Source organism: Rana temporaria, chromosome 4 (genome assembly GCF_905171775.1).
Source record: "Rana temporaria chromosome 4, aRanTem1.1, whole genome shotgun sequence".
Classification (NCBI taxonomy): domain Eukaryota; kingdom Metazoa; phylum Chordata; class Amphibia; order Anura; family Ranidae; genus Rana; species Rana temporaria.
Window position 1 is genome coordinate 276,480,705 of NC_053492.1, and position 144,179 is coordinate 276,624,883.

Sequence of the window (144,179 nt, forward strand, 5' to 3'; positions counted from 1 at the left end):
TGGGCAGTTATTTTGCGGCTTGGTTTTTCCACACGCTTCTTGCGACCCTGTTGACTATTTTGAATGAAACGCTTGATTGTTCAATGATCACGCTTCAGAAGCTTTGCAATTTTAAGAGTGCTGCATCCCTCTGCAAGATATCTCACTATTTTTTACTTTTCTGAGCCTGTCAAGTCCTTCTTTTGACCCATTTTGCCAAAGGAAAGGAAGTTGCCTAATAATTATGCACACCTGATATAGGGTGTTGATGTCATTAGACCACACACCTTCTCATTACAGAGATGTACATCACCTAATATGCTTAATTGGTAGAAGGGCTTTCGAGCCTATACAGCTTGGAGTAAGACAACATGCATAAAGAGGATGATGTGGTCAAAATACTCATTTGCCTAATAATTCTGCACTCCCTGTAGATATATATATATATATTTTTTTTTATTAGAAACATTCAAAAATCAAATATTTTTTAATATTTTTTTGTATTATAAACATTCAAAAATCACATTTTTTTTTGTCTTTTTTGGTATTCTAAACATTCAAAAATCACATTTTTGTTTTTTTTTTGTCTTTTTTGGTATTCTAAACATTCAAAAATCACATTTTTGTATTTTTTTGTCTTTTTTGGTATTATAAACATTCAAAAATCACATTTTTTTTGTCTTTTTTGGTATTATAAACATTAAAAAATCACATTTTTTTTTTTGTCTTTTTTGGTATTATAAACATTCAAAAATCACATTTTTTTTTGTCTTTTTTGGTATTATAAACATTCAAAAATCACATTTTTGTATTTTTTTGTCTTTTTTGGTATTATAAACATTCAAAAATCACATTTTTGTATTTTTTTGGTCTTTTTTGGTATTATAAACATTCAAAAATCACATATTTTTTTTGGTCTTTTTTGGTATTATAAACATTCAAAAATCAGATTTTTTTATTTTTTTGTCTTTTTTTGGTATTATAAACATTCAAAAATTAGATTATTTTTTTGGGGTATTTTTTTAGGATTATAAACATCCAAAACTCACTTATTCTTTTCTTTATTTTTTAGTACACAATAAAGCAACAATCTTAATTTTTTTTTTTTTTTTGATTCCCAATAAAGCACCAATCTTGTTTTGTTATTTTTTTGTTTTTTTTTATTCCCCAATAAAGCACCAATCTTGTTTTGTTTTTTTTTGTTTTTTTTTATTCCCAATAAAGCACCAATCTTGTTTTGTTTTTTTTTTGTTTTTTTTTTTGATTCCCCAATAAAGCACCAATCTTGTTTTGTTATTTTTTTGGGTTTTTTTGATTCCCCAATAAAGCACCAATCTTGTTTTGTTTTTGTTTTTTTGTTTTTTGATTCCCAATAAAGCACCAATCTTGTTTTGTTATTTTTTTTTTTTTTTGATTTACCAATAAAGCACCAATCTTGTTTTGTTATTTTTTTTTTTTTTGATTCCCCAATAAAGCACCAATCTTGTTTTGTTATTTTTTTTGTAGTTTTAAACTCTACCCAAAACATCTATTAGATTGCGTAATTTATTTTCCACCCTCCTTGTCCTTTGTACAATTTCTCGGCTGGCCTGATTTATTTCCTCCACTTCTTCCCTGCACGCCAAGATTTCTGAAATTATCATCTGGGCAGTATGCGTGTCCAAGCCACCACCTGCTCCTGAAATGTGGGACAAAAGCATTTATTAGAATTAGGCAAACCTACATCTAGATTACCTGAAGCTGGGTTAGATGATACTTTCTTACCAGATGTGGTGGCAGACTCATCCCGCGGGGGTGGGCCTTGGATCGGTGCTTCCTGGTTCTCTGCTTTATGTCGCCCTACAAGAATGAAGAAAAGGTGTTTTAAACATTATTTCCAAAGATTGTAGGCCTGAAAGAGGAATATGAATCATTCTTCAAATAATTTCGGGGACTATTTTTGGTTTTGAAATCCACTCTAAGCAGGACGCAGGATTGTAGGCATTGCCAAAAATGAATAAACTCGTTGTACCTTTGGTTTATTTTTCAACATGGAAGCAAACCAAGTATCCACTGGATGACCTCACCTCTGTGTTAACCCCTAAATAATGACGTTTTTGTGGCCAACAATTGTGCTACTGAGTCCATATGTGTCACCAACTGCTGAGCAGACTATCCTTTTCCTGTATATTGTCTTAATTGTGATTATTAAAAACACATTGACATTAATTCCACAATGGATCTCACCCCCACCACCCCCCCCTCCCCCCATAAAAAAATGCTTAAATTTCATGTTTGTGGGCACAATCTTTGGTCGTACGAGTCGTCGTTCTAAATGAACGTCGACTTTTCCGACAAATATTTGGGCCCACAAACATGAAAGACATACAGTACAACCTGAAAGAAAAAGCACATGGCGCAAATAGCAAACACAAGACAGGATTACACATCAAAATTACTTACTTCTTCTAATTTCTTTTCTGATTAGTTTCATGGTCTCTGGCTCCCGCAGCTTCAGGTCCGACCATCGCTTACGGAGTTGCTCGCGTGACCTTGTGACCCCAAACTTTCTGTACAGTCGCCTTTCAACCTTGTCCATAATTAGGGCCTTTAATTTGTTGGGATGTTCATATGGCCCGTGTTTGCAATCATAATCCTCCTCTCGGAGGATCTGAGCCATCTCCACCATCTCCATAAAGCTCATGTTGGTGGCTTTAAAGGTCCTTCTCCTGGATGGGCCAGTGGATCTGTGGGCTCTCTCTTGTTGTGGGGCAGGCATGTTGGAGGGCCGGGGTGCTGCTGCTGCCGCCATCTTGTTCATGTGGGTGTGACAATAGAGAAGGGGCGGTGAAATCACGGAAAGAACGTCAGGGGTGTGGATACGGGCGGAGCGTCACGCATGCGCGTGTATAAAGGGATACCACGTGAGTGAAGGCGGCGTTCCCAGTCTTTCGAAGATCGTGTCATACGACGGTACGTAACTTGTTTTTGAACGTTTGAGTTTGTCACCTAGATATGGTGTTAACCTAGCAGAAACAAGCAATTAACATTACTTTAGATTTAAGTCGGCCAAGATCTGACATGCAAATGGCCCTTTCTAGTGCTGTGCTGTACGTAACCGCAGTTTCCTCGAACATTTTGCCAAAACTACAGTATGTTGTGTGGGCAATGTCGTTCTTTGACCATCAAAGGGGTAATTTTTTGCATGAAGAATCTTGTCGTTTGAATTCATGAGTAAACTTGAGCGTAATGCTTTTCTAACGTGACCGAGTATCAAACTCCTGCTCAGATAATTCCTTCTTGTCGATTGCGCGACGAAAGATAAGGGGCGGGGGGAAACATCTAATTATTTAAGCTTGGGCGGATGACGTGTGCGGAGTGTATATAAAGGGTCGAACACACGTGGCGTCCGTCCGACCGGGGTGCGGAAGAAAGACGTTTGAACGACAAACGTGTAGGTATGCTTAGAACTTGGGACAGCAGTGGCCAATTCAGGAAAGACAGACATTTAAGGGCTAGCTGGTGATAAAGAGTACTTGACTTTATAGACTGTGGATTGACAATATTTATTTCTCCTTGGTTTTGGACAGGAAAAGATGAACCTGTTCAATAGACCAGAATTTTTGGACATCTTTATAGACCGGTGGAGAGAACTTCCAGTTTTGTGGGCCACCAAAGACCCCATCTCCCGCAACAGAGACTTGCGGAAAACAGCACTGGAGAGCCTGCTCCCACTTGTGCGGAGACAGGTGGGGTTTGATGTGACGACTGACCAGTTGGAGGTCAAAATTGGGACCTTGAGAGGCACCTACAGGAAGGCACGCAACAAGGTCTTGGCTTCGAGGAGGTCTGGAGCTGGAGCAGGGCAGATATATGTACCCAAGTTGTGGTACTATAGCAAACTGAGCTTCCTGGATGAACACCTGGAGGTAAGGGAGTCACTTTCTAGCCTTGCCCCCAGAAGGAACAGAAGGTCCAGCCTTCCCTCCAGCCTTCCCTCCAGCCAACCTGCTGCTCCCTCTGCAGATGAACCCTCTCAGCAGCCTTCCATCCTGGATGAAGATCCGGATTTGCCCAGCTGGAGCCAGGTATATAGTACTTTCAATGTGCAAATGTGTGGTGTTTAAATGTTGTTAAAGAGATGTAAATTAAGATGTTAAAGGTAAAAAAAAAGGTAGAGATAAAAGTGTTATACAGATCATTTGTCAGTATTGGCCAGGAATTATTTTTGTGTGATTCACCATAAAACATGGGTTACAATGATTGGCTTAGCTAAGTCGTGACTAAAAAATATGCAACAGTCAGGAGTTGAAAAATGAGACTTATTTTTAAAAAAGAAAGTAAAACTGTACTTTTTTTCCATACACAGGACGAGACCAGCCAGCAGGAGGATCGGGAAAATGCCAGGCAGGAGGAGGGCAGGGTGAGTGGCTTGGAGGAGGCTGCAGGCCCAAGTATCTTGGACGAGGTGGCAGGCCCAAGTGGCTTGAACGTGGTGGCAGGCCCAAGTGGGTTGGATGAGGTGGCTGGGCGAAGTACCAGATGTCAGGTGCCTCCTCTTCGCCTGCGTCCGAGAAGGCAGGTGAGGGATACGAGGGTGCGTGACGCCTCACTAGCCCTCATTCGGGACGCCCATGCAACCCTTCAACAGCCTCCCACTGCTCAGGAGGGATTTGTGACGGTGGTTTTGGCTAAAATGGCAGACATGAGAGTGGACCAGCGCCTCCTCTTTGAGGGACTCCTCACCACCCTCGCAAATCAGGGGGTGAGGGGTCTTCTCACGGAGGACACTGTCATTTGCCGCCATCCCCATCCTCAGACACCAGATAACTCCCAACCTCCTCCACCTTCTTCTTCTCATGCTCCTTCTCAACCTCCCCCACCTTCTTCTTCTCATGCTCCTTCTCAACCTCCCCCACCTTCTTCTTCTCCTGCTCCTTCTGAACATTCTTCTTCCTCTTCTTCTCCTGCTCCTTCTGAACATTCTTCTTCCTCTTCTTCTCCTGCTCCTTCTGAACATTCTTCTTCCTCTTCTTCTCCTGCTCCTTCTCAACATTCTTCTTCCTCTTCTTCTTCTACTACTCCTGCTCCAGCTCCTTCTACTGCTCCTCCTCCTTCTACTGCTCCACCTCCTTCTACTGCTCCTTCTACTACTCCTCCTCCTTCTACTGCTCCTTCTACAACTCCTCCTCCTTCTACTGCTCCTTCTACTACTCCTCCTCCTTCTACTGCTCCTTCTACTGCTCCTCCTCCTTCTACTGCTCCACCTCCTTCTACTGCTCCTTCTACTACTCCTCCTCCTTCTACTGCTCCTTCTACTACTCCTCTTTCTACTGCTCCTTCTACTGCTCCTCCTCCTTCTACTGCTCCACCTCCTTCTACTACACCTCCTCCTTCTACTGCTCCTCCTCCTTCTACTGCTCCTTCTACTACTCCTCCTCCTTCTAATGCTCCACCTCCTTCTACTACTCCTCCTCCTTCTACTGCTCCACCTCCTCCTCCTCCACCTCATCCTCCACCACCTTCGTCTACTCATCCTCCACCACCTTCGTCTACTCCTCCTCCTGGCATGAGTACTACCCCTGTGGCACCACCTCCAGCCAGGCAGAAGAGGAAGGCTGCTGAGAAGGCTGCAGAGAAGGTCAAAGAGCAGGCTGCAGGGAAGCCACCAAGGAAGGCATTGAAGAAAACAATAAAGTGACTCCCTTACTTCCATGTGGTGTACCAGAGTTCAGGCTGCTATAGTACCACAACCTGGTGACATCTGCCTGCCCTGCTCCAGTTTGTGACCTCGGGGAGTCCAAGACCTTGATGCGTTCCTTCCTGAATGAACCTCTCAAGTCCCCCTTTTGGCCTCAACTGCTCACCAGTCACATCAGGCCACACCTGGCTGTGCACAAATGGCAGCAAGCTCTCCAGTGCTGACTTTTGCTTACTTACTTTATTTTTCAAACCAAAATAAATGGTAAATTTTTATTTTACAGTTCATACTTGTCCTTGTTTTTTTTTGCTTTAAAATTTAGCTTGTGAGAAGGCAGGTTATGTTTAAAATTTTTTTTGGATATAAGGTGTAATTTGAAAGGGACAGATGAGATAAGACAAAGCAATAAGGTTTCTATGGGAGGAACTTGACATTCCAAAAAATAAGAGGATTTGCATTTTTGAGAAATAAAAAATTAAGTTGAATATTAAGAGCAGGATTTAAAACACAGGACCAAAATAAGGTGAGAATTTTTAAAATAAATAGTATTGAGATCAGTAAGAAAAAGGTTCCACCAAATTTTAATGAACTCTGTGTGAATATCCTAACAAAAGAAAAAAAAAATATTGCTGTTTTGTGCCCTTACAAAAAATTGTGTAAAGCGCTGCAAATAAACGATGCAATAATGTTGGAAGCGAGACGAATGTGCTATCTCCATTCCAAACGCTACTTTTACCGATGTTGTTCTCCAGTGTCTAAGTTTTTCACAGGTTTCTTAGCATACACACGACCGAGTTTCTCGTTGATAAAACAGCCCGATGAAGAACTCGTCGAGCCAAAATCCACTCCCATCGAGAAAATAGAGAACCTGCTCTCTATTTGCTCGACGAGTTCCTCGGCGGGTCCATCGGGCCGAAAGTGTACACACGACAGAGTTTCTCGACAGAATCCGGCTCTTCACTGAGTTTCTCGGTGAATTCTGCCGAGAAACTCTGTCGTGTGTACGAGGCCTAATCTCAACTTTTGACTTTGTTAGTTTGTGCAAATTTAAGGCTTCATTTCCATGGACGTTTTTACAGCCACATTTCTGAGCTTTTTTTGCAGCTTAAAAACGGCTCTCCATGTTAGTCTATGGCCTTGTGCCCACCATGACGTTTTTGAGCTGTAGATGGCTGAGCCGTTTTTAATCTGCAAAAAAAAAAACAGGACCAGTGTGTTCTGAAGCTCCAGCCTTAGAGCTGTAAAAACGCCAGACGTTAAAAAACGCTCAAAACCGCTCAAAAACTTGCAAAAACGCTAAAAACGCTACCACAGCGTTTTTAAGCTCCAGCTCAAAAAAATAATAATTAAGAAACAAAAACATGGACAGGCGTTTTTAAGCTGTAAAAAGGGCTAAAAAAGTGGCTGTAAAAACGTCCATGGAAATGAAGCCTAATAAAGCAGTCTGCTGACAGATATTCAGAATTTTTCACTATTGCCTTTACTGTAATATATGCCTTGTTTGGTACTACATCTAAAAATGTGCTTTAGGATTCTACTCTCATTTATAGTTACATAGTTACATAGTAATGAAGCTAGGACAGTCACTGATGTTTCTTCATTAGTGACAGATTTCATGCGTCCACATTTTGGCAAATCCAACACTGAACCAGTTTCACGAAACTTAGCAAGCAGTTTGCTAACTGTAGCATGGGAGATGGGTGGTCTCGTAGGCTGTCTTGCATTGAAATCTGCTGCAATGACCCGGTTACTGCGTTCACCAGACATCAACACAATTTCTTTCCGCTCCACACGTGTTAACCTCGGCGACATGTCAATGGCTGTAAACAAAAAGAAACTTGTAAATAACTCATGAAAGAATAAAGTTACATTAAAACCAAGCACACCATTGTTTTTCTTGTGAAATTTCCAATAGGTTTGATGTGTCACATGACCCTCTTCCTATTGAAAAAACAAAAGTTGGATTCCAAATGGCTGACTTCAAAATGGCCACCATGGTCACCACCCATCTTGAAAAGTTTCCCCCCTCACATATACTAATGTACCACAAACAGAAAGTTAATATCACCAACCATTCCCATTTTATTAAGGTGTGACCATATAAATGGCCCACCCTGTAGATCCTGAGTGTTAGAAGACACCTGCTGGTGGACACCGGTACTGCGATCCATGAGACCGAAAGTGCCACCAATGGGTGAACCCTTTTCTGACAGTGACGTGCTTCAGGCTGTGCCCCATCACATTTGGGGTGCAACATGAATGAGGTACCAGCGTTGGAGGGGAATAGTGATGATGGGGAGCAGCAAAATGCACCTTCACCTGCGTAAAATTCTTGCAGGATTTCTAATTTTCTCCTACTAAGGCCTCATGCACTCTTAAAAAGTAATTTCCGCTCACTAGGGGCTCATGAACACTGTAGTTGTCAAAGTACAATTTATAGGTGTTTGGCATTTTTTTCTGCCCCTAAATGCCTCTCTGCACACATAGGCTGTTTGAGGGGTTAGGAGACAGGGGCGTAAAATCGTGTTCAGGAGAGGAATGTTTGGGCAAAAAATAATGCCCTATGCAACTAAAGCATGTAAACATGCTTAAATGCACCTAAAATCTAGGGACGTTTAGGACTTTTCAATGGCCAGAAAAAAAATGATTCAAACCCTACTCCTTAACTGCATAACATTAGTCCTTAACACTTACCTCTCAGAACCCTATTTCTATTCTGTTGAATACTTACCAAGTCATGCATATGGAGTTTTTGCATTGAGAGTGCTTATTTTGAAATAAGATCAACCAATGAATTTTTATCTTTTATTCAATCTTTTATTCAACAATTCAAATATAACAAGCACCTTCATTGTTAACCATAGGCATGTTTCCCTTTTTGTGTAGATATTTTTATATACATAGTTAAATTTTGCTTTCAGATGTTCAAACCTTCTGGATAAAGGTTTTACATAACAGATCCCACACCTATAATTAAAACATTATTTTTATCTCTGTGGAGAGTTACATATTGTTGGCAAAAATTAATTTCTCCATACTAGAGCAAGCTGGTCAAGTACACATTACCCCAAAGGAAATGCTAATGGTCTAGCATCTGACTATTTAAGTCACACACAGCTGTTGAAAACATTTGTTGCAATGTTACTATAACTGGTTATTTGTCTTACAAACTAACATTTATTGTCTCCATTTTTTAGCAGTAGCTGAAACAAATAACTAGAATATGTAAGGAAACAAATGGTTGTTATTGTCATCCAGTCACCAACTGATGGAAATTGCAGACTGCTGTTAAAACAACTACTTGCTACCATATAATCTAAGTCTCCATCAAGCAGCATTGAAAGCTATGTTTTACACAAGACCATCACAGGTCTTATTTTACTCCTTTTGTTTTATCAACCCATTAAACCAAACTGACATTTTGGGCATATTTATATTTTGCTTTTATGCTGTTTTTTGTTTTATAGTGTATATTTGGTCCTTTTAAATTGCAAATACATGTTTTAATATGTGGTGATATACACAGAGGATAGCAGTCACTGTTTGAGACCAAAGTATAATATATTTAAATAAACTGAAAATATTCTGTATATAGCACATGATTGTACAGTATATATAAGCATATTGATGCAAATGGTCCCTGGCTTGCACACTTTTACATCTGCTGATGTCATGTGACAGCTATTTCCCATTTTTTTTTCTGGTTCAAATTCCCAATTTATTTTGCCCTTAGCAGCAATCTGTCTTATGTTTTTACTGAACACTAAGTTTGAAAGATTATATGTGATTTGAGTTTTTGTTTAAAGAATTTAGAGTCAATAGGGTTCACAGGCCATGGCCAAGCCTTGTTAATACCTATTGCCAATGCACCAAAAACCATGTTATATAGAATTTTATAACAACAAAAACCTGGGGAATGCCCAGGGAAAAACCAAGCCTACTTACCGACCAGCTAGCAGACAACCAATTAACCTGTCTAACACTATGCGTTAAAAACAGGGGTCTAGTCCGCACGCATTTGCAAACGCATGCGTGAGCCACAGAGCCGCGCCAAGGCACCCTGTAATATCTGTGGTCCTAACACTAAACAATGAGTGTCCCCACAGTGGAGGCACATGCATTTTAATGGATAGATAGGGGCAGGTGGACTGAAGGGGAGCCACCCCTTCTTAAAGGTACAAGAGCACACCAAACACCCAGCATATAGCACAGTGGCTGCAAAGGTGTTGGTGCACTGCTGGACACTACAAGCACCATAGGTGAAACACAAACATCTCCACCGCCCCCATCTATAGCTGGCTATCGCAGTAAGTAGCATTGGAAGGCTAAAACAGATAACAACAAAAACCTGGGGAATGCCCAGGGAAAAACCAAGCCTACTTACCGACCAGCTAGCAGACAACCAATTAACCTGTCTAACACTATGCGTTAAAAACAGGGGTCTAGTCCGCACGCATTTGCAAACGCATGCGTGAGCCACAGAGCCGCGCCAAGGCACCCTGTAATATCTGTGGTCCTAACACTAAACAATGAGTGTCCCCACAGTGGAGGCACATGCATTTTAATGGATAGATAGGGGCAGGTGGACTGAAGGGGAGCCACCCCTTCTTAAAGGTACAAGAGCACACCAAACACCCAGCATATAGCACAGTGGCTGCAAAGGTGTTGGTGCACTGCTGGACACTACAAGCACCATAGGTGAAACACAAACATGTCCACCGCCCCCATCTATAGCTGGCTATCGCAGTAAGTAGCATTGGAAGGCTAAAACAGATAACAACAAAAACCTGGGGAATGCCCAGGGAAAAACCAAGCCTACTTACCGACCAGCTAGCAGACAACCAATTAACCTGTCTAACACTATGCGTTAAAAACAGGGGTCTAGTCCGCACGCATTTGCAAACGCATGCATGAGCCACAGAGCCGCGCCAAGGCACCCTGTAATATCTGTGGTCCTAACACTAAACAATGAGTGTCCCCACAGTGGAGGCACATGCATTTTAATGGATAGATAGGGGCAGGTGGACTGAAGGGGAGCCACCCCTTCTTAAAGGTACAAGAGCACACCAAACACCCAGCATATAGCACAGTGGCTGCAAAGGAATTTTATGCTCTGGGTATCCCAAAGCACTAAAATCCCCAAAAAGCACTAAAAGCATGAAAAAGATTTGCATGGTTTATTTTTCAAAACACATTGCATTGCTGTGTGGAGATGGGGACAAACACTATATTTGTGTGTGTGTGTGTGTGTGTGTGTGTACAAGACTACAACCATGGGTTATAATGCACTCTTTATCAGGGATGAGATTTGAGCCTGGTCAACCCAACTTTTCATGTTCATTGTTTGCTGAACGAATTGGCCAGTTCATATGTGAAAAATATGAATACCTGTTTCCTCTGTAATACTAAAGAAAGTTATACAAGTTATCAGCACACCCTCGTATATCTCATACATATCCATAACCTCAGCTCTGTGGATGAAAAAGTGTACCTATGGAGGAATGGACAGCTATTTTGATACAGGAGTTTGACAAAACTTTACAAAGGATTTGAAATGTATAATACCTGATTGATACGTATGGCGTATGACGTCCCAGAAAATAAAAAACAAACAGATGTGGGATTCACTTTTCGGAGTATGTTGGGGGTAGGGTAACCCAAATTTGTGTGTTGGTTCCTAAAAACAGATATGTTGCTTTCGGGTGTGGGAAACAAACATGTAGTTTCATTTTTTGATAGGAAATCATTTAAAATCTGATTGGTATTGTTCATGAGTGCATTAAAACCCCATTGTTTCAATCCTGTTTCTTCATAGCTTTTCCCTAAATTACAAAACAAATCTTGGAAATTTTAATACATTTCTGTTCTTAGGTATAGACACTAGGGCCCTGATTCTTAAAGCACTTACGCTGACGTATCTTTATATACGCCGCGTAAGTGCACAGATGCGCTGTCGTATCTATGCGCCTGATTATTAATATAAGATACGCCTGAAATTTGGCTTCATCCGATCGACGTAAGTTTCCTATGCCGTGGGAGCCTGGGCGCATATTTACGCTGGCCGCAAGGGGCGCTTCCATTGATTTACTCGTTGAATATGCAAATGACCAAGATACGCCGATTCACGAACATACTTGCGCCCGTCGCAGTAGTATACGTCGTTTACGTAAGGCGTACGTACGGCGTAAAGTTATTCCACCTATAGGAGGTGCATCCCATGCAAAAGTATGGACGACGGAACAGCCGTCGTATTTTACGTCGTTTACGTAGTAGTACGTGAATAGGGCTGGGCGTAGGTTACTTTCAGTGATTCAATGTATCTTAGGCGTTCGTTCCGACGTGATTCTGAGCATGCGCGCTGGGAAGCATCCACGGTACGGCTTCATTTTAATGTATCACACCCACTTCCTTCCTACTTTTAATTAGGCGGGCTTACGCCGAACAATTTACGCTACGCCGGCACAACGTAGGGAGCAAGTGCTTTGTGAATACTGTTCTTGCCTCTGTGTTACGTCGGCGTAGCGCATATGAGATGCGCTACTCCCGCACAAATATACTCCGCTCTACGTGAATCCGGGCCAAGATGTCTAATGCCTTCAGGTTTCCACCAAACCATTAACCCATATAAGTAATTATTTTTTATGGGCTAAAGGGGGATTATTTGCAAAAAATGGAAATAAAATGTATACTGCATTTACACAATATTGATTACAATATTCCTGGACTACTAAATTTAACACTGCTTTTTCCCATGCTGGTGCTCTCTTTAGCTGGTGGCACTCTAAATGACTGCCTAGTACACATTGTATGACTACATCTAAAAACATAGCAGAAATGGAGATGAAAAAAGCCTGTAGGTCATTTAATCTGGCAGTTGGTCAATTGAAATTACTTTTTGGAACCAAATGGTATAGTAATCATTGGTTTCTTCACTGCCTTATTATTCAAGCCTTTTGATGTCACTGTCTGCAAAAACTTGATTCCCCCCTGAAAGGTAACAACTGTTTGCTACACTTAACATTTAAAATGACTGTACAAGTAAAACCTTTAGCTAATATTATGTGAATTATTCTGTAAACTTACCATTTGTATTACCATTACACATGTTTCTGGAAAAATCTCTAGGATACTGGGTGCTGCAGCAACCATCAGCTGGAGACTGGCTCGTGCATGAAAGAGTGTAGATATTTGTCAACACACAATGGATCTTCCATGAGTCCAATTTTTTTTTATGAGGTATGTTCACATTACAAACAGGAGAGTACAATGTTTATGAGTCACACAGGACCCCTTCATCAGGCATGTGATAAGTGCACAGCAATTGTGCAAAATATTTAAATAGACATCCACCAATCGGGAACAAGCAAGAACAAGGTACCACCCTATGATGGAACCGCTTAGCAACTCGACTAGGTACTTCCTCCTGCCCTCCAAACCATTCTAAGCAGACCAAGAGCTAATACCAGCCCTTTTTTACCCCAACCATCGTACACAGACAAGATGTGAGGTAAAGTCCAAAGGAATGACTGTTTATTCAAACTCAGACGCATACTTTATACCCCACAGGAAGACATTCCCCTCATGATCATATTACCCTAATGCCACGTACAGACGATCGGACATTCCAACAACAAACTTGTGGATAGATTTCCGACGGATGTTAGCTCAAACTTGTCTTGCATACTCACGGTCACACAAATGTTGTCGGAAATTCCGAACGTCAAGAACACGGTGACATATTACACGTATGACGGCACTAGAAAAGGGAAGTTCAATACCAGTCGTGTTAGTAGAATTTTGGTGAGAGACGATTCAAGCTTTTCAGCCTTTACAGCGTGACAAATGTCTAGTTTTACCAGACCGAGTGCTTCCATCTCATACTTGATTCAGAGCATGCATTTAATTTTGTGCGTCAGAATTGTCCACACATGTTTGGAATTTACGAGAACAAATTTTGTTGTCAAAGAATTTGAGAACCAGCGCTCAAATTTTTGTTGTCGGAAATTCCAACACCAAATGTCTGATGGGGCCTACACACATTCGGAATTTCCAACCAAAAGCTCCCATCGAACATTTGTTGTTGGAAATTACAAGCGTGTGTACGCAGAATAACAAACTGTAAACTCCAGCAACAGTATTCAGTATATCAAGGGCTGTCAAAATCTCATTAACCAGCTTTCTTTTCACATACATCTGTGCACTGAGTATCAAGTTGGCAGAGACCATCATGGCTTCCTTGACTGTTGTATGTAATAATTCCTTTTGCATTATAAAACAGAACATCTTTCTAAATGCTTGTAGCTCCCACAAATGCCAGCGCCCATAGTCAGTGGGTAGAAGTCTTGCTCTCAGTCCTCTCCAAAAGCCTCTGTCTTGGTTGAGTCTGTCACACACCCACTCATGGACATGATATGATGTCATAAGTCCTGCTAAAAAAAACAGTAAACATAAACAGAGATCCAATGTATATGTATTAACATATATAAAAAAAAAACGTATGCTAATGCAATATTATCGATATATATATGTTTCCAAATTAGCATCAATAAGGGGACTTAGATCAAGCAGCAACACCAGACCAATATACATTGTTAAACTCGATTGCATGCATCTGCCCGATGTGCCCGATCTAAGGAATAGGTACAGAAGATCCAAGTAAAAGAGGGGAAAAGAGGGGAAAGGCCAAAAATGAAAGCAAAAAATTGGGGAATCAAGGCATAAAGAGGAAAAAAATCATAAAGAACAAAGAGAAAAGAGAGGGAGAGTAATTACTAAATAAAAAGGGAATAAAGGGAAATAAACAAAAATAAATAAAGATAATAGGAAAATTTTAAAATTAAAAAAATTATGAAATTAATAAATAAAATAGAAAAAAAATAGAATGAAAAAAAAAATGGGAGATGCATTTGATTGAGTTTAACAATATATATTGGTCTGGTTTTGCTTGATCTAAGTCCCCTTGGTGATTCTATATCAGGGACATATCATATTAGCATAAGGTTTTTTTATATGTTAATGCATATCCATCGGATCTCTGTTTATGTTTACTGGATTTTTGACAGGCTTTATGATGTCATACCATGTCTAGGGGTGGGTGGCTGGTCATGATTGGTGGATGTCTATTTAAATATTTTGCACAATTGCTATACACTTATCACATACCTGACAAAGGGGTCCTGAGTGACTCAGAAATGTTTCACATTTCCGTTTGTGATGTGATCATACTGAAATACAAAAACGTTTGGACTCAACTTAAAGATCTGTACAATGTTTATGAGTCACACAGGACCCCTTCATCAGGCATGTGATAAGTGCACAGCAATTGTGCAAAATATTTAAATAGACATCCACCAATCGGGAACAAGCAAGAACAAGGTACCACCCTATGATGGAACCGCTTAGCAACTCGACTAGGTACTTCCTCCTGCCCTCCAAACCATTCTAAGCAGACCAAGAGCTAATACCAGCCCTTTTTTACCCCAACCATCGTACACAGACAAGATGTGAGGTAAAGTCCAAAGGAATGACTGTTTATTCAAACTCAGACGCATACTTTATACCCCACAGGAAGACATTCCCCTCATGATCATATTACCCTAATGCCACGTACAGACGATCGGACATTCCAACAACAAACTTGTGGATAGATTTCCGACGGATGTTAGCTCAAACTTGTCTTGCATACTCACGGTCACACAAATGTTGTCGGAAATTCCGAACGTCAAGAACACGGTGACATATTACACGTATGACGGCACTAGAAAAGGGAAGTTCAATACCAGTCGTGTTAGTAGAATTTTGGTGAGAGACGATTCAAGCTTTTCAGCCTTTACAGCGTGACAAATGTCTAGTTTTACCAGACCGAGTGCTTCCATCTCATACTTGATTCAGAGCATGCATTTAATTTTGTGCGTCAGAATTGTCCACACATGTTTGGAATTTACGAGAACAAATTTTGTTGTCAAAGAATTTGAGAACCAGCGCTCAAATTTTTGTTGTCGGAAATTCCAACACCAAATGTCTGATGGGGCCTACACACATTCGGAATTTCCAACCAAAAGCTCCCATCGAACATTTGTTGTTGGAAATTACAAGCGTGTGTACGCAGAATAACAAACTGTAAACTCCAGCAACAGTATTCAGTATATCAAGGGCTGTCAAAATCTCATTAACCAGCTTTCTTTTCACATACATCTGTGCACTGAGTATCAAGTTGGCAGAGACCATCATGGCTTCCTTGACTGTTGTATGTAATAATTCCTTTTGCATTATAAAACAGAACATCTTTCTAAATGCTTGTAGCTCCCACAAATGCCAGCGCCCATAGTCAGTGGGTAGAAGTCTTGCTCTCAGTCCTCTCCAAAAGCCTCTGTCTTGGTTGAGTCTGTCACACACCCACTCATGGACATGATATGATGTCATAAGTCCTGCTAAAAAAAACAGTAAACATAAACAGAGATCCAATGTATATGTATTAACATATATAAAAAAAAAACGTATGCTAATGCAATATTATCGATATATATATGTTTCCAAATTAGCATCAATAAGGGGACTTAGATCAAGCAGCAACACCAGACCAATATACATTGTTAAACTCGATTGCATGCATCTGCCCGATGTGCCCGATCTAAGGAATAGGTACAGAAGATCCAAGTAAAAGAGGGGAAAAGAGGGGAAAGGCCAAAAATGAAAGCAAAAAATTGGGGAATCAAGGCATAAAGAGGAAAAAAATCATAAAGAACAAAGAGAAAAGAGAGGGAGAGTAATTACTAAATAAAAAGGGAATAAAGGGAAATAAACAAAAATAAATAAAGATAATAGGAAAATTTTAAAATTAAAAAAATTATGAAATTAATAAATAAAATAGAAAAAAAATAGAATGAAAAAAAAAATGGGAGATGCATTTGATTGAGTTTAACAATATATATTGGTCTGGTTTTGCTTGATCTAAGTCCCCTTGGTGATTCTATATCAGGGACATATCATATTAGCATAAGGTTTTTTTATATGTTAATGCATATCCATCGGATCTCTGTTTATGTTTACTGGATTTTTGACAGGCTTTATGATGTCATACCATGTCTAGGGGTGGGTGGCTGGTCATGATTGGTGGATGTCTATTTAAATATTTTGCACAATTGCTATACACTTATCACATACCTGACAAAGGGGTCCTGAGTGACTCAGAAATGTTTCACATTTCCGTTTGTGATGTGATCATACTGAAATACAAAAACGTTTGGACTCAACTTAAAGATCTGTGATGTACTGGCAAATATCTACACTATGTTATTCTGTGAACTATTAAAATATCTGCTTGGCAATGCTGGAGGTTTAAGAGTCTTTTGAATTTTTTTTTATGAGCATAAAACTATGATTGGAATTCTTTTATGGGGAATGTGGCCAGGAGGACATGGGGGAGTTAGGGCATGGCATTGTGAGCAGTGCCTCGCTGCCTCAAAACACAGTACTTTTTTTAAAATTGTATTAATGCTGAATTCCAGTAGAGTTGAGTCTAATGAGGTGCCTGCAGTCTATTATTCACATCCGACAAATTTATTGTGATCGAGGAAGATAACTTACTGATCTCTGATGCTGCTCATTGTGGTCTCAGTTCCTTTAAGAGCAGAGTCGCTGGAACTGCTATGCCCACCCCTCCCATCCTTCTTCTCATTCACTGATGCCTTCCTATTATGTGAACTCATTCAGTAAATTCAAATAGAAGCAAAAAAGAAAAGCGCACAGGCTCTGGTGAAAAGCCTTTTTATTAAATGAAGAGAAATTGATAAAAAGGTTTTGCATCAGAGCTTGTGCACGCTTTTTTTTTTTTTTTGCTTATGTTTACAGTCTTCAGTGCCTGCTGATCCAATGGAGTTGCAAGGTGGTGCATTCAAAACAATATTAACCTTTTCAAGGAAGGACAACAAGTTTGGACTTCTTCACACAGTACACTCTTGTCATGAGCGTAAGTACTGATTATTGTGTGTACTAAATTCAAATAGGCAGCAGAGGGAAGGGGTATTGTTGTTTCACATGAATTATATCTGTAACCTGGAAAATTTCCCTGTGTTGAAATAAATAAATAATTAACAAAATATTTTTTTATGGGACTGGCTTCACTTTAACCTCCCTGGCGGTATGATTCTTTCAGAAAAAACATGCTGAAAGCGGTACCATTATTTGCAAGGAAATTTGGCGTTTTATATTGTAGGTCTGTCATTTTTAGAAATAACTCACTTAAATCTGACCAAACAAGCTTCTAATAGGCATCCCGGGTATGACATTTTTTTAAAAACAAAATTATAAATTATAATATAATAAATAATTATAAATAATTATAACAAATAATAATATAATTATAATAAAAATTATTCAATAATGTAATCAAATCAAAATCACTGAAATTTGCTCAGTTGCAGAATTGTTGCTGTCATTATTTATTTATTTTTATGACGAATTTCCCCACAAATCGCTATCGCACAATTCTGCAAGTGATTATAATTTATTATCGCTGTTTTTTAGCTGATCTAAAACTATTTTTGACATAAAGGGACACTTTTGGTTGCTATGGACAATCTACAGTTTGCAGGGAGAAAGAAACGTTTTTATTATATAAAATGACATGCAGGGCACTGGACAGACCACTAGGGACAAGGGGGGTGTGTTTTTTTTACATACAGTACTGTAATCTATAAGATTACAGTATACTGTATGTATAGTGTTTGTTTACTTTTTTGAATTTGGCGCCGTTCTCCGTCCCCGTGCGTCGTAACGTCGCAGGGAACGGAGATCGGCGTCACACGGAGGCACTGTGTGAATCGAGCGAGGTCCTGCTCGCTCACACAGCGCGGTGGCATCGCTGGATCCAGGGACAAGGTAAGTAAAACTCCCTGTACATCCAGCGAGGCGAGCCCGAGTCTGACTCGGGGTTACCGATCCTTGCCCAAAAATCTCACCCCGAGTCAGACTCGGGAACACCGCCCAGGAGGTTAATAATTTATGTAAGTACTTTCCAAAAGGACAAGTATCAGTTATCGCAGTTTTGTTAATATACATACTGTAGTTAAAATAAAGAACTCTTTATAAACAGCAATCTAATTTTAATTTATAGAGTGGAAATACACTGAGAGGACAACTTCCACCAAAGTGACTAATTCTCTTCCAAACTATGTGCTAGTGCAATTCTATTCCAAGTGTGAACATTTCAGGTAATAAACGCAAACATATACAATTATGATAACCCCCACTCACTAAGAGGGACATATAGGGTTTGTGTCATAATGTGTGCACTCTATTAATGCAATCATGGGCAAAGCAAACCCAGCTTTTCAAAATTCATCTGCACATGACTCATGGGTACTCAAAGTGAGTACAGCTTCACTTTTTCTAAGGGAGCATTTACTTTGTTAAGTGAATTATTACTTTGCAAAAGAAACATTATCTACTCCTTTAGTACTGTTAATGTACCCAACTAATCTTAATTCTCTGTTCTACTCCTGAACTTGGGATAGAAATGGCAACAAAAAAACAAACCCTACTCTATCCAAAATAAAAAAACGTTTGGGATGTATATACTGTATAGCTTAGCTTATCGATCCTGTTTACCATGAAAAATAAATTTGCCACACCATAGGACTGGTTTCCCTTTATTTTTATCATATGCATTAGTATTGTTAAGCACATGAATTTGTTTCAAATTATTTTCTAACAAAGCTAGACTACATAGACTTAATAAGAAAGAATAAAAATGCAATGGGAAAGTTGAAAGTGATATAACATGTGTGCAATTGCCAAAAAATATTACTTTCTTACTGCAAATTTCAGCCTGTGGAATGTTGATTCCAAGCATGATGCATCACTCTTGGCAGGTATGTGATTGCAAAATCCTGAAGCATGACATTAATGTCTAAGGTGGCATATCATTTTATTCCAAAGCCAGAGATAGTTTCTACATATAGTGCCTTTCATGCAACTGGATTGTTCTATCAAGTGTACTTTTCATTCTCCTGATCAGATATTACGTTCATTCAGGTGCAGAAACACATTTCTGACATAAACGTATTTGTCACCATAATTTCAGCACCAAAAAATCCACTTTATGGTATACACTGGAGAATTAGCTGCTGTCGTCATTTTTTTATTCCCGTAAAAATCTTCATAGGTTTAAAATGTAAACATTTCTTGGTTTACTATAGAACACAAGATTTTACCTACACTGCTTCCACAGATGAGATGTTATAGCTATATTAAGCGAATGTAAGTAAATCAGTGTAAAAGGAAAACAGGTATTTATAATAAATTACGTTTCTAATATGATTTTATCAATTTAAATACAATAACAAGATTTTTGTAATCATTTTTTTTCTTGAAGTCCATTGAGGGCCAAAAGCAGTTCAAAAGCAGTGCAAATGAGGGATGGACCAAAGCCATGGCAATATACAAACAATGTGGATATTATACTACAAAAATATTTGAGGAAATAAACTTCTGAAGTTAAAGCTGAATATAGAGGACACTGATTTAGGTATTACAGGCCAATAGAAAAAATAATCACTGCCAGGAGGATAACTGTATCTGAATGAAATTTAATAATGTAATCAAGCTCTAATAACAGTCCAATAGAATAAAGGTGGATACAATACAATATTTGCAAGAACAGGAAAATGGTCAGCAGTGAAAAATATGTCCAATAGAGAAAAAAACAACTGAAATACTGTAGAGAAGGCTCAAGACTGTCTACATTTTAAATCTGTATGGAAGGGAGATTAGGACTAGTATGTCTAGTATGTCTAGCTCTTGAACCTGTATAGGCAGCAACTTCTCAGCAACATTTTTGAATACATAGTTACATAGTTACATAGTTACATAGTTAGTCAGGTTGAAAAAAGACACAAGTCCATCCAGTTCAACCACAAAAAACAAAAAATAAAAAAACACAGTAAAATCCTATACACCCAACTCCATACCCACAGTTGATCCAGAGGAAGGCAAAAAACCCCAGCGGAGCATGATCCAATTTGCTACAGCAGGGGAAAAAATTCCTTCCTGATCCCCCGAGAGGCAATCGGATTTACCCTGGATCAACTATACCTACAAATCTTAGTACTCAGTTATATTCTGTACATTTAGGAAAGAATCCAGACCTTTCTTAAAGCAATCTACTGAGCTGGCCAGAACCACCTCTGGAGGGAGTCTGTTCCACATTTTCACAGCTCTTACTGTGAAAAAACCTTTCCGTATTTGGAGGTGAAATCTCTTTTCCTCTAGACGTAAAGAGTGCCCCCTTGTCCTCAGTGATGACCGTAAAGTGAATAACTCAACACCAAGTTCACTGTATGGACCTCTTATATATTTGTACATGTTGATCATATCCCCCCTTATTCTCCTCTTCTCAAGAGTGAATAAATTTAGTTCCTCTAATCTTTCCTCATAGCTGAGCTCCTCCATGCCTCTTATCAGTTTGGTTGCTCTTCTCTGCACTTTCTCCAGTTCTCCTATATCCTTTTGGAGAACTGGTGCCCAAAACTGAACTGCATATTCCAGATGAGGTCTTACTAATGATTTGTACAGGGGCAAAATTATATCTCTGTCTCTGGAGTCCATACCTCTCTTAATACAAGAAAGGACTTTGCTCGCTTTGGAAACCGCAGCTTGGCATTGCATGCCATTATTGAGCTTATGATCAACTAAAACCCCCAGATCCTTCTCCACTACAGACCCCCCCAGTTGTACTCCCCCTAGTATGTATGATGCATGCATATTCTTAGCCCCCAAGTGCATAACTTTACATTTATCTACATTAAACCTCATCTGCCACTTAGTCGCCCAATCAGACAGAGCATTGAGGTCGGCTTGTAAATTGGAGACATCCTGTAAGGACGTTATTCCACTGCATAGCTTGGTGTCATCTGCAAAGACAGAAATGTTACTTTTGATCTCAAACCCAATATCATTTATAAATATATTGAAAAGTAAGGGTCCCAGCACTGAACCTTGGGGTACACCACTCATAACATTGGACCATTCAGAGTAAGAATCATTAACCACAACTCTCTGAATTCTGTCTTTCAGCCAGTTTTCTATCCATTTACAAACTGATATATCCAATCCTGTAGACCTTACCTTACACATGAGCCGTGTGTGCGGAACTGTATCGAACGCTTTTGCAAAATCCAAATATATCACGTCCACAGCCACGCCTCTGTCCAGGGTTTTACTTACCTCTTCATAAAAGGAAATCAGGTTTGTCTGACAACTTCTGTCTTTCATGAATCCATGTTGTCTGCTGCTTAAATAGTTTTTTTCCTGCAAGAACTCATCCATGTGGTCTTTTATTAAACGTTCCAGTATCTTCCCAACTATAGAAGTTAAACTAACAGGTCTATAGTTACTTGGTAAAGACTTTGTTCCCTTTTTAAATATGGGCACCACATTGGAATAAAATTAGCCTTGAACCTATCATAAAGGAAGTGTGGAGCAAATAAAAACTACCTCTATGAAAATACAAATGGGGTAGTTGGAAATAAAAGAACAAGAATAGAATCTGTCAATACAAATAGTTCTCTAAAGAGAAGGGGAACACACAGTGGCATGGCAGCATAGTTTTAGAAGCTGCTGAAGAGGATGACCCTGAAGAAATAGAATTCCAGATTGCAGGTGTTGGTTCCTTCAAGGGATACCAGTAAATCACCACCCAAAATACTAGAGGAATATAGAACAAGCTCACACAAGGTCAAGGCAGCAGAACTATCCTCTGAGCATCTCTTAACCACTTAGCAACTGGCCCATAACCGAATTACGGCTACAGGGCGGTTTGTTAACTCTGGGAGGGCGTACATTGACATCCTCCCAGGGAATTGTTCCCGCGCACCCCCTGGGGCACGCACACGGGAACATCGGTTCTCGCCGGGTTTCACGGGACCAAGCGCAACACGGATCACGGTAAAGGGCCAATGACAGCGGTCCTTTACCACGTGATCGCTCCGTCCAATGACTTCCTGGTGTACGAAGGGAAGGACTCCCAACTGCATCCCCCTGAATGCCCAGAGTACATCGAAGCCAGCAGAAGAGTGGTCTGGGAGCTTGTCTATCCACTCCTTGGAAAGGGAAATCACCTTTATGTGGATCATTTTTATACTAGTTTGCTCCTCTTCCACAATCTTCACCGGGGGGGGGGGGGGGCAACCCAGCAAGTGGTACAGTAAGAGCCAATAGAAAGGGCTTCCCGCAAAAACTCATCAATGAAAGGCTATGACGAGGGGAGACGGCATCTTGTGGAACCAGGAGCTATTGGCTGTCAAGTGGAGGGACAGACGAAACGTCCACATGCTCACATCAATCCACAACGACACCTACGTGGAAGTCCCCATAAGAAACGGCCCAATCCAGAAACCAGCTTGTGTTTATGACTATAATTTGTTTATGGTGGGAGTGGACTTCAATGATCAGATGATTGAACCCTACCTTCCCACAAGAAAATCCTGCCACTGGTATAAAAAGTATCCATTTATTTGTTTCAGTTTGTTCATGTATAACACTAATGTTATTTACCAAAAATCTACAGAGAACCCTGTATCCTATCTGCACTACCAATAAGTTATCTCCGCCGTTTTGTACCCTGGAAGCCCACCAGAAAATATTCCCTCTAATTCCGTGAGCAGACTCCACGAGTGCCACTTTCCTGACACAGGCCACAGACATCAGAAGAAATACCGGGTGTGCTCCAGAGGAGTGTCATAGATATGCAATAGTCTGGCAGCTTACCTGTCTCCATCTGTCCATTAGAGGCCTGACTCTGTTCTGGTTACCTTCTTATCTCCTCTCCTTCCTGTATGGCCCCACCCAGGCCATCCCAGGAAGGCTATATTAACTGTTGCACTACAGGCCTGCAGTGCTGTTCAACCGTGTTGTTAGCTTTAGTTTCTGTCTGCAGTGTGCTACAAATATCTTCCTGTGTACCGTTTTGGTGGCTCGTCCCTGACTTCTCTTGTTTGCCTGTGATCCTGATCTTTTGCCTGTCCCTCGGTTACCCTTGTCTGCCTGTTGCCCTGACCTCGGCTTTCCCATCACTACCGCTTGTCCTGCTTGCTGATTCCCCTCTCTCCCTGTGGAGTGTGACCTAGGGGATCCCAGGGGTCGCGACCTGGATCCAGCTGCGGCGAAGGCCATCCTCACCACTAGAGGCTCTGGTAAACACAAAGCTCGGTCTTAGACTCCGCGCCCTGGGAAATCTTGGGTTCATGCTTCCTCTCTAATCGCAGCAGTCGGCCATAGGTTTCACTACCCTGTAGTGCATCCCTGACCCCAACGGGGTGCACTTGTCACCTGGCCATAGGTGACCTGACAAGGAGGAATTAGAAGAGACACCACGTATTATTGTCCCGATTGTGCTTCCCAACCAGGCCTCTGTATAGGTGACTAAGTTTTTTGCCTGCCTCTTGGATTAATCTTTTACCCTGCTATGCTAGTAGGAACACAGGGGTCTCACATATGTGAGGGCTCCAGAATTGTTTTTCTGGATAAAGAAAGCTAATTTTTTCGTTTTCTTATTCCCAGGTTAGGGACTGGAGACTCGGAGGCTTCAAAGAGATTTGGGTGGGAGAAGCCTCTACCCCTGTTCCCATTCTTTCCTGGCTTGCTACTTGGACCATGTTCATGCTTTTTACCAGGACCAATATTTTGGCACTGCTGGCAATATCTCTACTTGCACTGACCCTGGACTGTATATGGACAGTATCCCTGCCTGACTGACTATGGACAATATTCCTGCCTGCTGCCTGGACAATTCCATTCACTGTCACTGACCACGTCCCTGCCTGCTGCCTGGATCAGGGATCTCCTCCTGTGGACAATTGCACTACTAAAACCACAGGTAATCTTTTGTTTAACCTTTACTCAGCAGAATGTATTTTAGGGTGTAATTCTTGGCATGTACATGCTGTTAGAAATATGAAGGGCCTTCAAAAATGTGATAGATTGTAAGGAAATTGGATGCGCAATTTAAGTCCCTAGAACACCTGATGGTGCTTCTTGGATGTTGGGCCACTATGTGGCCAGGCTGTGTAAAAATCTCACACGTGGTATCTCCATACTCAGGAGGAGTAGCAGAATATATTTTAGGGTGTCATTTTTGCTATGTACATGCTATGTGTTGGAAATATCTTATAAATGGACAACTTTGTGTAAAAATAAATGTGTTTTCATTTTTTTTTTCACATTTTCCAAAAACATGGAAAAAATGAACCATGCAAAAGATTCATTATGCCTCATAGATAATACGTTGAGGTGTTTGCTTTCCAAAATGGGGTCACTTTGTGGACGTTTCCGTTGTCCTGGTGCTCCAGGGCCTTCAAATGTGTAATCGGTGGTTAAAGCGGTGGTTCCCCTAAAAATAAAATGTTGACATCGCATTTAGCAAATAAATTACAGTTAGAATCGGGTTGTTTTATTTAAAAAATACCTCCGTACGTATCGTTTCCATTATTCGGTCCCACCGCCACTTCCGGGTACGATGCAGGTGGTGGGCGTTCCTAATTGATTGACAGGCATCCGAACGACGCATCCATCGCGTCACGAGATGCCGAAAAAAGCCGAACGTCGGTGCGGCTCTATACGGCGCATGCGCACCGACGTTCGGCTTTTTCCGGCATCTCGTGACGCGATGGATGCGTCGTTCGGATGCCTGTCAATCAATTAGGAACGCCCACCACCTGCATCGTACCCGGAAGTGGCGGTGGGACCGACTAATGGAAACGATACGTACGGAGGTATTTTTTAAATAAAACAACCCGATTCTAACTGTAATTTATTTGCTAAATGCGATGTCAACATTTTATTTTTAGGGGAACCACCGCTTTAAGAGATTAGATGCGTAATTTATGCTCTTAGAATGCCTGAAGTTGCTACTTCAATGTTGGGCCTCTGTATGTGGCCAGGCTGTGTAAAAGTCTCACACATGTGGTATCGCCATACTCAGGAGGAGTAGCAGAATACGTTTTGGGGTGTCATTTTTGCTATGTACATGCTATGTGTTGGAAATATCTTATAAATCGACAACTTTGTTTAAAAAAAATGCTTTTCCATTTTTTTCCACATTTTCCAAAAATTTTGGGAAAAAAATGAACTGTTCAAAAGACTCATTATGCCTCAAAGATTATACTTTGGGGTGTTTGCTTTCCAAAATGGGGTCACTTTGTGGGTGTTTCCATTATCCAATGTACCCCCACCAATTCAAATAGGGGGGGCCGGGATCTGGGGTCCCCTCTGTTAAAGGGGGCTTCCAGATTCTGATAAGCCCCCACCCTCAGACCCCCACAACCTTCGGGCAAGGTTTGTGGGGATGAGGCCCTTGTCCCCATCAACATGGGGACATCCTCCTCATGTTGAGGGCATGTGGCCTGGTACAGTTCAGGAGGGGCGCCCCTCTTTTCCTGCGGCCTGACAGGTTGCGTGCTCAGATAAGGGTCTGGTATGGATTTTGGGGGGGGAACCCCACACCATTTTTTTTTATTGGGCGCAGGGTTCCCCTTAATATCCATACCAAACCTGAAGGGCCTGGTAATGGAATTTGGGGGGACCCCCACGCATTTTATTTTTAATTTTCAATGACTTTCAATGACTTTTATCTGTATTGCTGAGACCCGACAATTCATTATAGCTGCGAGTAGTTTTAAATTTGAATAGGAATTTTGTGCAGAGACTGTTATAAACATTGGAAACATGTGCTATTTTACAGGCATACTATAGACACCCCCCAGGTACAAAATGTAATGGAATATTTCACTTTTATTGTTTCACTTTAAGCATTATTAAAATCACTGCTCTCGAAAAAACTGCCATTTTTAAAACTTTTTTGCATTGATACATGTCCCCTGGGGCAGGACCCAGGTCCCCAAACACTTTTTATGACAATAACTTGCATATTAAACTTTAAAATTAGCACTTTTGATTTCTCCCACAGACATTTAAAGTGTTTTCCACAGCTTTCGAATTTGCCGCGAACACCCCAAAATGTTCGACCCGAACATAGAGCTCATTCCTAGCTGTAAGCCATAATTATTAAAATTAAAAGAAAGAAATTCTTGAAATATATCACTCCGTGTAATAATTCTATATAATATATGAGTTATACTTTTTGAATTGAATTACTGAAATAAATAAACTTGCACCTATATACCATAGTTTGTAGATGTTATAACTTTCACACAAACCAATCAATAAACAATTACTGGGATTTTTTTTTTTTTTTTACCAAAGATATGTAGCAGAATACATTTTGGCCTAATTTTGTTAAGAACATTTATTATTTTTTATTGGATATGTTTTATAGCATAAAGTAAAACATATTGGGCTAGATTCACATACCTCGGCGCATAGTTTTGCCGGCGTAGCGCATCGAATATACGCTACGCAGACGGCACAGAGATAGCCCAGAGCAGTATTCACAAAGCACTCGCCCCGTACGTTGTGGCGGCGTAGCGTAATATGGTCGGCGTAAGCCTGCCTAATTCAAAGAAGGCTGGTAGTGGGCGTGTTGTATTGAAATGAATCATGACCCCGTGTAAATGAAGCGCCGTACGAACGTCGCATGCGCGCGCATGCTCAGAATCACGTTGCATATACTCCCTAAGATACGTTGGCTCAATTTTTTCGACGTGAACGTAGCCTACGCACAGCCCCAATCCCGTTCGACTTACATAAACGACGTAAAATTTGACGGCTGTTCCGACGTCCATACCTTTGCATGGGTAGCGCCACCTATAGCAGGGATAACTTTACGCCTTACGTAAACGGCGTAGATTACAGTGATGGGCGCAAGTACGTTCGGGAATAGGCGTATCTAGGTCATTTACATATTCGGTGGGTAAATCAATGGAATCGCCCCTTGCGGCCAGCGTAAATATGCGACGGCGTAGGAGACTTACGTCGGTCGGATGAAGGCCAAATTCAGGCGTATCTAGTTAAGAGAATAGGGCGCATAGATACAATGGCGCATTGTTCACTTACGCTGCGTATCTGTAGATGCGCCAGCATAAGTGTTCTGTGAATCTAGCCCATTGTTTTTTTTTTTTCATATATTTTTGAACTTTTTCATCTACTTGTAGCGCCGGGTTACTTCTAAGTACCGGTGCTGACAAAATTTAAGGGATAATCAGAGTGTACAGACTCTGATTCTAATTTAAATTCTAAGACAGGGTCTCTGTTTCAGCTGAGCTGTACTGTGAGCTTATTATGTTGTTGCTGGGGTGTTATATGTGAGCTGTGAGCTTATTATGTTGTTGCTGGGGTGTTATACCACCCCGGGGCGACAGGTGGCACCAGTGGAGTCCAGGCTGGGGTGCCTCTTGCCAGCAGCCAATCGGGAGGGAGTTTCCTTTTGCGGGGCATGCTGGGGGAGGGTACTTCTGGAACAGACGCCATTAAGGCAGGGTTATTTCCTGGTGTGGCACCCACCTTTAGGGTGACCACACATCACGGCTCCCTGGCGATATGGCCTACCAGGCCGGGGTGCACGTGCCATGCTGTGTTTCTGGTTCTGGGACCATGTTGGCCCAGAGCATTTAAAGCTGTGGCGGGGCCCCAGTAATCGACTGGGTCCCCAATCTTGAGAAGATCCCAAGTGAGATAGCTGTTCGATGGGGAGTCCACCTGAGGAGAGCCAAGAGAGGCTGGCGATCCAACAGGGCCTCGACAATCCATCGGGGGATCAAGGTAACCGGACACTGAGGGGTTGGATGTTGGCCACCTGTCAGTCGGTAACCTAAATGAACACTACCTGAAGGAGATCCAGGTACGAAGTCTATTGAGGAGAATTTCCTTCATGATCTAAGTTCTAGGGAGGGTCTGTGACAGAGACTTGTTTCCCTCAGAGTTCCGAGTGATACCCGGGCTGCCAGGTCGGTGTGAAAGGCCTGTCCAGGTACACTATACCCACTCCGGCTGGAGTGGCGACGCAAACAAAGCATTGTTGGAAGCAGGACTGTTTCCGTATCGTTAAGCCTGAATCTGCTATTTCTCCTCCTCATACATCTTTACTTTCTACCTCAAGTTTTACTGTTTTACCCTGTTGGGTAAATAAAAGCATAAGAAAAAGACACCTGCTGCTGTGTGGACATTCCATTACTTTGGCTCTCATCAACTACCCTAGACGGCGGAGTCACAGAGGTAACATGCCACCCAATCTATAACCAGCGACTCCTTCGGGGGTGAGCGCTACATACTGTATATGACAAAAACTAAAAAAAAAAAACAGTGGTGATCAAATACTATCAAAAGAATGCTCTAAAAAATTATATAAATTCAATTTGGGTATAGCATTGTGTGACTGCTCGATTTCTAGTTACATTAGCACAGTGCTAAATAGCAAAAAATGTCCTGGTCATAAAGGGGGTAAAACCTTCCATAGCTCAAGTCATTAAAAGGCAAAAAAAGGAAGTTGTTTATGATGCACAGTACTTTAACAAAACAAATATGATATGGTGAGGTTTTACAGGACTGGGCTGGCCATAAAAGAATAGGAAAAGGGGACACTTTGGTGTCTTAATAAGTATACATTTCCCAGTAGGGCATCCATTGTTCCATGTAGACTGTGTCATGCGTGAACAGAGTCTAAGAAATGTTTCCACTGTGATGCTAAAGGTTGCAGGAAAGTGCCATAAGATCATAATGCTCACAGACTCAATTGGGGTCACATAAAGCGAGCTGAAAAAAATCCCCAAAGCTCTGCACAGTGCAAATCTGACAAGGAAATGCTCAGAATAATGCATCTGACCTTTGCAAAGTAAAGGAGTTACAGTTGAAAAGCTTCAAAAGATGAATTTCAAATTAATAAGAAAGTAGCTTAACATATACAGTGTAGCAAGCAAGTGTTAAAGCAACTCTCGCATAAACTATAAATCATTAGATGTGATCATTTCCTTGCCACTGATTGATGCATTATTTAGGTTTGCCTTTTTGAAAGTGACTGGCTAGCTAATGAAGTCTACTGAAACTGTAATGGCAACAGCGTTATATGGTTTTCATTTGCTTATACAAAACTGAATGCATGAATAAGAAATTTGATTTCTGAGTAAGACACCATGGTAATAACCAAAGCAAAGGATGGGTGCACTAATTATAAATAAAAATAATTCACTGTCAGCAATTTGCCCAATCGTCCCCTTTGTCCCTTCAAAGCATAAATATTCACCTCAAACTAAAATTGTCCGCAAAATAGGTTTATTTTATTTTAATGAAAAATCATAAAAATAATCACCATTGACTTGTCACAAGTGTCTCACTTTTAAATTGAACATAATATCTGTGTGATATTAACATGTAACTAAAGTAAGTACATTTTGTATCAATTGTCTTTTATGGGAGTATAGTGGGGACAAGGTATTTTTGTAAAACAACAGCCTTGTGTTGCATTGCCATAATATCAAGGAAGGACAATTATGGTGTTTGGTGAGTGAGTGGTTGGTGTTTGTGTGTATACTGTATATGTGTGGTTTAGTGGTGTTGAAAATAATCGTCTAACCTATGCATTGCGTTGCAGCCTTGAATGATTCTGCAGTGATGCAGGGAATGGCTGCATTTCAATTGCATGAATGATGTCAGTGGCCCCTGTCAGAGTCCTCTCCTCCCTCCTCCTCTCCATGTTCTGGTCACACTGTGTATCCAGTGCCGATCACACAGAACGGGGATCCCCCGATGTGACACAGCTTGGATCTGAAATGCCAGGCGGCTGATGTGACAGTCTGGCCTCCTGGACTGGCTCCTATGATAGACAGCACACTGATCCAATGGCAGGAGGAATTAGTGTGACATCTATCATAGGAGCCGGTCCAGGAGGCCAAACTTTATTGACAGTGGCTGCTGGGCAATTCAAATCCAAGCTCAGTGTCACAGTGGGAGATCCCCTCTCTGTGTGATCCAGCTGGCTCTCCTCCCGATTCCTCCCTGAGATTCCAATGCAGTGATAGGCTGCATTGATGGGCATTTATGGGCACTGATAGGCTACATTGATGGACACTGATGGGCTTAGCTGATAGGCACCGCTGGACACTGAGGCTGCATTGTTGGGCACTGATAATGCTGCACTGATGGGCACTAATAGGCTGCATTGTTGGGCACTGATAATTCTGCACTGGTGGGCACTGATAGGCTGCACTGATGGGCAATGAAAGGCTGCCCTGATGGGCATTGATGAGACTGCACTTAAGGGCACTTAAGGTCACCGATGAGGCTGCACTGGTGGGCACAGATGAGGCTGTACTGATGGACTCTGATGGGGCTGCACTGATGGGCACTGATAAGGCTGCACTGATGGTCACTGATAAGGCTGCACTGATGGTCACTGATGAGGCTGCACTGATGGGCACTGGTGACCCTGCACTGATGGGCACTAATAGGCTGCATTGATGGGCACTGATAAGGCTGGACTGATGAGGCTGCACTAATAACGCATCAGTGATATTGCTGCACCGTTGGGCACTGTTAGGCTGAATTGTTGGGTACTGATAATGCTGCACGGATGGGCACTGATAGGTTGCATTGATGGACACTGAAAGGCTGCACTGATGGTCACTGATGAGGCTGCACTGATGGGCATTGATGAGGCTGCACTTATGGGAAGTTATGAGGCTGCACTGGTGGACCTGATGAGGCTACACTGATGGACACTGATAAGGCTGCACTAATAGGCACTGATAAGGCTATACTGATGGTCACTGATGAGACTGCACTGGTGAGGCTGCACTGATAGGCACTTATAGGCTGCATTGATGGGCACTGATAAGGCTGCAGTGGTGGCCACTGATGGGCACTGATAGGCTCAGGGCCACCATCAGGAATTATGGCACCCCTTACACAGCTTCAGGCCTGGGCCCCCTGGAGCACAGAGAACCGGGGGGCCACCGCAAATTGAGAAGCGGGGGGGCCCTTTACAAAAAAAGAAGAAATAAACAAAAATATATATTAAAAAATATATATATAAAAGAAGGGGGGTAGCCATCCAGGGCCCTCTGGGTCCTTTAATAAAAAGAAAAAAAAAGAAAGAAAAAATATCTATATTTTTTTTTATATATATATATATATATTTTTTTTTTTCAAAAAAGGTTTTATTTGGAAGACAAGAAAAAAGGTACAAAACAATGCATTGGGATAGGAATGATACAGGAAATGCAATACAATGAGATGAGGGTAGGATCAGAAGAGGTATGCCAAGGGGGGGGGGAACGATTTGTGTACATAATCAAGACGAGAATAATACATTAGAGGCAAGGCATGTATACGAAATTAGCAAAAAGTCAGCCAGACCAGTGGAAAAGCGGATAGTGCACATATCAAATATTTTGAGATGGTGGGGATATTTTTCAGGGGGGCATGGACCAATATAGCCATTTGTTGGAGAAAATATGCATGCTATCGTATAAGGTGTGGTGGATTCGTTCTGAGAGTCTGATAGATTCCATTCTAGATAACACTTGGGGCCATGGGAGGATTTGAGATTTCCAGTTACAGGCGATCATCCACTGTATAGCACTGATGAATGAATGAATCAATCTGTTACATGGAGGGGGAACATCTGGGACCGTGGAATAGAGTAGACATATTTGTGGGGTAAGAGAGATTTTTTTCTTGAGGATACTTTCAAATCTATTTACCAGTTCTAGCCATATGGGTTTCAATAAATTACATTCCCAAAAGATGTGGAAGTAGTTGCCAACCTCAGGGCAACCTCTGAAGCAGTTTGGGGAGGTATTAGGGTAGAAGGCGTGAATTTTAGCCGGGGTCATGTACCATCTGGTGAAAATCTTTAAAGGGGTTTCTCTAAAGGCGGCCGCACGATTACTTTTTCTAAGATTTTCTATCATAATGGACCACTGGTCAACTGGGAAGGAGCAATTAAGTTCTAGTTCCCAGCGTAGCATTGGGCCTGATTTATCTGGTTGAAATAAGGAGTTTAGGAAGTTGTAGAAGGAAGATATTAAGCCTTTGTCCCTAGGGCAGGAGGAGCAAACATGTTCAAATAGGGTGCTAGGGGGGGAGATATGAGTGGAGATATATTTTTCAAAAAACTCCTTGATTTGGGAGTATTGAGTGAGGTGAGAAGGGGAGAGCTTGTACTTATCTTGTAAGAAGGAGAAAGAAAGGAATGACGAGTTGAAGGTGAGTGATTTTAATGTGGTAAGGTTATTAGCAATCCAGTCGTTGAATGGGGACTTGTCTGGGAAGGCGGGAGGGAATCTGGGGTCACCTAGGTAAGTCGAAAGGGGGGGAGTTGGAGAAGCGAGATTATGTTTATCACATACCCTCCTCCAAAGTTGCAGCATCTGTGCTACAATTATATTTTTTTTGGAGAGAACATGGTGTGATGTTACCCTGGACCACAGAATACCCTTAAGGTTTAGGGGCTGTATCGAGAGTGATTCGAAGCGGAGCCATGGGATATCTTCATCAGGGGAAAACCATTGTGCCAGTTGTGTTAACTTAGCAGCTAGAAAATAACACCATAAGTTTGGTAGGCCAAGACCTCCTCTAGGTTGGGGTCTGTGCATAAGAGAGTAGCTGCATCTGGGTTTTCTGTCATTCCAAATAAATTTATTAATTTCTCTTTGGAGGGTTTCTGGGCGGGATTTAGGTACGTTGATTGGTAGTGCCCTGAAGAAGTATAGCAGCTTCGGGAGGATGGTCATCTTAAAAGCGCAGATCCTACCGAGGTAGGAGATATGATAGGAGGACCATACCTTAATTAAGGCGCTGATATGAGAGAATAAGGGTAGGTAATTAGATTTGTACAGTGAGTTGTGTGAAGTTGTGATCTGAACGCCAAGATATTTAAACGATGAATGTGGCCATATAAAGTTAAAGTTTTGTTTCATCAGGGAAATAAGATCAGGGGGGCAGTTGATTGGGAGAATGGAACATTTGTTGGTGCTGATAGACAGGCCAGAGAGTTTATGGAATGATTTGAGTACTGACAAAAGATTAGGGATAGAGGTGTGGGGTTCTGTCAAGAATAGGAGGGCATCGTCAGCATATAGACTAAGCTTAAATTGATGTGGTTCTTTACGGTAGCCCTGGATGTTAGGGTTATGTCTAATGGCATGAGCGAGAGGCTCTATGGCTAAGGCAAAAAGGAGGGGGGAAAGGGGGCAACCCTGTCTAGTGCCTCTGCTAAGGGGAAAGAAGTCAGAATTACTACCAGGAATCCTAATTCTGGTCTTGGGAAGGTGGTAGAGAGCATTGAATCCATGTATAAATTTCTCTGAGATGCCGAACTTCGGGAGAAGATGATTGAGGTACGACCAGTTTACACAGTCGAATGCCTTATGGATATCCAGACTAAGTAAGCATAGGGGGCGGGAGTGTAGGTTGGTGTCTTGTATAATGTTAGTGACCAATCTGATGTTGTCGACAATTTGTCTACCTGGGATAAAGCCTGTTTGGTCTACATGAATGAGGGAGGTGATCACCAAGGACAATCTATTTGCAAGCAGTCTACCGAATAATTTAAGATCATTGTTAAGGACTGAAATTGGACGAAAGTTCTGAGGGAGAGAATGGTCCTTTTGGGGTTTAGGTATTAGGGAAAGGTTAGCCAGCAGCATGTCCTCGGGGAAGTGTCCTCCCTGGAGGACATGGTTGAATAGTTTTGTAAGGCTGGGCACTAATAGAGGGGCAAATTTTTTATAGTATATGGCTGTGAAGCCATCTGGGCCAGGGGCTGTTGATGACTTAATGGATTTAATGATATCTGCGATCTCAGATTCAGAGCAAGGTTCATTTAAAGATGAAACCTGAGCGTCATCGAGTTTAGGAAGGTGTAAAGAATTTAGCCAGGCTAAAGAAGAAGGGTTGGGGTGGGTTTGGGGGCCAGAGAGGAGGTCCTTATAGAATGAGGTGAAAATCTGGAGAACATCTTGAGTATGGGTAACATAATTACCCCTTTGGTTTCTTAATTTGTATACATGGGGAGGTTTAGTATCATGATTCAGTTTACGGGCAAACATAGTCGAGGCCGAGTTGCCCTGTAGGAGAAATTTGGCTTTGGAGAATCTGATCGATTTTTCAGTGTCTTCTGAGAGTAACGTGTTAAGGGCTTGGCGTTAAATTGAATGAGATCGGACAGTGATGGTGAGGGGGAGGAGTTTAATTTGTTATACAAGTCATTTAATTCTCTGGTAAGACATTTAATGTCAGTGAGTTTGGCTTTGTGCTTAATAGCAGCTATGTTTATAATATGTCCCCTCAAGACCGCTTTATGAGCGGCCCAGATGGAAGTGGGGAGCACCTCTCCAGGGACATTCTCTCGAAAATAGTCTTCTATGTGAGATTTAATTTGTTGGTGGGAAGAGGGGTCCGAAAGCAGAGAATCATTGAGACGCCATTTGAAGGTGGTTGGGGCTAATCCAATTTGGGAAGTCTCGAATGCTGCTATATTATGGTCAGACCATGGGCAGGGATGGATTGTGGCTTTAGAAGAGTTGGCCAAAAGAATGGGAGTGCAAAAAATGTAGTCTAGTCTGGAGAAACAGTCGTGAGGGTGAGAATAGTGTGTGTATGCCCTAACTCCGACATTGTGAGCTCTCCAGGAGTCGATCAATTGAGATTTATTAAGAAAACGGTTGATGGTTTTGGTAAAGGCTTTAGAAGAGGGAGATGTTTTATTTCTGTCTAGTGCGGGGTGCGCGGCAAGGTTAAAGTCTCCTCCTATAATCATATGGGGGGATACATATTGGTCAAGCGTATCAAAAAATTTCTTAAAGAAAGAGGTTTGGGGCGTATAATGAAGCTATTGTTATTTTGCGTCTGTTAATGCTGGCCTTCAGAATAATATATCTACTCTCTGCATCTTTGAAGACAGACTGTGGTTCGAAAATCACTGTGTTTCTGATAAAAATTGCAACACCGCGAGACTTATTAGAGAATGTGGTGTAGTGTAGTTGGTTGAAGGACTTATCAAAGTATTGGGGGTGATTGGCTTCTGAGAAATGTGTTTCTTGCATTAAAATGATGTCTGCACCCAGTCTCTTATAATGTCTAAAAGCCTTCTTACGTTTATTAGGGGAGTTAAAGCCCTGGACATTATGAGAAATTTTTTTTAGTCCCATTGTTACAGAAATAAAAAGGGGGGGCACTGCGTGAGTAAGGGGAGATTAATGGGGGGCTCGGGGAAAAAAGGGTTGGAATTTAATAAATGATAAACATCAAAAATATTAAGTGCAGTAGACATTAGCAGAACTCCTAATAATAGAGGGGAGATGGTAGTGCACAAAAGATAAAGACATTGTATGCAGTAAATTACAAAATTTAAATAGTATTGCATTGGGAGAGTAGGAAGTCTTCCAGAAAAATAAACTTTATAATGAGGTGCCATACGGGCAAAAAAGCTGACAGCCTAAAAGTGCCAGACGAAGGGACCAAGGGACAGGGGGTCCCTAGGTTCAGTCAAAAATGAAAGTGGACAACCAAGTCCAATTTCCACCAGCAGGGCCAGCGGACAAGCCCAGAAATCAGGGAAGCCCGCGTGCCGAGCAGGGGGAATGGGGGACAATCCAGCAACGGCGGATGAGCCAGGCAATATGTAAGGATAACTAGTCTGGCAATAACAGTTATGTGCATGTGTTTGTACTTCATATAAACATAACTAATAACAATATATGTAAGAAAACAACCTAGAGAGAGTTTCAGTATAAGTGAGACCGGGTAGGTATAGGGGGCCATGCCCCCAGGCCCAAGGGGCCCTAAGCAAGACCAAAAAAAAAAAAAAGGGGGGGGGTGAAAAATTGGGGGGGGGGGGGGATATCAACAAAATCATTAATAATGAATTGTAAAAAGAAAGGCCTGACACAGTATAATAGACTTAACATCGGAACACAAGCTATATATAAGTATATGTATATAGGCACGAGTAGGTGGAAGGAGGAGGGGAGCCCCCATTTAATGGAGGGTGCAAAACTGCCATGTAGAGCGGTTTGTAAGGAAGCCGATTGGGCTGTTCATGGAATAGGAGACTCCCCAATCAGGGTATAAAGTTCAGTTATTCAGCTCCAGGCAGTCCATTTGCCTTTAGTTTCGGTGATACTGTGCAACGGGGGGGTTGTCCTGATGAATACACCCAGGGGTGTCTACCATACCGTGGAGATACCTAGATAGAAGGGTGAGAAAAAAAAAAAGGGAAAAAAAGGAAAAGAAAAACAACAACAAAAACACAAACAAAACAAAAAAATGAAAAAAAAGGGGGGGGGGGAATTGTCTTGCACGAATGGTTAAGTGCTACCGGCCTACACGACTTAAAAGATGTCAGAAAAACGTGAGAAATCTGAAAAAAGGACAGAGGCCTGAGAAATGAGCAAAGAATGAAAAAACAAAAGCAAAAAAAAAATATAGTGTAAAAAATGCTCGAAAAAACTCGAACTGTCATGATCTTCTATTTTGCTTGATCAAGGATGGGGTGTTGGATCCATCTTCTTTGGTCCCTCTGATCTCTTTGACTGCGTCTAGATGATGGGGTGGACCAAATGGGAGAAGATCTTGGGGTCGCAGGGAAGCGGCGCTGGGGATCTGGTTCCAATAGGCCTAATTTGATCAGCAGATCTTTTCCTTCGATTACGTTGTACACAGTGTGAGTAGTGCCATTATGCATGATGGAAAGTTTAAAAGGGAAACCCCATCTGTATTTAATTCTGGCTGATTGCAATACATTTGTGACTTCCTTCATCCTACGTCTGCGATCAAGGGTCGCAGGAGAAATATCAGGGTAGATCTGCAATTTAACTCCGTCCAGGTTGATATTTGGGGTGTTTCTGGAAGCCCTCATGATGTCTTCTTTAGTGATATAATCTTTTAAACACATTATTACATCTCTAGGAGGTTTATCAGGAGTTGGTTTGGGGCGCAGTGCCCTGTGCAGTCTGTCACAAGCAAATGCGGACATTGGTTTGTCCGGTACTAGATTGTGGAACAACTTTATGATTGTCTGGTTAAGATCGACGATCGATTCTGGGATACCACGCACTCTTATGTTATTGCGTCTGTTTCTGTTGTCCAAATCTTCTATGTGTGCTTGCATAAAAGAGAAACTGTCAGCAAGTAACTCATAATCCTTTCTTAGATCATTGTGTGCAAGGGCTAGTTCATCATGTTTTGTTTCCAGAATGTCAGTGCGGCCTCCAATACTAGCAATTTCATGTGTAAGGGCACTGGTGGTTTTATGCAGTTCATGCTCCAGTTTACCCACTAATTTCTCATATATTGCAGTAAGGCTAGCATCCAGATCTGCCTTTGAGAGAGGCTGAGGGTACTCACTATTAGTAGAGAGCTGGGAAGAAGCCTGTGAGGAGCCGTTGGTGGAGGTCGCATGGTGGCCGGCGCCATCTTGAGACATCCTTCTCTCCAGGTCTAGGAGATAGTTAGTTATTGTGTGATGGGAGCGGCGTTTGCGCCCCTTATTGCCAGAGGGCATGCACGTATTCCCGCGGGGGTGCTGTGTGAATTTTGGGCTCAATTCGTTGCCGGATGGCCCCGGGATTCGTGCCTGGCTCTCCTGGATAGACGGAGCTCACACTAGCTACATCCGTCCAGAGTCGTGCCGCGCATGCGCCCCCACCTATATATATATATATATATATATATATATATATATATATATATATATATATATATATAATATATATAACATTTTAAAAGAAATTATAAAAAGAATTTACAAAAAAAGGGGGGATGCCATTCGGGCTCTCTGGGCCCTTTAATAAAAAGAAAAACAGAAATCTCTGGGCCCTTTAATAAAAAATTAACAAAAAAAATAAACATTTATAAAAAAAAAAAAAAAAAAAGGGGGGTTGCCATCTGGGGACCCATGGGCCCTTTAATAAAAAAAAATATATAAACAAAAATAAAAAAAATAAACATTTATAAAAAAAAAGGGGGGTTGCCACACGGGGCCCTGGGGACCTCTGAGCCCTTTAATAAAAAAAATATATATATAAAAAAGTAAAAATAAAAAAATAAACACTTTTTTTTTTTAAGGGGGTTGTCATCCAGGCCCCCGGGCCTTACAGGTGTACTGCCTGTACCCCCTGATGGTGGCCCTGGATAGGCTACATTGATGGACACATATAAGGCTGCACTGATAGACACTGATGAGGCTGCACTGATGGGTACATATACGGCTGCACTGTTAAAGTTGTTGTTGTTAATATTTATTTTTAAAACTTAAAGCGTCACTAAATATTTTTTTTTTAGCTAAATAGCTTCCTTTACCTTACTGCAGTCCTGGTTTCATGTCCTCATTGTTCGTTTTTGCTCTAATCCTTCTCTGTTCTGAACACTTCCTGGTTGTCTGTTTCCTGATGAAAAAAGTCATGGGAGCTTTCTCTCTGTGGTCACTAATCAAGGAGGTGTGATTACTGTGTGTCTAAAACCCCTCAACACCAATCAGTTTTGTTTTCCAAACCATCACTGCCCTGTATTGGCTCTGTGCAGCAGTGAAGCAGGAAACATGCAAAGACGAAACTGAAACTGTAGGTACATTATATGATTGATTTTTATCTATTTTTAATCATTTTTAAAAGGAATCAGTAAACTAGTGTGTCTCTATACCCTGTAACCAGTCATTTCAGCAAAAAAAAATGTTTCCTTTACAACTCCTTTAATTTGGTATAAAATATATAACATAATTTCGTGAGATAACTTATAAGGGAGTGTTTAGGGGCAGGTTAGGGGTTGGGTGGGGCAACTGGTGGCTAATAACTCTTAAGGCCTGGCTAGTAAGTCAGGACTTGTGGCCATATATGCCTTTAACAGATCCATGCTATTTCCCTTTAACATATCCATAGTAGCCTGACCACCAAACACATGTCTGATGTGTAATGTGTGATTTTTCTGCTCCTCATGGAGGGTTATTTGCCTGTATCCTGGAGGCCATGGAAGGGGTAGAGCAGAGACAGCTTTTTACATCCATCTGTATTGACCCTATTTTCTACTGAAGAAACTAAAAATGGTATTCAGAGAAATATGTGTTATACCTAGGGTTGCCACCTGTCCAGGATTCACCCGGACAGTTCGGGTTTGGGATCTTGTGTCCGGGTTTCAGTCTGCCTGAAACCCGGGCACATTATTTAGACTGGCCTGTGGCTCCCCAAGTATAACTTTGGTAGTCACACAAAAATCTGTTGCCATTCGGGAGATGTGGGCCGCTGTCTGGGGGCAGGTTTGGCATCACTGAGGGGAGCCACGATGTCAGCAAGAGCAGTTTGGCCACACCCACTGTTTGCCGCAGCAAGCTGCAATACCACTGTCCTTGAGGCACCCAAAGGTGCCCCAGGTCTTTTATTATCCGATTGTGTATACTACGGAAAAAACGTGCCCTGTGCCGCTAAAGTGTTCGGGTTTGGCTTGAAGAAAAGGTGGCAACCCTAGTTATACCCCACTTTTAAGTACACAATGGGGTTTATTTACTATCGCTGGAAAGTACAAAATCAGGCTCACTTCTACATAGAAACCAATGAGCTTCTAACCTCAGCTTGTTCAATAAAGCCTGGCAATAAAACCTGGAAGCTCATTGGTTTCTATACAGAAATTTGCGTGATTTTGCACTCTCCAGCAATAGTAAATAAACACCATTGTGTACTTAAAAGTGGGGTATGCCTGTATTTACTAAAGCGCTGAAGTGAATAAATAAGCGTGAACCAAAAAATATAAGATGATCAAATGATGATTGCTGCTATTATTGTGTTGTATACTGATATCACAAAAAGATAAATGAATTAAGGGTTAATAAAGCACTATCATCAACCTTATATTATTGCACAGTGATACAATATATACTGCATAAGTAATTAATATCCAGTGAACCTACACAAAATAATAATAATAAATAAAGTGCTTCCAAAAATATATAAATGTAAATAAAGAGCTATGTAGAGAAAAAGTCAGACACCACTCCTAGGTGAGATTGAAATCATGAGGACAACGATACCCAGATGATCAAGTTTAAAGTCTACAAAGATGTGATGGATTGCTTTCAAACCTTCATAGCTTTTAGGCATGTGCATTTCGTTTCGTTCCGAATCGAAATTTGGACACATTTTTAATTATTCGGACATTCGGATGCATACGAATTACCGAAATTGTAATATTAACAAATTTCACCGAATCCGAACAAACGTTTTTAAATCGAAAACCTGCGGACGAAATTTGATCGAATTCGAAAACAAATTCTATTCCAATCGAATTCGAAAACAACTTCTATTCGAATCGAATTCGAAAAACAAATTATATTCAAATCGAATTCGAAAACAATTCGATTCGAAAACAAATTCGAATGAATATTGAAAGCAAATTTGAATCAAAATCTAAAAAATATAAATAAATTTCTAAAAAAGAATACAATAAAATAGAATATAAAATAATAAAACAATAGAATGAAAATCAAAGAATAGTAAAGAACAGAATGGAATTTAATAGAATGCAATCAAATACAATAGAATATGACCTGGCTTCTTCTATCTATCTTCTACTGTATCTATCTTCCATTTTCTGAAATTCGAAATTCATATAGAATGAACTCAAATTCGAATAGAAAAATATTAGAATAAAGCAGAATAAAAAAAATATATATATATATATATATATATATATATATATATTATATTTTTTAGATTTTGATTCAAATTTGCTTTCAAATTCGATTCAAATAGAATTTGTTTTCGAATCTGATTGAAATATTATCGAATCCGGTCGAAATGTTTTCGAATCCGGTCAAAATGTTTTCGAATTCGACCGGATTTTTCGAATTCGGTCGAAAACGAACGAATTCCGAAAACAAATTTAACACATGTAACGAATCTAACTTAACGGAATTAATTAAATAACGAATTAAAACGAATCAAAATAAATTTTTCCCTTTTGCACATGCCTAATAGCTTTCAATCCTTCAAAGACCCGTGTTGCTCAAAAAGAAAAGAGTGACGAGGGCGCATGCGCGGACGCCTAGCGGGACGGTAATGCCTGGCTAGTGCTCCGCTCCGTGATCGGAAAAGACCCGCGAATAACGGAAGAGCAGAGCGGGTGACAGCGACGAAAATCTTAGGAAAGGCTGTCGGAAGGGTGAGGGTATCTTTCGATACTAAAATGGTGCTGAACGGACTGAAAGGAAAGGGAAAATCACTTAACAGCGGCGGCGCTCAGCATCCTAAGAGCGCAGCACAAAAAAAGGCGCCAATCCCCTCAGATGCTCTCACCTCAGGGAGAATCAAAAAGGCAGTATCAGCCAAAGCCTCAAAACAAATGGCTTCCCTAAGGAACACAGCCTCTGACAGTGATGAGGAGGAAATAGAGCAGGATAACACATCACTACTTAATCAAGGCACAGTAGTTCCTAACAGTCTAATGAAACAATTTGAAAAAATGCTTCACAAGGCACTGCAGAATACCTCAGACCAGATTACTACCAAACTCACAAAGGAAATCAGAGAGCTAGGCTGTCCCACAGATGCGCTCGAGTCTAAAGTAGACGATATAGAGAATTTCACTCAAGATTGTGTCTCTGAGATTGAAAATCTTAAGGAAGAGAATTTGACACTACAGAGTAAGCTTGAGGAATTCGAGAACCGAGCCAGGAGGTTGAATTTACGGTTTAGAGGTATACCAGAATCTGTCATTGATCTGAACGGCGCAATGTTAGCGCTGTGTCAGGAAATTTTGCCTGGCATTCCAACTGACAGGCTGGAAATGGATAGAGTCCACCGTGCACTAACTCTGAGGAAAGCTGATGGACCCCCGAGGGACATCATAGCAAAGTTTCATTTTTATAAAACGAAAGAGCTGATCCTGCAAAATACCAGGGAGAAAAATAAGCTTACCTTCCAGGGGCATGACTTTCAAATCTTCGCAGATATTTCGCAGCTCACGATCAATAAGAGGAGAGCAATGAGACCTCTACTACAGGAATTGCAGCAACGCCACATCAGATATCAGTGGGGCTTCCCCTTCTCCCTGCGATTTACCTATCAAGGCACGAAGATCGTATGTAGAACCCCAGAACAGCTTCACCAAGCGCTGATCGACTTTAAAATAATAGAAAGCTCACCGACGTCGACAGCAGCTCGCAGAAGATCGGCATCAAACTCCCCTCGCAATGACTCACCACGGCAAAACCAAGACAGCGGTATCCACCAACTGCATAAGCGTGGTAGATTCGTGGAGCATTCGCAGGAACAAGAAGATACGATGGACTGATACTTGTGATCTCAAGCATTTTATTCCCCTTTTGGTGCAATGACTTGTATACAATTTGCAGTTACTTTGCGCTTTCTGAGCAGCAGCTCTGAACTCCTTCAGTTGAACACCCTTTTTGTTGTTCTTATTTTTTTTTTTCTGCTACTCAGTGTATGGTATATCTGTTCACCCAAGGGTCTAGGGTCATGCACCCCCTCTCTAAAGTTACTAAATGCTCCTATTCCCTTTACAATGGGTCTATTTGACTGCCTCCCCCTTCTAGAGAGTGAGTAGGCAAAGTTGTCAAATGATTCCCACCTAAGTTATCCCCTCTCTCATCTTTTAATTTTTTTTTTTATCCCTGTGGTGCCTTTCACATACACCACCTGCCAGAATATTGTCATCATGGTCATCCTTACTGAGCATCTTCAGGGATTGAACCACCCTATTATAACCCTAAGTATTGAGTGGGGCAAAGGGAAATCCTCACTCCCAATGCTTGTTGTGAGGCGTTTCATAGCTTCCACTCTCCCCCTCTATACATTGCAGAAAGTCTTCCCCAGGAAGAACATCTCACCCAGCTACCTACATGTAAATATCTAGAATTGCTTGTACAATAGTATCCACCTGGGATTCTTACAATAATTTTTTAGGCAGCGGGTCTCCAGGACACGGAACCCACATGCGCCACCATTGGCTCCCCTCTGGTCTCCGCAATCGCACGCGAGGATCAGACGCGGGCCCTCTTTCCCCTGTCTGGATGTCTCCCCTCCGGACACGGGCCAGATCTGAATACTTGTAGTATATTATATTGTGCATCTGTTTGCTTTCCAGTAATGTTTTGTTTTTCTTTCTCGAAGGCTATCGTTTTCAGGAACCCCCCCTCCCCTTCTTTTCCCCAGTCTGTGATACCGATGCTTGGGACTCCAAGGTAAGAGACACGATAGGGTTTGGCTACCATGGCTCCCCTAAACATATTAACCCTGAATGTACAGGGTTTAAATATACCGCAGAAACGAGTTAAGGCATTCAGATACTTCCTAACTAAGAAAGCACACATTCTATGTCTACAAGAGACGCATTTCACCCCAAGTACGACCCCTAAATTCTTCCATGCCTCTTACCCTCAGGTTTACACAGCTTCAGCCCAATCTAAAAAACGAGGTACGCTAATAGCCTTCCATAGATCCACACCATTCACTATTAGGTCAGAAATCATAGATCCAGAAGGCCGATATGTCATCTTAACTGGTCATATACTGGATAATGCAGTCACAGTAGTATCGTACTACGCCCCCAATTTAAATCCTCTACCGTTCATGTCGCATCTTCTGCAAGTCGTAAACGCACATAAATTTGGGTCACTCCTCATTTGTGGAGACTCTAACCAAGTACTCCTCCCTTTCCTTGACAAAACGCCGTTTTCCCCAACACATCAGACCAAATGGAATCTTTCCAGCTTGCTGGCAAAATACAACTTAGTGGATTCATGGAGGGAAACAAATCCAACTAAACGTAGCTATACCTATTACTCGAACCCCCATAAATCGTCTAGCCGTATTGACCATATATTCTTAACGATTGGTATGCTACCAGAAGTTTTGGATTCAAACATCATCCCTATCCCGTGGTCTGACCACAACGCAGTTCTTACCACCCTATTCTCTATGATCCCCAAAAAACATGACCCAACATGGTACTTACCTGATATTATCCTTAAACACCCATCCTATAGAACTGTTATAGAACAGGATTTAGCTGAATATATAGCACTCAACACGACCCCAGAGGTCTCTGCGCTCACGCTCTGGGAGGCGCATAAGCCGGTACTACGGGGGAAAATACAGAGACAATTGGGGATCCTTAAAAGGGAGCGGAAACAGTTATTTAATAAATTAGAGGCAGATCATGATTCAGCCTTTGAGGCATTCCAGCATGCACTCACACCTGCGACCAAAGCCCGTCTGGACAAGGCGCGAACGGAACTAGACTTATTCCTCACAGAATCGGCAGATAAGGCGATACTTAGAAATAGGCATACTTTCTACAACAAAGCCAATAAATCAGGTACTCTTCTTGCGAGATCACTCAACTCCATCAATAAAAAGTATAAGCCAATACAGCTTAAAACGACTAGAGGCACCATCTCTAGCAACCCAGTCAAAATAGTGCAAAAATTTAGTGCGCACCTCAAAAAATTATATACTGACTCAAGCACTTTTACTGAACAAGAAGCGGATGCTTTCTTTACCAATTTGCAACTGCCTCAAATAAATGAATCTCACAAAACGATGTTGGAGCCACCGATCACGCAAGAAGATGTCCTGAGCGCCATTAGGGAACTAAAGTTGAATAAAAGGCCAGGACCTGATGGATTCACCGCTCGTTACTACAAAACGTATGGTGACCTACTCTCCCCCATGATGGTGGTGGCCTTCAATGAATTATTAAATCAGAAATCCTTTAGGCAGGAATCCCTCACTGCCACCATTTGCATGATACCCAAACCCCAGTCTGACTCAACCCTATGCGACAATTATCGCCCGATATCCATGCTAAACGCGGATGTGAAGCTACTCGGTAAAATATTGGCCAATAGACTAAACAATACAATAGGAACTTTGATACATCGGGACCAGGTGGGCTTTATTCCCAACAGGCAAGCTGGAGATAACATTAGAAGGGCAAGCCTATTGGCATGCATCGCAAAAAAGAGGAAAATCCCAGTCTGTTTCCTCTCTTTGGATATCAAACAGGCATTTGATTCAGTCTCTTGGTCATATATGGAATTCGCGCTGTTAAAATGGGGCTTCGCGCCCTAACTTTATAAAATGGGTACTGCAACTTTACCAAAACCCGAAAGCATATGTGAAATATGCAGGCTATAAGTCAGAAATGTTTGATATCCAAAGGGGGACCAGGCAGGGTTGCCCACTTTCCCCATTACTATTCGCTCTCCTGATAGGGCCTTTAGCACAAAAGATAAGGCTGGATCCCACGGTACTTGGTGTTGAGTTAGGAGGTGTAAAGCATAAATTATGCCTTTACGCTGATGATATCTTGTTGTTTCTCTCGTCCCCCCAAGTGTCGGGGCCCAATTTACTCCCAATATTACATCAATTTGCGTTAATCTCTGGCTTGGCAATAAACCCCAAGAAATGCCTGGCACTCAATGTTTCCTTTTCTCACACGGAACTGTCAGCTGCAAAAGTGGGCCTCCCGTTTGAATGGCCAGCCAAAAGCATCCCATACTTGGGTATACATTTGTCCGCTTGCAACTCAGATCTTTATGCATGTAATTACCCAACTCTCCTGAAGCAATTGACGAATTTATTAAAATCCTGGACCCAACTCCCTCTTTCTTGGTTTGGAAGGATCTCTGCTATAAAAATGACCTTACTGCCTAAACTCCTGTATCTTTTTAGGGTACTCCCCATACCAGTCCCAGCGCATTACCTACGGGTAATTCAAAAAAGAGTCTCCTCCTTTATCTGGGGGCCCTCCAGGCCGAGGATTAAACCGCAAATATTACACCTTCCTAAGGCAGCAGGGGGGCTAGGTTATTCCAATTTTGCAAAATACTATCAGGCAGCGCAATTGGCTATCCTGACTAAATATCACGCTAAACAAGAGGCACCAATGTGGGTGTCAATTGAGGCAATAGAAAGCGATCCCATTTTACCTACAAATTTATTATGGGTCACTCCAAAACAACGGAAGCATATAAATAACCCTGTCATGAAACATTCGCTATCCCTATGGGACAAGGCTAAAAATAAACATCTTTTGATGTCCCCTTTAACCCCCCTGCTGTCTTTCATTAAAAACCCGGCATTCTACCCGGCATGGGTCTCCCCTAAATCCTTCAAAGAATGGGTGGACCGGGACTGCACACAAAAATATAAATTCTTTGACTCGACAACGTTGATCCCTTTCCCAATCTTGAGCAAACGTTATGATATACCTCCTAAGGAAATCTTTCGGTATCTACAGATAAAGAATTTTTTCCAACCCTCAGCAAGCTCGGCTATAGCAAAGAGACGATTATCGGCATTCGAAACTATATGCAATAACACCCCACACGCCATGAATGTGATATCTACTCTGTATCACCTTATGCTCTCGAACTCCAGCCCGGAAAAAATATCTTATGTTCGTAAATGGGAAGAAGATTTGGGAGAAGAGCTGAGTTCGGAGGAATGGGGTCAAATATGGAACAACACCAAAACTGTGTCAGTCAACATCCTAGCGGCAGAGACAAATTTTAAGGTACTCTCTAGGTGGTACTTGGTTCCCACTAGGGTGGCCAAATTCTCAAGAAATTACTCTGACTTATGTTTTAGAGATTGTACTGAAAGGGGGACTTACTTTCATACCTGGTGGTTGTGCCCAATAGTGCGGAAATTTTGGTCAGACATATTTAAAATAATTACAGTACTCACGAATAAAAAAGTCACCATGGACCCTAAAACCCTGATACTTAACCTAAAACCGCATAATATCCCGCACGCTCATTTCAGCTTAACGAAGCAGCTCTTGACAGCAGCTAAACAAACAATTGCGAAAGCCTGGAAATCACCAACTTTAACCTCCCTGGCGGTATGATTCTGTCAGAAAAAACATGCTAAAAGCGGTACCATTATTTGCAAGGAAATTTGGCGTTTTATATTGTAGGTCTGTAATTTTTAGAAATAACTCACTTAAATCTGACCAAACAAGCTTCTAATAGGCATCCCGGGTATGACATTTTTTTAAAAACAAAATTATAAATTATAATATAATAAATAATTATAAATAATTATAACAAATAATAATATAATTATAATAAAAATTATTCAATAATGTAATCAAATCAAAATCACTGAAATTTGCTCAGTTGCAGAATTGTTGCTGTCATTATTTTTTTTTTTTTATGACGAATTTCCCCACAAATCGCTATCGCACAATTCTGCAAGTGATTATAATTTATTATCGCTGTTTTTTAGCTGATCTAAAACCATTTTTGACATAAAGGGACACTTTTGGTTGCTATGGACAATCTACAGTTTGCAGGGAGAAAGAAACGTTTTTATTATATAAAATGACATGCATGACACAGGACAGACCACTAGGGACAGGGGGGGTGTGTTTTTTTTACATACAGTACTGTAATCTATAAGATTACAGTATACTGTATGTAAGGTGTTTGTTTACTTTTTTGAATTTGGCGCCGTTCTCCGTCCCCGTGCGTCGTAACGTCGCAGGGAACGGAGATCGGCGTCACACGGAGGCACTGTGTGAATCGAGCGAGGTCCCGCTCGCTCACACAGCGCGGTGGCATCGCTGGATCCAGGGACAAGGTAAGTAACTTGTGCCTGTGGATCTAGCGAGGCAAGCCCGTGGCTGACACGGGGTTACCGCTCGCAGCAGGAAAATCTAACCCCGTGTCAGACACGGGAAGACCGCCAGGCAGGTTAAACTTAACTGAAGCCATTAACAGAATGAATACGGCAATGGTATTCGCAAAGATGTCCGCAATTGAAGCGGACACAATCACCAGGTTCGAAAGCATATGGAAGCCCTGGCTAGATTATGTCACACATAACACATTCAACGGTGAAATTCTGAAGCCATGGTAGCCCAGCCATATAGGAGGTGTCCTACCCATTGATATGAGTAGTGCTAGCAAACTCCCGACCTGATCCTGCAGACTCCCTTTCCCCTCCCTCTTCCCCCCCTTTTTATTTATTTTTATTTTTTCTCTCTTATTACCTTCCTTTTCATTTTATTTATTTTAGCTATTATCTAACCCTTCAAGTTTGATCTTTTTCCTTATGCTTCTTTCTATGTCTAGAAATTAGAAGAATATGGATGACTATGAAATTGCTTACTTAACTTGTAGTATAGTGCCAAACAGGAATTCCTGTAAAGCTACCCTACCAAGATTCAAGGAATGGCGTTATATGACAGCGAAGCCTGGAATATTATCAATTGTAGCCATGTTAGACATTACACCTCTAGACTTTTGATTTCTAAATTGTTTTATTCTTACAATGATTGAGTTACAATAGGCTTGGATACATTACCTTCTCTATTTATATAATCATTTAACAGCTTATTTGTTTATACATCAACAAGTTATGGAATTCCTATCCACATGATGTTATGGTTTTCTAATTCTGTTATTTGATTACATATTTGTCAATACTATGCCTAATAAAGATATTTGGACAAGGAAGAAAAGAGTGACATAACTCATTGTGCAGATAAATAGACTGGGAACGACATATGTGTAATAAAACCACAGTTGCACTCACACATGCCCCACAATATGATCGCATATAAGAAAGTCAGTTGCATAACAGAACTCCTCACTTAGCTGTCCGTGCTCACACAGCACTGAGGTCGATGGCTCCTCCTGGAATAGCACTTTATTTACATTTATATATTTTTGGAAGCACTTTTTTTATTATTATTTAGTGTAGGTTCACTGGATATTAATTGCTTATGTCGTATATATTGAATCACTGTGCAATAATATAAGGTTGATGATAGCACTTTATTAACCCTTAATTCATTCAGAGAAATACGTAGAGTCTAACGCTGTCTATCTGACATTGTTTACTACAATCAGAATAAATCATAAATTGTTTCTACCTAATTGTTGCATATTTAAATATCATTATCAATCAAGCAATCATGTGTTATTAGTTTATTGAAGACATATTTTCATGCATTTTGTAAAAATAAAGAACACATTGTTTTTATTTGAAAAATGATGGTATTTTAACCACTTAAAATGGGAGTTCACCCGAATTTTTTTTTTTAACATTAGATTGAGGCTAATTTTACTAAGCAGAATCGGGTGTTTTTTTTTTTAATCAATGCAGTACTTACCGTTTTAGAGATCAGTGTTCTCCGTGGCTTCGTATGATCTTCGGGACTGGGTGTTCCTATTTGATTGACAGCCTTCCGACGGTCGCATACAGCGCGTCACGAGTTGCCGAACGTCGGTGCAGCTCTATACGGCGCCTGTGCACCGACGTTCGGCTACTTTCGGGAACTCGTGATGCGCTGTATGCGACCGTCGGAAGGCTGTTAATCAAATACGAATGCTCAGTCCCGCAGCCCATACCCAGAAGACGCGGAGAACATCGATCTCTAAAACGATAAGTACTGCATTGATTTAAAAAAAACTAACCGATTCTGCTTAGTAAAATTAGCCCAATCTAATGTTAAAACATTTTTTTTTTGGGTGAACCTCCACTTTAAGACCCAGACCAATATGCAGGTAAAGAACCAGGCCCCTTTTTGCGATTCATCACACTGCGTCGCTTTAACTGATAATTGCGCGGTCATGCAACGTGGCTCCCAAACAAAATTGGCGTCCTTTTTTCCCCACAAATAGAGCTTTCTTTTGGTGGTATTTGATCACCTCTGCGGTTTTAATTTGTTGCGCTATAAACAAAAATAGAGTGTCAATTTTGAAAAAAATTCAATATTTTTTACTTTTTGCTATAATAAATATCCCCCAAAAATATATAAAAAAACAATTTTTTTCTCAGTTAAGGCCGATACGAATTTTTCTACCTATTTTTGGTAAAAAAAATCGCAATACGCGTTTATCGATTGGTTTGCGCAAAATTTATAGCGTTTACAAAATAGGGGATAGTTTTATTGCATTTTTATAAAAAAAATGTTTACTACTAATGGTGGCGATCAGCAATTTTGTTCATGACTGCGACCCTATGGCGGACACATCGGACAATTTGGACACATTTTTTTTTACACATTTTTGGGACCATTGTCATTTTCACAGCAAAAAGTGCTATAAAAATGCATTGTTTACTGTGAAAATGACAATTGCAGTTTGGGAGTTAACCACTAGGGGGCGCTGAAGGGGTTAAGTGTGACCTCATATGTGTTTTTAACTGTAGCAGGGCGGGGCTGGACATGTGATGTCATTGATCGCCTTTCCCTATATCAGGGAACAGACGATCAATGACAGTGCCACTGTGAAGAACAGGGAAGGTGTGTTTACACACACCTCTCCCCGTACTTCAGCTCCTGTGACCGATCGCGGGACCCTGGCAGCGATCGGGCCTGCGGGTCACAGAGCTTCAGACCGAGTCGTGGGCACGCGCCCACGGCGTGCGACCCACGGCTTGGCACTTAAAGAGGACGTACAGGTACGTGATTGTGCCCAGCCGTGCCATTCTTCCGACGTATATTGGCGTTAGGCAGTCCTTAAGTGGTTAATGGAGTGCCTCAAAAGTAAAAACATTATTTTCCTTCTCATGTGATATGTACCATATGCATGTGAGATAGAGACCTTTGATTGCAAGCTCTTTTGGTATCAGGGACTGATATGAATGTACAATATGTAAAGCACTGCATAAAATGTCAGTGCTATATAAATGCCTGTAATTAATAAAAATACATTGAGCGTACCACTACACAATGACCTGCTTCACCTAAAATACATATGGTGATGATGATGAAAAACATCCTCCCTCTTGTAGTTCTAACTGATGTATATTTAGAAAGGTGAAACTGCAGCACTTGTTACACAACAATGACCAAATTGCAGCAACTGTTTTTAAACTTCAGTCCATGCCAGTGAAAAGGTAAAGTCAGAGCTGAGTTGAGGCAGAGACAGGAATAGGAGGTAAAAGTGTCTCCTGCCTCCATGTTTTTGCAGCCATTTCCTATACTGAACAGCCCCAGTACCCTACCTGCCACTTGAGGGCCGCATGTGGCCCTTTGACACTTTATGTGCAGCTCTTGGGGCCCCTGCAGAAGCTCATCTGGGTTTTCCTATTGCCCTGTTATAGTAGTGCTCTTTTTCAGCCTCATGTAATATTTCCAACAACTCCTAGCATGTTCACAGCCTGAGAGTCTCCTGTAACATGTTTGCAGTCTCTGACCATTTCCTGTATAATGTCCACAGTCTCTGACCATCTCTTGTATCATGTCCACAATCTCTAACTATCTTTTGTATCACATCCACAGTCTCTGACCTGTATCTTGCCCATCGTTTTTGACTATATCCTGTCATGTGTCTGCTGTTCCTGACACTAATATGGTGATGTCGGGCCGTACTTGAGCCCCCTTATATCAAACAAGTTGACCCCCCACTGTTGTACAGGACTGAGCTGTCATACTCAAAGTTGTAGTTTCAGGAGTGTTGAAAGCAGCCCCTAATAATCACAGCACAGTGGTTTTGCACAGAGCGGCCCTTCTCCTCACTTCTTGAGTGCCCCCAACAGGAAGCAGTGTGCTATGGGGGCACCCGGGCCGAGTCGCAGCTCCATTTATCCATTCAGACACAGATCCATGGTTAGGCCCCATCCCTCGCTCTTATCATTTGTTAACTGACTTTGATAGACAGCAGTGGGAGGCAATAGCACTGCTGCTGTGTCTCAGCCAATGAGGAGGGAGATGGATGGCCGAGGCACCCATGGACATCACTGGATCAAGATGGGCTCAGGTAATTATTAGGGGGTGCTGGAGGGGCTGCTACACACAGAAGGCTTTTTAACTTAATGCATAGAATGCATTAAGATAAAAAAAAAAAAAAAACCTTCTCCTTTTACAACCACTTTAACATTATAATAATATTGCAAAAATAACATATTTATTCTGTTGAGAAATGGACCATATACCTTTTCCTCAAATATTTACTTGCAAAATTATGTAATGATGTCCAACATATCAATTAAACAACAGCTGAGGGCACATGTAATTTTTATTTATCCATAGATTATTAAGGGTCATGTACAATTATCTAAACTATTTATTAAAATTTTCAATTATGTTTTTATAATATTTTCAGCTGTAGCTGTAAATTGTGACAACTGTAACTGAGTTCAACAAATTGTTGCTGCTGCTTTTAAGTATAAAATACAAAAACTTTTTTAAAGTTTTATGCATAAATAATAGATTAAAATATTCCAGTGAAACGTTAAAACGAAATTAAGGTTTTCTAGTAAACATGTAAAGTGCTGGTGGGGTCTGAAAATATACCATGTCTTTCATTACAGCTAAAACCTTTCATCGTTTTTTTTTTAAGTATTCAATATTCTTTATTATTATCTTCATGATTTTTTTTTAACTGCACGGTTCACAAAATTAGACTGTTAAATCTGTCTCTAGGGGATCATTATGTGATTCGCTTGCATGACCAGGGATAACAAGTTAACATGTTATAGATGGCAAGAGAAATTTAACCTTGAGTAAATGCATTTGCAAAGGGTGAAGACACATTTTTGAAATGCTTCATTAGAAAAGTTTAAAATGTTACTTCTAAAAAAACATCAACAGCGAAAGTAATGCCAGGAAATATTCAGACAGGTATTTTAACTGTTTGAACTACAAAGTATCACTACTCCAGTTTAGTGGTATCATTTAAGTGGATCTGTTATCTTCAAATAACAGTCAGGGATGTTCAGTCAGGGATATTAAATTAAAGAAGGAAATTATATTATATATTGGGCTCAATGACATATTTAGTAGTAATGGAGAATTCCAAATCTCTTGGATCTAATGGTGGTGCTCTCATATAACAAAATATTTTCTTATTTTTAATAGCTCTGTCTATCATTGCATTACACCCAGTAATGCAAATAGTACTTTTAATAATGTAATAACAGCCAAATAATAATAATAATAATAATAATAATAATAATAACAATAAATAAACAATGTGTCCGGGTTTCAGTCTGCCTGAAACCCAAACCCTTTGATCGCCCCCTGGTGTTAACCTTTCCCTACATAAAATTGCTTATTATTTCAAAGTGTCAAACTGCATGCAACGTGTTTACTTTTACACATATCACTGGTGAGCACTGTTCTCTATTACACAGATGGAAGTATTAAACCAGAAAAGGAAATACCCTAAGAGCATAAAATGTTGCCTCATTCTTACAACAGCTAGTTACTTTGCACAGAATGGGGCAGATCCACAAAGAAATTACGCGTAATTTCAAAATTCCTCAAAACAAGATACGACGGCATCTCGGGTTGATCCGAAAGGCGTACGTCTTCGTACGCCTTCGGATCTTAGATGCAATTTTTCGGTGGCCGCTAGGTAGCGTTTCAGTCGTAATCCGCGTTGAGTATGCAAATTAGCTATTTACGGCGATCCACGAACGTACGTCGGCCCGGCGCATTTTTTTTTTCATTGATTGCGTTTGGCTTTTTCCAGTGTATAGTTAAAGCTGCTATATGGTGGCGTACTCAATGTTAAGTATGGCCGTCCTTCCCGCGTACAATTTTGAATTTTGTGCGTCGTTTGCGTAAGTCGTTCGCGAATAGGAATTTGCGTAGAATGACGTCACCGTCGTAAGCATTGGCTGGTTCCGGTTTAATTTCGAGCGTGCGCACTGTGATACCCCCAGGGACGGCGCATGCGCAGTTAAAAAAAACATCGATTACGTCGGGTCACGACGTATTAACATAAAACACGCCCCCATCACAGCCATTTGAATTCCGCGCCCTTACGCCGCGAGAGATACACTACGCCGCCGTAACTTACGGTGCAAATTCGTTGAGGATTCAAACCAAAGCAAAGTAAGTTACAGCGGCGTAGCGTATCTTAGATACGCTACGCCCGGCGCAGATGTATGTGGATCTGCCCCATAGACTGCATATGTAGCTTTAAAGTGGTTGCAAACCCTGAAAAAAAAAACCCTGCAAGACAAAGGCATAAGGAACTAGTATGCATAGCATACTAGCTCATTATGAATAACTTACCTTAGATCAAAGCCCCTGCAGTGGTCCTCGCAACCCCTCTGGCTGGCAACATCTCTCACGGGGGTTACTTCCGGGTATTGCGGCTCCGGCGCTGTGATTGGCCGGATGACTGGCGGATGCGCGTGGGAGCTGCCGGTAATGGCACACTGACTGACGCAACGGCGCATATATGCCATTGCTTCAGTTTGCTTTAGTGTGCATCTGCCGATGGCATCAGCACATGCAGGGGACAGGGGATATCTTCTAAACAGTACCGGTTTAGGAAATATCCTGGGTAGCTACAGGTAAGCCTTATTATAGGCTTACCTGTAGCATAAAGTGGTTGTAAAGGGTTTACAACCACTTTAATGGTCAAATGTGAATCTTTTTTTTTGCTTAAAACAGTCCCTTGATGTGAAGTTACCAGTTGTCTGATTGTTTTCTATTGTTAATAAGTCTAAAAGCTCAAAGGTTTTGTTGGGTCCAGGGAAGATTAAGGTTGATCAGTTACAGTACATCCAAACAGTTGCTGCTGCTGTCAGCCTATCATTGCTTTCTATAGGCTAAGAAGCTACAGCTGTTCGCATACGCAGGTGATTCCAGAGGCAGATTTTTGATGCAGGAATCCACTAGCCAGAAATATTCACCATCGTGAGGTTGGCTGAGGAACTGAAGTGTTCCTGATGCACTCATACTGGTCTGAATAAAGTATTTTTAGGTGCCCTAACACTGCCCTGAGCAATTATTTATCTTTTGTCTTTATATTATAAAAGACCCTTTTTTGACGACCCACTCTCCTGACATAGGCCCCGTCTGCACATGGTGCTCAATACGCAAGCTAACTCTATTGCATCGTCTCTGGACCTGCCCTCTTATCGACGCTTATTGGTCTTCAATCCTGCAATTTATACATAGTGTAACAAACTTTATACCTGATAAGGAGCCCATGCTGTTACTATTTGGTTGTCCATCACAAAATGGAAAGTCCATTACAGCTCCTAAGATGCTACCTCAAGATATTTACCATTGGTTACTCCTTACGCTACTTGTTGTGCGCAGGAACATTCTCAACCATTGGATTTCGTCTACCCCCCCAACTCTTTCGGAAATGATAAGAAGCCTAAAAACCCTGCTTTACAGAGAAAAACTGGATCTTACAATCCATCCCGCACAGTCTATTGTTAAGTTCGACAGGAGATGGTCATCCTTTATTGAGAGTTGCCTGACAATGTCCGAAAAACATAACTTGTCCTCCCTCCCTTTCATTTACACTGATAAGGACTGCACTATGAACGTATATTATAAAAGCATTCCCTACTCCAAGTGTATGGATATTCTTCTAAAACATGTAGTAATGTAAATTGAACCACAATGTAACACTGTTTGAATACTCACAATAGACATTATAATATAGTTTGGATTGAATAAGCATGCATATCTAACAAACGCAAGGAAGAGGAAACATAAAAAGGACTCATGCCGCGTACACACAACCGTTTTTCATGACGAGAAAAATGCAATTTTTAAAATTGGTCATTAAAAACGACCGTGTGTAGGCTCCAGAGCATTTTTTTCGCCATTAAAAAATGTTCTCGTCGTTTTTCACGTCGTGAAAAACGGTCGTGTGTAGGCTTTAACAACGGGAAAAAACATGCATGCTCAGAAGCAAGTTATGAGATGTAGCACTCGGTCTGGTAAAACTAGCATTTGTAATGGAGATAGCACATTCGTCAAGCTGTAACAGACTGAAAAGCACGAAGACTGAAAAGCGCGAATCGTCTCTCAACCAAACTTTTACTAACACGAAATTAGCAAAAGCAGCCCCAAGGGTGACATCATCCGAATGGAACTTCCCCTTTATAGTGCCGTCGTACGTGTTGTACGTCACCGCGCTTTGCTCGAGCATTTTTTTTTCACGATCGTGTGTATGCAAGGCAGGCTTGACAAGAATCATGTAGAGAAAAACATTGTTTTTTCCATGACTTAAAAAACGGTCGTGTGTACGCAGCATCAGATGTCCTTCTCATGCCTTTCTTGGAGGTTATCTATTGGTACCTGGGCATTGTAATTTGACAAAAGCAAGCATGTCGAAATAAGAAAATATTGTCAGGTATAGTTTGGGAAAGTTAGAGGAAATTTAGACTTACAGTATAAGGGTAGATTTACTAAAACTGGAGAGTGCAAAATCTGGTGCATTTCTGCATAGAAACCAGCTTCCATTTTTTTTTGTCAAAGCTTAATTGAACACGATAAAGTTAGAAGCTGATTGGCTACTGTCATGGATCTTGAGATATTAAAGTGTTTCTACTTGACATCTGTTACACAGGAGAGGGACATTCAATGCAAGGACACCGGTTATTGAAATGCTAAGTGGAACCAGCTAGAGAAATACCTTTTATTGTGCTCTGCAGGCTAAGAGCGGGTGTCGGAGACACTCCGTCTGGCTAAAAACTATGGTTTGAAGGTTAATTGAATCTAGAATGTATGTGTGAAGATGTATGTGTTTATTGTTCTAAAGGTCAGAAGCCTCCTGTCAGCTGTATTGAATTAGCATTCTATTGTCTAAAGCAATGTAACCTCTCAGAGGTAGTAATTAAGTAGACCGGGTTATTGTGTACATTGATTACACCCTGGGGCTTCTGTCTCAATACACAAGTCTTTCTATCCAAGCTATTGGACCAATCCCTGTTGACAATTTCAAGTCCTCATTTGCATGGTCAAGGAGGACTTGAGTGAAGACTGGATATACTTTACAATTGACCAATAGGAAAGCGGTTGTTGGGAGTGGGATGTTCCAAATTCTGTATAAAAGTGTGCTGTGTAATTGAAAATAAAGAGTCCTGCTTGAACTTACATACAGCCTGCCTGGTGTTTGTTCTTAATGGGTCCGAATGGCACATAGCTGTAATTCGGATCCCGGAACCTTGGATGACTGGACCATCAGACGTTGCAATCTGCAAGCTGACTCACTGGTAGTAGAGGAGTGTCGGGAGAGCAGGACCTGGGCGAGGAAGGATCTCGTCACATTGGTTGGCAGCGGTGGGATTTGCTCTCCAGTTACTGGGACAACTCCAAACCACCACCATGAATGACCAGCTATGCAGCCTGGAGGAGAACCATGCTAAAAGACTTGCTTGAGAGCCGTGGAGGGACCGGTGGGAAGAACAAGGCCACCCTGATCATTGCGCTAGCCGAGATGGATCAGAGGGATGGTGATGCAGGACCCCGGTCAGTTGAAGACTTGTTCCAGCAGCGAGTTCAACAGCGGTTGGCATTATATGGTGCGAACCCATCAGAGACCGCCATACAGAATACCATTAGAGACCTCCAGCGGCAGGATGAGAGAGAACGAGAGCGACAACAGAGAGAACGAGAGCGGCAACAGGAGCTGAGAATTGCAGAAATACGGCGATCGGTGACAACGCCTAAAGAAGCAGCACCAAATGAAAGAAGAGGAGAGGTACAGATATCAGTAACCATGGAAGAGGAATTCAGAAGGAGGTTGCGAGAGAAGCAGATACAGCGCAGAGGACCAGTATCAGAGGAGGTCCTGCTTGGATGGTCTGATTCGATCCGCTGCGAACTCTGGAAAGAAGCGCTAGCCCGCGAGCAGCGACACCAGGGAAAAGCTCTCCCCTCCATCCATGTAAGGTACTGGTCACAGTATGAAGTACGGATGCTGTTATTGGGGGAACAACCAAAGCAGGAGTGGACAGCAGAGTTAAGCAGGCTGATCCGGGAAGAGATGCGGTTGGACGAGAGCTACAGAGCCCTCCGGTGGTATGTAGTCCAAGAGTGCCCGTGGTCAGCGGATGACAGCCCCACGGAAGGCTTTGACTATGATGGCCTGGGATTGTTGTATTGGAGGATGTCCAGGGATCCCAACTTTGGGAGCGATCGGGAGTGGCGTTGGGAGGAAATAATGGAGCACAGAGAGCGAAGACTGAATGTCCCGGAAGTGCACTGGTTACAGGAAGATTTGGAATTCCTGGCCGCTCAGGAATGGGAACTGGAAATCGCCTACAAACAGCTGCTAGACTCCGCTCAGCAGCAGGGTGAGGTTCCCTTTACCTGGGACTATGAGGAAATATCAGCTGACAGTGATGAAATCCTGGCTGATGAATCAGCAGTGGAAAATCGGGAGCTTGCCATTCCCAAAGCTGAAGTGCTGACCGCAGGGCCGAGCTCTGCTAACCTCTGCTCAGTACCCATAGCATCTTCTGGGTTCCATGGACAGGAGATGGTGAACCTCTATACCCAGACACCAGTTGTAGAGACAGGGGATTGGATAGACTTTTCTGCTGAGGAAGAACAACCTGGGGAGCCTCCAACAGAAGAGCCGGTATCAGGGCCAAACTTCACTGTGCTCTGCCCAGCACCAAGTACAGTATTTGTGGAGTTACAAGGAACTTCCCCAGCTGAAGCGCTGGTCACCGGACAGAGGGATCAAGACCTCTGCCCCACCCCTGCGGCAGTTCCGGAGGCTCAGGGTGAGAAGATGGCGATCACTCCCCAGCCACAGATTACAGAGTGTATGGACTGTTCAGAGGATGTTATGGATTATGCACCCCCAGCAGAAGTGCTGGCAACAGGGCAGAATGCTAGCCATCTCTGCCCAGCACTGGGACCAACTGTGGAGTTCCAGGGAGCCGGGGCGGTTGGCCCCCCTCCCCAGCAACAAGCTGAGGTGGTAAAGCTCGTACTCCCAGCTGAATCACTGGCAGAAGGACAGGATGCTACTGGCGGCTGCACCCCACTACAGCTTGAGCGGATATCGGTGGATGGGACTGTGGTCTCCACTCACAGCAACCCAGCGGAAGAGCTGGCAACAGAGCAGAGTGCCCCAGGCCTCTGCTCTCAACTATCAGAAGAGGGGGTTCCTGTGGTAGTGGATGGGACTCCGATCTCCACGGACACAACCCCAGAAAATGGTGCGGCACTGACACAGGAGGATGTCGGCTTTGCTTTGCAAGCACCGGGGGATTTTTACCTAGCCTCAGTGGATGGGACTGCAGTCTCCACTGGTATACCCCAGGAATGGTGGCCAGTTGGCCCAGATTCCCAACGGCATGATGAACTGAGCCCAGCCACCCTGTCTCCTCTCCAGCGGCTGAAAGGACTCCAGGGAGAAGGGCCAGTCCAGGCCTCTCCCCAGCGGCAGGCGTGTTCTCTGAGAGAGGCAGAGATTGGCTGGGTGAGTAATGCTCTGTTTGGGACAAGTTATCTGGGGTACTGGGTGGGTACCGGAATTGGGGTCTCTCCCAGTGTTAGTCTCCTGCCAAAGGGGGTGATGTGTGACAGACCTAGCCGGGACAGGGGCTTTTGGAGAGGACTGAATGTGAGCCTCTTGCCGTCCGATTATGGGCCAGGACCTCAAAACAGGAAGGCAGATGGGTCATCCCAGCAGACAGTCCTGGAACTTTAAGACTATTTTCCCAACATCCTCGAGTTGACCCGTTTGGGTCCCACTGCGGCTGTTGGACTGTTTCCCAGGGGAAGTAATGTCATGGATCTTGAGATATTAAAGTGTTTCTACTTGACATCTGTTACACAGGAGAGGGACATTCAATGCAAGGACACCGGTTATTGAAATGCTAAGTGGAACCAGCTAGAGAAATACCTTTTATTGTGCTCTGCAGGCTAAGAGCGGGTGTCGGAGACACTCCGTCTGGCTAAAAACTATGGTTTGAAGGTTAATTGAATCTAGAATGTATGTGTGAAGATGTATGTGTTTATTGTTCTAAAGGTCAGAAGCCTCCTGTCAGCTGTATTGAATTAGCATTCTATTGTCTAAAGCAATGTAACCTCTCAGAGGTAGTAATTAAGTAGACCGGGTTATTGTGTACATTGATTACACCCTGGGGCTTCTGTCTCAATACACAAGTCTTTCTATCCAAGCTATTGGACCAATCCCTGTTGACAATTTCAAGTCCTCATTTGCATGGTCAAGGAGGACTTGAGTGAAGACTGGATATACTTTACAATTGACCAATAGGAAAGCGGTTGTTGGGAGTGGGATGTTCCAAATTCTGTATAAAAGTGTGCTGTGTAATTGAAAATAAAGAGTCCTGCTTGAACTTACATACAGCCTGCCTGGTGTTTGTTCTTAATGGGTCCGAATGGCACATAGCTGTAATTCGGATCCCGGAACCTTGGATGACTGGACCATCAGACGTTGCAATCTGCAAGCTGACTCACTGGTAGCAGAGGAGTGTCGGGAGAGCAGGACCTGGGCGAGGAAGGATCTCGTCACAGCTACCATGTATGACTGCACCAGATTTTTCACTCTTTAGTTTTAGTAATTAAACCCCATAGTGTATCCAAACAGAATCTAATTTACACTTTATACAGCATATTTCAGCTTACCAGTTCTTAAATGTGGTGGCTCCATTAGTTTAATTTTATCTTTTACTCTAACCTGGTGTATTTTTCTGCAACATGCTCCAGCAGTCACCCTCTTCAGCCCCTATCCACCGAGTGACAGTGGGCGGGAATTCCTCTTGCTGTCACCTGTCACAAACACGGCACAGCTGTGCGGGGCTCCACCTGCACAGTGGCATCATTCATTTACAGTGATCTGTGAATGAGAGAACTACAAGTTCGGTCTTCCACCACAGTAAACAAATTGTAGTTTTTAATGAGAGCAAAAGCTGTAGTTCTTGTCTGCGCAAGCCTGACACTGCATACCCATGATCCACTGATCACAGGTGCAATGCTTTACTGACACCTGTGGGGGAAAAAAGCAAATTTTGTTTCTGCAAAAATATATGCATTTGTTATTTTTTTCCAAAAGGTGAGCGTATCCTTTAACAATGGTGGCATTTCATAAGCCATCAACAGTTGGGCTTTGCTTGTTGTCAATACATACTTTATTTGCCAATAAATTAAATAGTAAACAAAATATTTTATTTACAAGACAATATAGCTAAAAGAAAGTCTTTCTTGTCCAGAAAAAAAAACAGTATGTGTTAAGTTGTAATTCTAAGCAATGGCTGTGTTATTGCCAAATCAATAGGTCAATAGTTGAAATGTAAAAATTGCTCTGGTCCCGAAGGGGTATACTGCTGTGAGCTTGAGTATTAAATCTGCCTGCCTCTTTACTCTTCAGTACCTCTGTACCAATTATACTCAAACAGTCATTCTTTCTTCTGAGCACTGCATAATGATGATGGCTTAGAAGTTTGACCTATGCTTGGAGGGCTAAGGCACAAGATTGTAATGCTTATAGGTTCTTAAGATGAAAATCTGGCACTGTTTGTGACACAATGATAATTACAATAAAGACTACTTCACTTTATCCCAGTACTCCAACTATTATAAGTATTATCAATACATGGTTTCCCAGAGACTAACAAGACAGGCCAGGGGGGTCCCTAAACTTTTTGAATAAGGTTGAATAAGGGGCCAATTCACTGCCTATGAAACAGTTTGAGAGCCGGGTTGTGACAATAAGGCCGGGTACTCACGACCAAACATGTTCGCTGGAAATGTCCGACGGGCTGTTTCCGGCGTACAAGGCTGTTTTTTCATTTGGCCCGCTGGCTTGTACACACCAGCGGACCATATTTCCCGGCGGACCTGAACGCGTGCACGTAATCCACGTTTGACGTCACTATAAAGGGAAAGGCCAAAGTCAATGGCGACGCCCTCTGTTCCGCTTTTGCTAGTTACGGCTTTGCTCGTGTTAGTGAAGGTTTGATTAGAGCTGATTCGCGCTTCTCGGTCTCCAGGCTTTAGCAGGTAGTATTTTCTCGTTCAGTGCGTGTGCTTGTGGGTACGTAGTTGGCATTCGGGTACAGGCGTGCAGTTCGTTCTGCTTTGCAGTTTCGTACTGTGCGTTCGTATCTGTGTGTCGTGCGTTCTTTGCAGGTACCGCTGGATTTGATTGTGCTTTCTGTTGGAGTGTGTTCTTGACTGACCAGCCGGCCGGTTTGAAGCCATGATGGAGCAGCAGCGTCAATTTTCGCGAGTTGGTGCTGTTTATGGGATGGCTGCTGGATATGTTCATTATTCCAGTACTTTGGCCAGAAACAGGGGGCGGAGGCGTTTCTGGACCAAGAATTGGTTGCGCCAGCGTGACCAGTTCTCACATATGCCTCTGCTTAGGGAAATCCAGGAGAATAATCCTAATGACTATAGGAATTTTCTCCGCATGACGGACCCCGTATTCAACAGTCTGCTGGAACTTCTGTCCCCCTATATCACGAGGCAGGACACTGTGATGCGCCAAGCCATCACGGCCGAGCTGAGGCTTATTGCCACGTTGCGGTACCTGGCGACTGGCAGAAGCCTGCAGGACCTCAAGTTCTCGACAGGCATCTCTCCGCAGGCGCTTGGGGTCATCATACCGGACACGTGTGCTGCCATCATCAAAGTTCTGCACGAGGAGTATATTAAGGTAAGTTCCCTCATTTGAACGTCACAATGTGTCTTTAATAATCTTGGCAACTAACATTTTTTTTAAGTTCCCAGATATGCTGTGTGTTTAACTTTTACGTTCCCTTTTCTCACTATGCATGTTGATATCAGCTTTTACATGTTCTTGTTATTTTGGCCTACCTGCATATTTGGATCTTACCCAATATTAACCTGTCCAGCATGCTATCTTCGGGCCAACCCCCACCTTGCCTCTTTTAATTTTTTTTGTTTTGTTTTCTTAAAACAGTTTAAACACCCCCCACCCCCCCTTCAAAGTGTTTTTGTCCCCATCAGAGGGCTGTGGAGTCTCTTATTAATTAAGTGGGCCTATATATTTGTGCCCCGAAATTCTCCCTTCATAATTTGAAAATGCTATTTTAAAAATGTAAAGTTGCACAAGGATGCTTGTAGGATTATGTTTGCAATGTTTATGTGCCAAAGTACTAAATCTCTTTTTTTGTTTGTCCCCACAGCTACCCTCCACACCACAGGAATGGCAGTCTGTGGCTTCCCAATTTGCCGAGCGGTGGGATTTTCCTAACTGCGGTGGAGCAATAGATGGGAAACACGTCCGCATTGTGCCCCCACCCCACTCGGGGTCCTACTATTATAACTACAAGGGTTATCATAGTATTGTGTTGATGGCGGTGGTGTCGGCACAGTATGAGTTTCTATATGTGGACGTGGGGAAGAACGGCCGGATGTCAGATGGGGGAGTGTTCTCACGGACTGATTTCTATGATCGTCTCCAAACTGGTGGTCTGGCATTGCCACCAGATGAAGATAATGTGGAAGGACTTCCGTTTGTGTTCCTAGCGGACGAGGCTTTCGGGCTTGGACCTCACCTAATGCGGCCTTTTCCCCAGAGGACCCTCACCTTAGAGAGGAAGGTGTTCAATTTTCGGTTGTCCAGGGCTCGGAGGGTAGTCGAGAATGCCTTTGGGATCCTCTCCAACCGGTTCCGCCTGTTCCTGACATCGATACATTTGGCGGAATATAGATTGAACACCATTATATTTGCCTGCTGCATTTTGCACAATTTTCTACGCAGGCACTCCCAGACGTACCTAGCCCCCATGGGCTCTGAGGCAGGACTACCCTCAGAGAACATTCCTGGCCTGGACACTGGTCGCGCTGGCTTGGCCCCCCAATCTGCTCGTGAGGTACGCGACAAATATGTTGAGTACTTCATGGGTCGGGGGGCCATTGCTATGCCAGATCATATTTCTTTCTAATTCGGCCCCCAAAAGAAAGGAATATTCTCAGAACTAATAAATAATTAGACCATTGGACTTTATACAGTTGTTTGTCATTACTGCTTTTTCTCTATTTTTCTGTCTTCCAGGTTCTCTCCAAAAATAGTGCACTTCTAGTGCCAAATTTACTTACTCAGATGTATTAACTAACCACATTTGCACATTATTCACTCATCTACAAACTGGGTATTCAGTCTATAAATAAGAAGCCACTCATTTTTCAGCTTTTGATGTCACAACTATATTTTTTTATTTTAGTCATTTTTCCCCAAAAAATGTGTCTTTTTTGGATGAATAAATTTTTTATGAATTTTCTGTTGTAAATATTTTCTTTTAATTCTTTATTTTTTTGTCTTTATTGACAGTGATTATCAAGAATCCTTATCAAAACACAATGTAATAATAATTTCACTGAAAATATACGCCAGAATTTTTTGGCTTGTCTCCTATATATCTATCTCTATATATATATATATATATATATATATATATATATATATATATATATATATATATATATATATATATACACACTTCAAAACATATATTTTTACTACTTTTGATCAAACTTAAAGGTATTATTTAGTTTGGTTTTCAGTAACCCAGAATAATTTATATTTTTCTTTTTTTTTGGGGTGTTTTTTAAAATATTTTTTACCTTTTTTAAAAAAAAAATTATTTTTTTTAGAAGACATTTATTTACATAAAAAAAGTTTTGGGTATTGTTTTTCTACAAAACATTTTTGTGCTTTGTATTTTTTTGTGTATATTTTTTTGGGTAAATTTTAACACAACCAAAAAGTTTTGTATTTTTTTAAGATAATTAGTGAACTTATTTCTTTCGGTGATATTTCTTGTTCGTTTTGTGATCTGAAACTGTAAACATTTACAACCAAAAAAAGATCAACACCAAAACAAAATCTAAAAAAAGAACAGCAGTCAGTCATGGATGGTGTGCTTTCACACTGGAACACGCCAAAATTTCTAAATGCACACATTCAGTGAAAAATCGCCAAATGTCATTGGTTAAACAGACAAATGGCCACATGTGCTATCTGACATCATGGGTGATCAATGTCTGTGTTTTGTGGGAGCAAACCCTTCTTCCTCTCAACTACTTGAGGATCGAGGAGGGGTTTTTACCCACAAAGCACAGACAATAGATAGTCTGTGATGGCAGATAGCACATATTGGCACACTGTGTGTGCATTTAGAAATTTTGGCGTATTATAAAGTACAAAAATTAAAAATGGTTTTGTGGGCGGGGGATGGGCGGGGGATGGGCTTTTGTGTTTCAGTCTTTGACACGGCCCATCATGTCAATGATATTTTTGAAATTCTGTTCGATGACTAGCATCCTTTGGCGCATGTTGTCCATTTCCGTGCTGCACTCTGAAATGACATTTCGAACATTCTGCTCCATGACGACCATCCTTTCCCGCATATTGTCCATTTCCGTGCTGCACTCCATTACTTGCTGTACAATTATAGAAGCACTTGCACGTGAAAAATGTGCTACACCATCTTCATCCCCTAAAAACAAACAAATTGGCATTCAAAATATGTAAAGAGTTTCCGGCCTATCTGCATATGTTTGGCCCTATTAATGTTGGGGTGACACTGACCTGATGGCCTGATAATTTCCACATCAACAATTTCACAATCTTCTATGACTCCTCCTTCTTCCACCACCTCCCCCTCATCATCCACGACTCCTCCATCTTCTTCCAGAACTCCTTCTTTATCCATCACTACCCCTTCAAAATCACGCAATTCTGCTTCGTCCAGTCCCGCCTCATCTTCACCGAATTCTAAATCCAGAGTTAAGTCTTCCTCCTTCCTTCCACATCCTCCTCTCTTCCTTCCACAGCCTCATCCTCCTCCACATGTGGAGGTGTTTGATTTTGTGGGTGTCTGGCCCTCTCTGCCTCCTCCAATTGCTGGCGTCTTCTTTCCCCTATAAGAAATATGAAAAAACAAAAGGTATACTCATCAGCACACAGATATTGTATATCATAAATCGCACACATTGCATAGACGATACATTTATGATGATTTTTGTTTGTTTATTCTTTCAGCAATCCTCCATTTTTGGCGTAGTTCTAGGCCAAGCTCTGATCCTGCCCCTTTTTTGCAAAGAAGTGACACACATGGATGTCCCCCCAAAACATTAATTCTCGTCGACCCTCCAAATAAATATCCTTTGATTGTTGAGACACAGGTGCTTTGCATTTCCAGATGTTAAAACATCATCTTTATTTGCATTTTGGAGAATGAATCTTGTTTGCCTGTCACATGCACTCAAGTAAATTTCTGTGATTTTGCTATTCAAAAATGTTTGCAAACAAAGTTTGTGGCCAGTCAGCCATGTCCAGGTGTGTTGTTCCTGGACTAACCTCGCATTTTTGCGAAACAATGTCATATTACGCGTGTTTACTATTTCACGAAATTTGGTAAAGGTTGTTATTTTACATAAACACAATACAGTATCTACACGTGTTCAAAAGTACAAGCAGGCCAAGGAGGCAGATGTCAAAAACTACATGTCAACACATTATTGCAGACATTTCCCCCCCCCCTTAAATAATATGGACTTACTTTTACGCAGAATTTTGAGGATCTTCTTCATGTGATGTGGCTCCCTCAATTTTAAATCGGACCAACGCTTCCGGAGTTGCTCCTTGGACCTGGTGACACCAAACATTCTCCTCATTCTCCTTGCCACCTTGTCCATTATGTGTGACTTTCTACGGTTCGGTGTTTTGTAGGGCCCACATTCACCATCATAATCCTTCCTCCTCATGATGTAAACCAACTCCACCATTTCTTCAAACGCCATATTAGTGGCTTTATATCTTTTAGGCCTGGATCGGGACGGTCCTGCCTCTGTCCCTTCACTTGCGCCATGAGAGCTCCGTGCCCGCTCGTGTGACATCGCCATCTTTCCTTCCCACAGCGATTAGGGGCGTGGAAACGAGGAAATGTCCCGTCAGGGGCGGAGATGAGGGCGGGGATTCTTGCATATGCGGAGTGTCGCGAATGCCAACAACGTATTGACGTAGGTTACGCGGAGAATATTCGCGCGATTCCAGAACCTACACAGTTAACACCATATTTACATTTTCAATTGATTAGGGGCATGGCAAAGGTGACGAGGGCGGCGTTTCATACATACGCAGAGTGGATAAAAGGCGCATGACGTGATTACGTTGGTTACGTGTTAATTCATCGAGCGTAACAAACAAGGATTTTGAGAGAGGCAGGTAAGAAATTTAAACATGGGATCAGCAGCGGGCTATCAAATGTACAGCCATGGGATGGGGGTTTGGTCTGTTGGTTGCACAGTTTTATTAAGCTATTATGTCTCTTGGATACCAGAATGTGATTTTCGTACCCAAATGCTTTTGTAGACATCACAAAATATAGATGTCAAAAATGCTGTACCTCATTACAATTTATGTAGGGTGTATTCAGATCAGGCCAAGTATTGTTCTGTGTTGGTTGGACAGAGGTCATTAGGAAGTGTCTTTCATGTAATCAATGCTGAGGGGCAGGATATCTACACATGCAATAGTGCCTTGATGAATGCTGTCATTTGTAATAATTGGGTATGGTTGTATCTTTCTATTATTTCCTGCAATGGAACCAAAGGGGCGGCATGTATTTAAAAAAAGTTAGCTACAACCAACCAATGGGGCAGAGCTGGCCAGTATTTTGTAAACAAGAGACACTGTGTTTGTATTTCTATATAGGTCCTACTTTTTTAACAACACATTCTATCAATGTAAATGCTGAGCCTTTTTTAAATCGAGTTTTTGGTTTCTTTTTCTTTTTGTAATCTAGACTAAAATTACTACCAAAAAATTGGGAAATGGATCTAATGCAGACCCAAGACATAATCCAGCACTTGCTGGATAAATTTAGGGAAATGCCCATCCTGTGGGATTCAAAGCAGCCCACCTACCACAACAAGGACGTATGAGCGGCAGCACTTGAACAGCTAGCAGCATACATGAGGACATGGGTGCCAGAATGCAGTGCCAACATGGTGAAGGATAAACTTGCCAACCTCAGGGGCACATATAGGAGAGCATACAAAGCTCACCAAAAGCAGCTAAGATCTGGAGCAGCAGCAAGACCACCAAAGGAACCCAAGCTGTGGTATTACAGCCAGATGTCATTTTTGCGGGATCAACTGGAAGGCAGGCCATCTATGTCAAGTCTGAATCCCAACCTTCCCTCCATGCTACCTTCCAGCGGGACTTCCCCAGATCACCACAGCCCTGCAGAGTCGGATGAAGAGGGCCTGGCTGACAGAGAGGCAGATCTGCGCCTCTACGATGATGAGGTATAGTAGTTTCATAACTATTTATGGAATAATATTAATTATTGTTTGATTCTTGACTTGATATTGGTTAATAAAATACAAGCTGGGAAGCAAAAATCAAAAGTCGTGGGCAAACAAATAGGTGTCAGGGATGACAACTGCAGGGGTCAGAGGGTGAGTCTGTTTTCAAGTTTAAATTAGCGGCAAAAAATAAAATTCAAGCATGAAAATGTGAGTGATTATATTTATAAATATATTACAACATGTCCCTTTTTTTTACACAGGAAGAAGAGACCAGCCAGGAGGTGGCAGATCCTCTCCTCACTGACAGCCAGGCCGAAGGGGTCAGTGGCAGCCAGGAGGAGGCCGGGCCCAGTGGCGTTCAGCAGCTCCCCAGGACAACCACCACCAGCCAGGCTCCTCCCCTCCATATTAGGCCACCAGGCCGAACGAAGAAATTGGGGGCAGTGGAGGAAGCCAGCCTCCAAATGATTAGGGAGGCGAGTGCCATCATGAGGGCCCCCCTCAACCCCACTGAGGCCTACAGTGCCTCCCTGGCACATGATCTAAATAAAGGCACGGAGGAGCAGAGGCAACTGGCAAAGGGTGTGGTCAACGAGGCCCTTTGGTGGATGCAGAGGGAGCTGCTGACCCCAGACACTGGGCTATGTGACCCGGCCCGGCTTGCTCAACACCATACTCCTGCTGCCACATCATCCCCACCTGCAAGGGCCCAGGGAAGACCCGCTGTAAGGCAGCCTGGAAGGAAGGTTACAAGGAAGAGGAGACGTTGATGCCCTGCCTTCCATTTGATCCCCCACAAATGGCATCTTGTTTGGACTACCACAGCTTGGGTTCCTTTGGTGTTATGTGCTGCTGCTTCAGATTTTAGTTTGTGTGCCTCCTGAGGTTGGCTAGTTTAGCCTTCACCATGTTTGACAATGCAAGTTTGCATGTATTTTGCTAGCTGTTCAAGTGATGCCATTCTGTTTTTGTTCCTTTTTATCATTTGCTAAAATAAAAGCCTTTTTGTTGAATTTAAAAACGTGCCTATTGTTTGTAATACTGTGGGGATTATTTTAGGCATCAAACATTACAAACAAATAAAATGTTTCATCTAAAATATTCACTAACTCATGTGGGGGGGGGGGGGGGGCATTTGGTGTGCCAACATGGTAGACAATTTAAACAACCTTCAAAATAATCCAGTTAAATATACAAACAAAAGCAAAATCCTAACAATTTGCTATTAAAAAATTCTAAATGGTGACATAACTATAAACACATAAATAAAGTGGGAAAGATAAACATTAAACATTAAAATAAAAAAATTATACATGTGGAGGACCACTAAAAATATGATACGTCGGGCCAATAAAAGATTGCTAAAATCTTACTACATCACAGCTAACAAATGTCACTTTTCAGTATGGAACAACTCAGTTGAAATAACATGAGCTAAATAACTGATTATTTCTAGCAAGAGAAGAATGAATAAAACGACGGCATCAAGTGTTGTTTATTGTGTGGTTTGCTTCAGTGTTCTATTGCTAGAATTAATCTTTTTATTGACGAATGTGCCATATCCCAAACAAACGTGAGTTTTACCTGAACGAGCGCTCCCGTGGCCTCATTTAGTCTGAGCATGCGCAGGGTTTTTGTACGTTGGTTTTGTGTACTCACCACCAAACATGTCCGTTCGGACAGGATTTGAGCGGACGGTTTTAAAACAAGTTTGGAAATAAATGTCTGCTGAAAAACGGCCCGGCGGGCAAATGTACGGTGAAATTCTGTACGCTCGTAACTACACACGACCAAACATGTCTGCTGAAACTGGTCCGCGGGCCAGTTTCAGCAGACATGTTTGGTCGTGTGTATGGGGCCTAAGGAGTAAAGTAATCGACCAACATCGGAGGTTATTTGAAGTAAAAGAAAATCCATTACATTGGTAGTCAGCCAGAGTAAAAAAAATACCCCTATGTCAGTAGTGAGTGGAAGTAACAATGTTTCTTATGTTGGTAGTCATTGGGAGTAAACATGCCCCTACTCAGTGGGAGTATATAATGCTCTTATTTCAGTGGTAGTATAGAATGCCCCTGCATCAGTGGGGAATGAGGTCCCATCCTCATTGACAGTGGATTTTAGAAATCTCCCCTAGTATTACTACCATTTACAATAATAAAATCTCCCCCAGGCACTGGTGTCAAAATTAAGAATTAAGGACCTCCAATGGAATTCATATTCAGTGGGAGTATTAAAAGCCCCCATGGCATTAATGTTCAGTGGGCTCTGATGCGCTCATCTGCTCATTTAACTATGTAGGTAGTGTCCTTTTCCTGCTATTAAAGGAGTAGTCTGAAGCTAAGTTTTTCTGGGGGAAATAGAGCATCACACAAAGTTATAACACATCCAAATATACTCACGTTTTCCTTATGGTCTTCTTCCCGGTCTTCTACTCGTTTTTCTCTCCGGCCGGAAGCTGGGTCTATTTCTTCTTCATCCGCCGCCATCTTTGCCCGGTGACTCATCGATCCCAGGAGTCACTGCGGGCTGCGCCGGCCTCCCCGCCCGGAGTCGAATACTCCCCCTGACTTAATTTATTCATATATGCGCTGAGCTGAGCTGCCATTGGCTCAGCTCAGCAAACGCCTATTGGAGCGCTGTCCTCCAATCAGCGGTTACGTACCGCGCATGCGCACGGCCGACAATAGAAAAATCTACGGATAGTAAATTTCTACAAAAGTCCATTGTACGCTTATTCACAGCACGTCTTGCTCCTTTCTCCCAGCGTAGGGAGACAGTATCTTATTACATAGCAACAGCTATGTAAGGTTAGTATTGGTCACTTGTAAAGTGTCCAATACTAATCAAAGTGTTAATGAATATTAAAATAAAGGGGATTCCTTACATATGTAACCCCTCCTTTTGGCTATAAATGTGTTTTAACAACAATACATTTTCATTGTGGACTGGACTGGAATACTTTGTGTACTGTGTTTTTTTTTGCGATTTTTACCAGGGAAATATTCTCTTCCAATTTCATATAATGTAAGTATATATATATTTTATATTTTGTTCATTATAGAACATTAGCCGAAAGCTCATTGGAGCTCGGCAATCCAATAGAAGAGGACGCATTTTAAGAGGCGGGGATAGGGGAATAGGTGCGAGAGGAGGGGGCGTGTAATATTATAATTTAGGGAGGGGGCCAAGCGGGGGAGTTACAGGGGGAGGGCAGGAGATTACCGGAAGAGAGGAGCGGGCATGCTGGGAGAGGTAGTTTTATCATGGCGGCCGTGGAAGAGAACCCAGAAGTGCAGAAAACTTCGGGAGGGAATAAAAGAAGAACTGCTGGGCCGATTTTCATGAAAGTGGCGTCTTTTAAAAGGTATTTCCATTGGCTACATTGTGGCATGTTGTGGAATGGGGCTTCAGACTACTCCTTTAAATTAAAAAAAGCACAGTACAAAGCAAGGTCTCCAAAAATCCTAGAAAGGAGTAATTAAATAACCCTGAAGCATTTGTGTTCATTGTGTACTTAGCTGTCTACAGGCACTGAGGTGTCCGTTTATGAAGCAGTGAAGAGTGGTGATCCCAGGGATCACCAGTGATCACAGCCCATAAACAGTTTATGAAACAGTGATAATCGGGGAAGAAGTGTTTGAATTTGTTCTCCCACCGATTATCTCTTCACACAGTGAAGTCTCATAGACTGACACAGAAACGGCCAGTTTATGAAGCTGTGATCTGAGCTCTTCACTGGTGATCTGTGTCAGAATTCACACTCCCCGATTCACCATCTCAGAGGTGGTGAAGCGGGGAGTGAAGAGGGAATCCCAGGGGTTCTGAGGAGGAAGATTTTTAACTTCCTTCTACCTAGTTCAGACCCCCCAACACTGTAATAATGTCCCCCTGTAATATTTATGTGTATACATATATATATATACATACATATATATAATGTGTACATGTATATATATATATAATGTGTGTGTATATACATGTATATATAATGTGTGTGTATATACATGTATATATAGTGCATGTGTGTGTATACATATATATATTATGTAGGGGGACTCATTATTTTAATTACATTGACCACGCAGTCTGTCAATGTAATGAGCGGTGATAATTTATCACCGCTCAATAAACTGACATCTCAGTGTTTCTGTGAATTTCTGGTACTGTAATCTCATAGAGTCTCACAAGATTCCAGTATCAGGGGCCGTTCTCCACTGTTAGAAGCGTTGGAAAATCACTTCACTCCTCCGAGGGTGAAGCGATCTTCTCCGCTTGATAAACCGGCACACAGAGGAGAAAAATCTTCACTGTGATAGCCGGAGAACGAAGCAGTGAATAGAATTCACTGCTTCATGAACGGACACCTGATTGTGATGTCACAGCAGGGAATATATAGACACCAATTAGTATGAGATTACCTTATCTTATAGTTCCTGCTAAGGCTGGGTTCACAATAGAGGATGGAGCGGCTCACAGTAGGGGGTCCGTGCATCTCCATTTCAGGTTCAATTTTGGCCTGAAATGGACCAGAAAATGCACAGGACTCCGGAGTTCAGGACTTCGGAGCACAGGACCTGCTAGCGCAACGCTCCAGTGTGAAAGCCCTTGGGCTTTCACACTGGAGACAATGGTGCAGCTGTTTGAGGGTGGATTGCAGGCACTGTTTTTAAAGCTATAGCGCCTGCAATACGCTCCAGTGTGAAAGGGGTCTAAAGGTTTAGGAGATATTTATTTTATCTACAGGTAAGCCTTATTATAGGCATACCTGTAGGTAAAAGTTACAACATTGGCCCAGATTCAAGAAGCACTTGCGCGGGAGCAAGTGTGATTTGCGCCGCGCAAGTACTGATTTGCTTCCATGCAAATTTGCGGCTGATTCAGTAAACCAGTTAAGCCTGTTTTGCGGCCATTTTCCCGCGCACGCAGCCTAGCTGCTCCGGCGCAATTTGCGCGCAATTTTGCGCGGGGTGTAAGTTGCACCTTCATGGAATTCCCTCAGCGAATATGCAAATTAGGTACTGCCGATGATTCAGAAACATGCGCGTGTGATGCGCATCTTGCGCTGGAAGCGCGCAAGCTTTTTTCCCCGGGCAAACTTGCTCCTGCTAAAAGCAGGGGCAAGTTAGCAAAAGATGGCCAAATGTCATCTGAAGGAGCGCGCAACTTCAGCAGCACCTAGACAGACGAGCTGAACAAGCAGAGCACCCACATTTTCGGGACCTCACATCTGTGCACCAACATGCCAGGGGCAGCTATGGTTCTTGATATTCTATTGACTGAGCCGACTCGTAGGAGGGCACGGGAGAGGATTTACAGAGGGCGCTACAACCTTTTTCATATGAGTGATAATGAGGTGTATCGCATGTTTCGCTTCAGCCCTGAAGTCATCCTTGAGTTGGTAACAATCCTGCAGGATGACATCAGCAGCCCGACCCATCGGGGACAGGCAGTGCAGCCACTGGTGAAGGTAGTGGCAACCCTTCATTTTTTGTCAAGTGGCTCATTTCAGCGCACAGGTGGAATGGTGGCAGGGATGTCCCAATCCAGCATGAGCAGGTGTGTGCACCAAGTGATCCCTGCAATACTCAGACGCATGGGCACACAATTTATCAAACCAACCACGGCTGACCTGCGGCAGAAGGCAATCAGTGATTTTTATGCAATAGCCAGATTTCCACGCACTGTGGATGCAATAGATTGTACCCATGTGGCACTACGCCCCCCCCCCCCGGGTCCTCGAGCATATCTACTGCAACAGGAAGCATTGGCATTCGATAAATGTGCAGATGATTGTGGATGCACATGGCCTCATATGGCATGTCCGTGCCAAACACCCAGGGTCAAGCCATGACAGTATTATTTACCGACACAGCCCCATCCCAACCGAGTTTGACCAGAACATGTATGGAGACAGCTGGCTGATTGGTGAGTGACATGGGTGTCAGGTATGACTGCCCCCCCCCCCATGATGCACACATCACAAGGGGCACATGCACGACTAACATCCTCCTGTCTTTTCCCTTCCAGGTGACTCTGCATATGCCCTGGGACCTCACATGATGACCCCATTTCGTAACCCTCAAACACCAGGAGAGGAAAGATATAACGAAGCCCATGCACGTACCCGTGCGGTGGTGGAGCGCACATTTGGCATCCTTAAATCTCGATTCAGATGTCTTGATAAATCAGGGGGGACCCTGTTGTATTCACCCAACTTTGTGTGCCAAATCGTCGGGGCATGTAGTATTCTCCACAATTTAGCTCAAAGAAGGGGCATGCACATTGAGCTACGCAATGACCTTACCCCCGAACCATGCAACCCCCCCCCCCCCAAGAAACACTACCGGATCTTCTGAGGGAAGAGCAATCCGGAATGGTCTTGTGGAACGTCTCTTTGCACATTAAACACACCCTGATCTTGTCACAAGTATAATGCATGTATGCACACCACTGTAGTCCCTAGCACACACCCGACACATGCACCCCAAATTGGATTAGACCCAACAATACCCCATGGTATTAGGGAGCAGCAACGCCGCGTCAAGGCTCCAATTATGTTGCTGTCCATTCATACACCTTTCACATGGCAGAGGGTGACATCCCTTTTCCAGCAGGAGTGCCACCCCCCCCATTCACACACCAGTCACACTGTAGTATACACTCCTCACCGTGTGTAGGGACTACAAATAAATATAAAAGCTCATATCCTGAGCATATATCAAAAATATAATAAACTCATATCCTGAGCATATATCAAAAATATAATAAACTCATATCCTGAGCATATATCCAAAAAAATCCAAAAAATCATATTATGACCATAAAATAAATGTAGAAATCTGATCATTTTTTGGATTTCTTCTTTGGGCCAAGGGTGCCCCGGCTCTGGCTCCTCAATCTCCGTGGTGCGGAGGAGGCATGGGGTGGGGATTGAGGGGGGGGAGGATCATCAACCCCTACTTCCACACTCCTCGCCGGTGGTGGCTGCATGCCCTCCATGGCGTTGGCCAGGCGGGCGAGGATGGTGTTGGTCTGGGCCAACATCCTCATTTGGCGGGTGGTGGTATCCCGCTGATGACGGCGGGTAAGTCTCCCCTCCTCCCGCACTGCAGCGGTGTTGGCCTGCACAGCAGCGGTGTTGGCCTCCACCGCAGCTGTCATCCTGCTTAATAAAGCGGGTGTGGTCTCCTGAGCCACCAAGCAGGTGACTATGGCCTTGGAGTTGCCACTTATTTCCCCCAGGCTCTGTGAGACATGTTTGTCCCGGTCCGCATGCAGGGTGAGGGCATGCTGCAAAGAGGTGGAGGTGGATGCCATGCTGTCCGCCAGACGACGCACCTCTCCCACCATGGCCCCTATATGGCGGGTCTGCAGGGCCTGCTCCTCCAGCAGACCGTCACGGAGGCTGGAGGATATATGCCTCGTTTTGGACTGAGCCATCCTGGGAGGAGAGGCTCGGGCACGGACAGAGGGAGAAGGGGAGGGGTCCACAATGGAGGGGCTTGCCCTGGAGGAGGATGACGTGCTGGGCGGGGGGGTGGTGGGTTGCCCAGGGATGGTGGTATCCTCCTGGAGGGAGCCAGAGTCCTCCTGGATGAGGAAAAAGGAATCCTCCTCCAAAACCACTTCCTCCACCATACTTGGCCCCGGTAGGATCTCCTCCTGGACCAGCATAGACAGAATGTCCATGGGGCCTGACTGGACCCCTGGCTCTGGTATGGATGGGCTGGGTCGACCCGCAGCCGAAGACGGCCCAGCTTCATCTTCCTCATCACCACCTGTGGATGACGATGACACCAAAACGAAATATTTTGCTGGTGCAACACACTGCTCACATGTTCACTTCTACCCCCTCCCATGATGCACAGCAGATATGAAACAAAAATAATACTTCCATCTTCACTTCTACCCACAAATATGTTCACTTCTACCCCCTCCCATGATGCACAGCAGATATAAAACAAAAATAATACTTCCATCTTCACTTCTACCCACAAATATGTTCACTTCTACCCCCTCCCATGATGCACAGCAGATATGAAGATATGAAACAAGATCTTACATCGCGGGCCACCTCCAGTGCCACCGGTATATTTTCTGATAAGAGCCAGTTTATCCCGGACCCTGCGCCTCATATCGTTCAGTTTTTTCTGGATGTCATCCCAGGAACGCTCTTCATTACCCAGGGCATTGATGTCCAGGGCAATGGCTTCAAAGATAGCCCTCCTTTGGGCAACGGTGGTGTTTGCCCACTGGGCACCATATAGAAGCTCTTTATGTTGCTGGAGTGCAGCAATTAAGATGTCCATCTCCGCAACCACAAAGTTTGCCTTCCTTTTTTTGGTTACTTTGGGAGGTGCCATCTCTTCAAAATGGGCTGAATTTCCTTGCTCAGGGGGGGTAGGAAAAAGCAGGATGAAATTCAGCAAAGAACCTGCGCAAGTCTGCTCCTATTTATTTGCTCAGTGCAAGCAGCTGAGCATGATTTGCCCTGAAAGTATGCTAGGCGCAGTTTGACGCATGCGCAGATGGCAGCGCTCTAACTGCGCATGCGCGCGCCCGGCGCAAACCTCTGCTGAGCCGAAAATTCCTCATTTACATAGGGGCACACCCACTTTGACTTGCACGGCCTTGTGCCCTCAGCTTTGCCTTAAACAGGAGCAAATTAACTGAACAAACGATTCCTGAATCAGGTGGCAATTTGGCAAAATTGCTCCAGCGCAGAGAAATTCAGCTGAGCAGCTCATGTGTAAGTAATGGGCAAATCTACCTGAATCTGGGCCAATGACTATACAACCACTTTAAGCATGAATGTGTATTATTTAAATTTAAAAATAAAAAATAAAGAATTGCAATCACTTTAACCCTTTTTACAGCAAGTCAAGAAAAAGCCCTCCAGTGGGGCCACAGGCAAAAAATAAAAGCCTAACAGATAATGTAAATCTTCCCAACTCTATCCAAAAAAAATGGCTGAAGTAAAGGCTTTAAATAAAACTTAATCTTCTTTCCCATTGAGGGAGATTTACTAAAAGTGGTGCACACAGAATTTGATAAAGCAGTGCATAGTAACCAATCAGCTTCCAACTTCAGCTTGTTTCATTAGGCTTTGACAATGAAACCTAGAAGCTGATTGGTTACTATGCACAGCTGCATCAGATTCTGTGTGCACCAGTTATAGCAAATCCCCCTATTGTGTATTACTGTGTTTAGCATGTGGCACCTGTGTATATGACTAAACTTCTTGTAAGAAAACTTGAAACTTTAGGGCCAGATTCTCAGTGGAGATACGATGGCGTATCGCCAGATACGCCGTCGTATCTCTGCGTTGCGCTGTCGTATCTATGCGCCTGATTCTTAGAATCAGTTACGCATAGATATCTGTTAGATCCGACAGGAGTAAGTCTCTTGCGCCGTCTGATCGTAACTGCATATTTACGCTGGCCGCTAGGTGGCGCTTCCGTCGAATTCCCTGTCAAGTATGTAAATTAGCTAGATACGCGAATTCCCGAACGTACGCCCGGCCGATGCAGTAAAGTTATGCCGTTTACGTTAGGCTTTTCCCGGCGTATAGTTACCCCTGCTATATGGCGGCGTAAGTGGGGCGTAACAATGTTAAGTATGGCCGTCGTTCCCGCGTCAAAATTTGAAAAAGTTACGTCGTTTGCGTAAGTCGTCCGTGAATGGGGCTGGACGTCATTTACGTCGAAACCAATGACGGCCTTGCGGCGTACTTTGGAGCAATGAACACTGGGAAATTCCACAGACGGCGCATGCACCGTTCGGGAAAAACGTCAATCACGTCGGGTCACAGTACATTTACATAAAACACGCCCCCTGATCCAAATTTGAATTAGGCGGGCTTACGCCGGTCGATTTACGCTACGCCGCCGCAACTTATGGAGCAAGTGCTTTGAGAATACAGCACTTGCCCGTCTAAGTTGCGGAGGCGTAGCGTAAATCGGATACGTTACGCCGCCGCAAAGATACGCGGTTCTATGTGAATCTAGCCCTAAGTATCCAATTGCTCAAATATATCCAATTGGATAGCCCAATTTGCATTGTAGACTGCATTGTGTACTGTCACAGAACAGTGGCTTTTACATATTCATTGCAGTAACTCTTATTTGCGGTTCATTAAAGTAGCCCCTTATTCTAATTTTCAATATTGCTTTAAGAACTGGAAATTTAACTTTTACAGAAACACAGCTAATCTGTAACATGTGCTCAAACATGTTTATTGCTTTATTTCACATTCTAAGTTAAAATATTTCCAAATTGCTGAAATGAATATATATACTGCACAGCAGTTGACCAACTTTTAATAAACTATAGGCTCGGTTCTCAAGACTCTAATAATCAGAAATTACACCCAGCCTTTTAAAAATGTATTTTGATTAAATTAATGTGCACAGCCTCAATGTTTTTGTTCCTTTTAATAAATTGGTCAGGGGTAGGCAAATACTGACGACCAGGAATTCGTTTTTTTTTTTACAGCATACTGAATTATAGAATCAAGCTACATAGTAATTCAGGTCATGGTACATTATGGTAGTAATATCTGCCTGTATAACTCTCAGTAAGCTAGTTTAAATTACACATCGCTGGGTTGGTGATGTCACAAGGGGCAGAGTCACCCGCTAATCATCCGGTGACTCTGCCCCTTATCTATTTAGAAGATCTCAGACAGAGGAGCAGGCAGACATCAGGGAGCCTTTGACAAGGCCGGAGGTTTTCTTTTTCTTTTTTTGGGTCTGTCGGTGTGGCGTGATTGACGAGGGATCTACACCGAGGGACATTGTTTTTGATTTTTTTACTAAAGGAATTATCAAAAGCTTTTGTAGTGTCTTTATTCACTTTTTACACTTTTTTGGTACATGGATGGGACAGCATACTCGTTTACATAGGGGGGTGGGATCTGGGGCGCCCTTGTTAAAGGGGGTTTCCATTTTCCGATAAGCCCCCTGCCCAGAGACCCCCACAACCACTTCCCAGGGTTGTGGGGAAGAGGCCCTTGTTCCCATAAATAAGCACCCCCCATGTTGAGGGCATGTGGTCTGGGATGGTTCAGGAGGGGAGGTGCTCACTCATCCCTCTTTTTCTGATCTGCCCAGCTGTATGCTCAGATAAGGGTCTGGATTTTGGGGGGGGCACCACACTGTTTTTTTATCTGAATTTTCTAGTACCGGCATTCTTTTTGTTTACATTTCATCTCTGAGCGGGAAAGCCCACTGACAGCAAATGAGGCATCGTTTGTTATAGATCCAACTGCCAGCTTTTCGGCCTGCTCCTTAACAATCTTTTCTTAACAAGCTTTTCTTCCCAGAGAATTAAAATTGGTTGATAATTTTTCAACTAATGCAAATTCTAATTGTTCCGAAAGTTTGGAATACCTTAGAAAACAAAGTAACGAAAAACAAATTTCAACAAATTTCAATGAAATTTGTTACTATTTTATTGGAAGACTTGGATACATCCACATCTCCGAATAACCAAAAATGTGTCCGAATTTACATTCAGACCAAAATTAATTGCACATGTCTAGTCATTGCCTGTTGCATCCTGCGATACACTTAAAGTGATACTAAATACACAGTTTAATTGACATTATCCCTTCTCTTTATGTAAATGGATAGTGGCACTTTATCATAATAAATATACAGCTGCAATGTGATCCAGCCCTTTCCAAGCCTTCCTGCAGGGAAACATCTGAAGGGGGAGCTTATATTTGGTTACATATTCTGGCAGCCAAAAAAATAAACATCTTTCAAAATACAAAGGAAAAATATCATTAAATCATTATACATTTTTCAATTTGTACTCAAATTTTTATTATTTTTGTGCATAAACATGGTGTGGGCTATCTAGGGGAGGCTCTGCCCATCCAACCAGGGCCGCCATCAGGGGGGTACAGGCAGTACACCTTTAATGGGCCCGGAGATCCCCAGGGCCCCGGATGGCAACCCCCCTTTTTTTTATAAAATGTTTATTTTTATTTTTTTTATTTTATAATTTTTTTTATTAAAGGGCCCAGAGGTTTATTTTTTTTATTTTTATTAAAGGGCCCAGAGGTCCCGGATGGCAACCCCCCTTTTTTGTAATTTATTTTTATATATATACCTACATTATTTATTGCAACCCCCCTTTTTAAAAAAAAATAAACATAGTTTTTATATATATGTTTTATGTATTTTTTTCTTTTTATTAAAGGGCCCAGAGGCCCAGGGCCCCAGATGGCTACCCCCTTTTTTTAAAATATATTTTTCTTCTTTTTTTTGTAAAGGGCCCCCCGCTTCTCAATTTGCGGCAGCCCTCCCCTGCTTCTCAATTTCAGGCGGCAGCACCCCCCCTCCCCCGGTTCTCTGCTCCAGGGGGCCCATGCCTGAAGCTGTGTAAGGGGCCCCATAATTCCAGATGGCGGCCCTGCCTCCATCAATCAACATGTAATATCCCACCCCCTTAGTGTAGAGATGTGTAGTGGGCATAAAGGAGGAGGGATGGAGTGGGTGTATATTTACACCCACATGTGTGACCCAATAGTCATGTGGACTGCACAGATAAGAAAAAGGAGGACATGAACAGCTTAGAAGGGAATTGAAACTAGATCATGTTCAGTAGATGTGGCAGTGGCTATGCTACGCAATCTCAGGCCGCAGTGGGGACACAGACTAGGAGGGAGGGACAGTGTATAGCAGGATCAATCAGGTTTTTTTTCAGAGTACAGAAAATGAATCCCATAGTGACTGAGTATGAACAGCAGGTAATACAGCATGTACTGACAGTTTTTGATGATGTGGGTTTAATCACGCTTTAAGGTGTGACTTAATAAGTTACTTGATGTATTCACAGGGGGAGATTTACTACAACTGGAGAGTGCAAAATCAGTTGCAATGCTGCAAAGAAACCAATCAGCTTCCAGGTTTTATTGTTGAAGCCTAATTGAACAATCTGAAATTAGAAGCTTATTGGCTACCATGCACAGCTCCACCAGATTGTCAGTGCACCAGTTTAAAAAAAATCTCCCCCACAGTGCCTTGTCAGATGCAAAAAGGTATGTTTGAAATTGACTTAGAGCAAAATAGAATCTACATACTAGGTATGGCCTGGCTTTTGGGGCTTTTAGAGCCCATAATGGAGATATTTCAAGAAGCAGCAGAACCACCTATGTTACCATTTGTAGCCATAATCTATCTACAGTATGTAAGCTTATAAAGGAAAGTTTGGTCACAGGTCCACTTTAAGACCAAAATAATTTTGATGGCCCACTGCAATACTTTTTCACTCCACATCCTATTTTGAACAGGCTTTCTATGCTTGTTTGCTGAATTGTAAGTGAGCATGTTTTTTTTACATATCAGTTCAGCAAGCACATACAGTATGTTTGTGATATAAAAGAACAGACGGAAAAAAATGAAACTATTTTTATTTTATAGTATATAATTTTTTTGCTATGCTTAGAGATAAGTAAGTTTATGAAAATATGTTGATATTGATGTTGCAGTTGTTAAAAATTATGGCCATGAATTACCAGGAAAAGGTATGAATCATTGTGCATAATTCAATAGAATTGTTTCAAGTTGGTGAGTAACTAAGCAGATGCAGCTGTGTTAAGTTAGGGAACACTGGTTTAGCTAAGTTAACACCCAGGAACTGCATTGTGTATGGTTATTCTTTGTTCACGATTAAGAACTTTGTTATGTGCTGTATTATTAATGGACGACACCTACTTTGCATAAACACATTGACAAGATAATAGTAATTTACTCCTTTCCAGGTTACTCTGCAATTTTTTTGGTTTAGAATGAGCAAAACATATTTATGAAAAAGCACTAGTATCAGTTTTGTACTATTTACTTAGTGACACTAAACAATATCCCTATAACCCAAAGTGATACCATTGTAAACTCACTCTCATCCTTTTTAAACTACTGCCATAGTGGTGATCTATAAGGATATACATGCCTCCTGCATGTATCCTTACCTGTCAAATCTCTCCCCTCTGTCTGTTATGAGACCCGAAAAACTGCAGATTCTGTGGGTGGGTCTGTTGTCTGGAGCTCAGTGGGTGGAGTCGTGATGTCAGTAGACTCCCCGTCCACCTCTACACTCCCCTTGTCAACATGAATTTTCTCTTGTGTATTGCTTACACTAAATTCTGCTATGATCCTAACATTCAGTCAAAATCCAGAAAAGTAACCACATGACTTCAGAAAATGAGTGGGGGTGCAAATTAAAAAAAAATGCCTGTCTCCAGGCCACTGCATGAGATATGTAAATAACCTGATGTTGCAACTGTGATCAGGTGACCTCAGACACAAACACTGTAATAAAACAATCAGATCACTCGAGCTTCTTTTCTGCCCAGCTCTCATTAGAAACATCTAACCTAAATCAGATCACTTGTCTGTGTATATTCTGCTTTCACTGCAATATACATGCATTTCCTTGTCACACTGAACTGTGGATCACACCCAGGGGCGGACTGACCATTGAGTCACTCGGGCACTGCCCGAGGGCCCCATGCCACTAGGGGGCCCCATCCGGGTTGCCAGGCTCAGTAAAACCAGGGACAGTATGTAAAAATCTGTGTTTTTTTTAGATCTGTCCCTGATATGTCCGAAAATGACATGCTTTTAATGTGAATATCCCAAGATTTTAGCTGCCCGCCTCTGCACTACCTCCTGGCGTGGTGGCCATCTGTAAGCCAAAGGGGCCCCATAATCTTCTATTGTCCGGGGGCCCCATGAGTTGTCAGTCCGCCCCTGATCACACCCCATGATGAGAAACATCCAGTCAAAACACAGTAAATGCAGCCAATCCTGGGAGAGCTGGAGGGGAGAGGAGGGGAAGGGAGAGGGATGTGAATTGTGAACTTTTTACACAGGATGTGCCTCTGTCTCAGGCTAGTGCATGAGATATGTAAATAACCTGTCACTCACAGCAAGGGGGCGGAACGAACTATGTTTTTTCTCTGTAAGTTGTTTTATTTCACTGAACAATAAAAGAGGATTGCTCAGAGCTGAATTAACTCTGTGTGGCAAGACTGGGCCCAGATGATAAGACATTGTATACCCTACATTGTGACATCCAAAAAAAAAAGGGGCAATCAGTTGGGGTGAAAGAGTGGTCTATGTATGGTTTAGGGCAGTGGTCATCAACCATGTCCTCAGGGCTCACTAACAGGCCAAGGTTTATGTATTACCTTGGGGAGATGCAGACTAGAATACTGCAATCACTGAGCAGCAAATGATATCACATGTGATGTATTCAGTTATCTTGCAAACCTGGCCTTTTAGTGGGCCCTGAGGACAGGGTTGATGACCACTGGTTTAGGGAGAAGGGACATGCTCACTATCAATGTTCAAGGGGGAAAATTGGTACCTTTCAGTACATGGTTAGTTTACAATAGTTAGATGTGGTGAATCTGTCCAGGCACCAAGCCACAGATGATTTTAAAGATGTGATGGTTCACTTTATTTCCTGAGACATACATGGGGCATTAAGAGATCGGGTCTGTTTTTTGGATAACTCGAGAAGAGATAAATTAGCTAACCATTCCACAGAGGAAGAGGAAGGGTCTGACTGAGTAGGTGAAAGAATGTTTTTGTAAAAAAAGAGGTAAAGTTATTCAAAACTTGGTTCAGGTGAAGGGAAGTCTGTTACTATTTTGTAGTTTAAAAATATGGGGTTAATCACATGGTTCAGTTTTCTGGTGAACATGGGTAAATCAGAGTTGCTGTGGAGCAAAAATTTCGCTTTGACAATCTCAAGGCCTTCTTTGTAACTTCAGAGAGTATCAAGGACTAACCTTTTTTTGGGTTAATTTCTTACAAGATATCAGGAAAATGGTTCAAAGAGTGAGATTTATATAGTTTATCTAGGGTTTTGCGCTAAAGAGCGCATCTCAGCTAGCTTTCTTGTTAGCTGTGGAAATACTAATCACATGTCCTCTCATCACCGCCTTGTGACCTGTCCAAAGAAAAGGGGGAGCAGTAGTCTCCTTATCAATTAAGGATTCCTCCAATCGTCAGTATAGAGTTGTACGAGTATTGTCAGTAAGTAGGAAGTTGTTAAGTCTCCAGGAACATGAAATTTTAGACAAATCTATGTAGGTAAAAGTAGAGGTTGCATGATGGTCAGGCCAAGGGCAAACATAAATTGAGGCAGGGATCATGAGGCCGGGGGCATGTTTACAGTTGTGAGGGGGTTACCCATCAAATCACCTTGAAAAATTATACAAATGGCAACTCCATGGGTCTTTGACAAATAGGTAGTGAAAAAGTCCTGGCGATATCTTCTATCAAAAAATGTAGGATGTTTGATTATTTCAAAGTTGGTTTCCTGAAAGAGTAAAATATGCTCACCCATACAATTATAATAGCAGAAAGTTTTTTTTCTGCTTAATTAAGGACTTGGGCGCTATGAGAAACCACTTCTGTAGCCATAGTAAAAAGTAAAAGAGCTTGTTAGGAGATCCAAAAATTTTACATTTCATGGCAGAGGGGATTGCAACCACCTATAGAGTGAATATCTTCATTAAGCCCAATGAAAACTGTGTGGAATTACCCTTTCCAATAATATGGACCCATGGTATTTACGTGAGCTGCTCAGGCTGCAAGGAAATGTAGTCCTGTGCCTGCTTCAGTAAGTGCAGGCTGGGAAGGAGCCCACTCATGCTCCAGACAATGGCAGATAAAGAAGGTGTCCCGGGAGCTGCACATCAGATCAAGACCTGCTGTGTATAGATAAGTGGCAGTCTCAGTCTGGATCCCAACAGGCCACACCCCAATGCATTTCACTCCGCCCACTGGAGCTTGCTCTCCATGAATAATTGTATACTTTTTTTCCTTCTCTATTGGTTAACCTCCCTGGTGGTATGATTATGTCTGGATTTTTGTACTAAAAGCGGTACAATTTTTTGCATGGAAATTTGGCGTTTTATACTGTAGGCCTGCAATTCTTAGGAATAACTCACTTAAATCTGTCCAAACCAGAGTCTAGTAGACATCTTGGGTATGATAAAGTTTTAATAATGTAATTATAAAAAAATTGTTCAATAATGTAATCAAATCAAAAACACTGAAATTTGTTCAGTTGCAGAATTGTCACTCTCATTATTTTTGTTGTTTGGTGACGAATTTCCACACAAATCGCTATCGCTCAATTCTGCAAGTGATTCTAATTTATTATCGCTGTTTTCTAGCTGCTCTAAAAGCACTTTTGATGTAAAGGGACACTTTTTGGTTGCAATGGACAATCTACAGTTTGCAGGGAGAAAGAACAGTTTTTATTATATAAAAGTACATGCAGGACACTAGGGACAAAGGGGGGGGGGTGTATTTATTTCATACAGTACTGTAATCTATAAGATTACAGTATACTGTATGTGTATTGTGCTTTTCACTTTTTGAATTTGGCGCCGAACTCCTTCCCCGTGCGTCGTAACGTCGCAGGGAACGGAGCTCCGCGGCACTGTGAATCGAGCGAGGAGACACAGCGGAGGAGCCCGCACACACAGCAGGGACACATCGCAGGATCCAGGGACAAGGTAAGTAACTTCCCCCTGTATCCTTCAATGCAATCCCGAGTCTGGCTCTGGGATACCGTTTTTGGTATGAAAAGTTCACCCCGATCCAGACTCGGGATTACCGCTAAGGAGGTTAAACTAGATGGACTTGTGTCTTTTTTTTAACCAGACAAACGATGTAACTATTTATTTTTGACATATTTGCTGACTGTTGTTTGTTTACATTTGTTTAGTTTTGCATAATAATTTTAGTACTGTCCATGTGTATACATATTTATTTTTGTATATAGGCTAGGGGCATTGTCTAGGAATTAATAATGTACTTTTGTAACAGTGTGTTAAGGGAGTGGGATGGGGGGCGTCATGAAATGAAATGACACCCTACCTTGCAACAATTACATCTCGACTCTGTGCCAGAGCCTGGGTAAAAGCCTCAACTTTATAATTTAGTGCTCTGTTTTTATTACATCTTTAGTGTCTCCACTAAGTGATCCTATCATGGAAGGAGGGCTCATTCCCAAGAATATTTTGTGACAAGGCTTTATCACTTACATACTCTTGCATCCATGATGCACTGTAGTTCGAGACTTTAATACATTTTTCAGTCCTTTACTTAAGCTTCATAGGTATAAAGGACAGGTGAACAAAAGAGGTGGAATATCCAAAACTCACACAGGGCTTCTGTAGCTCCTTGACTAGAATGAAATTGGTTAAGTCACAGTATTCAGAAGAATCACAAATAACTTTTTTTTCTGGTCGACATAGTGGTACAAAACAAGAAGTTCCGGTGCAGCTCTGATATAGTGATGACTCTCTCTAACAGCAAATATCTTCTTAGGCAAACATGTTCTGTCTTAAGAGAGAGGCAATATTATCCAGGCCTAGATAATAGAACAAAGCACCTCCTGTCCCCTCCCAGAATGAAAATGGGTCTTGCCAGCTGTTGGCCATCATGGACATCCTAATGCACACACCACCACTGGGACATAGCACTAGAGGGACTTCAGACAAGGCTAGGGGTCTCTCTCGCTGACCCCCTCTCTCTCTCACCCCTCGTCACACCTCTTTGTAACCCCCTCTCGCTCTCTGTCACCCCTCTGTCATTCTCACCCACTCTCTCTGTCACCCCCATTGTCTCTCTCTGTCATCCCTCTGTCTCTCTATGTCACCCCATCTCCCTCTCTGTCACCCCTCTGTCTTTCTCAACCCCCTCTCTGTCTGTCACTCCCTCTGTCTCTCTCTGTCACCCCTTCTGTCTCTCTCTGTCACACCCCTCTGTCTCTCTCTCTCACCCCCGTCTCTCTCTGTCACTGCCCTTGTCACTCTCTGTCACCCCCTCTGTCTCTCTCTGTCACCCCCTCTCTCTCCCCTTCACCACCTCTGTCTCTCTCTGTCACCCCCCATCTCCCCATCACCCTCTTTCTCTCTGTCACCCCCCTCTGTCTCTCTCTGTCACCCCCCACATTTATGCAGTCTTTTAATTCTCTTGAGTCATGTATGCAGTTTCTGACAGTTTCTTGGGCCATGTATGCAGTCTCCTATCATCTCTTGTGCCAGGTCCGCAGTCTCTTACAGTCTCTTGAACCATGTATGCAGTCACTGACAGTCTCTTGGGCCATGTATGCAGTCTCTGGCTGTCTCTTGTGCCATGTCCGCAGTCAATTGGTGCATACTCTGAAAAACAAACCGCAAAAGTAAAACAAAGAGCAGCAAGGCTACAAGAGAAGACATATCAACCCAAATAGTAAAGTACTAAATATTATCAAATTTGAAATCGAATATACGATACGCCGACGCAGCGCAGAGAGGCAAGCACAGTATTCAGGAAGCCAGTGCTCCCACTCGCTCTCAAATCTACACTGGGTTTCCTCAGCGTTTCCTTGGCGTAAGCCAGAGTAGGTGGAAGTGGGCGTGAGCCATGCTAATGAGGCGTGACCCCATGCAAATGATGGGCCAAACGCCATAGAAGTACTTAAAACTAACAGCTCATCCACCGTCCCGTGGATGCATCCCAGTGCACATGCTAAGAATCAAGTCGGAACTACTCCCTAAGATACGACGGATCACTGCCTACAACGTGAACGTAACCTACGCCCAGCCCTATTCACATACTACATAAACAACGTAAAATACGATGGCTGTGTTCCCTGGTCCATACCTTAGCATAAGTTGCGCCTCATATATGGGGAATAATTTTACGCCAGACGCACGACTTACGCAAACCACTTATATTATGTGCCGGGCGCAAGTACGTTCGTGAATCGGCGTATCGCCCTCATTTGCATATGTGCATAGAAAATCAATGGGAGCGGCAAATGCGCCCAGCGTAAATATGCACCCACGATACAACGGCGTAGGCAAGTTACGTTGGTCGTAGGAAGCCTATTTTTAGGCGTATCTCAGATTGTGGGCACGGCGCACAGATACGACAGCGCATAGTTACACTTACGCGGCGTATCTCGAGATACGTCGGCGTAAGTGCTTTGTGAATCCGGGCCTAGCTCTGTGCTACTTGTGCTTCACACCACAAATATAAGTGACCATGAAAAAAAGACAAAGTGATCACCCATACACATTACAATTTGTGATTAATCTCAATGTGATAATAAAAGTCCAGCAAACTTCATGTATCGAGTTTACATTCACTTTAACTCCTTCAGATACGTGCTATAGCCCAATGATGGCTACAGCGTGGACCTACTTTGCCGGAAGGCCATTAATAGACTCCTCCCCTTTGCATGCTCCCTGTGCAACCCCTGCAGGGTGCACGTGGCACGCTCTGTGATCACTGAGTCAATGAGACTCGCGTGATCACAAATCAGAGTAAGGGGCCGATCCCGGCTTCTGTGCAAGGGACATTGGTCCCAAAGAGAAAGAGACACAGGCACCTCATCTATGCCCACCAGTACCGCCTGCCAGTGCCCACAGTGCCACGAATCAGTGCCCACCAGTGCATACCAATGCCACCTATCAATGCTCACGAATGCCACCTATCAATGCCCACTAGTGGTGCCAATCAGTGCCTCATCAGTGCCACCTAGCAGTGCTGCCTATCAGTGTAACCTACCAGTGCCGATCAGTGCCCATCATTGCCACCCATCAGTGCCCATCACTGCCACCCATCAGTGCCCATCACTGCCAGCTATCAGTGCCACCTATCAGTGCCACCTATCAATTCCCTTCAGTGCCACGCATCAGTGCAGCCTCTCAGTGTCATCTCTCAGTGCCAACCAGTGCCACATCTCAGTGCCAACCAGTGCTACCTATCAGTACCCACCAGTGCTGCCTTATCGGTGCCCACCAATGCAGCCTATCAGTGCCCATCAATGCAGCCTACCAGTGCAGCCTATCAGTGCCCATCAGTGCAGCCTATCAGTGCCCATCAGTGCAGCCTCATCAGCGTACATCAATGAAGGAGAAAAATTACCTGTTTGAAAAATGTTATAACAAAATATAAAATGGTTTTGTATTTTTTTTTTTATTCAGTCTTCTTTAATTTTTTAACAAGAAAATAAAAACCGAGGTGATCAAATACCACCAAAAGAAAGCTCTATTTTTGGGAAAAAAATATATAAAAAACTAATTTGGGTACAGTGTTGTATAACCGTGCAATTCTCGCTCAAAGAGTGAGAGCGCTGAAAGCTGAAAATTGGTTTGGGTTTAAGTGCCCAGTAAGCAAGTGGTTATGCTGAAGCTGCTGTATTGGCTACAATGCTGGCTAACTTAGTCAGGGATTTTGGCTGTATTTAGCAAGTAACTAGGGCATTTTAAAATATAAAATTTGAAATGAAGACATCTTAATGCCCTGTACACACGATCGGTTCATCCGATGAAAGCGGTCTGATGGATTTTTTCATCAGATATCCGATGAAGCTGACTTTCATCAGTCTTGCCTACACACCATCAGTTAAAAAAACGATTGTGTCAGAATGCGGTGACGTAAAACACAACGACGTACTGAGAAAAATGAAGTTCAATGCTTCCAAGCATGCGTCGACTTGATTCTGAGCATGCGTGGATTTTTAACCGTTGGACGTGCCCACAGACGATCGTTTTTTTTCTATCGTTTTTTTAACCATCAGATAATTTTAAAACAAGTTCCTAGTTTTTTAACCGATGAATGAAAAACCGATGGGACCCACACACAATCGGTTCGTCTGATGAAAATGGTCCATCAGATCGTTTTCATCAGACGAACCGATCGTGTGTACGCGGCATTAGAGTTTTTTTTTCCAGACTGCATGCATAAAGACAACGTTTATCACATTTACCTTACATATTGGGATGTTATCATAAGTATACAGCTGGTTCTGATATTCTGGCAAACAAAGAAGCGTAAATCAGTAAAAAAATACATAATTTTGAATGATATTTTAATGCCAACCAGGGCCGGCCCTATGATGGGACCGAGTGGTACCATGGGTACCAGGCGGCACTTTTAGTGAGACGGCATACTGACGCCCGGCAGCACGTTCCGTGGGCTGTGAGGAGCGTGGTGCCGGGCTGCCTGAGTGGACACTAGCGGGGGTGGGAGCAGTTAGCGAGTGAGCGGCGCCGCTGCCTGTGAGGAGCCCGGCGCCGCTGCTCGCTGTTATTGGTGACAGGAGCGGGCGTAGAGGGAGATGACATTGAGAGCGGTGGGGGGAAGCAGTCAGCGAGTGAGCGGCGCCGCTGCCTGTGAGGAGCCTGGTGCCGCTGCTCGCTATTGGTGACAGGAAGGAACGGGCGGAAAGGACACTGCCGGGCTGCCTGAGTGGACACTAGCGGGGAGTCTAGGGGGGAGCAGTCAGTGAGTGAGCGGCGCCACTGCCTGTGAGGAGCCCGGCACGGCTGCTCGCTATTGGTGGTGACAGGAACGGGCGGAGAGGACACTGCCGGGCTGTCTGAGTGGACACTAGCGGGGGGTCTGGGGGGAGCAGTCAGCGAGTGAGCGGCGCCGCTGCATGTGAGGAGTCCGGCGCCGCTGCTTGCTGTTAGTGGTGACAGGAGCGGGCGAAGAGGACACTGAGAGGGGGGTGTCAATCAGCGAGTGAGAGGCAGGGGAGCAGAGAGATGATCTCATCTCTCACTACCTGCCCTGCATCAGGACAGTTCTGCCCTCACTTTGCACTGCAGCTGCAGGCAGCAGAGAGATTACAACATCTCTATGCTGCCTGTCTTTATTGTGGAACACAGCAAGTGACAAAATCCATTGCAAATCCACAACATGTGGCAAGTGATGTGGCCACTTGACCATCCGCAGCGGGTGGCAGGTGGCAATCCACAACATGTGGCAGGTGGCAATCCGCAGCATGTGGCAACTGGCAATCCAAAACATGTGACAGATGGCAATCCGCAATGTGTGACAGATGCCAATCTGCAACTTGTGACAGGTGGCAATCCACAACATGTGGCAGGTGGCAATCCGCAGCGTGTGGCAGGTGGCAATCCACAACATGTGGCAGGTGGCAATCCACAGCGTGTGGCAATCCACAACATGTGGTATGTGGCAATCCGCTATGCGTGACAGGTGGCAATCCGCAACTTGTGACAGGTGGCAATCCACAACGTGTGGCAGGTGGCAATCTGCAACGTGTGGCAGGTGACGTTGTGGCAAGTGGCAATCCACAGCGTGTGGCAGGTGACGTGGCAAGTGGCAATCCGCAGCGTGTGGCAGGTGACAATCCACACTGTGTGACATGCGATGTGGCAAATGACAACCCGCAACGTGTGGCAGGTGACGTAAGTGACCATCCGCAAAATGTGGCAAGTGACAATCCGCAACCTGAGGCAGGTGACGTAAGTGACCATCCGCAACATGTGGCAAGTGACAATCCGCAACGTGTGACAATCTGCAACGTGTGGCAGGTGACAACCCGCATCTGGTGGTGGAGTCTGAAGCAAAACTGTAAGTACAAACACACATCACAAGTTGTATGAGACATACGAACCTGAGAGGGACTTTCCTTGCCCAGCCCTGATTAACCACTTAAAGACCGGAAGGATTTACCCACTTAATGACCGGGCCATTTTTTGCGATACGGCACTGTGTCGCTTAAACTGACTATTGCGCGGTTGTGCGACATTGTACCCAAATAAAATTGATGTCCTTTTTCCCCATAAATAGAGCTATCTTTTGGTAATACTTGATCACTTCTGCGGTTTTTATTTTTTGTGCTATAAACGACAAAAAAAAGACAATTTAAAAAATATATATATATATATTTTTTACTTTTTGCTATAATAAATATCCTTAAAATTTAGAAAAATTAACAATTTTCTTCAGTTTAGGCCAATATGTATTCTTCTACATATTTGTGGTACCAAAAAAAAAAAAACACAATTGGCGTACATTGATTAGTTTGCGCAAAAGACATTGTGGCCGCCTGCAATTTACAGGTCTCTTTATACTCCTGGATACATGTATAGAGCCCTGACAGGTCCTTTTATACGCCTATATGCATGTATAGAGCCATAACAGGTTCTCTTTATACATCTATAGAGCCATGACTGGCCCTTTTTTTTACTCCTTTATACATGTATAGAACCATGTCAAGTAATCTTTATAGTCCTATATACATTTATAGAGCTGTGACAGGTCCTCTTGATATTCCTTTACATGTAAAGAGTCATGATAGGTCCTCTATATACATGCATAGAGCCATGACAGGTCCCCTTTAGTTATCATATAAAATAATGAATGTAGGGGCCATAATAAATACTGAACTCCTGTTACTACAGTTCCTTGAAAAAGTATTCACACCTCTTAAAATTGTAAATATATTTTTGGAGGGTTTTTATGTGATAGACCAACACAAAGTGGCACATAACTGTGAAGTGGAAGGGAAAATTATAAAAGGTTTTCATTTTTTTTACAAATAAATATGTGAAAATTGTGGCATGCATTTGTATTCAGTCCCCTTTACATTGATACCCCTAACTAACATCTAGTGGAACCAATTGTCTTCAGAAGTCACCTAATTAGTAAATAGAGTCCACATGTGTGTAATTTACCTCAGTATAAATACAGCTGTTCTGTGAAGTCCTCAGGGGTTGTTAGATAACCTTTGTGATCGCTTCATAATTTTGAATGATATTTTAATGCCAACAGACATTACAAATTGCACTTTTACATAAACTGGTCTGTATACATAAGAATAATGTCATAAGGAATTTGACAACACTGTTTCAACAGTCACTAATGTTCTTACTCAATTTGTTATACCCTGCTTATTGGCTTATCTGGATTATTTGAACTGAAAACATCTGATGTGCCAGAATGAAAACATATGAACACAGCCCATATTCTGAAATTATGGTAATGAGATTTGCCAAACAATGGCTGTATAACATTTCTTGGAGGAACTGAGTTTAAAAAACATAATAAAATGAAGCGATCACACTCAGACTTGGCATACATTCAGGAAACTCATTTTAGAGAGGGCAAGGCGCCAATTTTGAAGAATAACCTCTACACTTTGCATATCATGCTTTTAATAGGCAGCTAAATCTAGAGGGGTATCTATATTAGTAGCCAGATGAGTACACTGGAAATTAATAGATAAAAGAGCAGATATAGAGGGCAGATTTTTGTTTCTCAAAGGTACAATTGATGATATTAAAGTGACTCTGGCCAAGATTTATACCTCCAATAACAATCAATATCAATTTATTTGTTCCACTATTAACAAGCTTATGAAATCTACCGAAGGTAAACTATTTATGGGGGAGACTTAAATTTGCCCCTAGATCCTAAGGTGGATACATCAGCAGGAAGGTCCTCAGTAGCTATAGACCTTTGCAAACGAGTGGTGCAGACTCTTCATAACTACCAACTTACTGACGTGTGGAGACTGTATCACACGGATGAAAGGGACTATACTTTTTATTCAATGACACATAAGGGGTATTCTCAAATAGATTTATTCATTATTACACATAGTATGCTAATGGCGGTTAAAGAAATAAATATAGGGAGCATTACATGGTCTGATCATGCCCTGGTCACGACGACACTGGCTATGAATGAACATCCTGTGGGTAGGATGAGGCAGTGGCGATTGAATGAGAGCCTGCTTGAGGATGAGGTATCGCTAGAGGAGGTTATTGGAGAATTGCAGTACTACTTTCAATATAACTCCATACCAGAGACTGACGCAGGGATAATATGGGAGGCGCATAAAACGGTAATTAGAGGGGTCCTTATTAATTACGACTCTAGAATAAAGAAGAATAGCGAAACACAACTGAATAAATTATTGACAGACATACAGGTACTGGAGACCAAACATAAACATAAAGGGAGAGGGAACTCCTTAATCTGCGTAGACAAGTGACAGATTTACTTCACTATAGAGCTAAGGCAGCAGTGCAGAGATGTCGGAGATATTACTACGAATCAGAGATAAATGTGGACGCATACTGGCTAGAGCTCTGCAAGAGCAGAAGACCCAATCTTGTATCCCCAACTTGGTGGATCCTGAGGGTAGAAAGGTACACCTTCTTACTCAGATTGCCCAGACCTTTCATAGTTTCTATCAATCTCTGTATAACCTACCTATCAGACCGCAACCTCAAAATATCATAGAGGAATATATCTCCTCTTCTGGTATCCCTCAATTGATGGAACAGATCCAAAAAGACCTGGCTATTACTTTAAAGGAACTGCAAGAGGCTATTAGGACATCCAAACCCGGCAAGGCTCTGGGCCCGAATGGCTTTACATATAAATACTATCAGAAATATTTTCCCCAGTTGGGTAAATAGATGGTACAAATGTTTAATGCAATAGGGCAGGAGTCAGGATTTACATCAGAAACCTTGAAATCACATATTACCGTCATACCTAAGGAGGATAAGGACCCATCAGCATGTGACAGTTACCGCCCTATTTCCTTACTAAATGTAGATCTCAAACTATTCACAAAAATTCTGGCCACACGCAGCCAACCACATTTAACAACACTAATACACCCAGACCAGGTAGATTTTATTCCAAATCATGAGGCCAGAGATAACACTATTAAAACTTTGAATCTTATCCATCTGTCTGGCCTCTCCAACACACCTACTGTGTTCCTGGGTACGGATGTCGAAAAGGCATTTGACTGGGTCAGTTGGCCTTTTCTGTTTTCAGTTTTACGATATGTGGGTGTGGGGGAGAGGATGGTTAGATGGATTTTGAGATTATACTCAAGACCAGAGGCACAAATCAAATCAAATGGACTTCTGTCCTTTCCCATCTCTAATGGCACCCATCAAGGGTACCCTTTAAAACCCCTTCTCTTTGCTCTCTCTTTGGAACCCCTTCTATGTAAGGTTAGGCAAAACCCAGATATTATGGGGATAAGAACCGGAGATCTACATCATAAGGTCACCGCGTATGCGGATGACCTTTTATTTTCCCTTACAAAACCAGTCATATCAATGTCCAATCTGTTAAGAGAACCGGACCAATATGGCACCCTTGCCAATTTAAAAATGAATGGCCCGGATTCAGATAAAATTGCGCATCTATCGGCGGGCGTAACGTATCTCAGATACATTACGCCGCGATAACTTAGGACGCAAGTTCCGTATTCAGAAAGAACTTGTGCCCCAAGTTACGGCGGCGTAGTGTAAATGTGTCGGCGTAAGCCCGCCTAATTCAAATGTGGATGATGTGGGCGTGTTTTATTTAAATTAATTGTGACCCCACGTATTTTACATTCGTGAACGTTTCCAAGTGCGCATACTCCAAATTATGCCGCAAACTGTCAATGCTTTCAAAGTGAACGTAACTTACGCACAGTCCTATTTACGAACGACTTACGTAAACAACGTAAAATACGACGTTGTTCGTGTGTTTCCGACGTCCATACTTAACATGACTTACCCCAGCTTTATGAGGGGTAACTTTACACCTGAAAAAGCCTTATGCAAACGACCTAATTTGCATATTCCTTGCGTAAATCTGATTCTGATTCAAATCTGATGAACTGATTCAACGAATTAGGCGCATAGATACGACCCCGCCACTCAGAGTTACGATGGCGTATCCGGAGATACGCCGTCGTAACTCGTCTCTGAATCTGGGACAATATGTCTAAATCAGAAGCAATGGGGGTATTTATGTCACTAACACAAATTAATGTCTTGAAAGTGAACTTTAAGTTTAGGTGGACCTCGACAGCTCTTAAATATCTTGGCACGTTTATTCCAGCTAAATTGGATCAAACCTTTGGGTTGAACTTTCCACCGTTTTGAAGAGTGAAATTCTATTTGCTGGGACCAGTGGGACCAGGGTCTTTTTTCTTGGTTTGGTAGACATCGTTCTTGTTTAAGGCCCCGTACACACGGACGGACAGTCCGCTGAAAACGGTCCGCCGGACCGTTTTCAGCGGACATGTCCACCCGGAGATTTCTGTCTGATGGTTGTACACACCATCAGACAGAAATCCGCGCGTAAACAATACGCGGGGACATGGCCGCGCCGTCGCCACGACGATGACGCGGCGACGTGGGCGGCCTTGAAGTTTAAAGCTTCCACGCATGCGTCGAATCAGTACGACGCATGCGAGGGATGGCGGTCGGACGTGTCCGGTGAGTCTGTACAGACGACCGAACACGTCCGACGAACAGGTTTCTAGCGGACAGATTTCTTAGCATGCTAAGAAATTTTGGTCTGCTGGAAACTGTCCGATCCGCCGGACAATTGTCCGGTCGGGCCTACACACGACCGGATCTATCCGCTGAAACTGGTCCGTCGGACACCAAGATTCAAGTAAGGTCTCATTCATACACACCTGAACTGTCAAGTGCTGCATCCAAAAAGGCAGTGTAAATGTATGGGAATGCAGCAGCTACACATCTTTCCCAGTTTAGCAGGCATGCAGGTAAGCACCCCAAATGCACACTGTCTGCGTTAGGGCTTTTCACTTGCATGCGCACCCTTGTCTGATAGAAACAAGCAGATGTATCTGTGCAGCCGCTGCATTCCCAAACACTTGCATGGGCCATATATGTATATGTGAATAGCGCAAGGTTTCAGCCTCAATTATGAAATCCCATATATACATGCATGGACTGCCTGCACACAGCACCCGATTGATAAAGCCACATAAACGCATGCCCCATTCATGGTCTACAGGTTTCAGCACCCATGTGAATAAGGTGTAATTGCACACATGCCTCTTGTATTTAGATTATATTTATTTATCCCAGATTTCAGCTTTCAAACTGTTACCGCAGAGGAGATCGAAATCTGGTAGAAATCATATTGCAATTGGTCTGAATGTTTTTCTTAACAATCAAAAGTAGAATTTAGGTGGAAAGTGTGGCAGTAAAGCAGGGGCGGCCCATCCATTGAGGGCGCACGGGCGCCACCCCCTCTTTCCATGCCACCACCCTATATGGTAATGGATAGATTCATGCATAGCATGAATCTATCCATGGCCGCGGCCAACCCCCATTTCATGCAGCGGGGTTGTTGTTTTTTAAGCACCTAATTAGAGCTATAGGCTGTAATAGGCTTCAAAATAGGGTGGACTCAAAGTGCAGAGTATTGAGCTCGGAGCTCACCCAGATGTGTTAGAAAAACAAATGAATGTTCGCTTTTCTAACACTGAATCGCCTCTCCGCCAATCAGGAAGTGTGGGTCTGTTACACGTTTCCCAATTGGCTGAAAGGTCAGGCGATCCTATTGGATGCCTAGGAGGAGGGGAGGAAACACACAGCGAAAGCCGCTGTGATCTCAGAAGGGAAGAGAACACAGTAGACGCTGTCAGATGCCCTCCACAGCCTGTCCCCCTGCCTGATGTGCCCGCCGATCCCTGATGTGCCCGCCGATCCCCAATGTGCCTGCTGATCCCCAATGTGCCTGCCGATCTCCACCGCTGATGGGGTATGTACCAGTGGACTGGCAGACAGCAGGGGGAGTTTGAGGTGCCACGGGAGGGGGTTGTTTGCCTGCCCCCCAAACAAAAAAACAGCAACCGTCACTGCAGTACAGACAAAGTGCACACAGATACAAACACAGAGCCATTCAGAGTGTATGCCAGAGTAAAACCATCCAGATACAGGGAGAACCCTTATTTGTCCACCATAGTGCCCTAGTGGTAACTGACACAGGACTCCAGCATTACAAGGATTCAGTAGTACCCATATAGCCTCCATTTTTATCCATACAAACAAATAAAATAAATATATGCCATTCTTTTTTTGTTTCATGTATAACATAATACATAAAATAGGTTGTTTTTTCTATTTAACCCCTGGCTGCATAAGTTTCAACAAAACCAACAATTTTGCTCAGCGCATAATGGACACAGTACAATATCTGCCATCTGCACCTGAGCTGATAAAAACAGATTTGCAAGGAACAAGGAATACAGTGACTACTGATTGAAATTACTAAAAATAGGTGGAACTCTACAAAATATGACTAATGAGATCCATATAAGCTCTTCTTACATGAAAAATTATACCTCTAACTGCAAAGCTACATGTCATATATTGTTGTCATATGAACAAATGAGGTAAACTGTGACCATTAATCAAGTAATCCAGTGACTAGCCTTATGTAGAATAAGGACAGACTGCCGTGGCATTATCATTTGTTACAGTTTAATAACTGCAGTAAATTCACAGCTATTATATTAAATATTCAAGTGTACTTTTGTTCACAGTAAGTAATTCTATTGAAGTTAAAGCACTGATAAAGCTATTGTACCTCAAGTTCAATTAAAGTGACACTATTTCTGTATCTCAAACTGTCAGGAAGAGGACAGACTGTTAAAGTAAAACAGAAATTTAATTAAAATATAATAAAATATATGCCATTCATGCAAGATACCTATAGTTTTCTTCCAGTTTATGAAAACATCAGATACAAACTGAACTTGTGGCATGTAGTAACTAATCAGAATATACACTATCTTACTAAATGTATTGGGACGCCTGCCTTTACACGCACATGATTATTACTTAACATTAATAAATCACCGGGACAGGGCGCATGCGCGGCGCGACGCTGATGGGAAGTGCCTAGACACATCTCCTCCACACCCGGTCATATAACGGCCGTTTCCCCAGGGCTATAACGCTCGTTTCCGGACCAAAACCTCCAGCACCCCTGCGGGAATACGAGGTGCATGCCTGGCACAAAAAAGAAGAAATTTCACGGCCAGCAGCACTCGCTGACAAACTTTCTTATGACCATGGAGCAGAGAACAGGGAAGACGTCCCAAAATGGCGCCTGCAGCAGCGTGTGGGGAGAAGATGAAATAGTCTCACAGCCCTCTAAAACTCTGCAGAACTGTGAGTACAACTCCCCCCTATCTAAGGCTGACCTGGATGAGAGCCTCACAAAAATCTTTAACAAATTAGTAGAGAAAATCGAGATTGAGGTACACAAATCCACCGCTGCACTATCACATGAAATTGCTAATATAGGTGGTCGCACCGACCTCTTGGAGACAAAACATGATGAACTTTCCCTGGCTCATAACGACCTGAGAAAGGACTATGAAAATCTGGCTGATAATTTCGCATTTATGCAGGCCCAAGTTGAGGATTTGGACAATCGCAATCGCCGCCAGAACATTAGATTGCGCGGCATACCAGAATCTATCACTGACCTATTACCAGCAGCATCCCAGATATTCCACAATCTTCTCCCAGAGAAGCAACTATCAGCCTTTTCCTGTGACAGGATTCACAGAGCCCTCCGACCCAAACCCCCACCTGAAAACCCCCCCAGAGACATCATCATGTGCATGAAGGATTTCCTGGTGAAGGAGGACATCATGCGTGCCTCCAGAAATGCCCCTAACATATCTTTTGAAGGAAAACGCATACAAATTTTCCCTGACATCTCCCCAGCTACACTTGATAGGAGACGCAGGATGAAGGAGGTCACCTCAGTCCTGCAATCTGCCAGGATAAGATATCGCTGCGGATTTCCCTTCAAACTGACTATTCCTCACAATGGTTCTACGTACACTGTATATAATGTAATTGAGGGTAAGGAACTACTGGTCAAATTAGGTCTGTTACCCAATGAGCCCCATCCTCGGCTCCCTGCCACTCCAAGACCCTCACCTATATGGTCTACTCCTTCCAACAGACGCAGCCAAAGAGACCAGAGGAGATTATTCAACCCACACCAAAACTAACCTGTGTGATTCCTACATGATCGCCTCAAGTAATTGCACTATCTACAATACAAATTTCTATACCCCTGTAATATAACCATGCCTTATACTCTGGAACTTCCATGCGACATATCTTTGCGACCTCTTGTAGTCGCTACAGAGGTATTCCTTTAGCAACGCTCACTGAGGGTCGCATACAACCCGGACATCCATCCAGCACTCATTCCAAGTTATAATGCACTACGCAATGGATGTCCCTTCCAGGCAATAGTCCTTTTCTCCAACATGATCTCGTCCTCTATCCTATGTCTCTGAGTAGGATGATGTTATAGTCCCTTGCATCTTTAGGAGATCTGAGAGAATCTCCCTGGACTTCCTAACTACATTCCCTCCCTGATGTACAGGACTGCCACCTATTTCACTTGGATATTTCCCACCTTGCTGGAATAACTTTGACACAACTCACTGTGTCACTTCCCTTATGTGCTCTCACCCAGACAGCATACAAATACAACCAGTTATGCTGGCCGTGTTCTCTAACCTTAGAGTGTTAAGTTGCCACACTGCAGTATAATACTGCCATGCACTTATATATTGATGTTTTTTTTCAGTTGAACCTGTTCTCCTTAAGACCGGGTGTGTCCGCCGTTGCTGGATTGTCCCCACTCCCGCCTCGATCCCTTTCTTGATCACCACTTTTGATGGTCTGGAGAGATCGGATGCGGGAAATGGACCATTTTTTTTGGTCCTTCATGTTAATGTTTTTTCTTTCTCTTTTTATCTTAAATCAGTTTAAAACCAGATCGAAGGGGTTCTCACCCCTCCTATGGATTTTGGTTAACATCAGAAATGTTATTTCATATTGTTCTTTATGCAAAAAACTAATTTTCTTTATTACAGGCATAGTGTACGAATTTCTCAATTTGTCTACATATATAGGTATACATGGTTACTATCATATGTTATATTTCTGTGCTCACTGCACATCTACTCGTCTGTCAAAAATACTGTTGTCTAGCAGACTTACCTCAGGCCCTCAGTATTTTTCACGATGTTACGGGGGTATTGGCCTTGATGAGACATACCTGATATGCTTCTATGTCCCTCGGACTTATCAATCCCTGGTAGGATTTGCAGACCTACCCATAGGATGCTACTTTTTTAGTCATGGGTCTTAAAGTTATATCACATAATACTAATGGGTTTAACTCCCCCAATAAGCGTAAAAAGGCCTTCCAACAATATAAGAAACTGGGCGCTGACATTATTCTCCTACAGGAGACCCACTTTGCATCAGCTAATCACCCTAAATTTTTCCATAAATCCTACAATCAGGTGTATCTCACCACATATGCCAACAAAACAAGGGGAGTTGCCATTTTTATACGTAACTCAATTATCTTTGATGTTCATCATGTATTCAGAGATCCTGAGAGTAGGTATATCATTCTAAAGGGAATCATTAACAATAGGGAGATCACCATAGCCTCGGTTTACGCCCCTAATGATACCCACACATCCTTTTTCCTCAAATTTTTTGAAGCAATGGACAAATATCACTCCCCCCACACAATAATTGGTGGCGACTTTAATCTTGCGGCCCACCCAACCCTTGATAGAAGTGTCATATCCCCACATACTAAATCTTTTTCTAAAACGATAAACCGCCTATTGAACAAATCACAATTACTAGACACCTGGAGAGCCCACAACACAGGTATCAAGGCCTATACTCACTACTCGCACCCACATGACTGTTACGCCAGACTAAACTATGTGTTCTCCACCCCTATTCTGCTAGCCAATTCCACTCAAGCGCAAATTCACCCCTGTCCATGGTCGGACCACAACATCTGTTCATTCACCACATCATACATAGGCCTAACTCCCTCCCCCTTCAACTGGCGTCTTAATGACTCCCTACTAACTAACCCCATCAGCAAAGCCACCATTTCCTCTCATATAGAAAATTATTTCTCTGATAACATCAATGAAGAAACCCCTCCTACATCGATATGGGTAGCACACAAGGCAGTCCTTAGGGGCCATATCATTAGTCTAGCTGCGTCCAAGAACAAAGAAAGACAGGCCGATATTAAACGCCTTACTAATGAGCTCCACCATCTATATATCAAACTACACCACACAGTTGACCCTTCCATAACTCAGCAAATCCAAGATAAAACGTAAATCTCTAGATTTAATCCTTTCCGCCAACGTTGAAAAGTCTCTCAAATTTTCCAAAGCTAAATACATGCTTCATTGCAACTCCCACTCGGCGATGTTTGCAAGGAAGCTTAAACAAGATAGTAACCCCACTCATACATACAGACTTAGAAACAATAGTGGCAACATAGTTTCCCATCCACAGAAAGTAATAGAAATTTTTACCTCCTTCTATCGGGACCTCATGTCAGACCCTAACACTCCCCCAGGTAACGCCGCTAAGTCATGGCTAGATAGCCTCAACCTCCCTTCCCTGAATCAAGAACAATTGGACTCTCTTAATTCACCATGTACAACAGAAAAAAACACACATATCATCAAATCACTCAAATCCTCCACAGCACCAGGCCCCGACGGATACACTTCCGTATACTATAACAAATTTGCTACCCTCCTTGCCCCCCACTTAAAAAACCTATTTAATCACATCTTGGGAGGTAACACCTTCCCAGATGAGATGCTATTAGCTAACCTCTCCCTCATTCCCAAACCTGACAAAGACCATTCACTTCCCCAAAACTTCCGTCCCATCTCTGTCCTAAATAATGATATCAAAATTTTCGGTAGGATCCTAGCTGACAGGCTTGCCCAAGTAATCTCTCCATTAGTACACATTGATCAATCGGGCTTTATTCCCAATAGACAGATTACAGATAACATTAGGCTTGTTACCAATATTATTCAGGATGCTAACCTTCACTCACGCCAGACCTGTCTTCTTAGTCTTGACATTCACAAGGCGTTCGACAGCGTCAGCTGGTCATACCTGAATAACCTACTACCCAAATTTGGAATCTCTGGAGCATTTTTGCAGGGGTTTAATGCTCTTTATAGCTCCCCAAAAACCTGCATCCGTTTACCTGGTATCAACTCTGACTTCTTCCCTCTGGGTAGAGGCACCAGACAGGGTTGCCCCCTGTCCCCACTCCTTTTTGCCTTAGCCATGGAACCTCTAGCCCAAGCAATTAGAACCAACCCAGATATCAAAGGATACACCAAAGATCAGCAAGAATACAAGATTAGTTTATATGCGGACGATGCACTGATATACATCACGAACCCTCATGTCTCCTTGCCTATACTTCTTCAACAACTAGACCTCTTCCATAAAATCTCAGGACTTAAAATCAACTTGAGCAAATGCTCAGCATTATCAATTAACATCCCCCCAACTGACCTTGGCCTTCTACAGTCCAACTTCCCTTTTACTTGGATCACATCCTCATTCAAGTATTTGGGCATTAACATCACCCCACTTCATAGTGACCTATTCAAAACTAACTACATCCCCTTATTTGCACGCATAGCCTCCCTTTTAAAACACTGGTCCACTTACCATATCTCTTTCTTGGGCAGAGTTTGTTTAAAATGAATATTCTCCCCAAACTCTTATACCATTTCCGTACCCTACCAATCAATGTCCCCAAATCTAAGATTGAAGCATTACAGAGACTCATCAATAAATTCATATGGGCGGACAGAAGACCAAGATATAGCTATGCCTTACAATATAGATCTCAATCCACAGGTGGTCTAGGTCTCCCCAACTTGTGGAAATACTTCCTAGCTGCGCGCCTCTCACAGATTTCCCAATGGTTCTCCCCAAATAAAAATATCCCCTGGTTGAGCTTTGAAACCTCATCCATACACCCATTGCACTTACAGGGAATTCTCTGGTCCAGATATGTCCTTTACCGAGACCTTGTCAAGCGCAATATCATAGTTGCTCACGCATTTAAGCTCTGGCACGGATCTAGAGATATTTTTTCACTAGCCTCAGAAATCTCTCCACACACATCATTCTTAGGTGACCCTAGACTACCCCTTGCATTTAAAGATAAACACCTGTTCTCCTTTTGGATTCACCATGGACTGACCTCCTTGGGCTCACTGCAATCCAAATGGATTTTCAGATCTTTTGAATCCCTTCAAAAAGATTTTAACTTCCCCTCCTCAGAATTGGAGAGATTCCAATTGATCAAATCCTTTTTCCAAACATATTACTCTATCTCCACGAACACCAAAATAACAACATTCGAGAGAATTTGCAAATCCTCATCCCGGGATAGAGGCATGATCTCTAGACTTTACACATACCTCAATGACTTTTCTACCCCAGAAAAAACCCAACCCATGCTTCACTGGGAGTCAGATCTTAATGTCGACCTCCCACTGGAGACATGGCACTCTATGATTGAAAATCTTAAGAAGAGCAATAAGGCGATTTCCTTCAGAGAATCCCCTACCAAATTATTTACAAGATGGTATTTCACACCTTCAAACATTCACTCCTTCTACCCATCGGTCTCTCCGGCCTGCTTTAGAGGCTGCGGATCAGAAGGTACTCTACTCCATCTATTCTGCAGCTGCCCTTGTCTCTCACAGATATGGTTGGAGGTTGCTCAAAGATTTGAGTACTCCTCCAAACAAAAAATATCCCTTACCCCTTTAATCTGCCTTCTATACAGTAACATCCCTGATATTCCCCTTCCATGCTCTAGACTCCTTCATTCACTATGCAGCTCGGTTCAGTGGATGATAGCACTCAACTGGAGGTCTGATGTAGTAGTATGGTCACAAGTGCTTGATAGGATGGAGCTTCTGAAGCTCTCAGAGAGAATTTTCCACACAATCAATGACAGCCTCCACATCTTCGAAACAAAATGGTCATACTGGTAGATTACAAATAGTAGTTTCTGATAACTTTGTACACTTTCAATTTTTGTGTTGCACAGCTTTGTATACCATTTAAGCACTCAGATGCCAATTATTGTCAAAATACCTCATGTATCACCTTCCTTCTAATATGTCTTTTAAAAGTTCTATGCTTTTATCTACCTATGCTTGTACTTATTTTTTTTATACTATCCAATAAAAAACTTTTGTAAACAAAAATAAATCACCGGGACAAGATGGCTTGCACCAGATGGTACTTTGGGAACTCAGTCAAGTAATTGCCAGACCATTGTTCCTAATTTTTACTGACAGTCTACTGACTGGAATGGTACTAGCTGATTGGAGAAAAGCCAATGTAGCACCAATATTTAAAAAAGGCCCAAATTACAGACAGGTTAGCCTAACATCAATAGTAGGGATGAGCCAAACACTCCCTGGTTCAGTTCGCAGCAGAACATGCGAACAGGCAAAAAATTAGTTCGAACACGCGAACACCGTTAAAGTCTATTGGACACAAACATGAAAAATCAAAAGTGCTAATTCTAAAGGCTAATATGCAAGTTATTGTCATAAAACGTGTTTGGGGACCTGGGTCCTGCCCCAGGGGACATGTATCAATGCAAAAAAAGTTTTAAAAAAACTGAAGTTTTTTCAGGAGCAGTGATTTTATTCCTTTAAATTTCGTACCTGGGGGGTGTCTATAGTATGCCTGTAAAATAGTGCATGTTTCCCGTGTTTATAACAGTCCCTGTACAACATTACATTTCTAAAGGAAAAAAAGTAATTTAAAATTACTCACGGCTATAATGAATTGTCGGGTCACTGCAATACAGATAAAAGTCATTGAAAAAAACTATATGGGGAACCCCAAACAAAAAATAAATGTGTGTGGGTCCCCCCAAATTCCATTACCAGGCCCTTCAGGTCTGGTATGGATATTAAGGGCAACCCTGCACCAAATAAAAAAAATGGCGTGGGGTTCCCCCCAAAAATCCATACCAGACCCTTCAGGTCTGGTATGGATTTTAAGGGGAACCCCGCACCAAGATAAAAAAAATGGCGTGGGGTTCCCCCCAAAAATCCATACCAGACCCTTTGCCGAGCACGAAACCTGGCAGGCCGCAGGAAAACAGGGGGGACGAGACAGAGCCCCCCTCCTGAACCGTACCAGGCCACATGCCATCAACATGGGGAGGATGTCCCATGTTGATGGGGACAAGGGCCTCATTCCCACAACCCTTGCCGGTGGTTGTGGGGGTCTGCAGGCGGGGGGCTTATCGCAATCTGGAACCCACCTTTAACAAAGGGGACCCCCAGATGTCGGCCCCCCTATGTGAATTGGTAACAGGGTACATTGTACACCTACCATTTCACCCAAAAAAGTAAGAAAAAAAGGAAATAAACACACACACACAAAGTAAAATAAAAATTCCAGCGCCATAATTCTTTCTACGAGTCCAATCCGCCGCTATGAACGATACCGCCTCCGTAGGAGGCTCTCGGCTGAATGACGCATGACCCGTCTGACAGCTGTTTTATAACTGAGGGCAGGGCCACCCGTGATGTGGACAGGTGACCCCCACCCCCTCTAATGCAACTGTGGTTTCCTGTGATGCGTCAGAGGGGACAGGGTCAACCGTGACACCAGGGGAAACCCACATTGCGTCAGAGGGGGCGGGGTCAGGTGCGCTGCATGCACATATGCTGCATACTAGCCCTTGTTCACATTCAGTGTGAATTTGGGTGTGACTTGGAAGACATCTGTGAGGCTTCTTGAACAGATGTCTATGCAAGTGCAAGTGCAACTGAAATCGCCAAAGTAGTGCAGGAACTAATTTTATTTTAAATCGATGCGGCACCGCAAAGTCGGTGTCACACCAATTTGAACAGTGCGATTGCTGGCAATAGAATTCGACTTGTCATCTAATTAGACCTGTCAATTAGCATGACAAGTCGCTGAAATGTAAATGAGGGCCAAGAGATATCATTGTAAGCAGAGGGATGAGCACTTCAGTATCATTTCCGAGGCTTTTTGTCAGGAAGGTGAACAAGCTGTTTTGTTTAAGAGTGGGTTCACACTGGTACACTGTGGACAGGCCTCAGTCCAATTGTACTGTATGTTCAGTTTACCTGCGGTTTTAGGTGCATTCACATTGAATTATATTAGCCTGTGCGATGCTGCATGCTGCCATCCTGCATGCTGCATCTTTAGCCCAGGTTCACATTGATGCATTTTGGCATGCACCGTCCAAATCGGTGTGACGCCGACTTTCGTTGCTGCACCTGTAATGGACAAGAAGCTGCTTCCCAAGCTCTGGAACATGAGACCAGTGAATCTGGCTATAGTTACCCCAAGAACTAGGCAACACCAGTTTTGGAGTAAACCAGAATAAGAACTGTTTATTTGAACAAGAATGCAGAATATATACACCACAGGAGGACATTCCCCCTCCTGATCATATTACCCCAACAATACAAACTGTAACCAGAAATATAATTACAACAACTGACATATACTAAAAAATTACGTTAATTAGCCACCTGGATGACTCAGAGGTATCTTTCCAGGTGAGACTTTCCGACTTCAAGCTCAGAAGGTACAATACACATTATCATAAGTATAAACACAGAACACCTTCAGACAATAGCAGAAGACCCCAGTAGCAGACTATCCATCACCTACATTGAGCAGAGGCCAATGTGACCAGCTCTTTCAATTAACATGCATAGTTCAAAATCAAACAAACCAGGAATAGTCTTTATATATTTCCTGGGAGATATTGTGGATGAATATTACTGTCCCATCTGAAGTAATCCAAACCACATTCTCAGTGTCCATTAAGTGGTGGTCCATAATTAGAGAATGATCTGCTCCCTTGGTCATAGTCAGTGGGTAAGAGGCTTGTTCCTAGTCCTCTCCAGAAGCCCCTATATATTTGGTTAGGTCTGTCACAGCACTGATTCCCAAAAGTAGTTTCTGTACTACTTTTGGTGACTTTGGATGCGATTTCAATAGACATCTGTGCAGGGACCCGCACAGAAATCGCCCCCGAAGTCGGACTAACATGACGGTATGAAATTGTGCGAGTTTGGCTGAACTCGTATAATTTCAATCCCACAGCAGTGTGAACCTAGGCTAAATGTGCTTTCAGAAAATGTACAGTCTAAAAGAAGTCAATGGGAGCGCACCTAAAACCATGGGAAAACTGCAATACAATCTGCACACATACCATCTTCCGCACCGCCATCAATATCATCCCTGTGTGCCACGAAGCGATTCAAACTTCACTTTCAGATCTCTCTACTGCAGGGTAGTCTTCCTGGTCATGATTGCAAACTAGAAATGTGAAAAAGTGTGAAAAAACTGCGCTAGAACCCAAATAAACCAAGAAGGGAACTGCTAGCACTCAAACAAAGTCTGGTATAAATGGTGGGTAATTAGTGCAGCGCTAATGATCACAAGGTGCACACTGAAACTAACACAATGTGAATTGTGAAATGTAAACAAAGATGTGAGTAATATAAACTAATAATGAAAGTTCAGAGAAGCGAATAGGCTTCAAATAACAATGAGAGAGAAGTCCATGTGAAGAAAACACAATGAAGGAAAAATCTTCCCATTTAGATGGCTCAGGCCGCGTACACAAGATCGGTCCAAACCGATGAAAACAGATTGAAGTTCAGTTTCATCGGTCCAAACCGCCCGTGTGTACGCCCCATCAGTCCGTTGTCCTTCGGTCCAAAAAAAGAGAACTTGCTTTAAAATCAAACCGATGGACGGCTGACCGATAGGTCAAAACCGATGGTTAGTACGCAAAAGCATTGGTTCAAACCCCGCACATGCTCAGAATCAAGGCGACGCATGCTTGGAAGCATTGAACTTTGTTTTTTTCAGCACGTCGTGTGTTTTACGTCACCGCGTTCTGACCCGATCGGTTTTGAAAACAATGGTGTGTACGCACATCAGACCATCAGTCTGCTTCAGCGGTGAACCGATGAAAACGGTCCGTCGGACCATTCTCATCGGATGGACTGATCTTGTGTACGCGGCCTCAGAGTGAGAGGAAAATAAGTTGTCTGCAGTTGCTCTCAAAATCTTTAAAACATGTACAGATTAGGTACTCTTACCAAATGGGGTAAGTCTGGCCAACTGATCTCCCTTCAGACGAAAATCCACAGAAAAGTTTATTTGGCTTTACTGTACTACTGTACTCAGCACAAAAGAGAAGCTGCTTCACTAACTAACTACACTCACTGCACATTCAAAAAAACGAAAATTACATCTTATAACAAAAGATTTGCATTCTGTATTTTGAAAGAAAATTACGAACAGAAAAAAGGAATTCAGAATACAGAATACAAATCTTTTGTTATAAGATGTCATATGAACATACAAACAGAAAAAGGAATCAAACAACATACAGAATGAAAATCTTTTGTTAGATGTCATATGAACATACGACTGAAAATCAAAATACGAACAGAACAAGGAGTCAAACAAAATACAGAATGCAAGTCTTTTGTTATAGATGTCATATTCTTTCTTTTGCCGTTTTCGTTTTGTCGTACTTTCATCGGATCGTTCGTTCGTATTTGCGGTTGTTCGTTATGGGACTCATTCGTAATACCGTCGTTTTCGTATTTTGGTGCTTAAATTTTTTCGTATGTACACATTATTCTGCGGGTACGAAAATGAACATTTTCGTACGAAAATAACATTCGTACGAACGGGAATGCACATATCTAGACGGCAGTGTGGAAGTCTGTCTATGAAGACGGTCTATGAGGATAGCTTTACCCCAGATGCCTGCATAATTAGATGTGCCTCTTTTAATCACCAGACATGCGAGTTGCTAAATGTTGTAGCTTCATTAAATGTAACCATATTGCTACACTTTTATACTCTGTAGCACCTGCTGCATTTTACTTCTAATCCCCTTGTGGAGGCTGCCATTTGTGGGCTGGACATTTTATGGTTACACAGCCTATCACATTGCTATAATCTTTTTATACGGACTATAAACTGAAGGACTTATGAATAAATCATTGTGGAACAAATCATTCCATTATTTCTTATGGGAGAATTCGCTTTGCTATACATGTGCTTTGGATTGCATGCATGTTTCCGGAACGAATTATACACGCAATCCAAGGTTTTACTGTATAGGCAAAAATAAGAAGTTAAATAAATGATGCAGTTTATTAATAGCATTAGCACAATAGTGTTTTTCTGAGTGTTGTCTGTAAAATAGTTTTATTACCAGTTGATCCTACCAGTAGTTTATGTATTAACTTTCTTTCAGGTCATTCTAGCCACACTGAAGTTTCAATGAGGCCTCGTACACACGACAGAGTTTCTCGGCAGAATTCGTCGAGAAACTCGGTGAGAGCCGGATTCTGTCGAGAAACTCTGTTGTGTGTACACTTTCGGCCCGATGGAGCCGCCGAGGAACTCGTCGAGCAAATAGAGAGCAGGTTCTCTATTTTCTCGATGGGAGTGGATTTTGGATCGACGAGTTCTTCGTTGGGCTGTTTTATCAACGAGAAACTCGGTCGTGTGTATGCTAAGAAACCTGTGAAAAACTTAGACACTGGAGAACAACATCGGTAAAAGTAGCGTTTGGAATGGAGATAGCACATTCGTCTCGCTTCCAACATTATTGCATCGTTTATTTGCAGCGCTTTACACAATTTTTTGTAAGGGCACAAAACAGCAATATTCTTTTTTGCTTTTGTTAGGATATTCACACAGAGTTCTGTAAAATTTTGTGGAACCTTTTTCTTACTGATCTCAATTATATTTTCTTAAAAAATTCTCACCTTATTTTGGTCCTGTGTTTTAAATCCTGCTCTTAATATTCCCCTTAATTTTTTATTTAGCAAAAATGCAAATCCTCTTATTTTTTGTAATGTCAAGTTCCCCCCATTGAAACCTTATTGCTTTGTCTTATCTCATCTGTCCCTTTCAAATTACACCTTATATCCCATTTTATTTTAAACATAACCTGCCTTCTCACAAGCTAAATTTTAAAGCAAAAAAAGGACAAGTATGAACTGTAAAATCAAAATTTACCATTTATTTTGGTTTGAAAAATAAAGTAACTAAGCAAAAGTCAGCACTGGAGAGCTTGCTGCCATTTGTGCACAGCCAGGTGTGGCCTGATGTGACTGGTGAGCAGTTGGAGGCCAAAATGGGGACTTGAGAGGTTCATTCAGGAAGGAACGCATCAAGGTCTTGGACTCCCCGAGGTCACAAACTGGAGCAGGGCAGGCAGATGTCACCAGGTTGTGGTACTATAGCAGCCTGAACTCTGGTACACCACGTGGAAGTAAGGGAGTCACTTTCTTGTTTTCTTCAAGGCCTTCCTTGGTGGCTTCCCTGCAGCCTGCTCTTTGACCTTCTCTGCAGCCTTCTCAGGAGCCTTCCTCTTCTGCCTGGCTGGAGGTGGTGCCACAGGGGTAGTACTCATGCCAGGAGGAGGAGTAGACGAAGGTGGGGGAGGAGGAGTAGACGAAGGTGGTGGAGGAGGAGGAGGTGGAGCAGTAGAAGGAGGAGGAACAGTAGAAGGAGCAGTAGAAGGAGGAGGAGTAGTAGAAGGAGCAGTAGAAGGAGCAGTAGAAGGAGGTGGAGCAGTAGAAGGAGGAGGAGCAGTAGAAGGAGGAGGAGTAGTAGAAGGAGCAGTAGAAGGAGGTGGAGCAGTAGAAGGAGGAGGAGCAGTAGAAGGAGGAGGAGTAGTAGAAGGAGCAGTAGAAGGAGGTGGAGCAGTAGAAGGAGGAGGAGCAGTAGAAGGAGCAGTAGAAGGAGGAGGAGCAGTAGAAGAAGCAGTAGAAGGAGGAGGAGCAGTAGAAGAAGGTGGAGTAGGAGTAGTAGAAGAAGAAGAGGAAGAAGAATGTTGAGAAGGAGCAGGAGAAGAAGAGGAAGAAGAATGTTGAGAAGGAGCAGGAGAAGAAGAGGAAGAAGAATGTTGAGATGGAGCAGGAGAAGAAGAGGAAGAAGAATGTTGAGAAGGAGCAGGAGAAGAAGAGGAAGAAGAATGTTGAGAAGGAGCAGGAGAATAAGAAGGTGGGGGAGGTTGAGAAGGAGCATGAGAAGAAGAAGGTGGGGGAGATTGAGAAGTAGCATGAGAAGAAGAAGGTGGAGGAGGTTGGGAGTTATCTGGTGTCTGAGGATGGGGATGTCTGCAAATGACAGTGTCCTCCGTGAGAAGACCCCTCACCCCCTGATTTGCTAGGGTGATGAGGAGTCCCTCAAAGAGGAGGCGCTGGTCCACTGTCATTTCTGCCATTTTTGCCAAAACAACAGTCACAAATCCCTCCTGAGCAGTGGGAGGCTGCTGAAGGGTTGCATGGGCGTCCCGAATGAGGGCTAGTGAGGCGTCACGCACCCTCGTATCCCTTACCTGCCTTCTCGGACGCAGGCGAAGAGGAGGCACCTGACATCTGGTACTTCGCCCAGCCACCTCGTCCAAGCCACTTGGGCCTGCCACCTCGTTCAAGCCACTTGGGCCTGCCACCTCGTCCAAGTTACTTGGGCCTGCAGCCTCCTCCAAGCCACTCACCCTGCCCTCCTCCTGCCTGGCATTTTCCCGATCCTCCTGCTGGCTGGTCTCGTCCTGTGTATGGAAAAAAAGTACAGTTTTACTTTCTTTTTTAAAAATAAGACTCAATTTTCAGCTCCTGACTGTTGCATATTTTTTATTCACGACTTAGCTAAGCCAATCATTGTGACCCATGTTATTTGGTGAATCACACAAAAATAATTCCTGGCCAATACTGACAAATGATCTGTATAACACTTTTATCTCTACCTTTTTTTTACCTTTAACATCTTAATTTACATCTATTTAACAACATTTAAACACCACACATTTGCACATTGAAAGTACTATATACCTGGCTCCAGCTGGGCAAATCCGGATCTTCATCCAGGATGGAAGGCTGCTGAGAGGGTTCATCTGCAGAGGGAGCAGCAGGTTGGCTGGAGGGAAGGCTGGAGGGAAGGTTGGAGGGAAGGCTGGACCTTCTGTTACTTCTGGGGGTAAGGCTGGAAAGTGACTCTCTTACCTCCAGGTGTTCATCCAGGAAGCTCAGTTTACTATAGTACCACAACTTGGGTACATATACCTGCCCTGCTCCAGCTCCAGACCTCATCGAAGCCAAGACCCTGTTGCGTGCCTTCCTGTAGGTGCCTCTCAAGGTCCCAATTTTGACCTCCAACTGGTCAGTCGTCACATCAAACCCCACCTGTCTCTGCACAAGTGGGAGCAGGCTCTCCAGTGCTGTTTTCCGCAAGTCTTTGTTGCGGGATATGGGGTCTTTGGTGGCCCACAGAACTGGAAGTTCTCTCCACCGGTCAATAAAGATGTCCAAAAACTCTGGTTTATTGAACTGGTTCATCTTTTCCTGTCCAAAACCAAGGAGAAATAAATATTGTCAATCCACAGTCTATAAAGTTAATTACTCTTTCTCACCAGCTAGCCCTTAAAGGGTCACTAATGGATAAATCTTTTTTTGGCTGAAATGACTGTTTACAGTGTCTAGAGACATACAAGTGCATACATATAATGTGCCTCTAGTTTCACTTTCGCTTTTAAACTGATTTAATGTTTCTGTGAAGTAAAGAGACACACAGAACAAAAACAAACAAATCCAGGGCATATTTGTGTCCAATAAATTATTACCATTGTTTCTGTGGATTTTTAGACACACAGCTTAGACCACAGTGAGAAGCTCCCATGATAAATTTTAGAGTGAGCCAGAGAACCAGGAAGTGAGGATTTATGCAAAGGATTACAGCTGCTTAAAAGCAAAAACGGACAATGAGGACATGAAATCCAGACTGATATAATGTAAAGTAAGCTATTTCTGCCCCAAAATATTTGGGGTTATTGCTCCTTTAAATGTCTGTCTTTCCTGAATATGCCACTGCTGTCCCAAGTTCGAAGCATACCTACACGCTTGTCGTTCAAACGTCTTTCTTACGCAACCGGGTCGTATGGACGCCACGTGTGTTCGAGCCTTATGTACACTCCGCACACGTCATCCGCCCATGCTTAAAGAATTAGATGTTCCCCCCGCCCCTTATCTTCTGTCGCTAAAATGACAAGGAGGAATTGGCAGCAGATCATGTTGGGTCAGTTCGTAGGAAACAGATGACCAGTTGTGTTGAACTAATAAGCCAGATCTCCTCCTCATTTGTGTATGAAACGTTATAGAAAAGCACTCCGATCTAGTTTGGTCAAGACATAAAAGCGACCATTTGCATCATGTCTAAAACTACATTTTTTCTAAAGACATTCTGAGAACCGAGATTGGCCACACAACAGTATTTGGATCAAAATGCATAAGCAAAGCGTTGGTTACGTACGACGGCGCTATAGCGGCCCATTACCTTCAATTTTAGAACTAGCTATCTCTTAGTTTATGAACATAATATGTAGCCCACAAAATCATTCAATCAATAATAACATGGAAAATGTAGTTACATACCGGTGTTTGACCCGATCGTTATCTCCGCCATCTTCCACAAACTGTGAACGCCCCTTTTACTCACGTGGTAGCCCTTTATAAACGCGCATGTGTGACTTTACGCACGTCTCCCCGCCCCTGACGTTCGCGGTGTAGTCCTTTCCCCGCCCCTTTTCATTCTTTTTTTTGGTTGGGAGCACATGCAAAAAAATATGGCAGCAATACAGGAGCCAGGCCAGGCGGGACGAGGGATCACCAGGAGAATCCGATTTAAGGCCACCAACATGACCTTTGAAGAAATGGTGGAGATGGTCCTCATCTTCAAAGCAGAGGACTATGATGGGAGACATGGGCCATACAAGTACCCGAACAAGGTCAAGGCCGCAATAATGGAGAAGGTGAGGAGGAGTCTCCATCGCAAATTTGGGGTGAAAAGATCTAAAGAACAGATTAGAAAAAGGTGGTCGGACCTCAAAAAGCGGGAGCCGGAACAAATGAAGCGGATCAGGAGAGTGATTAGAAGAAGTACGTTTTTAATATATTTATTATTATTTGTTCCGCGCCATGTGTTTTTTATTTCAGGTTGTACTGTATTATGTTTTTCTGCCCAATAATTTGTCGTCAAAGTCGACGTACATTCGGAACGACAACTCATACGACAAAATATTGTGCATAAAATCAAGAAAATTATGACATTTCACTAAATTTATCGTGAGATCAATATTGAAATTAATGTAGATGTGCTATTAACAAAATTATATTATTGTTAAATTAAAATATATACAGTAAAAGGAGAGTCTGCTCAGCAGTCGGTGACACATGTGGACTCATTTGCATAATCGTTGTCCCCTTTAATAACCCATTTTGGGGTTCACACAGAGGTGAGGTGATCCAGTGTATACTTGGTTGGCTTACATGTTTAAAAGTAGACCAAAGGTACAAGAAATGTCATGATCTTTGTGAATGCCTACAATCCTGTGTTTTGCCCAGAGGGGTTTTTCGAAACATCAATAGTCCCAGAAATTGTATAAAGTGAATCATATTCCTCTTTCAGGCCTATAAGCTCTTAAAATCCAGTTTCCATTTTCTTCATTCTCGTAGGGCGTCATGAAGCTTCGACACGGGAGCACCAAGTCAGCAGGCAAGCCACACCCCCGAGGGATGGTGATGATGCGCAGCCTGCCACCACATCAGGTAAAGTAACATATAACTAACCCAGCTTCAGGTAATGTAGATGTAGGCCTGCCTAATTTTAATAAATGGTTTTGTCCCACATTTCAGGAGCTGGTGGTGGCTTGGACTTGGACAGGCATACTGTCCAGATGGTGATAAAAGAAATCTGGGCCTGCAGAGAAGAGGTGGAGGAGATACATCTGGCCAATCGTAAAATAAAAGAACGAACAAGGAGGGTGGAAAAAAAATAAAAAAAATTAATAGATGTTTTGGGGAGAGTCTGAATGTTCCGAAAAAAGTTTGTGAAACCAAAAAAAAAAACAGATTTAAGAGTATTTAATAAAAAAAAAAAAAAAAAAAAATAACAAAACAAGATTTTGATGATTATTTAATAAAAAAAAAACCAAAAAAATAACAAAACAAGATTTTGATGATTATTTAATCAAAAAAAAAAACAAAAAAAATAACAAAACAAGATTTTGATGATTATTTAATAAAAAAAAAGACAAAAAAATTAAAAAACAAGATTTTGATGATTATTTAATCAAAAAAAATAAAAAAATAACAAAACAAGATTTTGATGATTATTTAATAAAAAAAAACAAAAAAAAATAAAAAAAACAAGATTTTGATGATTATTTAATCAAAAAAAAAAAAAAAAAAAGATTTTTGTATATTGTATGATCAAAAAAGAAAAAAAAATGATTTTTGTATATTGTATGATCAAAAAAGAAAAAAAAAAGAAAAACATGATTTTTGTATATTGTATGATCAAAAAAGAATAAAAAAAAGAAAAAAATGATTTTTGTATATTGTATGATCAAAAAAGAAAAAAAAAAAGAAAAAAATGATTTTTGTATATTGTATGATCAAAAAAGAAAAAAAAAAGAAAAAAAATATTTTTGTATATTGTATGATCAAAAAAGAAAAAAAAAAAAGAAAAAAATTATTTTTGTATATTGTATGATCAAAAAAGAAAAAAAAAAGAAAAAAATGATTTTTGGATATTGTATGATCAAAAAAAGAAAAAAAAAATATTTTGGGGGTATTTGGTAAACCCAAAAAAAATTCTGTCAGAAAATAAATTGCTTTTGAACCTGAAAAAAGTGTGTGGGGTTTTTCTTAAAATACGTATATTTTCTATGTGTTTTGTTTGGGGGTCACCTGGGAAATGTTTGCTAGTTGATAATGAAAATACACTTAGTTACACTTAGTAAACAACTACAAGCAACACAAGCAAGACATAACAAGTTTTTTAAACATATTTGAATTTATTTTTTCTAAAGTAAAAATTACGGCAAATTGCCTTGAGATGGTATTGCCCCCCTACCCATGAAATAGTCCATGTATTTGTCCCGCACTTCACGGGCACTCAGGGGGGGCAGTCCTGTGTGGCCAGCTTCAAGGCCCGGCAAAGTTTCTGCTGGAGACAAAAGTTGTGCCTCGGGCCCAACCAGGGCCATATAAGTAGGAGATTGTCTCCGCAAAAAATTGTGTAGTATGCAGCATGCAAAAATAATTGTATTCCACTTATATTCCGCCATGTGGAGAGAGGTGAGGAAAAGGCGGAACCGGCTGGCCATGATGCCGAAAGCATTCTCAACCACTCTACGTGCTCGGCCCAGCCGGAAATTAAAGACACTCCTCTCTGGGGTGAGGGTGCGCTGAGGGTATGGCCTCATAAGATGGGGTCCCAGGGCAAACGCTTCATCAGCCAGGAAAACAAATGGCAGGCCTTCTACATTCTGGTCATCCGGTGGCAATGACAGATCCTCATCCTGAAGGCGAAGCGCAAACTCCGTCTGCCTGAAGGCTCCCCCATCCGATATCCGTCCGTTCATCCCGACATCCACAAAAAGGAATTCGTACTGTGCTGACACCACCGCCATCAGCACAATACTGTTGAACCCCTTATAGTTAAAGAACTGGGATCCCGAACGGGGTGGAGGCACGATGCGGACGTGCTTCCCGTCGATGGCTCCCCCGCAGTTGGGGAAGTTCCAACGGGTCTGGAAGTCCAAAGCCACAGACTGCCACTCCTGTGGTGTGGACGGAAGCTGGGGAAGAAAAAATAAAAAAATTAGCCACATAACCTTGCAAGCAGATTAGACAAAGACATTATAAGCATTATAACATTTCTGGGAACTAGCATATTATATATAAATATATTTAGACAATTAGCACATTAAACACCCCCTCTGATGGGCCAGTGCCCAAGTTTGGGGGAGGGCTAGATGAGTTTGGGAGTCCAAAAAATAATATAATTAGGATTATTGGTGAACATAGACTTTACCACACATTTGGGAGGGGAGAGCTAGATGAGTTTGGGAGTCCAAAAAAAAAAAAAATTAATATTGGTGAACATAGACTTTACCACACATTTGGGAGGGGAGGGCTAGATGAGTTTGGGAGTCCAAAAATAAAAAAATATATATATTTAATATTGGTGAACATAGACTTTACCACACATTTGGGAGGGGAGGGCTAGATGAGTTTGGGAGTCCAAAAAAAATATATATATATTTAATATTGGTGAACATAGACTTTACCACACATTTGGGAGGGGAGGGCTAGATGAGTTTGGGAGTCCAAAAAAAAAAAAAAAGATTTAATATTGGTGAACATAGACTTTACCACACATTTGGGAGGGGAGGGGGGGGGACATTACAATGGATATAACACAATACATTGGGAGGTAACTAGACTAGGTAGGTTGGGGCCCAGGATAGCATGTTGGGGAGGTAAGTGATGGGAAATATGCATGTAGGCCAAAAAAGGGGCATCAATAAAGTTTACAGCATGCATAGGGGCAAAGGGGACATTCACAGCATATTCCAGACATGGTAATTAGGGAAGGAGGAGATAACTACAAGACATTAGCATACATTATAGACATAAAATGGGATATTAAAGGAGAAAACTTACCCTCATATATTCCTCCTGCAGAACCTGGATGATGGCAGAGCAGGTGTCAGGAATGATGAGGCCCAGAGCCTGGGGGGAGATGCCCGTCGAGAACTTTAAGTCCTGAAGGCTTCTCCCAGTTGCCAGATAACGGAGGGTGGCAACTAGCCTCTGCTCAGCACTGATGGCTTCCCGCATAACGGTGTCCTGCCTGGTAATATAGGGGGACACCAAAGCCAACAGGTGCTGAAAGACAGGATCAGACATCCTCAGGAAATTCCTGTAATCAACAGGATTATTTTCCTGAAGCTCCCGCAGCAAAGGCATGTGAGAGAATTGGTTCCTACGGAGCAACCAATTCTTGGTCCATGAACGCGTCCTCCTCCTGTTCATGAACTCCTCATCGTCTAGGTCATAAACAAACAGACCTACACACATAAGATGCTGAGCACGAAGTCGGCGACGACTAGGTGCCTGCAACATGGCTACAAGGCTAGGAACGAACGACAAATCAGAATTGCACGAAACAGACCGCAGTGAAGAACAGCAAGACCTATGAAGAACGACCCTGACAATGAAAAACGCGGGGACAGGACCGCAATGTTAAACAATACGACCTGACCGCACGTCCCGATTGCCTAGATACGACCCCCACAAGTACAAACTGAACGGCAGAGATCAATCTGAAAGCACAAAGACTGAAAATCACGAATCGTCACTCACCAAACTTTTACTAACACGCGTAAACACGGAATCAGCAAAAGGAGCCCCAAGGGTGGCGCCAACAAAATCAAACCTCCCCTTTATAGTCGCGTCATACGTGGTGAGCGTCACCGCGCTGGAGAACGACCAAATTGTTGTCTGTTACGTGTGTACGCTAAGCAAGCCTGTCGAGCTTCTCGACAAGTCCAACAAGGAACTCGACGAGGAACTCGATGTGCTTGGCACGTCGAGTTCCTCGGCCGTGTGTACGAGGCCTCACAGGAGTTTGGGAAAGCCATTTAATATGGATGTTTACAATGGTCAGTTTGTATTCTTATGATTCTCAAAAAAAATGTTTAACCTGGATTTAGGCTTTTTAATTTGTTTATCTTTTACTTTGAATTTACTTAAAAGTTATTAGTCCATCTATGGATATCCTGTCCACAAGGTGAAAACACTGCTGTTCAATTTTACTCAATATACAACAACATTGTCACCAGTGGCGGCTGGTGCTCCAAATTTTTTGGGGGGCGCAAACAAACTGAAAAAAAAACCCATCAATTGCAGCCACTGTGCCCATCAAACGCAGCTACTGTGCCCAAACTCAGCTACTTTACCCATCAATTGCCTCCACTGTGCCATCAAACGCAGCCACTGTCACTGTGCCCATCAAACACAGCCACTGTCACTGTGCCCATCAACTGCAGCCACTGTCACTGTGCCCATCAAACGTAGCCACTGTCACTGTGCCCATCAAACACAGCCACTGAGCCCATCAAGCGCAACCATTGTGCCATCAAATGCAGCGACTTTGCCCATCATTTGCCTCCACTGTGCCATAATAAACGCAGCCACTGTCACTGTGCCCATCAAACGCAGCCACTGTCACTGTGCCCATCAAACGCAGCCACTGAGCCCATCAAGCACAACCATTGTGCCATCAAATGCAGCCACTGTGCCCATCAAATGCAGCCACTTTGCCCATCAAGCTCAGCCACTGTGCCCATCAAGCACAGCCATTGTGCCATTAAACGCAGCCACTGTGCCATTAAACGCAGCCACTGTGCCCATCAAATGCAGCCACTGTGCCCATCAAACGCAGCTACTGTGCCATCAAACGCAGCCATTGTGCCATAAAACGCAGTCACTGTGCCATCAAATGCAGCCACTGTGCCCATCAAGCTCAGCCACTGTGCCCATCAAGCACAGCCATTGTGCCATTAAACACAGCCACTGTGCCCATCAAATGCAGCCACTGTGCCCATCAAACGCAGCTACTGTGCCCAAACAAAGCTACTGTGCCCAAACAAAGCCACTTTGCCCATCAATTGCCTCCACTGTGCCCATCAAGTGCAGCCACTGTGCCCATCAAATGCAGCCACTGTGCCCATCAAGCTCAGCCACTGTGCCCCTCAAGCTCAGCCACTGTGCCCATCAAGCGCAGCCATTGTGCCATCAAACGCAGTCACTGTGCCATCAAATGCAGCCACTGTGCCCAAACGCAGCTACTTTTCCCATCAATTGCCTCCACTGTGCCATCAAACGCAGCCACTGTGCCCATCAAGCGCAGCAACTGTGCCATCAAACGCAGCCACTATGCCCATCAAACGCAGCCACTGTGCCCATCAAACGCAGCCACTGTGCCCATCAAGTGCAGCCACTGTGCCCATCAAGTGCAGCCACTGTGCCCATCAAGTGCAGCCACTGTGCCCATCAAACGCAGCCACTGTGCCCTTCCAGTGCCACCTCTGTGCCCATCAAGTGCAATCACTGTGCCCATCAAACGGAGCCACTGTGCCCATCAAGCACAGTCACTGTGCCCCATCAAATGATGCCAGTGTGCCCATGTCAGGGACTCTGTACTGTGACATGCTGTGTATACAGTGGGGGAGGGGTCTCTTAGCATGCTGTCAGCATTCTCACATGTCTCAGTGTAGCACACACACAGGCAGACATGTACAACCCCCCCACTGTGCCCATCAAACGCAGCTACTGTGCCCAAACTCAGCTACTTTGCCCATCAATTGCCTCCACTGTGCCATCAAACGCAGCCACTGTCACTGTGCCCATCAAACACAGCCACTGTCACTGTGCCCATTAAACGCAGCCACTGTCACTGTGCCCATCAAACACAGCCACTGTCACTGTGCCCATTAAACGCAGCCACTGTCACTGTGCCCATCAAACGCAGCCACTGTCACTGTGCCCATCAAACACAGCCACTGTCACTGTGCCCATTAAACGCAGCCACTGTCACTGTACACATCAAACCCAGCCACTGTCACTGTGCCCATCAAACACAGCCACTGAGCCCATCAAGCGCAACCATTGTGCCATCAAATGCAGCGACTTTGCCCATCAATTGCCTCCACTGTGCCATAAAAAACGCAGCCACTGTCACTATGCCCATCAAACGCAGCCACTGTCACTGTGCCCATCAAACACAGCCACTGAGCCCATCAAGCGCAACCATTGTGCCATCAAATGCAGCGACTTTGCCCATCAATTGCCTCCACTGTGCCATAAAAAACGCAGCCACTGTCACTGTGCCCATCAAACGCAGCCACTGTCACTGTGCCCATCAAACACAGCCACTGAGCCCATCAAGCGCAACCATTGTGCCATCAAATGCAGCCACTGTGCCCATCAAACACAGCCACTGTGCCCATCAAGTGCAGCCTCTGTGCCCATCCAGTGCCACCTCTGTGCCCATCAAGTGCAATCACTGTGCCCATCAAACGCAGCCACTGTGCCCATCAAGCGCAGCCACTGTGCCCCATCAAATGATGCCAGTGTGCCCATGTCAGGGACTCTGTACTGTGACATGCTGTGTATACAGTGGGGGAGGGGTCTCTTAGCATGCTGTCAGCATTCTCACATGTCTCAGTGTAGCACACACACAGGCAGACATGTACAACAACCCCCCCCCCCTCCGGACTTGTTCACAGCCACACATTCCAAGCAGGGAGGTTAGGGAGAGGGGGGAAGTGGAGAAAGTGAAAGTGCAAAGCTGCCCACACATTGCTGGCTTCATTATCTCACCTCTCTATAACACACAGTGCACTTGTTCCCGATCCCTTACTCTCACTGTCCTCTACGTAGACGGGCAGAGGCTGACAGTTCCACACTCACACAAACTTACTGTGATCCGTGACCTCGCTGCTGCTGGCTGCTCCAGGGAAATTCAGTCCCATGTTGTGAAGGGTCAGCGATCCCCAGGGTGGGATAAGCTTCAGTCCATTCCACGGGTCCCTTACTGTCTACAATCCATAGCACACTAGCGCAGTGAGCTGGGAAACCGGAAGAGGAGAATCGAAAAGCACCGCCCACCATTCTCCGATCCCTGCCAATAGGAATAATGCACTAGAAGACGGAGACAAATCACTGTAGAGTGGGGAGTGTTTAGGGCGCATAGCTTGCGCCCTGCACACGCCCTTTACACGGGCAAATCAGCTTTCCAGCTTGCAATCAGCTGATTGCAAGCTGGGAAGCTTCCCATAGACCGCCGCATGTCCGGAGCCTGGTCATTCTGAGGCCTTGTACTCACGACCGGATCTGTCCGCTGAAAACTGTCTGCCGGACAGTTTCCGGCGAACAAGGCTGATTTTTGTTTTGTTCCGCTGGCTTGTACACACCAGCGGACCAAATTCCCGTTGTACCGGAACGCGTGCACGTAAACCACGTACGACGTCACTATAAAGGGGAAGACCAAAGTTAATGGCGCCGCCCTCTGTTCCTCTTTTGCTAGTTACGGGTTTGCTTGTGTTAGTGAAGGTTTGGTTAGAGCTGATTCGCGCTTCTCGGTCTCCACGCTTTGACAGCGTGTATTCACGGGTTCAGTGAGTGTGCTTGCGGGATCGTAGTTGTCATTCGGCTATAGGCTAGCAGGTTGTTTCTGCTTTTGCAGTTGCATCCTGTGCGCTCGTATCTGTTTGTCACGCGTTCCTCGCAGGTAGTGCTGGATTTGCGAGTGCTTTCTGTTGGAGTGTGTTCTTGACTGACCAGCCGGCCGGTTTGAAGCCATGATGGAGCAGCAGCGTCAATTTTCGCGAGTTGGTGCTGTTTATGGGATGGCTGCTGGACATGTTCATCATTCCAGTACTTTGGCCAGAAACAGGGGGCGGAGGCGTTTCTGGACCAAGAATTGGTTGCGCCAGCGTGACCAGTTCTCACATATGCCTCTGCTTAGGGAACTCCAGGAGAATAATCCTAATGACTTTAGGAATTTTCTCCGCATGACGGACCCCGTATTCAACAGTCTGCTGGATGTTCTGTCCCCCTATATCACGAGGCAGGACACTGTGATGCGCCAAGCCATCACGGCCGAGCAGAGGCTTATTGCCACGTTGCGGTACCTGGCGACTGGGAGGAGCCTGCAGGACCTCAAGTTCTCGACAGGCATCTCTCCGCAGGCGCTTGGGGTCATCATACCGGACACGTGTGCTGCCATCATCAAAGTTCTGCAGGAGGAGTATATTAAGGTAAGTTACCTCATTTTAACCTCACAATGTGGCTGTAATAATGTGGGCAACTAACTTTTTGGTTAAATTCCTAGATATGCTGTGTGTTTAACTAACGTTCCCTTTTCTCCATATGCATGTTGATATAAGCTTTCCATGTTTTATTCTTGGCCTACCTGCATATTTGTCCCTTACCCAATATTAACCTGTCCAGCATGCTATCCTAGGGACAAACCCACCTTGCCAATTTTTCTAACAGGACTTTTTGGTTTTTGTGTTCCAACCCCCCCCCCCCCCCTTAAAACTTTTTTTATTCCCCATTAGAGGGCTGTGGAGTCTCTTAATTAAGTGGCCCTATATATTTCATTCCCCAAATTCGCCCTGCACATTTTTGAAATGCAATTTTAACACTGTGAAGTAGCACAAGGATGCTTGTAGGATTATGTTTTGAATGTTTATGTGCCAAAGTACTAAATCTCTTTATTTGTTTGTCCCCACAGCTACCCTCCACACCACAGGAATGGCAGTCTGTGGCTTCCCAATTTGCCCAGCAGTGGGATTTCCCCAACTGCGGTGGAGCAATAGATGGGAAACACGTCCGCATAGTGCCCCCACCCCACTCGGGGTCCTACTATTATAACTACAAGGGTTATCATAGTATTGTGTTGATGGCGGTGGTGTCGGCACAGTATGAGTTTCTATATGTGGACGTGGGGAAGAACGGCCGGATGTCTGATGGGGGAGTGTTCGCACGGACTGATTTCTATGATCGTCTCCAAGCTGGTGGTCTGGCATTGCCACCAGATGAAGATAATGTGGAAGGACTTCCGTTTGTGTTCCTAGCGGACGAGGCTTTCGGGCTTGGTCCTCACCTCATGCGGCCTTTTCCCCAGAGGACCCTCACCTCAGAGAGGAGTGTGTTTAATTATCGGTTGGCCAGGGCTCGGAGGGTAGTCGAGAATGCCTTTGGGATACTCACCAACCGGTTCCGCCTGTTCAGGACATCGATACACTTGGCGGAATATAAATTGAACATCATTGTATTTGCCTGCTGCATTTTGCACAACTTTTTACGCAGGCACTCCCAGACGTACCTACCCGACATCGGTTCTGAGGCAAGACTACCCTCAGATCCCCTTCCCGGGCTGGACACTGGTCGCGCTGGCTTGGCCCCCCAATCAGCTTGTGAGGTACGCGACAAATATGTTGAGTACTTCATGGGTCGGGGGGCCATTGCTATGCCAGATCATATTTCTTTCTAATTCGGCCCCCAAAAGAAAGGAATATTCTCAGAACTAATAAATAATTAGACCATTGGACTTTATACAGTTGTTTGTCATTAATGCTTTTTCTCTTTTTATCTGTCTTCCTGGTTCTCAAACTAACTTCTGCACTTATAGTGCAAAATTTAGTTCTCCACTTTTATTAAATAACCACATTTGCACAGTATTCACTCATCTACAAACAGGGTATTGAGTCTAGAAATAAGAAGCCACTCCATTTTCAAATTTTGAGGTCAAGCTTTTTAATTTCTGCTTGTTCATGACCACAACAATGTTTTTATTTTTTTTTCAGTACTCCCTGCTTTTGGACTTAGGAGTCTACAATAGTTTTGGTCCTTTTTGTAGTATTTTTTTATGTAATTTAACCAAAAATATTCTCAAGAATATACATTTTTTAACAAGTTCACAGTTTTGGTTATCAAATATAGTTCTATTTATTTTTTACATAGATATATATATATATATATATATAATGTCGTAAAACTTTTGCCAATAAACTCCAAAAATAGAGAGATATATATATAGAATATTTTTGTTGGGGTGTTTACCGCCTTTTTTTTTTCTTTTTTGCCTTTTTTTTTAGCTAAAAATCCTCTATTTGTTAGTTTTTCCTTTTGTTTCACGAAAATCAAAAATCTTTTTGTTAAATATTTTTTTTTTCTTATTAATTTTTGTTTTTTCTATTTTTTCACAAATATACATAATTTTTTGTTTTTTCTTTTTTTCTTTTTTTCTTGTTTAATTTCGAATAATGTTTTTATTGTTTTTTAAATACGATTTTTTTTTTGGAGATTTTGGTGTCAAATCTCGACTTCACTAAATTTATTATTTTTAGAGATATATAATTATATATATATCTATATATTTTTTTTGGTGTTTATTCTTTGATTGTTTATGGTATAAACTTTATAGTATCCAAAAATTAACAAAATGGACAAACAAAAGAACTTAAACCTTATAAAAATATAAGAATTCACAACAGCAGTCAGTCATGGTGTGCTTTCACACTGGAACACGCCAAAATTTGAAGATGCACACATTCAGTGAAAACTCGCCAAATGTCATTGGTTCAACAGACAAATGGCCACATGTGCTATCTGACATCATGGGTGATCAATGTCTGTGTTTTGTGGGATCAAACCCTTCCTCTCAACTACTTGAGGAGCGAGGAGGGGGTTGGACCCACAAAGCACAGACACTAGATATTCTGTGATGGCAGATAGCACATGTTGGCACACTGTGTGTGCATCTTCAAATTTTGGCGTATTCATTATTAAAACAGTTAAAATGGTTGTGGGGGCGGGGGATGGGCGGGGGGTGTTTCAGTCTTTGACACGGCCCATCATGTCAATAATATTTTTAAAATTTGCTTCGATGACCATCATTCTTTGCCGCATATTGTCCATTTCCGTGCTGCACTCCAAAAGGACATTTGTTACATTCTGTTCCATGACAACCATCCTTTCACGCATATTGTGCATTTCAGTGCTGCACTCCATTACCTGTTGAATAATTATAGCAGCACTTGCACGCGAAAATATTGCCACACCATCTTCCTCCCCTAAAATAAATAAAAATGGGCAATCAAAACTAAAATATTTGATGAGGCCTATCTACATATGTTTTTCAAAATCAAGCTGGGGTGACACTGACCTGATGGTCTTCTCCTTTCCACCTCCACAACTTAGCCATCTTCTATCACTCCTCCTTCTTCCACCACCTCCCCATCATCTTCCACGACTCCTCCTTCTTCCACCACCTCCCCATCATCTTCCACAACTCCTCCTTCTTCAACCACTTCCCCATCATCTTTGACTCCTCCTTCATCCATCAATCCACCTTCTTTCAATTTGCCAAATTCTTCTTCCGCCACTTGCCCTGCATCTCCTATAAATTCTAAGTCCAAAATTACTTCTTCCTCCTTTCTTCCTTCCTCCTTTCTTCCTTCCTCCTCTCCTTCCACATCCTCTTCTCCTTCCACATCCTCTTCTCCTTCCACATCCTCTTCTCCTTCCACATCCTCTTCTCCTCCCACATCCTCCTCCTCCTCCACATGGCGAGATGGAAGATTTTGGCCTTGTCTGGCCCTCTCTGCCTCCTCCAAATGCTGGCGACTTCTTTCCCCTAAATAACACAAAACAAAATGTATACTTATCAGCACACAGATATTGGAGAGCAGAAATCACACACATTGCTTAGAAGAGGCTTTCATTTATTTTCTTTTATCTTTCACCAAACCTACATTTTTGAAAGACTTCTATGGCAAGCTCTGATCCTGCCCCATTTTAGCAAAGTGACACACATGGATGTCCCCCCTAAACTGTATTTCTGGGAGACCCTACCAAAAACAAAAATTTAGTTGGGGAGACACAGGTGCTCTGCATTGCAGATGTGAAAACATCTGCTTTCTTAGGACTGTTTTTAGAATGAATCCTGTTTGCCTTTCCCATTCTCTTAATTTGATTTTTTCAAACTAGCTTTTACACAATGTTTACAAACAAAGTTTTTGGCCAGTGAGCCATGTCCAGGTGTGTTGTTCCTGGAATAACCAAGCCTTTCTGAGAAACTATGTGATGTTACGCGGTTTACTAAGAACACTATTTGTAAATAGGTAGGTATTTATGTAATAAAAAATAAATGACAACATGTCTTCAAAAGTACAAGCAGGCCAAGGAGGCAGATGGTGAAATATACATGGCAACACATTCTTGCAGACTATCCCAACCCCCAAAAAGATTTACTTACTTTTACGCAGAATTTTAAGGATCTTCTTCATCTGATGTGGCTCCCTCAATTTTAAGTCTGACCAGCGTTTCCTCAGCTGTTCCTTGGACCTGGTGATCCCAAACATCCTCTGCATTCTCCTCGCCACCTTGTCCATAATATGTGCCTTTCGGCGGTTAGGGGTCTTGTATGGCCCTAATTCACCATCATAGTCCTTCCTCCGCATGATGGAAACTAACTCCACCATTTCCTCGAACCGCATATTAGTGGCTTTGTATCTTCTTTGCCTGGATCGGGACGTCCCTGCCTCTGTCCCTTCACTTGTGGCATGAGAGCATCGTGCCCGCTCGTGTGACATCGCCATCTTTCCTTCCCACAGAGATTATGGGCGGGGAAAAGAGGAAATGTTCCGCCATGGGCGGAGACGAGGGCGGCGTTTCATACATACGCGGAGTGTTTAAAAGGTGCACGCCGTGATTATGCAGCTTACGCGGTAATTAGGCGAGCGTGAGAAACGAGGAGCGAGAGACAGGAAGGTAAGGAAATTCAAAATGGAATCAGCAGAGGCCTAGAAAATGGAGAGCCATGGGATGGGGGTTTGGTCTGTTGGTTGCACCCTTTTTAAGCTATTCTGTCTATGGGGTACCACAATGTTATTTTGGTCTCCAAATGCTTTTGGACACCTCACAAAATAGAGATGTGAACAATGCTGTACCTCATTGACAAGTTTTTGAATGGTGTATTCAGATCAGGCAAAGTATTGTTCAGTGTTGGTTGTACAGAGGTCATTAGGAAGTGTCTTTTATGTCATCCATTGTCAGGGGCAGGAGATCTACACATGAAAGAGTGCCTAGATGAATGCTCTCATTTGTAAGCATTGTTTAGTTTTCTATATTAAAATTAGTTACTGCAATGTTAACAATGGCTCTGCATGTAGCAAATCAATGTTTGGTACATCCAATGCGGCCGAGCTGCCAATCATTTTTACAACAAGAGAGACTGTGTTTGTAATTAGATATAGGTCATAAATTTGGAGACACATATTATATCAAGGTCAACGATGATCCTTTTTAATATCTATTTTTCTTTGGTTTATGTTTTGCTAATCTAGACTCAAAAAAACAATTATAAAATCACGCCGGGAAATGGACCTCCTCCAAACTAAGGAAGCAATAGAGGCCTTACTAGATACATTTCAGGACACGCCCATCCTGTGGAATTCAAAACTCGTTATATTGCAATAAAGATGTACGAGCGGCAGCACTAGAGGAGCTAGCAAACTATATGCAAACATGGGTGCCAGGATGCACTGCCAACATGGTGAAGGATAAACTTGCCAACCTGAGAAGCACATATAGAAGAGCATACAAAGCTAATAAAACCAAAAAATCGGGAGCAGCAGCAACACAAGCAAAGGAACCCAAACTGTGGTATTACAAACAGATGGCTTTTTTGCGGAACGAAATGGAGGGCAGGAAATCGATGTCTAGTCTTGATTCCAACCTTCCCTCCACGCTACATTCCAGCGGACATTCCCCAGATGACCACAGCCCTGCAGAGTCGGAGGAAGAGGGCCTGGCTGACAGAGATGCAGATCTGCCACCCTTCGATGAGGAGGTATAGTAGTTTCCTCTATATTTCTGGCGTAAATAATTATTGGTGGATTAATGAGTTGATATTGTAAAAGAAAAGCCAAGCTGGGAAAAAGCCAAAAAAAAGGTGGACAGACAAATAGGTGTCAGGGATGACAACTGCAGGGGTCAGAAGGAGAGTCTATTTAAGTAATAATGAACCGAAAATACTAAACGATAAACAGGAAAATTAGTGTGGTTTTATTTTGCGAAATAGTAAAAAATGTCCCTTTTTTTGCACACAGGAAGAAGAGATCAGCCAGGAGGTGGCAGATCCTCACGTGTCTGTCAGCCAGGAGGAGCCCGGGGTCAGTGGCAGCCAGGAGGAGGCCGGGGTCAGTGGCAGCCAGGAGGAGGCCGGGCCCAGTGGCCTGCAGCAGGTCCCCCCGCCCAGGACAACCACCACCAGCCAGTCTTCTCCCCCCCAGGTGAGGCCATCAGGCCGAAGGAGGCAGTTGAGGCCTGTGGAGGAGGCAAGCCTCCGCATGATCCAGGAGGCAAGCGCCATCATGAGGGCCCCCCTCAACCCCACAGAGGCCTTCAGTGCCTCCTTGGCACACGATTTAAATGAAGGGGAGGAGGAGCAGAGAAGACTGGCAAAGGCCCTGATGAACCAGGTCCTTTGGTGGATGCAGAAGGGCCTGCTGACCCCAGACACTGGGCTATGTGACCCGGCCCGGCTTGCTGAACACCATCCTCCTGCTGCCACATCGACCCCATCTGCAAGAGCCCGTCTAAGATCCGCTGGAAGGCTGCCTGGAGGGAAGGCTGGAAAGAGGAGGAAACGGTGATTCCCTGCCTTCCATTTCCTTCCACACAAAGGACATCTTGTTTGGACTACCACAGTTTGGGTTCCTTTGGTTCTGTGCTGCTGCTTCATATTTTTGGTTTTGCCTCCTGAGGCTTGGTAGTTTATCCTTCACCATGTTGGAAATGCAAGTTTGCATATAGTTTGCTATCTGTTCTAGTGCTGCCGTTCTTTTTTTGTTTGGATGACATTTGCATAAATAAATGTCTTTTTGCTATCATTTGAAAACATGTCTATTGTTTGTTATACTGTGGGGATTATTAGGCAGCAAACCTTTAATAAATATACAATGGGTCATTTACAAAGGACACACTCCTTGGGGGGGGGACATTTGGTGTGCCAACATGGTTCAATATTCTCAAATGAAACCCAAAAAATAAAACAAGCACTATAAAAAAAAAAAACATGTAAGAACAAAATGAAGAAAATGGTGACATAACTAGAAACACCAAAAAAAAAAAAAAGATGAACATTCCTTTACAAAAATTATTTAAAAAAATTATGGAGGACCACCAACAAAAACACACGTCTGGCCTAGAAAACATTTTTAAATTATTACATCACAAGCAAGAAATGTGACATTTCAGTATGGGACAACTCAATTGAAATTGCATCAGCAAGAGAACGGGGTTATTCTAGCAAGAGAAGAATTAATAAAACGAGGCAATAAACTGTGGTTTAGTGCGCCGTTTTAAGACATTGTTCTCTTGCTAGAATAAAAGCTTTCAAATGACGAATGTGCCATATCCCAAACAAACGCGAGTTTTACCTGAACGAGCGCTCCCGTCTCCTCATTTTGACTGAGCATGCGCGGGGTTTTTGTACGCTGCTTTTGTGTACAGACGACCGAACATGTCCGAGCGGACACGATTCCAGCGGACTGTTTTAAAGCAAGACCAGGAAACAGTTGTTCGTTGGGAAACGGTCTGGCTGACGAATGTTTGCTGGAATCCTGTCCGTTACTGCCTACACACGATCGAACATGTCCGCTGAAACTGGTCCGCGGACCAGTTTCAGCAGACATGTTTGGTCGTGAGTAAGGGGCCTTAAAGTGACATATATATTTTTTTTCAGAATTTTATTTTTTTCAGATTTTTTTTTTTACAGCTTGGGGGGGGGGGGGGGGGGGGCGTCGCCCGAGCGCCCCTATGGACGGGCCGCCACTGATTGTCACCCACAGAAAGTGGGAAATAACAAATCTACTGGCCGGATCAACAGGTAATACAACTCTGTTAAAAGGGGCTACAAAAAACAAAAGCAAAGAGTTAATGTCAGTGAAAGACTGTGACACATATGTAATTTTTGATTTTGTTCCACTTGGAACATGGATATCCTATTACATCAGACTGTCTTCATAAAGAATATGCAAGATGCCTTCAGAAATTCAAATCTTAAAAAGTTATATGTACACTATGCAGTTAGAAAATAAAAACTGTTCATTATTTTCTTCTGTGTAAACTTTTCAAATTGTTCTTGGTATTTACACCAGCACCAAGATTATAATGCATCAGCTATTTCTGTCATTTTAAAGGGCATTGAATGATTAAATCTCCAATAAATCATGTGGTTTCACCAGGATATGTTTACAAGGCTTGCACATAAGTTCATTTATTCAAGGTAGGAATATATCTCAGTTTTGTTAACTTAGAGCTTCTGCAATTTTATTGATGTCACAATGATCTATTGGAGTAGATAGTTATCTTTAGTTAAACTTCAAGAAGGTACCACTTTTTTTTTTTCCAGCCAGAGACATTTGTGCTTTTACATTTCTTAAAGTGGAACTTAAACAAAAAATGAACATGGCACATTACAATTCATTTAGCACTAGTCTAGCAAATGTTGTACAGATATCAATTAGCTGTCTATTAAAGAAATATGTGTGCTTTCACTTAAGGCAGCCATAGACAGTGCAATCTTCTTTCCTGCAACTACAAGAAGGTTATGAATCTCTACCTTCTCATCATAACAGCAGAACTAGTTTATTCAAGCAGAAAGTATATTCAATTGCTACACTAGACAAAACTAAATTAGGACTTTTTTCACATGAGTAGCTAGGTATAGGTGGTTGAGCCACCTAAAGTCATTCTGTTCACATGCTGCAACTGTGATGCTTTGCATCGTGATCTCAGCAAATTTAATGCAGAGTCACCACCTGTCAGACTTGAACATCCAAGCCAATAGGGCAGCACCCCAACTGTGGGTCAGATGCTTGGCTTGTGGTTGCAGCATATTATTCCCATTGTAAATTCCTGTTCATAAAAACAAACAAACAAAAAAAAAGTATTTGGAAGGTGACAGGGTCGCCTCATGATGCCTGACACTGGTCTTTTTTGTTGCAGTCTGAAAAATGATCCATCATGGATTGCTTTTCAGAAAATGGGCTAGTGTGAACCAAGCTTTTAGGTGCTCTGCAGGACTGTCTTAATGCATGGGCACCCCTGGGCACTGCCCAGGGGCCCCAGGTATGCTGGGGGCCCCATAATAATTTTGCATTACATTATACTTGCCAACTGTTCCAGATTTGCTGTGATGGTTGTGTCCTGTGCAGCATTCCCTAACCTGTACTGTGCCCTCCTGATCCCGGTATTGTGCCCTCCTGACTCCCCTTGTACTGTGCCCTTCTGCACAGTACCCCCCCATACTGTGCCCTTTGTGTTGATTCATCTTCAATTTATGGTATGTTTTCTTATTGTTTAAAATCGATTTTATTGAAAGTACTAATATATATGTTTAATTCTGTCAACTATTTAGACAGTACTTTAATTCTTGAGAGTAGGGGCGTAAATTGGGGCAGGTTGGTAGGTAGGGCAGGACTTTAGGGTTGTTGGGGCTCCTGGGCTTGAGTCACTTTTGGGCCCTAACTTCTATGCATTACAAAAAATGGGCATGGTTCACACAAAACAGTGGGCGTGGCTCAAGTGGGCATGGCTCGGAAGGAGTGTGGTTAGAGTCTGAGATGGATGAGGGGTGGAGGGAGAAAGAACGAAAGTAAGAGGGAGAAAAAGAGAGAAAGAAAGGAGAGAACGAGGGAGAGAGAGAGAGAGAGAGAGAGAGAGAGAGGTGGAGGGACAGCAGGCCCTGATCCTACACCACAATAAAAATATTTGTATCTATCTATCGATCTATCAATTCAGCTATCCATCTTAAGCATATAACAAGCTCTTTAATGCCTATTTGCTACCCCCTGCACACCAATGACTCTGCCGCCGCTAAAATATCAGCAACCAATATTTCTTGGTCCGAAAAGAAACAAAAGGCCCACTTGTGCACTCACCGGAGTCTTTGGGAAAACGAGAGCTTAATAATAAAAATCATTCATTAGTCATTACAGAAATATTCCCTTTTCCCTATGATTCACGTCCTAGTAATTACCATCTGACCAGCCTAATAAAAACCGCGACTAAATGAAGGTCAACTAGCAGCGACAAGTGTTCATTATACAATAATTACATTGTGATTGTGCAGACAGAGCCTTGAAACTGGTTTACCTTTTAACAGCCTCTGGTGTTCTGCCGAATAAATTCCCCCAGCGGATAAGGAACCCCCTGTACTGCGCAGGCGCGGCGCGTAGCTTGCCATCTAGTGCTGACTCCGCCTCAGCTCTACATGTTCGGCTATTTTCGGAGGCTCAGTTCAGGTTCGTACTGAGCAGTACAGGGGGGGTCATTATCTGCAGAGGGAACTTTTTCAGCAGGACACCGGAGAACTTTTTCGGCAGAACACATGGTCAGCGTCAGACAGTCAATAGCTCAGGGCGGGCGCTACCTATTTACATCACGTGTATGGAGAAGTACACTAGGGGGAGGCGGGGGCCCCGAGTACATTGCGGGGACCCTATGCAGCTTGCGTAGCAAGCGTATAGGGTGAATCAGCCCTGGGAACGGCACACACAGAGCGTGCCGAGACTGAGTGGATGGGAAGCGCATGCGCTGGGAAATAATTTAAAGGAAAAAGTAAGGAGACTTTAACAGGCAGGGCTCAGTCAAGCCCAATGGTAAGTCTGACCCTGCTGGTAGGGGTCTCAGTGCATTACTTTGCCCAGGGGCCCATGATGCCATTAAGACAGTCCTGGTGCTCTGTCATATTAGAGAATTATGTTAAAAGGGCCTGAACAGCAGTGGAAGTGTAAATGTTCTAAGATTAAAAAAAATATATTGTGAATATTGATAACCTTATAGAGATTGTGTATTTGTTTCCAATTAGCCATAGAACATGGCCATGTGAACTTAAAAAAAATGTTACACAAGTGCAAGAGACATAAATGTATATCAAGCTGAGAACACGTTTTAAGCTAAACATGCATAAAAACATATCTTGATTGATGAAAACGATTTTGAACCTTTGTTCCTAGAAACAAATGTCTCTTAACTGCTAATGGTACACAATGTTTTGTATCAACGTATTCACTATTAGAACATGATTGTATATGCTTTGTGTATACGTACTGCTTTGTGTTACCAAATAGTTTGTCCATATTTAGGCAATTACTCCAAGACATCACAGAATTTAGACTCTGGCTAATTAATGATCATGTCTCTTATTAAGCCGGAACTTTTCTAAACATATTATGTTAATAAGAAAAAATATTATAAAAAACACCCACTGGCAGTTCACCACTCCTACTGCAATTACTTCAAAGCCACAGCCCTGGCAGCTAAACAATGTTCCCAGTCATGAACTGAGGAAATCCAGGGGAGAGCAGAGAATGTGAGAAGGCTGAAGCCGCTGCTGTATAAACCCAATAGGTTACCAGTAGGGATGAGACCGATGTTCGAGTCCAACATCGGTTCGGCTCATCCTTATTTACCAGACTTCCCTCGGGATACACTGTACAGAAACTCTAAGGCAACTGGAATGTGTGATGTTACATTTATCCTCTAACCTACAAGGTGTTATTCCAAAGGGCTTTACATTTCTAATGGCTATTATCCTTAAAAGCAACAATTTATTCCTAGGCACATTAAGTATTTCAACATAATACCACTTCTGAAATATCAGGGGATTTAATATGTTTTTAGTTTCTAAGTAAATTTTGCTGTAGTAATTTCCTAAGAAATATTTACCCTAAACTCTAGGTAGTGATTCTATACCCAAAATGTACAAATCTTTTACTGGGATTGATCAGATAATGACACTTTTATTATCTGAGACCAACCCAAAGAAGGTATTACAAAAGCTTCTCAATTCTCTACAAAAACAAAATGCACAAGGTGCCATTCTGTCTACACCCTTTCTAGCAGGTAAGAAATAATTGGGGATATAATTAGGAGAGAGTATATGATGTCATATACCATCTGAATATTTTATTCAGAGTTCTCAATGGATAACATTTTGGTTTTACAGAAAACAAGATTTAATGGCTGATTTCTATTGCTTGTCATTATTTTTCCTGTAATTCAGTCTTTTTTCTAATTGAATAAGATAAAGTAAAATACCCTTAACTCTCTCATTCTTGTTGCTTAAACACTCCCCTACATTTCTATAAAACTATGATCATTCTTAACCTTAAAACTATTGGATTGTAGATCTAAGTATAGATAAAGGTCTTACTCTAGTAGACTTGACTTTTTTTATAACACATAATTGGTAGGCTAGTATCTTCCATTATAGTATTCGAAGATGAGATATCAGCTTCCCTCTATTTCTCCAGATGTTATGTTAGAGATTAGGATAGAATCAGTAGAGAGAAGGAAAACTGAACAAATGTCCTCTGAGAGGTGGCTAGTAAAATACAGTAGATCATAATTTAATAGTGGCTTAGATTGTTTTCATGGAATTAGAAGCATGTATTACTATGAATTGAAAATATTTAGGGAACTTTAACAGATTTCTTTCATAGTTAAAGTGGTTGTAAACCTTTACAGACCACTTTAACCTACAGGTAAGCCTAGATTAAGGCTTACCTGTAGGCGTGGGGGCACTGAGCGTGCCGTTAGTGAAGGCGACCGTGCCGTCACGAATGACTCCCGCGCATGCGGGGGAGTGACTTCATCGTGGCTCCGGCCAATCGCAGTGCCATAGCCACGATATGTGGAAGTGAGTCCTGGAGAGATGGCGCCGACAGAGGAGGGCAACAAGCACCGCTGTGGGGGCTTTGATCTCAGGTAAGTACTTCATAATGAGCTAATATGCTATGCATACTAGCTCATTATGCCTCTGTCTTGCAGGGTGCTTAGAAAGTAAAAAAAAGGGGGTTTACTTCCTCTTTAACCACAGTTTATCAGATGGTTCATTCCATCAAGATTCAGACCTGTTCTTAAATAGTAGTAATGTAAAAATCATAGATGTTATGAACTCTCATACCTCCATTCTTGTTTTATAAGATACGATGATGAGATTCTTACTCCCTTTGCCAGCCTATAAAAATGTTTGATAGTGACTTATACACAAGCAGAAAGGAGTTTGGAAGCAAAGCTCATAATACTGTCTTAAGCTGTGCTGTGTGATCTGGACTGCAAACACGTGTCACACACAGCATCTGGTTTACTGTCATATACTGTTCACATTTTGGCAAAACTGTGTGTAATAGCTTCAATAGACTAGATCTCTTCAAAATGTTACTCGTTGTTAGTGATGAGCAATGTGAGCAAGGATTGGTGCACTGGGTGTGTGAAAAATCCAGCATGAATCCTGCAAACCCAGAAAATTGTGCTTGAACCCCACTGAAGTCTACAGGAACCCCATTCTCATAATATTTTCTGTTTTTTTCAGTGTTAATATGAAAGGTTTTGTTAAAAATATGGGTCCAAAAATGGGCTTGGGCCTGTGAGGCCGCGTGTGCAGCCATGCACTGCGTACCTGAGTAAATGGCAGCTCGGGATGTAGAGGAGTTTTGTGTAGATCTATTCATGTTAAATCAGAGGTGTAGGTTCTCCTAATGAGCAAGATTCAGTCCCTGGGTCACAGGAGCTCTTGGCTTATACTACCATCTTGGTCTCTGTCCAAGCCACGCCCAACTAAGATTTTTTTACTGAAGGAATCGCTCATTTTCCTATTTGGATATAATGGGCACCAGTCTACATCACCCTCCACCCTCCCTCCTTAAAGCTTGGATGTCCCCAATAGTGTCTTCTGTCACCACTGCTAAATGAGACCTGCAATCACTTTTATACCTGGAGAAGATGGATGCCATGGTCCAAAATGATGCACCCACAAAATGCTTCTTTGCGCGTTGAAGATCCTTCATAGGGTATTCATTCTCTGCATCGTAAAAAGTTCAGCTGATGTCCTTCTTTCAATTTACTGAATGGTATGTAAAAGAAAATCTTACCAATTCACTTGGCAAACTCAAGCTTCCCTCTTTTAACTCAATGCTTGGACCTAACCTTCCATTTCCCCCTTTTAGCCCTTTAGCCTCAAGTGCCTCTTAGTTATATTTATTTGTCTTTCTGTTGCTCACAGGAGATTTAGCAGATAACAATACCTATGTATTATTGTTTATCTGGTATGCTCACTTAGGCAATGACACATTCTTTAGAATCGAGCATTAGTCCTGTCATCCATGCTTCCCTTGATATTTTGCTTATTGAACCGTACAGGGTTATTTACACCTTTGTGACCTCAACTTTTCTTTCTCTGTCATAGTCATATTAGTCTGTGCTGATTTTCAGCTAACACCAACCACTATCTAAAAGTCTGATTTCTCCTGTTGTTTTGAGCTTATGTTCTGCTGATTTTCTGTTAGTCCTATGTGCCCTTATAATTTGAATTGATACGTGTGTCATTTTGAAAATTTCAATTAAAAAACCTGTAAAAAAAGAAAAGCATTTTGCAGAGAACAATTATGCCGCGTACACACGATCGGTCCATCCAATGAAAACGGTCCGATGGACCATTTTCATCGGACGAACCGATCGTGTGTGGGCCCCATTGTTTTTTTTCCCCCATCGGTGAAAAAAATTAGAACCTGTTTGAAAATTATCTGATGGTTAAAAAAATGATAGAAAAAAACAATCGTCTGTGGGCAAGTCCACCGGTTAAAAATCCACGCATGCTCAGAATCAAGTCGACGCATGCTCGGAAGCATTGAACTTCATTTTTCTCAGCATGTCGTAGTGTTTTACTTCACCGCGTTCTGACACAAACGTTTTTTTTTTATTGATGGTGTGTAGGCAAGACTGATGAAAGTCAGCTTCATCGGATATCTGATGAAAAAATTGGTCCGTTTTCATCGGATGAACCGATCGTGTGTACAGGGCATTACAGTTTTTTTTGGTAGCAGTGTGTCATATACAGAAACCAGGTTATTGGTGCCATATTCCAGGAATTGTTTGCCCCATCTGTGGGCATACTCCCAAATGAGTCATCAGGGACTGGGTCACACCAGAGGCTGTGCCACAGCTCTGGACCTGTTAACCCCCCTGGCGGTATTCCCAAGTCTCGCTTGGGGTAAGATTTCAGTACCAAAAGCGGTATCCCCGAGCCAGACTCGGGATAGCCTCGCAGCAGCCACAGGCAAAGTTACTTACCTTGTCCCTGGATCCTGCGATGCCTCCCCACTGTGTGAGCCAGCGGCGTCCTCGCTCGATTCACACAGTGCCTGTGTGCCGCCGATCTCTGTTCCTTGCGACATTACGACGCACGGGGCGGAGAACGGCGCCAAATTCAAAAAAATAAACACATTACATACAGTATACTGTAATCCTATAGATTACAGTACTGTATGTAAAAAATACACACCCCCTTTGTCCCTAGTGGTCTGCCCAGTGCCCTACATGTACCTTTAATAATAAAAACTGTTCTTTCTGCCTGCAAACTGTAGATTGTCCATAGCAACCAAAAAGTGTCCTTGTATGTCAAAAATGGTTTTAGAGCAGCTAGAAAACAGTGATAATAAATTAGAATCACTTGCAGAATTGAGCGATAGCGATTTGTGGGGAAATTTGTCATAAAAAACATAAAAGTAATGACAGCGACAATTCTGCAACTGAGCAAATTTCAGTGTTTTTTATTTGATTACATTATTGAATAATTTTTATTATAATTATATTATTATTTGTTATAATTATTTATAGTTATTTATAGGGTTGTCCCGATACCGATACTAGTATCGGTATCGGGACCGATTCCGAGTTTTTTCGGCGGTACTCAGACGCCGATACCCCGCCCCGATACACAAATAGAATACTTAACCCCCCCCGCACCGCCACCGCCGCCGCCGACCGCCGCCACCGGAGCCGCAATTTGCCGCTGCGATCCGCCGCCGTTACGCCGCTGACTGTGTAATACGGGCGGGAACATTACAGCTTTGAATAGCTGTAATGATTTGCGCCACGCATAGACACTCCCCCTTGCTCGGGTGAACTGTCCAATCCCGAGCGAGGGGGAGTGTCTATACACGCAGCGTGGCGCCAATCATTACAAAGCTATTCAAAGCTGTAATGTTCCTGGTCGGCCGTAGTACTTTACACAGTCGGCGGTAGCATGTAAGCGGGCCATGGCTGCATATGGGGGGGACACATGGCTGGATGGGGGGAGACACACATGGCTGCATATGGGGGGGACACATGGCTGGATGGGGGGAGACACACATGGCTGGATGGGGGGAGACACACATGGCTGGATGGGGGGAGACACACATGGCTGGATGGGGGGAGACACACATGGCTGGATGGGGGGGAGACACACATGGCTGGATGGGGGGAGACACACATGGCTGGATGGGGGGAGACACACATGGCTGGATGGGGGGGAGACACACATGGCTGGATGGGGGGAGACACAGATGGTTGGATGGGGGGAGACACACATGGCTGGATGGGGGGGGAGACATGGCTGCATGGGGGGTGACAATGGCTGCTTGGGTGGTTTCAATGGCTGCATGGGGGGATACATTGCTGGATGGGGGGTGAAAATGGCTGGATGGGGGGATACATTGCTGCATGGGGGGTGACAATGGCTGCATGGGGGGTGACAATGGCTGCATGGGGGGTGACAATGGCTGCATGGGGGGAGACAATGGCTGCATGGGGGGTGACAATGGCTGCATGGGGGGTGACAATGGCTGCATGGGGGGTGACAATGGCTGCATGGGGGGAGACAATGGCTGCATGGGGGGAGACAATGGCTGGATGGGGGGTGACAATGGCTGGATGGGGGGAGACAATGGCTGGATGGGGGGATACATTGCTGGATGGGGGGTGACAATGGCTGGATGGGGGGATACATTGCTGCATGGGGGGAGACAATGGCTGGATGGGGGGAGACAATGGCTGGATGGGGGGATACATGGCTGCATGGGGGGATACATTGCTGCATGGGGGGATACATTGCTGCATGGGGGGAGACAATGGCTGGATGGGGGGAGACAATGGCTGGATGGGGGGGAGACAATGGCTGGATGGGGGGGAGACAATGGCTGGATGGGGGGAGACAATGGCTGGATGGGGGGATACATGGCTGCATCTGTGGGGGGACATCGCTGCATTTGGGGACACATTTTAAAAAAAGTATCGGTATTCGGTATCGGCGACTACTTGAAAAAAAGTATCGGTACTTGTACTCAGTCCTAAAAAAGTGGTATCGGGACAACCCTAGTTATTTATTGTATTATAATTTATGATTTTGTTTTTCAAACTTTATCATAACCGAGATGTCTACTAGACTCTTGTTTGGACAGATTTAAGTGAGTTATTCCTAAGAATTACAGGCCTACAATGTAAAACGCCAAATTTTCATGCAAAATAATGGTACCGCTTTCAGCCTAAAATCTGAAATAATCATACCGCCAGGGAGGTTAAAGTGCTCTGTGGCTAACAAACCAACAGAGAGTCTGGTGAGTAACATTAGGGTCATGTTTAAGGCAAGCTCCACCATCTTTTGTTCACCAGGGTCCAGGTACAGCCTCCAAGGCAGTGATTTTCCACTGCTACTTTACAGTCTCTGGCTTTTATGATATGACTGTTGAAGCCTAGGTCATAAGAAATATAAGCCCTTCTTATTTGGTAACGTTAAACGTTAAAAGCGAGAAAGTCCATGTCACATAATGTTTACAATCACACTAGGATAACATACTTTGCTTGGTAAGAGGCAAGAAAGTTTCATCCTAGGGGATACTCTGTGGGAGTGACTATGTCCTTTTTAAAACCCAGTATAGATTAATATTTGGTTCTTGCAATCTTACTTAATCCTTATTTAGTCCTTTTTTTAAAAAGTCTTATTTAGTCCTTTTTTTTAAAAGTCTTTGTACAAGGGGTTTCTCATATAGTCCCACTGGCAACCCCAGTGACTCAAAGGGATTTTAATGTGGTTTTGTCAGCATTTCAAAAACTGCCTTTTGAGCCTATCAGGGATATTCCCCTGATGACCTTCACTCACAAGACTTGTTTACTAATTGCCATCATCTTGGCAAGGTGTGTCTGCATTAGTGACCCTTTCTTGTAAATAATATGTTTTCATTCTGCACAAAAACAAGATAATCTTCTGACCTAGAGCCTCTTTTGTCTTTGATGCAGTTTATTCCTTTCATCTTACCAAGACAATATTTGTATGCCCCTTTGTCTGACCCCAATATATCCAAAGCACGTTTCTCATCACTGTCTATATGCAGTTATAGTTATTTGTGTTCATCTTACAGCTACCTTTTCCTTTTGACAAACTGATGCACTTTTTTTTTCTGGAGGTCACCATAGGGAGCCACCAGTTTCCTGACAAATTTCTGTACTGCTGGGCAGCAATGCTAGTGACTGTCTATTGGTGGTTTAGCCAGCCTAGACAAAATCCCACAATAACATTGGAGGCAGCCCTTGTAGATTCTTATGCAACCTTGAGTAACTTAATCTACAGGGGGCCTAAGGCTCATCACTTGGTCACAGTTCCTATGAGAACCACAACCAGGGTGTGGCAACAGGCTAGGGAGGTCTATAAGGGCGACTCCAACTTCTCCCCTTATATATATATATTTTCACAGCTGGCTGATTCTCTTCCTTCTCAGAGACAAAGGAAAAATATGCTCTACTTATCTCAATGCATTTTAGACAGCTTAGGAATGCAGCACAATTTCCTAGACTGGTAGTCCTTCAGCCAGACTTGGTAGAGCATTTGCTGACATAAAGGGTACTGGAGAAACCTTTGTCTTCCCTGTATCTTTGCTTGGCTTCGGCCCATGCTTCCACCCTGACTAAAACACACAATAAATGGAAGGGTGACATCCCAAACTTAACTAAGGAGAAGTGGGAGGATTCTGTGGGCAGCTATATTAGCACAATGGTTTTTGCTAAGGATCGTTTCATACAACTAAAATTTCTACAGAGAGCCAACTATACCTTGGTCAGATTGGCTGGTATTTACCCTGATGTTAGTCCCTTATGCTCGCATTGTCAATCCTCACCTGGTACTTTATTCCATATGGTATGGATGTGTCCCCATATCCGTCCATTCTGGGAGAAGGTGATAGCTTTTTTGAAACATTTTGATGACCGGTCCCTTGGGCAAGAGCCAACTGGGAAGTATAGAGGATGTTGTCGCTACTAGCGATCTACATTTTTTTCTCTTCTTTGCTATGTATTATGTTAGATGGGAAATCCTCATCAAGTGGAAACAACCTGCCCCACCAATGATAGATACTTGGATAGCTGCAGTAAATGCTGTCTTGCTATTTTATAGGTTGACTTATGAGAGCAGAAATTGTCCAAAAAATTCAACAAGGTCTGGTGGCATTGGATTGATGCATATGGTTCAACATCTCAGGGAGTTTTACTGAATAGACTATTTGATACTCAGCTGCGTGCAGCCCCCCTCCCTCTCTTCTGTCTCTTCCCCACTTTTCCTTTTTCCCCTTTCCCCCTCTATTTCTATAAACGGTTCAGAGAGTATTATGGATGTATTTGTTTGAGTTTCATTTTCTAACTCATGCAAAGTTATTCCCTTTGCTTTGTTTGACACCTTGTAATTTTGCTGGAATCCCTATTGAAATGTACTGACTGTGCCTTGTCATTTTTTTATCTTTTATTATTGAATAAACTTTTTTCTGTTAAAAAAAAAAAAGATATGTTTCCTCCCTTATCAATCTGGGTACACGCGACACTAGATCAGAAAGTGCTTTTTGGGCCTTTTAGCATCAGGCCCCTGTTCCTCAAATTTGAAAAGCTGCCATTTGGCCTTCCATTCATAAGTTCTCTAAATTTTACCAGTTGGATGTCTAGCCTCAGGCAACACAAGCTTTGGGAGTAAATTCTGCAATGGAGGCTTCCCCGAGATGACAGATTTATTTTATTGTATTGGCTGATAGCGCTTATGGTTGCTGTGTTGCCCACCCCTCAGCTGGGCTGTTTTTGGGTGTCTCATTTGATCATGGTCCTTTAATAAAGGAAGAATAAAACATACGTTTATACATTTCTTGGAGTGCCTTAAGGGACACTGATTCTACCCCTCCGATTTTGCAATTTACTTCTAATAGTGTTTTTCAACTAAACTGATGCATCATGGGGCAAGGAGGGGCCAGCCAACTTTCTTGCCAGCTTTAAATCCCTGATGAGTGCAGAAATCCTTTTTTTTTCTTTAGTTGTTTTTTGTTGTTGTTGTTGTTTTATTTATTTATTTATTTATTTATTGTGAATACGTAACAAGGTACACTATGTACCCTATATGCATTCCCAAAGGGAAGGGAGGTCAGATATCTAAAGATCCTCTTATTTAAAAATGTGCTTCCAGATTGTGATAATAAATCCCCCCTCAGACACCCACATACATTTGGGGCATGATGTGGGAATGAGGGCCTTGCCATAAACATGATCTAGGGACTCCAGATATCTGAACCTTCCTCCCCTGGCAGGTATCTCTTCAAATGTTTTGGGTATGTGACCTGGTTTGGTTCAGGAGGGGTTTCACACACTCACTACCCCCCCTTTCCTAGCCAGTCAGATTTCATGGAATTTGAAGGGGACATTT